This window comes from Ochotona curzoniae, unplaced genomic scaffold (genome assembly GCF_017591425.1).
Source record: "Ochotona curzoniae isolate NIBS_2020 unplaced genomic scaffold, NIBS_Ocur_1.0 contig_883, whole genome shotgun sequence".
In the NCBI taxonomy this organism is placed as follows: domain Eukaryota; kingdom Metazoa; phylum Chordata; class Mammalia; order Lagomorpha; family Ochotonidae; genus Ochotona; species Ochotona curzoniae.
Window position 1 is genome coordinate 53,289,871 of NW_024466599.1, and position 143,086 is coordinate 53,432,956.

The following is a 143,086-nucleotide window of genomic DNA, read 5'->3' on the forward strand; positions in this document are numbered from 1 at the left end:
GTGTGATGTCTTAACTGCCACAGCCAAATACCTGCTCCGTGCTGATTATATTTGACCGACATTAATTGAGCAACGTGATGGTAAATACAGAAGCCACCTAAAAATTCACTTAAAAGAGGCCCATGTAACTGAAGAAAGGTAGTGTGTGGGGGGAAGAAGAGCCTTGTTGGAAATGCGGTCCAGTTCTCAGGATTATTCTCCTCTCTCCCTGGGTTGGCCAGAGTAAAATAAATTCTCAGGACTTCCCAGAGAGCTGAAGACGATTCATGAGGAATCTCCAGGAGATCCCGGCACTAGAATGGACTGGATCTCTGCGGTGCTCATGTGATCAGGACCGGGAAGGAGTACATTCTTGGCAGTTTGGGAGTCCCACCACGACTGCACATACGCATGCCATGTGACTCAGCAGTTTCTCCTGTGAAACTCTCCTAGAGAAAGTCATATGCATATTTACCAAAAGATAAATAAATACAAAATGTTCGTAGCAGAACAGTTCGTAACACCATAATTACCCAGATGTCCACTGTCACACACATAGCTTGCTTTTTTTTTTTTTTTTGTCACAATGGATTGAATGCCACACAGAGAATGAGAATTCATGAACTACAACTGTCTACCCATTTGGACATGGGAGCTTTCTCAAGAAGTGTTTATTGGGACACGTGTTACATGGAACACATGAATTAATGTGAAAGCAATCATCCTTTAAAAATTCCTTCCTTATTATTCCACAGCTCCCAGACCTTTCTGTTTTGTTTTTCTCTCCGGTAGCTGAGGCTGGGAGCAGGAACCGAATCCAGGTCTGCCACGTGGAAGACAGGGATCGTTATTGGAGCCGTCACTGCCGTGCTGTGCAATGTGGGCATCTTTATGGGTATGTTAACTGTTAGGCCGAATGCCTGCTTGTCCTTCCTGTTTTTCATACTTGCAAAACAAAATGTCCATATCTGGCACAAGAGGCGCTTGTAGATCCATCTCCATCTTTCACAGTTGCCCACAATTCTGTCCAAGAATGCGCTTCCCACAGCCAAACTGATCATTCCTAGAGTGGACAACTTCAAAGACTATTTTAAACAATCCTTCATTTCATTTGAAAGGTAGAGATACAGAAAGAGGCCAAGACCTTCCATCTGCTGTTGTACTCCCTACATGAGCACAACAGCCAGAGTGATCCAGGGACAAGCTAGGAGCCACAAACTCTCTCTAGGGGTCCCTCATGGGTGGCAGGGATCCAAGTGTTTGGTCCACCATCTGCAGCCCTTCACGTTGGCAGAAGCTAAATTGGAAGCAGAAGAGCCAGGACTCGAAGCAATACAGATAAAGAGATATAGAGACCCAAAAGTGACATCTCAAGTGCTGTGCCAAATGACTGCCCCAGGACGGACTTCTGTTCACTGAAGGCTTTATGGCTCTGTTATGATACTCTCTGACCTCACTTTTCCAGCTTCTGCCAGATCTCCCATAATAAGCCTGTAAACACAGGCTTTAGATTCTCCCAGCCCCACCCACAAGCAGCCAAGGCCAGGGCCACATCTGTCTTAGGCAGTTCAGGAAAACAGCTCAGAGTCACCACTGGCCTGTCTCTGAAGGAAAGTGGTGCTACGGGGTCAGGTGACTGTCAGCTTACTGAAAACACAACCTCCTGATCCAATCAGGAAGAGCTGACGAGAAGCACCCATTTCCTGCTTAGGGCAACTCAGGCTGCAATAACAGTCACTGTCAGTGAAAGGAGGATTGCTTACAAGGAGCTGCAGACTATGGGGAAAGGAACACAGGATCATGTCCTTCAAAGCGCAACGGCAAGAGAAGAAACTGTATTCCCGTAGACTCAGAGAGCTGATCAGCACCACCAGCTCTGCGGGCCTCTGGATCGAGTCTCTCATTATGGTCAGTAGAGGAAGGCACAGAAACACAGCAAAGTACTCTTCCTACTCCTGGAGACGCTCGACTCAGTGCTAGAAGGGCGTGGGCCCATATTCTAAACTCCAGAACAAGTCCAGGCAAACAATTTTCGAATTAGCCATTCACCTGTCATCCTTTGGATTGGCAAACATTGGCTGAGAACCCACTCTGTTCCACGTGGTACACAGACCCTGAGGGCATAACAGCTAATCAGAGAGCCCAGGGCCACCCATGCCATCTGGTCCCCTAGCCTCCAGGAACAGAACAGAACATGGGTCCAACCCAGCCCTGAGCACTGTGCTGTAGAATCAACAGTCCTATCAGTCGATCACCTTGTGCAGGGATTAGCAATGAAAACAGAGCCATGTGGCTTTTTTTTTTAAGATTTATTTTATTTTTATTGGAAAGGTGGATATACAGAGAGGAGAGACAGAGAGAAAGATCTTCCATCCGATGATTCACTCCCCAAGTGACCGCAACGGTCGATGCTATGCCAATCCGAAGCCAGGAGCCTCTTCCAGGTCTCCCACGCATGGGTACAGGGTCCCAAAGCTTTGGGCCGTCCTTGACTGCCTTCCCGGGCCACAGGCAGGGAGCTGGATGGGAAGCAGGGCTGCTGGGATTAGAACTGGTGCCCATATGGGATCCCAGGCACGTGCAAGGCAAGGACCCTAACCACTGCACTACCACGCTGGGCCCCATGTGGCTTTTGAGTCTGGTAGTCAAGATTATCTCTTGCAATTATGTGTCCATTCTGGTGTCATTCTAGCCAGAAGGCCATGAAGATGAAGCTACTGACTCACAGTCAGTGGTGTAGACTTTAAGAAAGGTTGTTTTAGTTCTGGATCAGCACTGATCCAGGTTCTTTCCACCAGCCTTTTGCATGACCAGCTGCACCTTTTTTTTTGGAACTTGTTACATAGGAATTATTCTATTATCATAGAACAGTAAGAAGGAAAAAGAAGGCAAGAACTTATTTTTCTCATTGTTAATATTTAAAGCTAAGACTTAACATCCCTTTGAGACTATTAAGTGCCTTGGTCTTATCAGAATGAGTGCAGCATTGATAGGAAGAGAAGATGTTGGAAGTGGGGGGAAGGAGGAGAAAGAAATAGAGCTAGAGAAAGAAGTCCAAAGCGCCCCACAGTAACTCAGCATGATGGCGGATAACGCAAACTTGTCATTTGGTAGTGTTGCTCCCTAAACTTCTTCTAACCACGGCACCAGAGGCTTTGCTCTTTCTAAAAACTGACATTTAACAATAACAACCACCTCATCTCTAAATCTTGGCACTCAACCTTCAAAATGTGAAAGCCAGGTACTACCATGTGGCTGTGGTCTAGTCCCCAGGGTGGCGGTGTTGGGGGGATGATATGGAACCCTTCAGCGTTGGGTTCTGTGGGGAGGTCCTTAGGTTATGCGAGTTGCATTAAGAAAGCTCTTGGAGGAGCCCTGGGCTACCACGGGAGTGAGCTGTTCGAAGAGCAACCCCACCCCTGAACTACCCTCCGCTTCCTGCTTGGTGACTTGACCTCTCCCTCTCACATGTGCTCCCACCATGCCCTCCATCACCAGTCCCTCACCAGAGGGCAAACCAACTGGACCTCCTGATCTTGGTCTTCCAGACTGACCAACTGTGAGCTCAATAAGACCCAGGGGCTAAATTCTCAGCTTGAATGCACCAGGATCGCATATGAGTACCATTTAATGTCCTGGCAGTTCCACTTCCCATCCAGCTCCCTGCTTCTGGCCTGGAAAGGCAGTGGAGGATGGCGTAAGTCCTTGGGATCCTGTATCCAAATGGGAGACCTGGAAGAAGCTCCTGGTTTTGGATTGGCTCAGCTCCAGCCATTGCGGCCATTTGAGGAGTGAACCAGAGGATGGATGATCTCTCTGTATCTCCTTCTCTCTGTAAATCCACCGTTCCAATAAAAATAAATAAATTTTAAGCAGAAAGAGAAATGGAACCATCTTTGTCACTAGCAGGTGGCAAAACTCTTGACTGGAGCAACTGTGAGTCACTGCGGATTCTCCCAACCAGAAACCCTCGATGTTGTTTTCTTTATTGGTTTAAAATATGTTTGGGGGAAAGGACACAACACTCTGATATAGTAGGCTTAGCCTCCTCTTGCAGTGCCAGCATCCCATATGGGCATTAGTTTGAGTCCTGGCCACTCCACTTCCAATCCAGCTCCCTGCTAACATGTCTGGGAAAACAGTGAAAGATGGCCCAAGGAGCCTGCAGCCACATGGGAGAGCTAGAAGCAGATGCAGGTTCCTGGCTTCAGTCTGGTGTAGCCTTGGCTATTGTGGCCATGTGGGGAGTGAACCAACAGATAATCTCTCACTTTTCTTAAAAGACTTATTTTAGTTTTATTGGAAAGTCAGATATACAGAGAGGAGGAGAGACAGAGAGGAAGATCTTCTGTCCAATGATTCACTCCCAAGTGACCGCAATGGCCAGTGCTATGCTGATCTGAAGCCAGGATCCAGGAACTTCTTCCAGGTCTCCCACATGGGTAGAGGGTCCCAAAGCTTTGGACTGTCCTTGACTGCTTTCCCAGGCCACAAGCAGGGAGCTGGATGGGAAGCGGGGCTGCTGGGGTTAGGACTGGCGCCCATATGGGATCCCAGCACGTGCAAGATAAGGATTTTAGTCTCTAGGCTACCTCACTGGCCCGATAGAGGATTTCTCTCTCAGTCTCTCTTATTCTCCTTGTAATTCTGCCTTTCAAATAAATAAGTAAATATTTTCAAATTAATGACTCTTTAGAAAATATATACATACACACACACACACACAAATAAGATATTATATATATATATATATATATTTAAAGTTCAGGACGTTTTCTTTTTTTTTAATTTTCTAAAGAACAGGAAAAGGCAGGAATGTCCCCTGTCCTCCCAGGACATACCTACTAAGAGAAAAGCAAGGGTGTGGGTTATCATTCATGGCCCAGCAGTCTTCCTAGGCCTCCTACCGTGCAGCTGGTCAAGCCCAGGCCCACTCCGGAGCTCGTCCTCTCCTCATAGCATTGGTAGCTTTTGTCTGCCCAGCCTTCATGCTCCTGTTTAACTCAGGACAAGGAACTCAGATTTCCCTGGAGCAACTCTCCCCTCCCCAACCCTCTGTGTGCATCTGAGGGGACCATAAGACCCTGTGCACCTTCTGCTGGAAACAGACTCATAGGTCAGGTGGTCCTCTCTGCAGGACTGTGAACTCAGGCTGACTCTAGGAAAGAAAGCAATTGAGATGATTCACTCCCAGTGATATTTCACCAAACAGCCTGTCCACAGGGAACTCACTTCCTGGATTCCCCCAAAGCTGTCCTGGCCCTTGTACTGTGACATACCTGATTATTGAGTTTTTCCCATAATTCTGTGAGCTAACACATATTCCAACAATAACATATCTCTTTAAAATTTCTCTTCAAATGGTTGGAGCTGGTTTCCTTGGCTTGCCATGGAAGAATCTTCCCCCAAACCCTAAGAGTTATCCCAAAATGTACCACCTGGCACAGAACCAGGGCACCCTAAAAACACACAGCTCTGCTATTCCCTGGCCATCCAAGCTGTCTCTTCTGGATTCTCAAAGACCTAGAGATGCTGGCGAGCCAGTACTGCTAACTCATCTTGGGTCTCCTCCAGACCTCTGCTTCTGCCAGCCCTGAACTCCCGCCTCCTGGAGTCTCCCAGGGCAGCAGCAGGGAAGTCCTCCAGCCGTCACCACAGCACCCACTGGCCTGCAGTGGCTCACACAGCAGCTGTTGTAAGGCAATGCTTATCTCAGTGATTTGGGATGAGATTCCTGCAGCTCAGCTGAGAAAGGGCTCCAACTGGAGTGTTTTATATGACAGGAGAGTAAAATTCCAAGGGCAGCAATGGTAATGTAAATCCATCTGGCTTGGAAGCACTTCACATAATGGAACATCTTCAGGTAGTAAAAAAAAAAAAAAGTTGGAGATACTTTCTATGCACTGAAATGAAATTAAGTTCAAAGGTATGTTACTTAAAAAATTTTTTTTATTGTGGAAAATTTTAGATTTAGATGCACCGCAACGTATGTTAACTGTTAGCGAATCCTTCCCATGTATGCCCCTTACTCATTCCCAATCCTCCCATCAAGATTATTTTGAAGCAAATCTCAGATTTCTTATTTCGCCTGTAAATTTTCCTTTTGAAGATTTATTTGCTTGTTTGTTTGAAAGGTGGAGTCACAGAAGGGAAGAGGGAGAGATAGAGAGATCTTCACCTGCTGGTCCACGCCCAGAGTAGGCACCACAGCCAGAGCTGAACGAATCCAAAGCCATGAGATAGGAGCTTCTTCCAGATCTCTCACATGAGTATAGGGCCCAAGCACTTGAACCATCTTTCGCTGTTATCCCAGGAGCATTAGGAGGGAACTGGATCAGAAGTGGAGCAGCCAGGACTCAAATAGGTGTCCATATGGGCTGCCTTGCTCATTGTGCCTCAGCACTGGATCCATCCAAAAATATTTTAACCTGTGTATCTCTTTAACACAACCACAATGCTATTATTACATCTAAAAATTATCAATGACACACTGGCATTACTGCTATTGAATTCAAATTCCCCTGATTTATTTTCTTTGTTAGCATAAAATTCCAAATAAGATGCTGTGTCCAGGGTTTCCAAGATCACTCCCAGATTCAGTGATTCAACAGGAGCCCTCACAGGACCATGGCTAAGGTTATTTCAGCCAAGGCTGCAACACAAGATCAGCAAAAGAAAAATGTCCAAACAGTAAAAGTCCAAATGAAACCAGGCACAAACTTTCAGTCTTCTCTCAGTGGACCCCACAAAACGTGTTCAATCCCCCCAGCATCACACTGCAATGACAAACTTCAAGGGCTGTCTGCCAGGGAAGTTCATTAGAGACTTAGTTTCCAGGGATTTTAGTGAGGCCTGAACACATAGACTATCCTCTACCCAGCACGTACCCCAATTCTTGTTATCCAGAATGAAAGCAGGTGCTCACCATCTTCCAGAGCACAGTGGACAAGAGCATAGGCTCACTGAGCTTCTCTGTCTTTCAGGGAACGCTGGGGACATTCCTGTCACACATCTCCAGAGGCCAGCCAAGGGCCAGCCTCATTAAGCTGGCCTTTCTGAGCACGGTGGTCTCCAGCCTGGTTGACATCTCTTAAATCTCTTTTTGTTTAATCTCTAGGACCCCTTCATTCCCATTTCCCCTCCTAGTAATTATTTAGGGTTCCCAGAGTTTGGTTGTTGCTTACACATCCCTCCAGAACCATTTAAAATATTCCTGAGTTCTCTGCATTTCCTGCAAACTGGCAATTACATCTATAGGCATGATTCAACTTGGCGGTGGAAGCTGCTGCTGCTACTATTTCTTCTCCTTCATAGCAAAGTGACATGATAAGTAGCCTTATGTACTTTGAAAGATTTATTACATCTTGCTCAATCTCTCTTTCTTTCTTTCTCTCTCTGTCTCTCTCTCTCGATGACACTGCCTGAGCTCCAGGCCCTCCTCCTCAGAAGAGGTGGAAAGAACTGTGCTCATCACACTAGAACCCTTTGTAGTTTATACAGAAGTGCTTGATCCATTCATCTCTTTTCCAGTTTTTTAAACTTTGTGCCCAGGATTTTCAGTAATGAGATTTTCTACATTCCTCCAAAGGTGCTGTGCTTTAGAACAACATTATGAAATGCTGGACTCACATGCATTCAATGGTTTTCCCTGTCAATACTCACATTGTCCCCTTATGGCACAGAGTGAGCCTCTAAACATGGAATCTGAATCAATTCACATCTGACTCCACTGCTTTCCGAGCTTTCTCCTTTTTTGGTTCTATATCACCTGTCCCAGTCAGAAAGGCAGAGTGTTGGAAAGGCAGAGTGACAGAGACAGTCTGGTTCACTCCCCAAATGCTCACAATGGCCAGGACAGGGTCAGGATGAATCCAGGAGCCTGGAATTCCATCCTGGTCTCTCACATGAAGGGCAGCAGCCGAACACCTCAGTCATCTTCTGCTGCCCCCAAGATGCATTAGCGGGGAGCCAGACTGGAAGATGAGTAGCTGGAACTAGAAATGACATACCTATGTATGTAAGATGCAGGTGTCCCAAGTGGTAGCTTGACTGGCTGTGTTTCAACACACACCCCAAATACCAGTCTTTAAACCCCAAGACACACTCAGCACAGTACCATGTCGCAACGGGGCAGTGACCAACTGCAGAGACTGTTCATTGTGGCTGCATGTCAGGATTCCCTAGGGAGCTTTCAAGCACTCCTGACACCCAGGCTACATCTCTGATCAATTGATTATGTCTGACTCTGCAGGGGTGGAGTCCGGGCATTTATTTTTGTAAAATGTGCTCCTTTCCCCAGCAACCCAAATGAGGTGAAGACTGATTCTTTTCTTCCTAAAGGCGAAAGAAATTCTACCTCTCCTTCTTTTTCTTCTTCTTCCTCCTCCTCCTCTCTTCTGCTTCTTCTTGAGATTTATTTTTATTGGAAAGATATATCAGATTTATAGAGAGCAAAAGAGATAAAGATCTTCCATCTGCTGGTTCACTGCCCAAGTGGCCTCAACGGCTAGAGCTGAGCTGATCCAAAGCCAGAAGTCAGGAGCTTTTTCCAGGCCTCACACATGGGTGGAGGGTCCTAAGTCTTTGGGACATCCCCTACTGCTTTCCCAGGCCACAAGGGGGATAGCTCTCCCTTCTGAAGCCTACCATGGGGTCACACCATGTAGAGCGTTTGGTAGGATCACCTGCACATAAATAAAAAAACAGAAGCCTTTGCTCTCTAAGTGGCATCTTTCTGGTCTCTCTTCGCTGCCTGTTGCTTTTTCTTTTTTTCCTCTTCCGCACTTTCTCTCTGCCGAGTGCATCTAGTTGGGTTTGTGTATGTGCTCGTGTTCTCTGTCCCTCCTCTGCCATTTGTCTTCCAAAGCAGAGACTTTTTCTTCCACTGCCTTTCTACCTCAAGGTCTGCTTGCAATCCTAATCTCCACCTGTTCACCTTTCAATCCAAAGAAAAATAGTTCTCATTCAAGAATACCTCAGAAGACATGCATTGACCTGGTCCAAGAGGATTCCTGAGATGGGTGTGCCCATCAAGTTCCCCTGGAGCTCTCATTTTCTGCTAGGCATGGCATGGTGTAGGTGACTCAGACTTAACAAGGCTTGTCACATGGTTGAAAAGGAAGAATTTTCTTTGTATTCTCTGAGAATAATTTTTTTGAAGTTAGCTATTGATGGGACTGGGTGTTAAAAGACAGAAACAGGCAGAATAGCAAATATGAAAGCACCTGGCATGGCTACCAGGTGAGGCCCTGGGGTCTCGATTAGGTCACAGCACCTGCCCTAAGGAAAATTCTAGTCCAAGGAGAAGACAGGTGATTAAATAGGTGACTGTAGCACCTTTATGGTAAGTGCTCTACTGCAAATGAGAGTAAAATCATCAAGGGGAGTGAAGGCAGGAGTCAAGGAAGGCTTCCTGTAGGAGGCACCATGAGGACTGTGCTTCATCTGTGGCTCGACAACACACAGGGAAAGGACTGGTGTTGTGGCACAGTGGATGCAACAGATCAAGCCGCTGCTTTTGACACAGAGTGCCAGTTTCAGTCCCAACTGCCCAGCTTCTGATCCGGCTCCCTCCCTACGTGCCTGGGACTTGGACTCCTGACACCTGTGTGGGAGACCTGGATATACTTCCTAGGTCCTGACTTTGACCTAGCCTAGCCCTAGCTGTTGCAGTCATTTGGAGAGTGAGCCAGTGGATGAAGATCTCTTTGTCTTTCCCCTCCCTCTCTCTCTCTGCCTTTCAAATAAATACAATAAATATTATTTAAAAAATACATTTAAAAAATTGGCTTAGTGGGTAAAATTCAGTAACCAAGGAAAGGACACTGAAGAAAAACATAAGCATCTTTTAAAAATGTTCTGACTTGTGCCGAGTTGGAAGAAGTGATGAGACCGAGGTTGTAGTCGAAGCCTTGCACACGATTTTCTCTGGGGATGCAGCAGTGACAACTGCCTGGAAATGCTGACAGAGCCTATACTAAAATCTGAGCTCTGCAAGGAGCCTACAGGGAGGCCAGAGGGGGAAAGACCAGAACCTCAGACCCTATTTGTTAGAGGGGTTGTCCCTCTCCCCAGTTATTGACAACCAAAGCTAGCCAGCCAGTGACAACCTTGAAGGACTCCTCTGTTTGGGAGTACGCCTTGGGCCTGATTTGGTTTTTTATCCTTCCTATTCTATAGACATCAGAAGTGTGTCCCACTACTTGAGGGGCGCAGAATGCAAAAGGAAATACAAGAAGCCATGAATCTCACCTGAAACATGTATAAGGAATACTCTGTGTTCTCAAACAGAAGACACTTTCTAAGAGAACCCAGTGCTAGCACATTTACCCACAGCCCAGACATCTAAAATATCTGTTGTGGGACAACACTGCAGCTTCTATGGTTAATCTTCCGCCCAAGTGCCAGCATCCCATGTGGGTGCCAGTTCAAGTCCCAGCTGCTCCATCCCAGCTGCGATCCAGCTTCTGGCTTGTGGCCTGGGAAAGCAACAGAAGATTGTCCAAGATCTTAGCTCCCTACACCTACATGGAACACCTGTTAGAAGCTCTTGCCTTCCAGCTTCTGACTGATTCAGCCCTGGCCATTGCAGCCATTTGAGGAGTGATCCATTGGATGGAAGATAACCCTGTCTCTTTCTGTCTTTCTATAACTCTTCCAGCTAAAAAATCAATGTGTCTTAATATATCTGTTGAAGAATTACACAAATGTATGAAAAAAAAAAGGAAGACAGTTCATTTATAAGCTACTGCCCAATTATATGATAGACCACAAGGCTGATAGAAACTTTTATTGTTTTCCTTCCTTCCTTGTGGAGTAGTTAATATACCACCTTGGTTCTAACTCAAACAGGCAAAGGGATATATATTTTAAAAAGCTTCCTCCTTGCGCCAATGTTTGGCACAGCAGTTGAGACCCCATTTGGAGTCCCGCTTCCCGCATGAGTGTCTGGTTTGAGTTCTGGCTACTCTGCTTCTGATCCAATTTCCTGCTAAAGTGAACTCTGGGAGGCAGCAGATTATGATTCTAGTGTTCGGGTCCCTGCCACCCACATGAAGTTCCAGATCTTCAGCTTCCACCTGGCCCAGCCCTAGCTCTTGAAGGCAGTTACAGCGTGAATCTGCAGATGTAATAACTCTTCTGCCTTTCAAATAAAAATAGATAAATAATTTTTATAAATCTCCCTCTTGGTTCCACAACTTTCAGTATATTAAAAATTGCACACTTGTAGTTGGCCCATGGAATGGAATAATGAATTACTTTCCAACAAAACTTCTAAAGAAGTTGTATCCCTCCTGCCCTCTGCTCTAGGTCTTGATCACTGACTTGTTTTTTTTTTTTTTATTTTTTTTTTTAAAGATTTATTTTTATTATTTTTTCATTGGAAAGGCGGATATACAGAGAGGAGAGACAGAGAGGAAGATCTTCCATCCAATGCGCCGATGCTATGCCGATCCGAAGCTAGGAGCCTCTTCCGGGTCTCCCACGCGGGTGCAGGGTCCCAAAGCTTTGGGCCGTCCTCCACTGCTTTCCCAGGCCACAGGCAGGGAGCTGGAAGGGAAGCGGGGCTGCCATGATTAGAACCGGCGCCCATATGGGATCCTGGGCGGGCAAGGCGAGGACCTTTAACCACTTGCGCCACCGCGCCGGGCCCACTGACTTGTTTTCTTAAAGGTAGCCCTGTTACTTGTTTTCTTCTGGAGCTGAAAAAGAGAGAGAGCGAGAGAGAAAGAGAGAGAGAAGGCCGTCCCTCCCTCCTTCCCTCACCTTTTTAATGCAAATTTTTAGGACAGAGCCCTAAATGAGTTAAAGCTCATGACCTAGAGAGAGGTTGAGACTGACCAGCCAGACAACAGATCTAATAGTTCCAAAGTGGGTGCAGAGCAGAGGCCCAGGCAAGCAGCATGATTATCAGCTGGGCAGAGTGGAAGGGAGTGTGTTAGAGTTAGGGTGGTACATGTACCAAATCAGAGATTACAAGGAAGTGAGGATCCTTTTCTAAATGGCCTACTGCCCATCATAAAAAATGACCAGTGCGTCAGTTTGCTCAGGGCTCTCCCTGTTTCCAAACAGAAAATAATCCCTCAGTCCCAGATTTATTCAGTCGTCCTGAAGGATTGAGCCATTTATGTTTATGAAATGTCCTTCTTTGTTTCTAATTATCTTTCTTGCCTTAAGTTTGATTTTCTTACAGACTGGAATAAAATGGTTGTACAATATATAGTAGCTGAGGGATTGATATCTAAAATATGAAAAAAATAAATAAATAAACCCACAGGGACTGTGGCTGTGCCGTAACAGTCAAAGGTGTCACCGTCAGTGCTGGCATCTCATATGGGAGCCCTCCAGAAGAAGCTTCTGGCTTCAGCCTGCTCCAGCCCAACCATTGTGATTATTTGGGAAGTGAACCAATGGATGGAAGATCTCTCTCTCTCTCTTTCTCTCTTTCTGCCTTTCAACTAAATAGACTTTTTTTTTTTTTAAATGTTCCAAACACTTAAAACTCAATAATGAGAAAATGAATAACCTAATTAAAAAGTGAGCAAAAGATTCAGGAGATATCTCATCAAAAGAACACATACAGATGGCAGACTGATTATATAGTATTCAACATCATATGTTGTGAGGGAACTGTAAGTTAAAATAACAAAGAGATATCATGGGGGCTCGTGCTCTGCTGTAGTGAGTAAAGCCGCTGCCTGTGGCACTGGCATCCCACAGGGTTGCAAGTTCAAGTCTGGGCTGTTCCTCTTCTGATTGAGCACTCAGCTACAGTGACTGGAAAAGCAGTAGAAGATGGTATAAGTGTGTCCAGCACAGTAGCCTAGTGGCTAAAATCCTCATCTTGCATGCACCAGGATCCCATATGGATGCTGGTTCATATCCCAGTTGCTCTACTTCCATTCCAGCTCCCTGCTTGTGGCCTGGGGAAGCAAAGATGGCCAAGGCCTTGAGGCCCTGCAGCCACACAGGAGATCCTGAAGAAGCTCCTGGCTTCGGATCAGCTCAGCTCCAGCCATGGTGTCCACTTGGGGAGTGAACCAGCATGTGAAAGGTTTTTGCCTTTCCTTCTCTTTCTAAATCTGACTTTCCAATAAAAATAAGTAAAAAAAAAAAAAAAGAGGAAGAAGAAGGAGAATCTTTCAGTCTATGTCATGAAGTTTCTTTCTGGTACAAATGTCTGTAAATTCTCAGTCAGTATCTTTTCAAGTATTACCTATGCTGCTGGAAGCCCTTACAATTTTGTAGTTGTTGAACTTTTGCACTATGTTCTTCTTCCTCTTCTTCTCCTTCCTCCTCCTCCCCCTTTTCTTCTTCTTTCTCTAGTTCTCTTGTATTTTCTCCTTTTTTTAAAAAGATTTATTTTATTTTTATTGGAAAGGCGGATATACAGAGAGGAGAGACAGAGAGGAAGATCTTCCATCCAATGATTCATTCCCCAAGTGAGCGCAACGGCTGATGCTATGCCGATCCGAAGCCAGGAGCCTCTTCCGGGTCTCCCACGCATGGGTGCAGGGTCCCAAAGCTTTGGGCCGTCCTCGACTGCTTTCCCAGGCCCCAAGCAGGGAGCTGGATGGGAAGTGGAGCTGCCGGGATTAGAACCGGCGCCCATATGGGATCCTGGCGTGTTCAAGGTGAGGACTTGAGCCTAGCTAGGCCATGCCGCTGGGCCCTGCTGGTTCGCTCTTGAAATGCTTGGCTAAGGCTGGATCAGTCAGAAGCCTGGAACTCCATCTGGACATCTCCCCCATGGGTAGCACAATCCAAGTACTTGAGCCATCTCCTGCTGCACCCCAGGTGCATTAACAAGAAGTTAGACAAGAAGGCAGTACTTGTCTCAGTTGCTCATAGAAGATGTGCTCATCCCAAGTGGCAACTTAACCTACTGTACAAAACACCTGGCCCGTGATCTCCAAGCTTAGTACAATATAACTGTTTCACTTCTTATTTCACTCTTGTCTGCCCGTTTCTATTCAAGTTTCTGATCTTGTATGGTTCACAAATCGGCAAATACTTTGGCAGAAAAAGTAGGGTAGAATGTCAGCCTCGCCTTTCATCACTAATTCTCTTTTCTCTAGGATATAAACTCTTCAGATCCTGGCTTTGCTGCTTGCCCTGAACTCCAAGTTTTGTTTCTGGAGCCTAATGAAGCAACCTAATAGCTCTCCAAGTACGCCTTTTTGTGTACTTGCAGCAGACCCTTTAGGTCTAGGTCATCATTCAACAAATGCTCCTGGGGGAAAACAATGGGTGGTGTTTTCCTGGTGTAAATGCCTTTTTCTTCTTCTTCTTCTTCTTTTTTTTTTTTTTTCTTTTTTCATTCTTAGCCCCTCAAGTCCTGGATAACTTGGTTGAATTCTGATGATTAAAAAAAAATTTTTTTTTAAATCTATCTTTATAGTCAACCTTAGTGGGATATTTGGCCTAAAACAAGGTACTATGCCAGAGCTGGAAACAGCTGCCCAACATATGACAATTGAATGAAAGTGGGGCACTACTCTGAGATCAGAAACAACACTAACAGCTAAGATACAATTTCTTGTCCACGTGCCCTACTTACAAAGCTACCTGCGGTATAAGAGTTTGATTCTCTCACCATGTTTTCTTACATGAGCCATTGCAAAAGACTGGTTCTTTTTTTTTTTTTTTTAAAGATTTATTTTTATTATTTTCTCATTGGAAAGGCAGATATACAGAGAGGAGAGACAGAGAGGAAGATCTTCCATCCGATGATTCACTCCCCAAGTGAGCGCAACGGGCCGATACTATGCCGATCCGAAGCCAGGAGCCTCTTCCGGGTCTCCCACGCAGGTGCAGGGTCCCAAAGCCTTGGGCCGTCCTCGACTGCTTTCCCGGGCCACAGGCAGGGAGCTGGAAGGGAAGCGGGGCTGCCGGGATTAGAACCGGCGCCCATATGGGATCCCGGGCGTGCTAGGCGAGGACCTTAACCACTTGCGCCACCGCGCCGGGCCAAAAGACTGGTTCTTAAAGGATCCCAGTCCTTAGGTGTTTATTTAGAAGGAATGAAAATTTTTTTACAATGCTAGAAACAAACCCATTCTTGGTGTTTGATATGCCAAAAAGAATGAGACAGATGATGCTATAATTATAGGGAGTTTACAAAATTACTGAAGTATGCTATAATGGGTAAAGCTAAGGTCTGCAGGACCAGTTCAGGTCCCAGCTGCTTTACTTTCAATCCAGCTCTCTTCTAGAGGCCTAGAAAATGCAGCAGATGATGGCCCAACTGCTTGGGGGCTCTGTCATCCACGTGGGAGACCCAGGGGAACCTCCTGGTTTCAGGCTGGCCTAGCCCTGGCATTGTGGCCATGTGGAGAGTGAACCAGCAAATGCAAGATATCTACTTTTGTCTCTTTCTGTGGGAAATATCCTCAGCTGTTCACTAAAGAGGTGGACCCAGTCTCAGGAGTTACATCCAAGAACAGACTATGATGATCTTGCAGGATCAGGTGTTCAATGAGAAACACACCCAAAGCATTCATAGCAAGCAGTTTGTACACTAGCTCTGCAGGCCCCAGGTCTTCATTGGCTGAGTACTATGGGTGTACAATCTTCCTGGACATCACCTAGGTTGCTGCCACCTTCTTCCTTCCTTCTCTGTACTTTCATTCCCTCTTGTGAATTGCTGCTCTGTAACATCCTGTTTGCCTAGTGAATTTGGCTACATCTGCAAGTCATCTAACAGTAATCTTCTGTACTGAAAATATGGTTGACAGGAGCTTGCTTTCTCTTTCTGCAATTCTGACTTTAAATCTTTTTTTTTTTAAATCATCAATCATCTATTCTTTGCATGCTAGTTATACAAGGAAAATCTGATGTTTAAGAAAGGTACAGGCCCCCAATTTTTTACATGTCATATGCCATATCAGATCAAACCACTATAGTTTTGTCTTTTTCAAAATGTCATATGAATGAAACCTTGTATTATGGTTTCCTGTATCTGGTTTCTTTCACTTAATACAATGCTTTTGAAGTGCACCTCTGTTTTTCACCTCTTAGTAGCTTATTTCTGACTTTCAAATGGCACCCTAGATTGTAAATCAAATCTCTAGAAAGATAATGACATCAAGATGAGGTCGCCAGGGTGAAGCCCTAATCCAATATGATTGGATCCTAATAAGAGGAAGTGACACCATACGCAGCAGGTGCACAGAATATCTGTGGGAAGGAGCTCAGAGACAGAGATGCCCCAGGAGAACCCAGTCCTGTTGGCATCTTGATCTTGGCTTTCCAGGCCTCTGAACCGTAAGACAACACATTTCTGTTAAGCCACCCAGTGTGTGGTATTTGTTATGGTCATCCAGCAGAGCTTCTCAGGCAAGAAAAACAGTAACTGAACCCCTCAAATGAATGGGGAGCCTATTTGGGGGCTATGATATGTAAACATGAAAACTAGTGTAAAGTATATCATTCAGAAAATCCTGGGTTCCTAGAGCTACATATAGTTAAGATGAAGACTGAATCATCCATTGATTTCAGCAAGTTAGCAAGGGTGTGCAAGAGGAATTGAAGACAATTTCCAACTCTGTTGAGTTTTGTTGAACACAAGACCAAAGTAATGTAATAGGAGCTCAGGGTAGGATGTGGGAAGTGGGGGGTGAATTTGATTTGTTTTTGGATGGGATAAATTAAGAATGTGTGTATGTACAAACTGACAACATCTTTACAGTATAGAATTAATTTTATATTACCTGAGAGAAATAAATAACAAGCAAGTTCCTATCCACTGGATCACTCTTTAAATGGCTGGGCCAGGTTGAAGCCAGAGTCTGGGGCTCCATCCATCACATGGGTGCCAGGCACCCAATTATCTTGAGTTACGGCTGTCACCCCTCAAGGCCCACATTACAGGAAGCTGGGCCCAGGTACGGAGCTCAGGCACGGCCATTTCCACTACTCTCATTACAGAGTGCGGATGGGCTGGCCGACTTCTAGTCCTCCTGTTTTTGTTACTATTCTGAATCACGCCCCATTCCTGAAAGAGGGAACTTCTTAGGGCTTCACTCATCTCAGAAATCTGCTGGTGTCCTGAACGATGTAAAGGAAGTCCAAGTGCCTCGACTGAACAGGCAGCTGTGTTCCACGTGGAGCTTCTGCAGCCCCATAGAGAAGTGCAGGCAGATGGAGTGAGGTCAGGGTTGTTACCAGCTAGCCTTGTGGCCATAGATGACGTAACATGCCCCGGCCTGGGCTCCTTCCCATTTAGGAGGTAGGAGCGCCCACTGCCATCTCGATTTAACAAGCCGCATCACCTGTCCCACCATCGCGCCTCCCGAGGACCCCCGATTTCCTACAGCGCCCTGCCCCCTTTCATCCACTTCTAGGGACCACACGACTTGCTCGGCCGCTTGCCGTGGCCTTGGAAGAGCCAGCGCAGCAGCTCCTTTAAGGTCGGCCGCCTCCCCGCCACCAGGGACTCGCCTCCCACTCCTCCTTCCTCGAGGGACACGACTCTTCACAGTCAGAATCCGCCACGTATTAAGGGCCGCTTCCAACCAATCAGAAAGCAGCTCGCTCAGCCCACTGAGGAGCATCCACTTTCACCAATGATTTTCAAGTCTTCGTCAGCGCCTCGTTTGGAGGGGTGGGACCAGCCGCCAGGAAGGCCAATCCGCTCCAGGAAAGGTTATTGTGGAACCTGTGAGGCTCACCAATCAGATAAAAAAGATGTGGGGAGGGGCTTTACTCATTGGTAACTGCGTCCGGAAGAGGGTCGGGCCTGGAGGGATAAAACTATGATTTGATTGGTGTGCGTGATGTGGACAACCAGGGAAAGCCGATAGGCCCAGCCGGGGCTCGGGATGGGCAGGGGCTGCAGCCAATCGGAGGACAGAAGCGCGGAAAGTTTGCTCAATGGGTGATGTCGGAGGGAGGCTGTCAGTCAGGTGGCGGCGGCGGAGGCTGGGCTGAGACGTGGCTGAGGGCACTCGAGTGGCTGTCCAGGCCATCCGGGCGGCGGCGGGGTCCCTAGCGCATTTCTGCCCAGGTCGGAGGCTCCGAGGGGCGGCCGGCGGCGGCTGCGTCCCCATGTCCGCGCGCGGGGCGGGCCGCTGATGGAGCGCGCCGTGCGCCCGGGGTCGCTGGTGTGGGCGCTGCTGCTGCCCCTGCTGCTGGCGCTGACCGTGGGCACCGGGGCCGCGGGGCGTGCCCGGGACCTGCCCGCGCCCAGAACGGACGCTGCGTTCGGCCTGGGGGCCGCGGCCGCTCCCACGTCGGCCGCGCGAATGCCGGCGGCCGGAGCCGTGGCCGGGGCCGAGGTGACGGTGGAGGACGCCGAGGCGCTCCCTGCGACTGCGGGCGAGCCGGAGCCGCGGGGACCGGATCCCGACGACGAGGCTGAGCTGCGATCGCCAGGCAGGTGAGTTGGCCCGCGAGGGGCTTGTTTACCAATTGGAGACCCGCTGTTCGGGGCTAGGGGTAGCCTGCGACCAAAGATCCAGAGTGCGGGTCCACCCTCCAGCGGATGTCAGCTGTCGGCCAGGGGCTAGCACGGGGCTTGCCTATCCTGGGGCCGGAGACTCAGGTCCTGGCTTGCAGGAGAGTACGCAGCATCCTCGCAGGTGTAGGAGGGATGCTCGGGGAATGGAGCACGGAGGTTGCAAGTCACTGCTGCACGGTTATTTGGGTTTATTCGTGCTCCGAGGACCCCTGGCCTCTGTAATTTCATTACACTAGTCACCGCCTGTGATTGGCGTAAGGAAATTACGCTGTTTACATAAAGGACTTGGGAAAGAGATCCTTCCGTTTTCTTTCCGACCAGTGATGCCCCAGGATGAGAGTCGACACAGTTTTTCTAATTGAGATCTGTGGAACACCTGCTTCATACCTGGGGATGTGGGTTAAGTATACAGTTAAATGACCAGACCACACCCTGCGTGTTTCTGAATTTGACTTTCTCCAAGTAAAAACCTGGAGATCTGCACGATTAATGAGCCTTCTGGGGCAGATTCTGGAACACACTGAAGTTCAAGAGCTGTGGTGAGATTCTAGGATGTTGGCAGTGATCTGATATTTAAAAAGTTTACTCTGTAAACATTTAGGGTAAAAGTATCATCGTGTCATAACTTTCTTAAAACAGAACCCACTAGGTGCATCATCTTGTCAAGCACTTCTCAAAATATAGACTCGGATGTAGGGCAGATTAATGGTGAAGTATTTGTACACAGCCAGTCATAGAACATTCTAAGAGAGAGTAATGCCTTCATTGAGCCAGTGGGCTTATAAAAGCTACGATAGGCAAATTAGATCAGGGAGGGTTAGAATCTAGTTTAGAAAGTATTGTGAGTCTGTGAGGCACTAATTACTAGATCATAGTAGGTTAGGCTAGCTTTTCAATGAACTATCAGAATCTTGATCTAGCATATGTTGGAACTACCAGGATGCATAGTTCACCAGGGATCATTTGAATGTGTGTTACAATTTAAAAAAAAATGTGTACATGAAAGGATATTAAAGAAAGAGTTGCAGAGAGAGAGGGCAAGACAGAAAAATCTTGCATCCACTAGTTCACTTCCCAGATGGCCCCAACAGCCAGAGCTGAGCTGATTTGAAGCTGGGAGCCAGGAACTTCTTTCTGGCCTCTTGGCCTCCTGAGGACAAAGCTTTCCCAGGCCGTAAGCAGGGAGCTGAATGGGAAATAGAGCAGCTGGGACACAAACCAGTGCATATATGGAATGCTGGCACTTGTAGGCAGAGGATTACTGTGATATGCCACAACACCACCCCAATGTATTATGATCGATTTTTTAAGTGTAAACTTTTAATAAAGTTTTCTGAAGTTGGCTGACAAATGGGTTCTCCTGGAGGAGTGCTTTTGTTGATCTAAACAAAATCTTCAAAGCACCTACTCAAAGTTAAGTTACATGTTGGAAGAGATTTTGCTTTTGTTAGGATACAAATCCGTATCAGCAGGTACTTTTCAGCCCTGGCAGTGGCCCAGGCTTAGAAGTTTGACAGGGAGGCCCTGGTTTTGGACAAGGATGCTAACAGTGAGGATACCTGTAGTCAAATCACAGAACAGAAGCTACATGGAGTACAAGTTTTTGTGGTGTCCCCTGGGTGGGGTAGGTGAGAATGTCAGGGAAGGCTGACCATGGCCCCGGTGCCCATGGTCAGCACCAGGCAGAAGGAGTAGGTGGCATTCTGGTGGACTTGAACTTGAGGAAGCAGCAAGAGGCTCAGAGGCTGGAAGTTATGTCCAGTGAACTTTTTTCAGCCCTCTGTGATCATTTCTCTGTCTGTGACTTTGCCTTGGAACAAGATCGTCATGTGATTCACACACACGTTAAAGTTGGAAAAATGTGGAGTATCTTGAATGCCGGGTCTGGTGAAAATGATGCCCAAGGGCTATTTCCCTAGCACAGGTGTGAACTGAAAACTCGAGGTAAGGAAAGCAGGAGAGTTATTGCAGCAGTTCAGTGGAGGGCTTCGCTGTTGAGGCTGTAGAACCAAGCCAACAGAGTGGCGGGATGCTTGAGGCGAAATCCTGATGCCTGGCCAGTGAATAGACTCCTTCTCCATCTGGCACTTTCAAAAACTGCAACTTTATGGCCATGAAATAGAGAACGCGTAGAAACATCAAGAGGTTTAGAAGAGCTGAGGAGAAAAGATAAAGAATGTGGGTCACATAGAGTGACCCAGAAGTCACCCAGAGGGAGACAGTGTGTAGGCAGGTGGACCAGAGTGACTGGCACTGAATTAGGACCAGGAGGAAAAGCTCAAGTTATGAGAAAGTGGACTTATGAGAAAAGCCCAGGAAATGCCTTCTATTTTAGGGAAAGGTGGCAAAGGAGGGAGAAATACAGTAGAGCAGGTTGGAGCTAGAGGATGAGCCCTGAGAGGAAGGAGAGGTTTGTTTATGAACAATACACTTAAGGAAGTAAAGTAGCAGGGAAAATACATCGCCAGAGGAGAATGAGTCATCCCCTCCTGCCCCTCTGCCTCCTCTCCTCACTGCGGGAAGGCAGTGTTTAGAGGGACTTGTGATCACAATAGACCAGAAGCAGCAGCCTGTACAGACACGTTGAAGATGAAAGGCATCCATGAGGTGCAGGCAGTTGGAGAAGATTACTTAGCAGGCAGGAGGACCACTTTCTTGGAATCAGGAAATAGAGGCGCCTTGTGTTGAAGAGTTAAGTCGTCTTTGAGATAGAACCTGTTATGGTATAGGCTTGAGGTCAGCTTGGTAGTGTGTGAGCTTAAGATATTGGGGAACCTTTGTAAAACCCGTTGGGTGAATAGATTGATAGTTGACAGGAAAGAAATATGCAAATTTTGGGCCCGGCGCGGTGGCGTGGTGGTTAACGTCCTCGCCTTGCACACCCGGGATCCCATATGGGCGCCAGTTCTATCCTGGCAGCCCCGCTTCCCTTCCAGCTCCCTGCCTGTGGCCTGGGAAAGCAGTCGAGGACAGCCCATAGCTTTGGGACCCTGCACTCACGTGGGAGACCCAGAAGAGGCTCCTGGCTTCGGATCAGCATAGCATCGGGCCGTTGTGCTCACTTGGGGAGTGAATCATCAGATGGAAGATCTTCCTCTCTGTCTCTCCTCTCTGTATATCTGCCTTTCCAATAAAAAAATAATAAAAATAAATATTTTTTTAAAAAAGAAATATGCAAATTTTATCAATGTATCTTTTAAGTGCTCTTAAAAAAAAGTAATGAAAACCCAGAAAGTCAGTTCCATAATAATAGACCAGTATGCTGTTGGTGTTAAGAAGGGGCACTAGGGGAAGAGATCTGAATTAACCAAGCGTTTAGTACAAACAGCTGTGAGGAACGAGGCCCCTTACAAAACTAAGAGGTAAAAATTAAACTATTTTTGCGTGTTGTCTTTGGTGTTTAAGAAGCAAGATAAAAACACTGTTTTTGGTGTTTTTTCTGTTTCTTTTTTTTTTCCCCCCTGTGCATTGGAATGTTCAGCTCTCCTTTGGTTTTCATTCTTCATACATCTCAAAGCAGGGGACGGAGTAACTAAACTAACTCCCCCTGCTCCACCAGCCAGAAAAAAAAGTAGCTTAAATCAACTCACAGGTTAACAGTCCTGTTTGTGTTATTTTCTGTTAAACATTACACTTCATTGAAATTTAAATAGGATGTAACTACAGAAAGTTAGGAAGAAAGTCTCAGTCTCATTTTACCCTTGTGTGTCCTGGATGTAGACATATTGTGTAAACTAGTGGTTTTCTGATTTCAGAACAAACAGCAGATCACAAATTGGGGTTCTTATGGGAGAGCGGGCATCTTCCCGTTGAGAATTTGCCAACAGCTTCAGATCTTGTCAACAACTAATTTTGACTGTTACTCTGGTTTGCAAATTTGTTTGTTTTTCCTCTGCACTCCCTCTCTGCCGGAAGTATTACTGAGTACTTCTTCCGTTTGTGCATCTGGAACTGAGTTTTTTTGATTGAGGCAACGTGAAAATACTTTGCAATTTGAGATGTTTTGATTATTTTTCCCTTTCCCTTCTCTGTCCTTTCCCACACTGGTCTGATGTGTTGAATAAAATGGCCTGGTAACCTAGTCCTGCCATCTTTCCTACTCCAGACTTAACTAAAAAAAAAAAAGAAACAAATTTTAAAACATAACTTTCGAAGCGAGTCTTAGACTAAAATAAAAGTCCAAGAATACTTTAAAAAGATTATGGGAAAATTGAATTGAAACATTCATTTATTTTGCTGCCAAACATATTGAAACTACTACGTTTTAAAATAACGTTTTCTTAATTAAATTTTTTAAACTGAGAAACAACTTTTATTTGGTTTACTCCCTCAAATGCCCGCAGTAGCTGAAGCATAGGTTGGGGCCAGGATTGAAGCTGGACTGGACCCAGAGCTACGAATCAGAAATGCAGTCCCAGCCTGCCATGTAGGTGGCAGGCACCCAGTTACTGGAACCTTCTAGCGTCTGGATTGTCAGGAAACTAGAGTCAGGAGTTAGAACAAGCAATTAACCCCATCCAGACACTCCAGTGTAGGATATGAACTTCCTAACTGCTAGGCTGAATGGCCACTTTAAAAAATACATTTTTTTAATATTGTTGACATAGTTGAGAGGGATCCATGCCCATTTGCGCCTCAGATTAGAATGGGCAAGGTCAAGATATGGAGGAACGTTGGTGGGACAAATTTTTCAGTTCTTTTTGTTCTCATGATCTGCTTGGAGGCACGGGAAAGAGGGCACAACAAATATGGAAGGAGCTGCTCCTTGCTGTTAAACTACATCAGCATCCAGGGATGGGGGAACAGTCATTTGATGATATCTTAGAGACCCCAAGGGGGCAAAAAATATCGCAAGGATGCTACTGAATGCCCTAATGGTTCCAAGGTGTTGTTGGCTTCACTGTCTAGGATTGAGAAAAATTTTCCAAGGTTTGCTGGTTAACCAAGTCCACTTTAGTGTATCCACAGACCCAGACACTTGCTGCAAAGCTTGGCCAGGAGAGTTGTCCAACACCAAGGCAGTTAACATCCCCTGCTGGCCTAGATGAGCTGCCTCATGTCCCCCATGAGCATTTAGGGATGCTGTGCATTGCACAGGCATCAGCACTGAAGATGCTCAGTACCTACACATGAACTCCCAGGTCAGACCACATACTTTGTGAATTTTTCTGTGGCTGGGGTTTGAATCCATTGATCTAGTTGGGGAGTCCCTTAAGAAACCTCATCTGGAGCCCAGCACAGTAGCCTACTGGCTAAAATCCTTGCCTTGCATGCATTGGGATCCCATATGGGTGCCAGTTCTAATCCCACTGGCCCTAGCCAGCTCCCTGCTTGTGGCCTGGGAAAGCAATCAAGGATGGCCCAAAGCCTTGGGACCCTGCACCTGCGTGGGAGACCTGGAAGAGGCTCCAGGCTCTTGGCTTTGGATTAGCTCAGCTATGGCAGTTGTGCCACTTGAGGAGTGAACCAGTGTACGAAAGATCTTCCTCTCTGTCTCTCCTCTCTGTATATCTGACTTTCCAATAAAAAATATATGTACATGAAGAATAAAAAAGAAAGAAAGAAAGAAACCTCATCTGGGGGAACCTCAGACTTGACTTTCGTGTGCATCAACTCAGTGCAGGATCAGGTTTGGTCCATCACATGCACCAGCCAATGCACATAATGGTGGTTGGAGCTACCTGGTCAGTTCCTATCCCAATTCCATCTCATATGAAATGATAAATGCTACTGCTTGTCCCAGTCCAGCCCTCCACAGGCTGGTGTTCATGCATACCAGCAGCACTGTAGTCTAGTTGGGGTGACCCCCAACAACCACCACCAGACCTACTTCCAGCCTCAGCCTCTGCACATGCTGGCATGTGCTATGGTCTAGCCTGGGCCAGGCTACATCCCATCCAGCTCTCATGTCCACCCATATGTGCTGTTGTCTTGCTCAGCCAGACCCGCCTTCAGACCTGACCCACATATGTGCTGACAGGTGCTGCCACCTTGACCAACCTGTCTTCAGCCCAGCAGGAGAATGCCCACAGTTTCCCTATCAGGCCACGTCCAGCCCTCGATTTTGCACCTGCCAAGGGATATTGCAGTCCAGCCTGATATGACTCGCACTTGGTCCTGATCACTTGCCTACTGATGCTATGGCATAGCCTGGTCAGCCCACACTCATTCTGGCTCTCATACATGCCAGTGGGTGCTGCAGTCTAGCCCAGCCTGGCCTACTTTCAGCCCCAGCTCTCAAGCTCACCAGTGGAAGCAGCAGCTTAGTAGGGCAGTCCCTGATGTTCCCCTACCAGACCCACTCCCAGATCTGGGTCTTGCACATGTTGGCATGTTCTGTGGCCCAATCTAGCATGACCCACCTTCTCATTGGTGGTTGCAGCAGCTTAGCCCAACCTAACCCACTCCAGTCCCCAGCCCTGAACTGGTGGGATTTACAGCCCAAACCATCCTGGCCTCTGCCCTGTCCTGGCCTTTGCTCATATTAACATATGCTGCAGACTGGCCCAGCCCAGCCCACCCAAAGACCCAGCCCACATATATGCCAGTGGGAACTCTAGCCTGGTCTGGCCTGCCCTGCCCTGGCCTCAGCTCTGGCTCGTGGACTCACCAGTGGGAGCTATGATATAGCAGGAAAGTTCCCCAAGTTCCCCTTCCAGACCTACTCCCAGCCCTGGATCTTACTGTGCCAGTGGGCCCTGCAACCTAGCCCAACTGGGCTGTACCCATTCTAGCTCTCACTGGCACATGCCACATCCTTGCCTAGCCTGACCCACCCCAGACCTGACTCTCATGTGAACTGTTGGGTGCCATGGTCTGGGAATGGCTGACATATTTTCCATGAATTTTTTGAAGCTTCCCGATAGGCATGTTTTAAATTAGTTTGCAATCAAACAAGCTCTCTTTTAACTCTGCATTTCCCCATGATCTTTTTGAAGTTCCCATGTACTTTGGGTGAGTGATGGATTATTGTCCTTGTTGCAATTGTCTATCTTCATTGGTTCCTGGGCTCTGGGTATGATGATGAGGCTGTGGTATCAGTTTGTTGGCACTCAGCTGTTTCTCAGTTGCTGGGAACTGTAACTTCAATGAGGCATCCTAAATATTGGCTGTAAACGCCATTTCCTTTTCTGTTTTATTGGGAGAGAGGAACTGCTTATATATCCTTATTATAGATTATTTTCAAGTATTTTGAGGGGAATTTTAAGGTACAGATTTAAATTTGTGAGGGGATGAAGTTATGTGGTTTTCTTCAAGCCATGTTCTGTTTGTAAGTAGTTTGTTTTTTTTTTTTTTAATGTAAAATGTTGGATAGAATAGAGGAAGTGCTTTCAAAAATGTTTTAAAATCTAACTGCAATGTTGAAACCTGAGATGGTATTTCAGTCAGGTCTAGCTGATATGTCAGAGTGCTGGAATATAGCTAATAAGTTTTGACATTATGTTTGTTTTGGTTTGGGGCATGGCTAGTCTTGTGATATGGTTCAATAAAAGAGACTTATTTGAAGGTTTACTTAGTAGGTGAGGACTAGGAAGCCAAATCCTATTAGTGCTTGTTTGTCTTAAAATGAGAATGTATGCTTCCATTAGTGAGGGCGTATGTTAGGGGAGAAGATTCTTGCTTACACCAACTTGAATCAGCCAAGTCAGATTTTTAGCTTAGTAAAGTTTTTGCTTCCTAAGAAAGGAAATGAGAAACTTAAAAATAAGCAGTTTTTAGAGTAAAATCTGTTCCACCAATGCAATGCTGTCGTTGCCTGCTTCTTTTCTTGCATGTAAGGAACTCCTACAGAAGAGAAGACTCATTTAGAATTACTTTATGAGGGAATTTAGCATGTACTTATCAGAATCTGACGAATAACTAGTTACTAGGCAGGTGTTCTGGGCAATGTAAGGCAGAACAAGCAGAAATTATGTATTCATTGTTGTGTAAGGTCATTTCTGCTAAATTGAGGACATAATTAGAGCAATCACAGGATAAATAACATCTTGAGATTTCTGGAAAAAATTAAAAGCTGTATATTATAGCAATACAGTAGTTGTCACTTATGTGAACTTAGATTTGACAAAATTATAGAATTAAGAAAGTGGAATTCTTTCCCCTCCTGTTCTAAACCCATTTGGTGCAGGATTTCAGACAAGGCTCGTCTTTCCTAGCTTGCTTTTTTGTTAAACATGATTTATACGTCTGCCTTCGCCAGGATTTATTCATTCAACAAACATATATATTATGTGTTTTAAGGGTTTAAGCTCTGCCTGACAGTAGAGAAATGTATTTTCCTTCAAGTTGGACAGGAAGCTAGTTGTGTTCAAGAATTAGACATGTGACATGGATGAAGAGTATAGAAGTGTCCAGCACTTGAGGTCTGGATGTGGAAAGTGTCAGGGCCAGTGTGGGCAGCATAACTGAGTGAGCGAAAGCGCAGGGGCTGTGTGTGAGCAGAGAACAGCAGATCCCAAGCCAGCACTCCCGTGGATGTACAGGGATGAAGCTGCAACCCAGTAGCCTGATGGAAATTAGTAAGGGGGAAGTTAATTAAAACAAATTGCATTTCTTTGAGCTGAAATTCTATCAGACCTAATTTAATAACTGTAATTATTTCTTCCCCAAAACTTGGAGTATTTCTGAGGGGTTGAGTCTTTCCATTAAAGTTGGGAAATTAATGATAAGCCATCTTCATTTGGCAAATTAAATAATTTAGGAGATGGGGTGAAATGAACAAGTGGGGTGTATGTGCATGTGATGCTGTGGGGGGAGAGAGGCCTGGGTTGACAGAGAGGCAGGAAGTGAGATTAGGAAAGTTGACTGAAGCTAGATTGTGAAAGGCTGATGTTTCACAGCAAGCAGAGTGACCCTCAGTGGACACAGCAATGCAGAACTTTACTTCACATTTCACCCTTTTAAAGATTTCCTTATTTATTTGAAAGGCACAGAGAGGAAAGAGACAGCAAGACACAGAGAGTGAGATCTTCCATCTTCCAATTCATTCCCCAGAGGCCCACAACAGCTGGGGCTGGGCCAGGCCAGAAGAGCCAGGAGTGCCATTCCATCTTCCATTTGGGTAACAGGGACCCAAGCACTTTGGCCATCTTCTGCTGCCTCTTAGTCTCATTAACAGGATGCTGGATGACTAAGTAGAAGAGCCAGGCCTTGAACCAGGCACTCAGATACGGAATTCTGGCATCCCAACTAATGGTTTAACCTGCACCACAATGCCTTCCCCCATCAGATCTCTTGAGCAAAACTGTTGGAAGAACAGATGAGAAGGAAATCTGACACAGGAATATACGTTAGAAAGCCTTGTAAGGTGGTGAGAAGGCACAGTCTGTTCTGCAGCCAAGTAACTAAATGGTAATGAAGAAGGAAACTATTCAAGAGAAGCTTCGGCAACTACAGGGTAATGGGCTGTTGTGTGGGTGTAGAGGTTGCGGGAGCAGGCGAACTGATGTCAGATTGAAGGTGATGGGTGGGTGAGAATACAGTTAAGGGTGGAAGAGGTTGTGAGTCAGAAGCAGACAACAAGAAGCAGGTCCTGCTGAAGATGCACAACTAGACAAGGAGGGAGCTTGTGGACCATAAGTACTGTGTAGATGTGGGAACTCTGGTACTCAGAGGTGAAACTGGGGATACAGCCTGTGCAGTACCAGCCCACAATAATGTCTGCTTGGTAGAGGTTAAGACCTTAAGGTGTAGAAGTTGGTGGCTTAGAGGGAAGGACATTATCCAAAACAAGCACCTGACTGCTTGGGCAGCTTCTGTGAGACAAACCTGATGAGGGGATTGGTTCTGACAGTGGTCCTTATGAAGAATTGGATCATAGGTAAGGGAACAGGGCCTGCTGTGAAATCATCCAAAGTGAAACTTTTTTTATAAACTAAAGCAAGATATGAGACAGAGATGTTGAAAAAGTGTCCACTGACAGGGGTGTTTAAATATGCCTTCTTTGTCTGGATCATAGGTTATTTTTTATGTTTGTTTTTCCTAAGGAAATGTCCTATGAAGTAATTCAGTGTCTATATCATCATGAGATCCACCTGGGGTGCTTGTTAAAGAATCATTCTCCCACCTGCACCCCTTGTGATGGGGACCCCTTGTGAGCCTTCAACTGAGTTTGAAAAAGCCACCCAAATTGTTTTTGTGCTCAGCAAATTTGGGTAACACTCAGATAGGCAAGATAGGCATGTTTCGTGTGAAAACACAAATGCAGTGGAGCCATGGGGAGAGCCAGGCTGGAGTGTGCCCAGTTCTGACTTCAAGGCTCTGAATTCCTCTGCCAGAACTGCTGCCTTTGCGGCTCCTTTGATCCTTTTTCATCTTTCTTGTTTCATCGTTTTTCATCTTGTTCATGGAAGCCTCAAAATAGAGCATGTGGCTTATGGGGTGATAATAGCCTTATAATCTCTCTGCTTTTCATCCTTGTTAATGTTTGTTCTACAAGTCAACCCTTCTTGCTATCAGCTGATTACCCCTGCATTCAGCCCTAGGACTTGGTTGTTGACTTCATGGGTTTCCCAACGTATATTACATATATTTTTCTCAACTTGTGTCATGGCAATGAACATCTCTCAGGCCATGATTAAGAGTGGTGATCTGAAGAATCGCTTATCTTTATTGTCCCAAGAGTGCTGATGAGTTAGATACAGCAGAAAAGATACCTGCTTGGGGCAAGAACCCACAGTGAAAGCCCCAGTTAGCTTAAAACACAAGATAGGATGAAGGGTTTGCTTTTCTCTTCTTTTTTTGAAAGGCAGATTTTAGTTAGAGAAAGAGAGACAGAAAAAGAGAGATTCCATCTGTTGGTTCACTCCCCAAATGCCCACAACAGCTAGAACTGAATCAACCTGAAGCTGGGAGCCTGATCTTTTAATTAGATTGCCTTGTTTTTATTTCTAAAATGGCCTGAATTTTATGCCTTTCATTATAAAGTAATTTTATCTACATTTTTTAAAAATTTGTGTATTTAAGAGCCAGAAAGGCAAGAGATTGCTCCCATCTGTTCCATTCCTCCAATGCAAGCAATGGTTGGGGCTAGGCCAGGGACAAAGGCAAGATCCTGTAGCCAGGAACTCAGTCAAGTCTCCCCATGTGGGATAAGAACCCAATGACTTGAGCCATCGCTACTGCCTCCCAGAGTCGGATTTAGCAGGCAGCTGGAGTCAGGAGCCAGAGGTAACTGTGGAACCCTGGTGTATGAGATGTAGGCATGTAATGGCTAGGCCATATGCCCACTCCTAAAACAGTTTTCTTATTCTAGCTCTTAGTAGATTTATTTGCAAATCAGAGGACTACTAGATAGGCATGAGGTTTGGATGGTTCTGTTTCTTTGGATTTCCTATTGAAAATTATTAGGGTTTGTAATGTGTCTGAGTCTTTATTTTCACAAACTAGAATAAGAGTTGCTGTGTGAGAAGTTCAAAGTGAGAACTTATGTATAGTTTGAAAACTAAGTTAATAATTTACACATTAGGTTAACTGCTCTTTGAAAGGTTTCAAATGGGTTGGTTTAAACTGATTTGTCTTGGGGCAGCTACTGGTTTTTCTTTGAATGTGTGTGTATTGTACATCAAAGGAAGCAGACGAGAAAAATTTGTATCTTAGAACCTTTTAGTAGCATAAGTGAAACAAACCTGTGCATTTAAATAGACAAATAGGACTTTAAAATTCCTAGAAAAATTGTATAATTCTCTTCCATTCAACAAGTATTTGTGGAGACCCTGTCATGTATAGGGAGATCGGGGAAGGAGGGACCATGTTTCAGAGAGAACAATAGTGCCTGGCAAAAGTCCTGTTATGTGTGTAGAACTGAGACAGTCATCTAGGGGTATTAATTTTTTGTGAATTTTGAGAAGACTGTTGGAGATCAAAATCCAGACACAGTTATGTATGTTATACATAGAATTCACAAGGAAACTTGGGACCAGAGATATAAATTTGGTAGTTGCTGCCAGCATACAGATGCTTTTAAAGCTGTGAGACTAGATGAGATCACCCAAAAAATTACTTGTAAGTAGAGACTATTTTTAGAGTGAGGAAAGATAAGAAGGAACCAGGAGGTCAGGAGGTGAAACTGAGAAAGAATACCGTAGGACTGAGCTAAAAAAAAAAAAAAAAAAAAAAGAAAGAAAGAAAGAAAAGAAAAATATGGTATCCTGCAGGTTACTTTAAATGTGCTTTGTAGAGGCAGAAGTTGCTGCTGGATGGGTGCTTCTAACCTTAAGTTTTAGTGGTGACTCTTACAACAACTGTTTCAGTGAGGCATATAATTTAGTAGTGGCAAAAACTTTACTAGAAATGGCTCAAGACAGAGGGAAGGAGGGAATTTGGAGGCACAGAGGATGTAGTAACTTTGAAGGAGTTAAGTTTGTGGAGCCAGTGTTGTGACATGACAGTGGTAGTTGGTGGTACCATGGACAGTTCTATCCCAAGGGACAGATGGTGGACTTCGTGGGTCCAGATGCTGATTAGCAGATGGATACATGCCATGGTGGGAGTAAGCACTTTTGATGACCTCTGTTTTCACTAACATGAAATAGGAAGCACAGACCCTGAAGTGTGTGAGCTAGGAAGAGCTTGCATCTGAAGGTCTAAGAGGGAAGAAATGAAAGTTAAACAATCTCATTGGAATAGTAGTTGGACTAGGGGAAATGCTATGATCGTTGAACATAAAAAGAAAAAGTCTTTTTGGTTGATAATCATGAATTACAGTGATATCAGTAAACATGGTTATGTTTCCGCCAGCTTCATTCAACTGTATGGGTGCTGGAATGAGACAAAGGAGAAAGATGGATTTAACCAGGGTTAGGGGAGAATCAAAATGGCAGAATACGGTAAGGACACGTTTAAACGGACGGAAAAACATTTAATCAGGATGAAACAGAGAGGACATATTCCAGGAAATAGGATTTAACCAGGGTTGGAGTTGGGCCATGAGTGTGACGTGTGAGAGAGGGGATAGGAAGCTCAGAGTGGAAGAACAGTAATGCTTAAGATGAAAGACTGGAATTTAACACTTGATAAAAAAGAAAGAAGGACATGATGGTAATGAGAGTCATAGGCTCAATGGTTTCTTGGTTCTGGTGGGTTCAGGGCTTTGTTGAAGTCAGCAAAGTTGAGGAAGCAGCTGGGCTTGGGTGCTTGAAATCTCTTTTGGGTGAGGGGCTGTAATGGAAGGATCTAGGATCTGACAATAGGAATGGCTGAAGCAAGGCAGACATGGAAGGAAAACCAAAGAAATGAGACGAAGTAGGTTAGGTAGTGACAGTAATCTGGTAGTTTAGAGCTTCCAGGAAAGGGGTTAATGACTTAAGGATCAGTAGTCAACCACTAGGAGGGGTAATGGACAGAACCATCCGATCCTACTAAATTTCCAAATGGAGAGAAAATCATGTAGAAATGTCCACAAGGTACAAGTGCACCTGCATCACTGGGTTCTGTCATCAAAGGCTGGGGAGAAAACAGTTCCTCACCTGTGAGAAAGCCCTGTCTTCCTGGAAAGTGCCTGTGAGGTAAGAAGATCAGGGAATGTTAGGGCCGACCATGTTTCCCAGAAGGCTTTCAGGAGGTGGGGGGAGGTAGAGGAGAACCATGCAGGGGATGCTGAGTTCCTTGTGCGGATGACCTGAGAATCTGGTCCTCTTCGTAGGGGACATCAACAGAAAAGGGGCATATGAAACTGTCCTGGTCTAAAAACAGCAGTGGCCAGACTGTACGTGTTGAGGTAGGTGCCCCTGCACTACTGCTAGTCTTTTCCATCAGTAGAGGCCTGGGCAGCGACTAATGTTCTCTGGAGTATGTGGAATAAGTGCCCAATAGCTTAAATGCTTTCACAATTTCATTCTATTCATTTTTAAGGCTTCCTGTCTTTACCTTTAAAAAAAATCATTTTATTTGGGTTTGAAAGGCAGAGAGATGATGATTTTTTCCATCCAGTATGTTCTTCCCCAGATGCTCACAACAGCCAGGGCTGGCTAGCCCGGGACAAAGCCAGGAACCGGGAACTCAGTCCAGGTCACCTGAAAGGGCAGCACTTAGACCATCATTGCTGTTGCCTCCCAAGGAGCATATTAGCAGGAAGCTGAATCAGAAGTAGAAGAACCGGAACTCAACCAAGATGGGTTGCAGGTGTCACAAGTTATCAACTTATGCCCACCCTTAATCTTGTGCTATTTGTTTTTCAATTTACAGATCATTAGTGATTATCAGCACTTTAGATGGCAGGATTGCTGCCTTGGATCCTGAGAATCATGGCAAAAAGCAGTGGGATTTGGATGTTGGATCTGGTGCCTTGGTTTCATCCAGCCTTAGCAAACCAGAGGTAAGAAATTCCTTTAAATGTTGATGGGGAACTATAAGTATACTTATAATGTGGAATTGCTGATGTTAATAATATGGTATTTGCTTTAAAATCTAAGGGCTCAGGACCCAGTTTTCTAGGTTTCAGTTCTGCCTGCCCGTTATAAGCTGTGTCCCCTTGGGGCAAAATAATAACTTTTCTATTCTACAATTCCCCTCCTGTGAAATAAGGTGGATAATGGCACCTGTTTCTTAGGATTGTTTTGGGCATTTAGTGAGTAAATTATATAAATGAGTAACTGAAAGATAATATCTTTTATATCAATATTGCAGAGTACCTAAGCCGTAACATAATTGTTTCTTATTCTTATTATCACAAGGCCCTTAGGAGTAAGAAGATGAATAGAAATGAAAAAATTAATTGAATTTCACTATCTTTGACATAAAATCACATGAATTAATATTCCCTGTATTTCCCCCTCAAGTATGCATTCTAGTTATAAGCATAATTCATCTGAACTTTCCTGGAAAGTAATTCTAGATAAATCTGATTATTTGTTTTAAAAAAGCATACTTTGTAATTCTGTGTTCTGGAACAGTAGAAGGTAAAGAGCCTAACTTCCTTGTTTCCAAACTACATGGCACATGATTTCAAGTGAGCAAGTGACTGAACTCAGAGTGTCAATATCAGGTTCAAAAAGGTGAGGACTCTGCCTACCTTGATGAGGTGGGGCTAGGGGTGGAAGGATTAAATTCTCACTTTTAGCTGCATGTTTTGTTTTGTTTTTTAAATTTTATTTGAAAGGCCGAGATCTTCCATTTGTTGATTCATTTCCCAAATGTCCATGACTGCCAGGGCAGACTGAAGCCAGGAGCCCAGAGCTCTGGATGTTCCATGGGTGGGTGGCTAGGTCCCAAGTGTTTGAGCCATCATCTGTTACCTTCTGGGGACTGCATTGGCTGGACGCTGGATTAGAAGCAGAGTAGCTGTGACTCCAACAGGGCCTCCTAAATGAACTTCTCTGGTAGCTACTTAACCACCCTGCCACCACTTTGATGGACTAAGTCTCTTTCCTTTTTGGTGCTTTATTGTTAAAATCATTTCAAAGTCAGTCCGTCTTTTGAGTTGTGACAGCTAGCATGCAAGCAATCACCTCTTTTCCAGAATGCTTTCAGCCACCTGCCCTACCAAGTTGGTCCTATAGGATGTTACCTGAGGTAGGCATTTTCCTTTCATTAATCTTTCCCTTTCAGAAGCTTCCTGGCTAGTATTGAACTTGAAAAAAAAAAAATCTAGCATAAGGGACTTGAGAATGACCTAGAAGTCTTACTTATTTTTATTGAAAGGCGGATATACAGTGAGGAGGAGAGACAGAGAGGAAGATCTTCCGTCTGATGGTTCATTCCCCAAGTGACCACAACGGCTGGAGCTGAGCCAATCTGAAGCTGGGAGCCAGTAGCTCTTCCGGGTCTCCCACGCGTGTGCAGGGTCCCAAGGCTTTGGGCTGTCCTCAATTGTTTTCCCAGGCCACTAGCAGGGAGCTGGATGGGAAGCAGGGCCGTGGGGATTAGAACTGGCAACCACATGGGAACCCTGGGCGTGCAAGGCGAGGACTTTAACCACCTTGCTATCGTGCTGGGCCTGATGATGGGATTTCTGATAGGACTGTTCTCCAGTAAGCCCAGCCAAAGTCTCCTGGTGTACCGGTGCAGGTACTTAGGAAAACGGTATTGCCAAATTCTCACCTTCCCTGTATACTAAGCCCTGATTAGACTTTCAAAGTTAACTACTCAAAATACCTATTATCTGTCAGAGAGCATGCTGAAAACATCTTTTGAGGACAGCAGTATTCTGTTCTGCTGTAGTGTATTAATTCAAATAGCAACTTGATTGTAGATGATTTAAGGTTTTGACTTGGATATGGAGAATTACTACTCCAGCTCAACTTGTTTGTGTTCTGGGATTATGCTTGGATCTGCATGTTTTTGCTTTATTTTTAAACTAGATGTAAAAGATGATCAGCAAAATGAGAAGATTGTAAGCTGCTTAGATCTGAGGTAATATTACAGTGTGTCATAGTGGTGCAAAGCATGTGTGTGTTTGCAAACTGAACATAAACATAAACCAAAAGGTAATTTCATGGTGTCATAAAGTAGAATGCAAACAGCAAGTATTAATGCATGTGTTTAAAAATACTCAAAAGTTTTCTTAAAAAAACAACAGTTGTCTTAGCTATGTCATTTTTAGTCCACAGTTAAGCTCTGTTAGTATCCATCATTGTTACTGTTTTCTGTGCTTTACTAGGAATCTGCTATTTTAAGCATCTTGTCTTCCACTCACTCCCAAACCTAGATCCTTGGGCTAGATTGCTTTTGAAATGTTGAATTGCAAGCATAATCCAGAGGTTCCTTGTGCATCTTCATAGCAACAAAATAAATGCTCACAGGCCATCTTCCATGCAGGAGAAGAGACCTGAGACATCTTTGCATTATCTAGATTTTAATTTTCTGCTCTACAGAACAAAAGAAATAAGAAGACTGTAGACTTCCTAGGTTTAATCTCTGTCCCAGGTACTTGGGACCATTTGTTGAAGGCATGTGTTAGTTTGTAGGTAAGCAAGCATAGCATTGGTGTCGTAATGTGAATGTATACTTAATAATGTATACTTATTAAGCTATTCACAGTATAATACAGTACTTCTCATAGTTGTCCTGAAGCAGGTATCTTGGTCCTATTTTGTAGAAGAGGCAATTTAATCTTGGGAATTACTTGCTTGAAGTTACAGGTGCAGTGTACGATAAAGCTGGGATTGAACCCCGGCTTGCTCATGAGCCACCTTCCGCCTGCTCTGAACTTCCTTCCCTAACTTGTGTGTACCTCCGTGTACAATCAGGCTGAGTTGTTTATGTAGCACAGCAGGCTTCAAGCTCTTAGATCTCAGGGTTCTTGTACACTCTGGAAAAATTCAGGACTCCAAAGACCTTTTTCCCACCGGGTAATACTTATCTTAAATTAAAATTAGAACAAGTTTTCTTTTTTTTTAATTTAATTTTTTTTTTTAATTTTCACAATCTTTACATAGTTAATTAGGGTAAAAAGGTTCAAGGGCTACAGGAAAGTGGATAAAACTAGTATTTTTTCCATATTGTTTCCTTCATGTTTAAAGGGGGTATTAAGGGAGAAGGCCCACCCGGTTTCCCAGCCTCGCCAGGTCCCGGATGTAGGGCATGCTCTGAGTAGAACAAGTTTTCAAAAGATTTCTTTATTAATTCATTATAGAGATGAGAAACCCTTGGCAAAGGAACATGAATGATGCATTTTTATGGACTATAACTACATTTTCCAATACAAGGAAATGTACTGAAACAAATGGTAATAGTTTTACATTTTTGTAAATCTCTTTAATTGGCTTTTTAAATCTGACTTTTGGTTTAATTTGTTGCATTGTTAGTTTGATTTAATAGTATGAAGAAGGAAATCTAGCTACATATATTTGTAGTTGGAAAAGGGAGGGGCAGGAACAAATTAGCAGCCTTTTCAAATAATTGTGGTCATTATTTTTTGATTCTATACAAAAAAAAGTGGGAGTTTCTTTAGCCGCTAGGCCTCGCCGCTGGGCAGTGGGAGTTTCTTAAAGGTTAACCACACCATGAAATCAGTTTATGTTTTGTACTTAGTTGCATTAACACCCATTGTTCTGTTTTGCCTTTTGTGCATGTGTGATTTCTGACATTATTTAGAAAGTACTGATTTTCTTGGTCCCATAGATATTCCAAATGTTGATGTATTTTTTTAAGATACATTTTATTTTTAACAGGAAGGCAGATCTACAATAGGAGAGGCAGAACCCCTCCACCTGCTGGTTCACTCCCCAGTGGCTGCAATGGCAGGACCTGAGCTGATCTGGAATGAGGAACAAGGAGCTTCTTCTGGGTGTCCCACTTGGATTCAGGGACCCAAGAATTTGGGTCTTCTTTCAGCAGGGAGCTGGATCGGAAGTTGAGCAGCCAGACACGAATCAATGTCTGTATAAGAAGCTGACACTGCTAAACTACCACGTGGCCCATGTTGATATAGTTCTTTATTGAAGTCAAATTTGTGGTTATCACCACTGAACTCATCAGAAAAATCTTAAGTACCGGGATGCTGTCAAGCTTGCACTGGTCGATAACAGTTTTCCAATATTCTAATTTTCACCTGGAAACTTGAATCTTGGCACAAATGCTGTCAGTTTAGAAGTCCATTCTGTCTGTCTGCTGATACCCCAGTCTCCCAGCCTTGGTTTGGGAGTTCGTGGAATAGAGTTCAGTTACACAAAGTGTTTTTCCTTATGACATTCTCCAGGATGTGAAGAGCTGGACACACACTTCCTCATTAGTCAGGCAGAATGACAGATGATGGAGACTCAAGGTCAAAATTTAATCAAGTTAAATCTTTTTATTACTCATCATCAAGGCCATTTCTATTGCTGTTTGTGACAGTAAATAATACCATGACTGTTCTTTGGGTGCCTCATTATTGCTAAGGCACCAGCGGTTTTAGCTAGTCTTGCTTTCACACGGTCAGTGCAAACAGCAGCAGAAAAAAGCAAGCTGTTTGACTGTCTACACTGCCAGGAGAGTATACAGACCACTCTTTGAGAATTGCGGGTCTCATATAAGATAAAAATTTTATGGGCACATTTGTGAGACTGTAAACATCTTAGCAAGGAAAGAGGAAAGTCTTGTGAGCTTGAATCATTTGTTATTCAGCAGGGTGTGTGCTGCATAGCCTCCAAACGTTATGTTCAAAAGTTGGACAAGATACCACAAAAAGTTCAAAAACTGCTATTTGAAGTGCCCTGAGTTGGATGTCTAGAGTGGTATTACCTTCCTAAAAGCATCTGGCCCAATATTCCGTCAAGGTTCCTCCCCTTCTTAAGAGTTGATTTTGTGAGTTTTCTCTAAAGCCCTGTATTTGGTTGAAAGGACAGTACAGGGAGGAGGGCTAATTCCATTCGACAGAAAGAACTGGCAGGGAGATATGTAAAACAGGTGTATCCCACATGACCATAGATTGACTCACGACTCCTTCTGGAAACTCCTGTAATGACAATGTCAGTATCTCCAAACTTTCATCAAGAGGATTTTGGGAATGGAACAGATTAAACTCAGGAAACCTAAGAAGTTGTATTCCCTGTGCAGCATTTATTAAACTTGCATATGGATCAATCAAAGAGACACTGAAAGATAAAAGATTTGATAGACTGTGTAGTTACAGTTTATAGATCTCATGGATGGTTGCTGTAGAATTAATAAAAGTGCCACAGAACTCTTTGCCATACGTGGTATTGTAGAGGGAAATCCAGGAGGTACTTGCAAGTTAAGATTCTTCTATTAACTTGCCTAGTTATTTGGTTCAGAGTGCCTTACTTTCCTCCTGTGAAAATACGAGATTTAACTGAAGGCACAGGACCTGACATGATAGCCTAGTGAATCAAGTCTTCGCCTTGTAACCACCGGAATCCCATATTGGTGCGGGTTCGTATCCTGGCTGCTCCACTTCCCATCCAGCTCCCTGCTTGTGACCTGGGAAAGCAATCAAGAACGGCCTAAAGCCTTGGGTTCCTGCATCCACATGGGAGACCTGGAAGAACCTCCAGGCTTCTGGCTTTGGATCAGCTTAGTTCTGGCTGTTGTGGCCTCTTGGGGAGTGAATCATCGAGCAGAAGATCTTTCTGTCTCTCCTCCTCTCTGTATATTTGCCTTTCCAATAAGAATAAATAAATATTTTGAAAAAAGAAAAATTAAAAAAAGAAGCTTGTGACTTTGGATCAGCTTACCTCTGGTCATTGGCAGCCATTTGGGAAATGAACTAATGGATGGAAAACTTTTTCTCTGTCTTTTCATCTCTGTAAATCTGCCTTTTGAATAAAAATAGATAAAGCACAAGTTCAGGTGTATATGTCGTTGCCTCCTGACTTGCTCAGATGTTTTTAGCATATTGTTCAAAAGGTATATACAATGGTGTACTACACCACTGTAGTGGTGATTTGATTATGGGAATGAAAACACAAGTTCATGACAGACAGTCTCATTAAGAACACGAGTTTCACATGATAATATTCAGAATGCATTGTGTGTCGCAGGAAGGTTGGGTGCCTTGCCACAGGGCTCTCATTTGCCGCTCCCTCGAACTGACAAGGTAGTTACAGACTGCCTCAAAGGAAGGCTGGTACAGCCCGGTGCATGCATGTGTGAGTACGTGTGTGTTTGTGTTGCATGTGTGTGAGAGAACAATGATGCAGCTGAGGCTCGCTGGGCTAGCTCTAACACATTACCCCGTTACACCGGGTTCCAGGCTCAATATTGTTGACAGCTAATAATAGCTAAGAAGTTTGGTCATTTTCACAGACCCCCTGAGGTGAAATTGATTTGTTTTCCTCTGGTAATTTGGATGCAGATTCAACCTTGATATGCCATTAAGGAGAGTTGGCTCCAGTTCCTCCCTGACTTGTCAAAGTTTTGTTTTGCAACATATTAACTTAGTTTTTCCTGTGGGGTCTCCAAGTGGCATTTGGATCACACTTCACTAGTCTAAGCAGACAGGGTCTTTGGGAACTGTTTCTCTGTATTTAGAGCACATTCATAAATACAAAGCCTGCTGTAGCTCTTCTTAGACTTCATATTATAATTTTTTATATATCTATGAAATATATAATCTGCTCTTAGAAAATCTCTCTTTTTTATAGAGTTACCATGTGTGTTTTTGTGTTTTTGTTTTTCTGTTAAGATACCCTTTTCTTTTTCTCTGAAAAGAAGAAACAGCTCTGTGATCTGTCTATACTTAGAATCTAGGGGGTTATTTTATTTTAGGCCTGTCTCTCCCCACAGGAAGCTGCCTTTCTGTTTCAGGCAGGTGCACACAGGGGAGTGTGATGGTGGTGCTCTCCAGCCTGTGCCCCACCCACTTCAGGATGGCAGCACTTCAAGAAGGGTGCACCCTTCACCCTTAGTGATTTGCCCACTGAGAGGTCATCGGCAGACCCCTCTAAATCTGACTCTGTTTATTTTATTTGAGAAAAAAAAAAGACCGAGATCTCCCATCTGCCGATTCCCTCCACATATGGCTGCAACAGCTGGGCCCTGCAGGAGCTACGAACTCAATCTGTTTCTCCCATGTGGGTATCAGGGACCCAACTATTTGGACCATCACTGGTTGCCTCTTAGGGTGCCCTTAACAGGAAACTGGAATTAGGAGTGGAGCTGGAACTCAAACTTGGGCATTCTGATGTGGAATGTGGGTGTCTCCGATGACTTCTTAACTACTGATTCAAATGTCTGCCCCTGAGCAGTGCTTTGTTAAAAAAAGGATTGGCAGGGACCGGGGTGGTGGTGCAGCTAGTTAAGCAGCTGCCTGCTTTGCTGACATCCCAAATTGGAGCATCATTTCTGGTCCCCATTATTATGCTTCCAACTCAGTCCCTTACAAATATGCCTGGGAAGGCAGCAGAAGATGGCCCAAGTACTTGGACGCCTGCTACTCATGTAGGGGACCTGAATGGAGTTTCTGGCTCCTGGTTTCAGCCTGGCCTGGCACTGATGTCATGGACATTTGTGGAGCTAACCAGCCAATGGAAGATTTTTCTTTTCTTTTTTTAATTATTATTATTTTATTTTGATAATCTTTACATAGTTGATTAGGGCACGAAGGGTCAAGGGCTTCAGGAAAGTTGGTAAGACCATTGTTTCCACATTCTCTCTCTCTTTTTTTTTCTGCATCTGGGGGAAGGGGGCAGATAAAGGGAAAAGCTCCATCCAACCTCCCACCCATCCCAGGTCCCTGATGTGGGGTATTCTCTGAGGGTCTTGCTCAAGTGATTTTGATAATTCAGCAGTTTTGAATTACTGCCATTCTTGCCATTCCAAATCCACTGGCTGACATAGTCCACCTTAAAGTCTCCATTTGCCCAGATTTCACTGCCTACATGTGGTTGGAGTAGTTGATCGATTTGTTCTGTCCTCCATCCTCTGTTGTGGTACCAGGTGTCCTCTGCAGGCTCCAATGGACTGTCGTATCCTCCATGTGCATCTGCCTATGCTATCCACTGTTTCATCTAAGCCACTGAGGAGGCCCAGTTCTGACACAAGCACTCCACGGTTGGATCATGGAGCTTGCAATTTTCTCCATGGTTGGGATTCTGAGATCAGCAGTTCAGTTGGGGGATACCCAAAGAAATTTTGACTGAGGTGATCCCAGACCTGATTCTTGTGTGTGCTTGACAGTACAGGGTCTGGTACAGTCCATTGCCAATCAGCTTATGCATATGCTGATGGTTGCAGTTGCTGGGTCAGTTCTGTTTCCAGCCCTGTCTTCTGCATGAGCCAATGGGTATTGTAGTCCAGCCTGATCCTGCCCACCACACACTCTGCTCTCATGTAAACCAGTGGGAGCTGATACCTAGTTGGAGTGACCCACAATAACACCCTACCAATCCTGCCCCCATCCTGGTTCGCATGTTTGCCAATATATACAGCACACTGGTCCAGTCTGTCCTGCATCCCATTCAGCTTTCATACATGTCAATAGGCATTAAAACCTGGTTAACTCAACCAGCCCAACACATGCTGGTGGGTGTCATTCTGTCTAGCCATGCCTGCCCCAGCCCTGGTTCTCATGCTTTCCAGTGGGAGTGGTAACCCAAGAGGGAGGTGCCCACTATTTCCTTCCTGGACCCACTCCCACTCCCAGATCATGCAGTCTCCAGATGGCTCTGCAATTTAACTTGACAGAATTAGCCACCCAGTGCTAGTATCTGCCAGCTGATGCTGCAGCAAAGCCCAGCCAACCCTCATCCACTCTGATTTATGCTTGCACCTGTAGGAACAGTCAGCCCAGCCTGGCTCTTCCCTGGTCTAGCTCATGTGAAACCCACAGGTGTATAGCCCTGGCTGCTCTGGTGTGCTCCCATCCCACCCCACACTCTCCAGTGGGAGTGGTGGTCCAGCAGGGGAGCCCTCCACATTCCCCCTACCAGCTTTGTCCTTTCCACCCCAGTTCTCACATGTGCTGGTTGGGTGCTGTGGCCCAGGCTGGCATGGCTAGCTTCACCTTGGCATTTGCCAGTGGGTGTTGTAGCCTGGCCCACCCCCAATTCCAGCTCACGCTGGTGGGGGTTATAGCCTAGCCAGCACCCAGTCCCAGTCCTTATGTGTACTGATATGTGTTGTGACCGAACCTGGTCTGACCCACATTCCATTCTGGTGCTCTGATTCACCAGTGGGTGATGTGAACTGGTCCAGCCTGGTCTGCCCGTGACCTGCACCAAACATATGCCACTGGGTACTGTTCCCTGGCCTGGTCCTGGCTGATCCCCATGATGGTTTTTATGCTCACTGCAGGGACTGTATCCTGACAGAGGAGTTTCCCAAGCTCCTCCATCAGAACCTATCCCAATGTCAGATCTCAGTCACACCGGTGGGTCCATGGTCCAGCCCTACTTAGTCCACCTCCTGGCCTAGCGGGATCAGTGGCCTTTCCTGACTGGCCTTCAGCCCATTCTGGTTCTTACTGTTGGATTTTTCAGCTCACTCAAGCCCAGTCCGGTGTGCCCAGCCCCAGCCACACTTGTGCCAAGGGACACTGCAGTTCCCTCTCCAGCCCCTGTACTCACCAGTGGGAACTCCAGCCTAGCCAGGGTGTCCCCTTATCTCCCCAGCCAGGCCTGTTCCCAGCCAAGATCCTGCACGTGCCAGTGATTGCTCTTACCCAGTTTGGCATAGTCCCTCGCTTGTCTTGGACTTTGCCTTTGGATGCTGTAGCCTGGCCTGCTCCCAGTCCCGACTCTCGCTGATGGGTGCTGCATCCTGCCCTGCTCAGTCTGCTTCCATCCCTGGCTCATGCAAACTAGTAGGTGTAACAGCCTAGCTCTGCATAATCTGTACTCCAGCCTGGTTTCTGTTCTTGCTGATAAGCTAAAGTTTTCTCAACCCTGCCTAGTCCACTCCCTTTCAAAACCAACTAACACATTAGCTAACAGTTGGAGCTACTTTGCCCAGCTTGCCCAACCCACAGACCTGGAACATGTGCTCACCAGTGGGAGTTATGACCCACTAGGGAAGTTTCCCACGTTCCCGCACTTGGCCCACTCCCATACCCAGATTTCATATATGCCAGTAGATGTTAGGCCCTTGCCCAGCATAGCCTGCCCTTCCATCTTGGCCTTGTATGAGCTGGTGAATGTTGCGGCCCGGCCCGCCCCACACCCTGTTTAAGGATGCACATGCAGGTGCTGTAGTCTGGATTTGCCCGGACTGTTATCGGTCCCTGTACCTGTGAGTGATGGCAGGTTCACTGGAACATTTTTCTCTCTGATTCTTCCTCTCTGTCTCTGCAACTCTGCCTTTCAAATAAAAGAACATAAATCTTTTTTTGTAATCTTAATCGCTTTTAAAAGTTCTCTAATGTACAGTGAAAACTGTGTAAGCCACTTTGCAGTTTGTTTATAGATGTACTAATGCATTTTGAGTTTGACTTTTTCTATGATGATGATTTACTTTGAAGAGTGACTGTCAGTCATGTAAAAAGCCAGTGTTTAAATAATTGCTTAGCTTAATTGCTTTTTTTTTAGTGATAGGAATTAAACAGTTCTTTGATTGGATTTTGTTTTATTAGTCTCTTAGCATGGCTGAGAGCAATGCTGTGAACTAAACCAAATTATTCCAGCATGAGTGTTGCCAAATGAGAAATTGATTTGACCCCATCTTCTAGAAAATTGACTCATGGTGCACATTTTTCATCTACTTCATGAATGTATATTAATCTAAGCAAAGGCAGAGATGGTTATTAAAATCAGTGCTTTCTCATCATGGCTGTGAGAAATATCCTTAAAGAATAATGAATTTATTTCTACTGCATTGTAGAGAATTTTATTTACTTTAGTTTTATTTTATTTTACTTTCATTATATTTTGAGATTTTGTGTTAATGAACCACAATTGTTTTTTTCTTGAAGTGTCCGCATAGAAGATTAAAATAAGGACCATGATGTTACTAGAGGTGGTCAGATGTTTCTGTGTTAAGAGTATATATCTATTTAAAATTTTTCTTTAATAAATATACATATATGCATGCATACACATGCATACACTTGTGCACAGATTACATTAGAAGCTCAGAATAAGCAACCCCACTATGTCAGCCTTTTTACTCAGTGGGTTAAGTTGCTGACTGCAGTGTGATCAGAGCCCTGGTTCCAATCCCAGCTGCTTGGCTTCCAGTCCATCTTCCTGTTAATATGCCTGGGAAAGCAGTGGAAAAGGGCCCAAGAGCTTGGCTTGAGCTACCCACAAGGAGGCCTGGATGTAGTTCCAAACCCCTGGCTTCAGTGTAACCCAGATCCAGCCACTGCAGCCATTTGGGGAGTGAATCAATAAATGGAGGATCTCTCTCTTTCTGTCTCTCCCTGCCTGTAACTATGCCTTTCAAATGAATAAATATACCTTTAAACAGTAAGTAAGATAAGCAATACTAGGTCATTATATCTACATAAACTACTTAGTACTTGATAGTTTACAAAATGATCTTAAATCTCTTCTTACTTAATAGTTAACAAAGCTTTGTTAAGAAGTCTTATCAACTCCCTATTTTTCAAGTCAGAAAATTGAAGTTCATAAAGGACCAACGACTTGTCTGAGACTCAGCCCAGGATCTTCAAGTTACTCCTTCCCTTTCCAACATCTCCTGCTTGACCAGTGCTTACCAGTATCTTTGCATTTTCTTTAGTTATACTTTTTCATGTGCTTTACTAAAATGTATTCCTCCAGGACATCACATGTACAGCAGTTTGGTATGCTGTTGAGTACATTGTGAGTACTCTGCTACCTTTTATTCAAATCCAGTGAGATAGTTATAGGCACCCCAAGTTAGTAAATGTAATTACTCATTGCAGATGGAGGTTCACATAGGGTTACGCTAAGTATAGCAGTACCCAGGACAGATGTAATCCCTGCCCTCATGGTACTTAGGGCCAGATACAAGACATGCAAGAAATAGTTCTGATAATGTAATCAAGTATGGGAACTGCCTCAATCAGCAAGGATAACTGCTTACCTCATCTGCTGTTTGAGGAACTGCTGTTGTGGCATATAGGAGTAAGCTGCTGCCAGCAGTGCTGGCACCCCATATAGGTGCCAATTGGAATCCCAGCTTCTCCACTCTGATTTAGCATCCTGCTAATGTTCCTAGGAAATTAGCAGAGGATTGCTCAAGTCCTTGGGCCCCTGCACCCACAAGGGAGACCTAGATGAAAATCCTGGCTCCTAGGTTCAGCCTGGCTCAATTCTGGCCATTGCAACCATTTGGGGAGTGAAGCAGCAGATGAAGATGCCTGTCTCTCCCTTTCTCTAGGCTGGTAGTGGAAGGGGCAGGGTGGGATTTGTGATGAGAAGGAGCCACCCAAGGCAAGAGGTGGATTGAGAGGTGGGGAAGGACTGCAAAGAGCCTGTGTCAAGGCCTTGTGGTAAGAATTGTCATGGCGTTGTTCAGGGAGGTGAAAGAAGATAAGGATGGGAATAAGAGTGAGGCGTTAGGGAGAGCAGCCCATTGGGGAGACCCTGAATGGGTTATGCAAAGTTTAATTAGCCATGTAAACCATGGGAAGTCCGGGGGATTTAAGTGGGCACAATCACTCTCCCTTTTACAGAATGGATAGCACCAGCAAAAATGGAGAGACAATTTCCAGTGTCTTAGGCCAGTTAAGAGTGCATGGTAGGGCCCGGCAACTTGGTCTAACGGCTAAAGTCCTCGCCTTGAATGTGCCGGGATCGTATATGGGCGCTGGTTCTAATCCTGGCAGCTCCACTTCCCATCCAGCTCCCTTCTTGTGGCCTGGGAAAGCAGTTGAGGACAGCCCAATGCTTTGGGATCCTGCACCCATGTGGGAGACCTGGAGGAGGTTCCTGGCTCCTGGCTCCAGAGCGGCACAGCACTGGCTGTTGTGCTCACTTGGGGAGTGAATCATCGAACGGAAGATCTTCCTCTCTATTTCTCCTCTTCTCTGTATATCTGACTTTGTAATAAAAATAAATAAATCTTTAAAAAAAAAAAAAAAGAGTGCATGGTAATAGTCCACACGCCGATAACCAACTGGATTGGCTGGTGATGGTGGAAAAGGTGTGATGGAAAGCGATGAATTCAAGGGAAGTTTAGGGAGAATAGTCCTTATGAAAGTAGAAGACCAAACAAGGATTTGTAGTAAGTTAAGATCAGATGTAGAGAAGAAGAACATGAGTTTGTTTGGACACGAACTGTTCCAAGCGGACATGAGAACTCCAAGCAGTGATGTAAAGGAGGCGTTTGACTACGTAGGCCGATGCTCGCAGAGGAAAGGGCCCAAGGCAGAGCGTGGACTCATGGGAACTGAAAGGATCTATCTCCTTGCGGGTAGGGAAGGGGAAGACGCATGGCTAAACTTAGAATCTCACGTTTTTTTAAACTGAGAGAGTGATGAGTCAGAGAAAGTGGATGAAAATGTTAGTAGGATTTTTAGGGATTTTCCTGCTTTCCTTCAACTTTTTGTAGTTGTTACTTGATAGGAATACTTGAGAGATATTTATAAACACCCCATAATTGGAGTCAACCGCTTGATTTACTGGAATCTCTTGAAACGTGTCATAGGCAGAAAGAATGTCAGAAACCCCTTTGCATTTTGATGGTGAGGACTGCGTGGCAGCTTAGGGAGGCATGGGGAAAGGGGGGAAGCCTATGAATCGTCATTTGGTGGCCCAAACAACACACTCTTAAATGGCTCTGGAGACTAATGATAAGGAACGGGTGATGTCAGTGAATGTCATAAGCCTAGTGAAATAGTGAAGTGTTAGTTTTGATCCAAGGTCATACCCTGAGGGAGTGGGAGAGTCAGAGGCGGAGGAAATGGGATTGGGGGAGTGAGGAACAGTTAGCTCCCTGTAAGTCGCTTCCATGTTTTGGACCCCAGTAATTGGCCCACCACTTCAGGTTTCAAAATAACTCGTGTGGCTAGGAAAGTATTTATTCTGGGCAGAAGAAATTGCTGACAACAAATGTAGACATTACAACAGAATACTTATATTTCTTTATTTTTAAGATTTGCTTATTTATTTGAAAGACAGAGTTACAGAGAGTCCATGTACTGTTTTACTCCTCCAGTGGTTGCAATGGCTGGAGCTGTGCCATCCCAAGCCAGCAACCAGGAGCTTCCTCTCGCTCTTCAGCTGGGGCATAAGCAGGCAGAGCCAGGAGACAGAACCTTGATCCAGATTTCCCACGTCGGTGGCAGGGACTCAGTCACTCAAGTCAACACCTGTTGCCTCCCTGGAGGACACACATTAGCAGGAAGCTGAACCAGGACTCAAGCCTGGCATTTTGAGTCCCAGGTGGCGTCTTGACCATGGTTCCAAACCCCACCCTACCCCAGCTTCCCCACCCAGAGTTCCTAAGGGAGAACTGTTTGAATTCTTCTTATCATTACACTCAATGGCTCTGCATCTTGCCACACTGTCTGCTCCTTTCTAACTCTCGCTGCTTCTTCATTTGTCCATGGAACTCTGCTTTTGTTCCTGTCAGGGCCCATCTCTCCTGCCTGCTAGGAAACACTTTGGTCTACCAAGTCTGCTGAGCCATTTCCAGTTTTAAGTCCTCCTGTTACTTTTGGATACAACTTTCAGGATTTGAAGTTATTTCATGTCTGAATCACTAAAAAAAAAAAATGCTAGTTTTTGCAGCCTTGCCTTCCTTCCAAAGATAGTCAGGGACAATTCTTAAAGAAAAATCCCAGCTGACAAGTTCAGAAAGTGTAGTAGCTTTGGAAATGACTTTCTTCTTGTCTTTAATAACATAGTAAATCATCAACCTACAAAATGGTGACAAATTGAGACTCTCAATCAAGTAATCTCAATCAAGTAACTGTTCCAAACTCACTGATTGATAGTAGCACTAAAAAGGTAAGGCAGCCAGGCCCAGCACAATGGCTTAATGGTTTCCCACATCCTGGTTTCAGGTGACAGTCCCTCATGACATGTGCTGATGGTAGTCCTTTATGCCACTTGGATTCTGTTCAGAGACAGAAATGGGATCGCATTACTAACATGCCTTGTGATTGCTCGGAGAGACGCTGCATCTTTGGTACTGAGTGGGCTAGCTTAGGTTCCAAGCCTTTCATTTTAAAAGCATGAACCGTTGAAAACAAACACAAGAAGTAAATTCAAAGTACCGAGAGCTCAGCCTTTCTGAAAGTGACTCCGGGGAGAGGCAGATCATACCATTCGTTTGAGATGCAGAGCAGCAGATTAGAACAAATCGCCTCTTCCATGGGCGAATAGAATCAGTGGCATGTGAAAATACATCACTGTAACCTACATTTTTTTTTTGCTACCAAGAGATTTGCAGCTGGGTATCCGGGTGACTCATTCCTTTGCTTAGGGGATGAGGTAATGCTGTGGAGGGGGCTGATGTCATCTCTCTACCTGAACTGCATGCTTCTATCTCTTCCTGGTGGCTCTCAAGGAAAAGCACCATCTGCTTTCACATTTGCAGCCTGAAAGGGTTTACGGAGGTTTGCACAGAGGTCAGCAGGTCTGTGGATGACTCATAGGCAGCCAATTAGTGATGAGCAGCTATTGAAAAGTGAACTCTATAAACCATGCTGCTGAAACAGGACAGGGTGATTCAGCGTGGGCCCATCATGCTTTCTGGTTATTGAGAGGAGGCACTCACTGAGTAAATGCTGCTAAAGATTGAAGTTTGAAAACAAGACCGTTTTCGCTCATGACAGTCAGTTGTATCAGATCTCGGTTGTTTTGACCATAATTTGAATGGAAGATGGCAAATTTTCTTTTAAAGGGACACAGATCATGTGCTTAAAAAACCGATCTTGTCGCATGGTCACTCTGTCCCCTTAGGACCTGCTACACTTGAGGGGAAAAGTTGTTGTTTATGAAAGAGGGAACAAGTCAAGATAAATGCCATCTGTTTACCACAGACCCGCATACCCCACTTCCTCTTTCTCTTAGCGATGTACACCTGCTTTCCTGTTTATGCTTTAATTTTAATACTGCTGTTGCCGTGTCAATTAAAATGTCGTTTTGAACTTCATTGTAACCTAATCTATCGTCCCCATAAATAGAATACCTACCCTAATATGGAAAGTAGAGAATGCTAAATACTTAATTTTCTCACTGTTAGGTTGCTCAGAGGAGGTTAGACTAACTAGATACTAAACACTGTTACTGTGGAGTAGGCATGCTCTGACCTAAATTGAATCCAAAGAAAACTGTAAGCTGTACATCCTACAAAGATAAATGATATCTTTAAGAAGAGGAAAATCTGTTAACTAGAATAAAAAAGTATAAGAAAGCAAAAAAAAAAAAAAGTATATTAGTACAAAAAGCCAAAGATGGTTTAGTTGGGAAGCATCAATGTCATTTAAGAATTTATAAAAAATCACATTTTTTTTTCAGTCATGACTAGTAAATGGAAATTGTTAAGTATCTAAAATATGATGAACTTTTTATTGTTTTCAAAAAAGATTATTTTTATTTGAATGGTAGAGTTACAGAAAGGAGAGATAGATCTTTCATCTGATAATTCACTCCTCATACAGCCACAATGGCCGGAGCTGAGCTCATGGAGAACCAGGAGCCAGGAGCTTCCTCTAGGTCTCCCACGTGGGTGCAGAGGCCTGAGGACTTGAGCTCCCCTCTGCTGTTCTCCCAGACAGTAAGCAGAGAGCCGGATCAGAACTGGAGCAGCCAGGACGTGAACCGGCACCCATATAGGGATAATGGCTCTGCAGCAGGAGGCTTACACTACTATGCCATGGCACCAGCCCCGGAATCTTTCATTTAGTGGCACAGTCTTCTATATTTAATTATGGAGCTCCTGCAAGCCTCTTGAATATCTTCCTTTTCTTTTAAACTCTGATTTGGAATGGTGAAGTTGAGCAAATAAAGGTGGCTCCAAAAACACAAAACTCTTACCTCCACAGATTTACCCCCTGCAACCTGATGTTTCCCTCATCATTTAAATGATGTCACCTTTTGCTTATTCTCTCCCTACAAATAAGCACACTTGGTTTTTAAGGTTTCTTTCTTTTTTTTTTTTTAACATTTGAGGATAAGTTAAATATATACCCTATATTAATCTGTGTCCATATTTGAATTTTTAAAAACATTTATTTTTACTGGAAAGTCAGAGAGGAGGAGAGACAGAGAGGAAGATCTTTCATCCACTTGTTCACTCCCCATGTGGCTGCAATGGCCAGAGCTGAGCTGATCTGAAGCCAGGAGCCCAGAGCCTCTTCCAGGTGTTCCACGCGGGTAAATGGTTCCAATGCTTTGGGCCGTCCTCAACGGCTTTCCCAGGCCACCAGCAAGGAGCTGGATAGGAAGCAGGGCTGCTGGGATTAGAACCGGTGTGTTCAAAGTGAGGACTTTAGCCACTAGAGGCTATAGCACCAGGCCCAAAATAAATAAGTCTCAAAAAAGAAAAGACAAGGAAGAAGGGAAAAGGTTGATCCTGCACCTGCTGGTTCACTCCCTAGGCAGCTACAACACCTGCGGCTAGGCCAGGCTGAAACCAGGAGATCCAGGAGCTTCTTCCAGGTCTCCCACATGGGTGCAGGGACCTAAGGTCTTGAGCTATCCTTTGCTGCTTTCCCAGGCACATTTGCAGGGAGCTGGATCGGAAGTGAAGCTGCCAAGACATAAACCAACACCCATATGGCTTATTAGCCCTTGCAGTGTGTGGCTTAACCCACTGTGCCATGATGCCGATTGACATTGGTGAGAAATATAGTCTCTTTTGCTGTTTTATTTAAACACACACACTAGAAATTTCCTTGTTCTTGTCTGATGTCTCTGTGATTAGAGCAGGTTGTAGGTTTTGGGATGCTATGATCTCCCTCAGGCTGTTGCACCTGTCATTCCCTGATGATGTAAATTCTGGCCATCCAGTCAGGGTATCACCCCCAAATCTCCACTGTATAATTACTGTTTTGTTTTTTAATTTCTCGTACATAATAAGCCGTCTGAAGTCACTGTAAGACTATACAGGTGTCTTGCTCTTCATCAAAGCTTGCATCTAGAGGTAGAATGATTGCCAATTCTTGTTTAATCCAGTCTTCAGCATTAATGGTTTCCAAATGCAAAATTTTCTAACTTCCTCTTCCTTTATTTGCTATTGATATGAATTTATAAATTCATCCTCTTTTAAATTCGGTACTTAATAAGAAGCTGATGTCAGAAGAGGAGGTGGGACTTGAATTCAGGCATTTCACAATAGGATGCCTGGATCCCAAGCAGTGTCTTAACCACTGTGCCAAGTGCCTGTCCCTGGACTCCTTGTTGTGGTTCATGCTGTGCCAGGACTCCATCAGGACACGCCGTTGGCTTTACTTTCCATTTGTACCCCAGAGCTGTCCACCTTCAGCACCTTCTCTGCCTGTAACTTGCTCTCCCTGCTTCTCAGCCTCAAAGTGAAGGGTACGCTTCTACCCCAGGGCCTTTGCAAAGCCTGTTTCCCACAGAGCAGCTGCACAGTTCCCTCTCCTTGATGAGGTCTTGGCCGAAGTGTTACTGTCTCACTGGGGTGTACTCTGAGCTCTTTGTAGACAGTCCTCTCCCCAGCCATACCCACTCTCCAGTCCCCCTCTATCTTGTTCTTCCCTGTGGCAAGTTGTCACCTACCGTACTAGATAATGTTTGCATAATATGATTTGTTCCCCAACACTAGGCTTTAAACTCCACAAGAGTGGTCATTTTTGTTGTCTGTTTTCCTTAAGTGTCTGTCCTTACCAAGATTGTGCCTGGCACATAAGCAGGCTGTAAACATGCGTGGTTGGAAGAAGGAAGGTTAGCTAAGAACATAAAGCTCAAAGCATATTTGAAAAGGGAAATTGAAAAGGATCTGGGAGACTGAGTCAACTGACATCGCTGAGCCCATGTGCCCTGTACCCAAGTCAGTGACAGGAACTGGCCTGGATAAACTGGACCTGGAAAAACACTGCATACACGAGTATTCTCAACAATCCTGTTATGTTTCCACATGTTAATAGCTGTAAGAACCCTTGTGGTAAGCTCTCCGTAGCTCACTTGACACCCAGAGCTCTGTCTGGCTCACTCACTGTCGACACTTGTAGCCCAGGGCAAACAGAATTCGAGGAAGCCCCACGTATAGTCTCTGAGAGCAAGGGGCAGTTCGTTCTTTCGAGTTAGTGGAGGTTAGGAGACTGGGCTGCTTCAGGTCAGGTCAGAGCCGTGACCTGTTTGTGATGTTAACTTCTGTTGTAGGTGTTTGGGAATAAAGTAATCATTCCTTCCCTGGACGGAGACCTCTTCCAGTGGGACCGAGACCGGGAGAGCATGGAAACCGTTCCTTTCACAGTTGAATCCCTTCTCGAATCTTCTTACAAATTTGGAGATGATGTGGTTTTGGTGGGAGGAAAGTCTCTCACTACATATGGACTCGGTGCCTACAGTGGAAAGGTAAGTAAAAGCATCTTAAACTGTGATGCTGCTAGTCGTGGTCTGTTATTATTTTCTCCTGAGGATATTGCTTAAAATAAGAAATGTGAAATAAGAGGGAGAACTGACTTTGTCTTAGGTAATGGAATAAACAGCGAAGCCGGGAAGAAGAGAATTCTTAAACACAGTGTACTTCGTGTTGGATGCCTTGCCATACCTTATTTTGAAATCTTTACACTATCCCTCAGTTACCTATGTTACCTGACATTTTGGCACACGAGGAACCCTCTAAAGAATAATAATAATCTTGATGATCAGAGCCATTGCTACTAGTCATTCTTCTAGTTGGATCCTATAATAAGATGAATCAAGAAGAATTTCTATTCATTTTGCGGATGAGGAAGCTGAGGCTGTGAAAGATTCAGACATTTCCAAAGTCAGAGTTGAGCTACATCTGTCTGGCGAGAAAATTATAATGCTAATGATCTTGACTTTCTTCAGTATTAACTCTGAGGATCTAAACATAACATAATATGCTCTTTACGAGTAACAAACAGCATCCTGGTTAAATTGGTTTTTTAACCCGTTAGCATTTTTTTTTTTCTTTTTGGAGGCAGAGGGAGGGGCAGGTTTTCCACTTGTTATGCTGGTTTACTCTTCCAAAGGGGCACAATGGCTGGGGCTTCCAAGCTGACCCGAGGAACCCTGGGCTCCATCTGAGTCTCCTATGTGCAGGGCAGGGGCCCAAGCACTTGGGCCATTTCTGATGCTTTCCAGGCTCACCCACAGAGGGCTAGATCAAAAGTAGAGCAGCTGGCAGCTAAGACATGAACAAGCGTTCCGATATGACACGCCAGCATGGCAGGTGACTGTGTAACCCCCCTCAGTGCAGCCCCCAAACTCTGAACTTCTTGATACATGAACATCTTATCTGTGGGTTTAGGCTAAAAATAGGACGTCCAGGACTCTTGCATTGCTCAGACTGGGTTCTCCATTCTCGTCTTGGGCCCATCGTACCTTCTTACTCTTACAGATGGCTTTCTGCCTTCCCCTCCCGCTTGCATCTGCATTGCGTCAGAAGGCCATGCCTTCCTGTCTGACCATTTTTGAACATGCACTTCAGTCCCGGCTTAGGGATTAACGGGGAACTGGATCAGAAGCAGAGCAGCTGGGATTCACACCAGGACTCTGATAGGGAATGTCCGTGTTGCAGGCAGTGGCTTACTCTGCTGTGCCACAACGCCAGCCCTAGTTTCTTCTTGTGTATTCTGTGGAAAGCCCCAAAATAAGACTGACATTCCTTAAATCCTCAAACTCATTTCCTGCAGTGAGTATTGCTTAGTACTTGCATGGTCCTAAATAGTTCATTTTTTTTTTTAAGATTTATTTTTATTATTTTTTATTTGGAAAGGCAGATATACAGAGAGGAGAGACAGAGAGGAAGATCTTCCGTCCGATGATTCACTCCCCAAGTGAGCCGCAACGGCCGATACTATGCTGATCCGAAGCCAGGAGCCTCTTCCGGGTCTCCCGCGCGGGTGCAGGGTCCCAAAGCTTTGGGCCGTCCTCAACTGCTTTCCCGGGCCACAGGCAGGGAGCTGGAAGGGAAGCGGGGCTGCCGGGATTAGAACCGGCGCCCATATGGGATCCCGGGCGTGCAAGGCGAGGACTTAACCACTTGCGCCACCGCGCCGGGCCCCTAAATAGTTCATTTTTAGGAAGTATTCCTGATACTTCTCACCATTTGGGTACTTCTTACACATTCCTCTAATTTCTTTCTCCTTAAAAAAAAAAAAAAAAAAAAAACAAGCACAGGGATTCTTTGAACGCGTCTGACCTCCTGTGACTCGCGGCCTTTCCTGATCAGACCTCTGTGTTTTCAGGTGAGGTACATCTGCTCAGCTCTGGGTTGTCGCCGATGGGACGGCGAGGACCTGGAGGAGGAGGAGGACATCCTGCTGCTGCAGCGGACCCAGAAGACCGTGCGCGCCGTCGGGCCTCGCAGCGGCAACGAGAAGTGAGTATTCAGAGCGGGCGCGCTTGGTGCTGTTCTCACCTTGTTCTTTCTGGATTTATGAGCCGTTAAGCTGTCCCCAAAGCACACTGTCCTGCTAGGAGAAATACAGGCCCTAACTTAAAAATGGCTTCATGGTTATTAACAAAAGACAGTACTGATGTAGTGGGGTTTGTGTGTATGTGTGCTTTAGCTTGAGGTTATTTGGAATCTGTAGGTTTGTTTGTTTGTTTTCCATTAAAGATGTATTTATTTCTATCAAAAGATTTACAGAGAGAAGGAGAGACACAGAGAGAAAGATCTTTCATCTGCTCGTTATACTTCCGAGTAGTCGCAATGGCCTGAGCTGAGCCAATCTGAAGCCAGGAGCCAGGAGATTCCTCCGGATCTCCCATGCAGGGGCAGGGTCCCAGAGCTTTGGGCCGTCCTCTACTGCTTGCTCAGGCCACAAGCAGGGAGCTGGATGGGAAGTAGAGCAGACGGGACACGAACTGATGCCTATAGGGGATCCCAGCGCATGCAAGACAAGAATTTAGCCACCAGGCCATCGCACAAGGCTTTTGTAGGTAGTTTCATCATAATTTAAAGCTTTGTTTTATCTATTTGAAAGGCAAAGTTACAGAGACGGGAGACAGATGTTGCATCCATTGGTTCACTCCCCGATGGCTGCAGTGGTCCAGGCAGGGACAGACTGAAGGCAGGAGTCAGGAGCTTCTTCCTGCTCGCCCATCTTGTGCTGGACAGCTGCACTCGCAGGGAGCTAGACTGAAAGTAGAGCAGCTGGGACTCAAACCGGCACCCCAATGGGATGCTGTCGTCACAGGTGCCAGCCTAACTCCACAAGGCCATCTCCCTCGTCATTTCTTCACTCCCATATCAGAATGATAATTCCATTCTACTTTCTCAAACTATTAGCATATCATTTATTTGATCTAATAATCCTTCTGTTTTCTTCCTTAAGTAGTGAACCATTATGTCATGTTTATACTGAGATAATCGATTTAAAAATAAGCTGATCCTGACTCACATGCTTGATATTTTTTTGCAACCCAATATTTAAATTTTAGATTGTCTGTGCAGTAGGAGTGAGTGGCTCCCTCCCTAGCTTACGAACGTAACCCCGACGCGCAGCCTTTGTCCCGCCTGCTGTGGCACGATGCACTGTCTTTTCCTGAAAGCTGCGCCCTGCAGCTCCCTTAGGAAGGCATTTACCCTTCCAGCTTTCCGCGAGCTGTGAGGAGACCTTTGCCCCCTGCTCACAACCTGGCCTTCTTTATCCTGAAGGGATTTTGTTATCCGGAGGCTTTCAATGCCCGATGGCACTCAGCCACCTCAGTTGTAGAACAGCCTAGAGAGTTCTTAGTAACTGGAGTGGAAAAGGCATAAGGTCTGAAGATACATATATATATATATATATATATGTATATATATGTATATATTTTTTTAATTGGAAAGGCAGATATACAGAGGAGAGAAGAGACAGAGAGAAAGATCTTTCATCCTCTAGTTCACTCCCCATTGGCCACAATGTCCAAAGCCAAGCTGGTCTGAATCCGGGAACCAGGAGCCTCTTCCAGGTCTCCCACATGAGTGCAGGGTCCCAAGGTTTTGGGCCATCCTCTGCTGCTTTCCCAGGCCACAAGCAGGAGCTGGATGGGAAGTTGGGCCGCTGGGACACGAACCAGCATCTGTATGGGATCCCAGCATATGTAAGGCGAGGACTGTAACCGCTAGGCTGCTGTGCTGGGCCCTTGAGTGTATTTTTAAAATAAATGTTGAAATTCTTTTTTTTTAATTTATTTATTTCTATCAAAAGACATTTAAAGAGAGAAGGACAGGCAGAGAAAAAGCTCTTCTGTCCCCTGGCTCACCCCTCAAGTGGCCACAACAGCCACACCAGCACCCACATTGGATCCTAACACATGCAAGGCGAAGACTTGGGAGAGATAGAGAGAGAAGTCTTTCCTGTGCTGGTTCACTTCCCAGCAACAGTCAGAGATGAACCAATCCGAAGCCAGGAGCCAGGAGCTTCTTCTGGGTCTCCCATGTGGGTGTAGGATCCCAAGGCTTTGGGCCTCTTCTGCTGTTTTCCCAGGCCATAAGCAGGGAATTGGATCAGGAAGCGAAGCACTGGAACTTGAATTGGTGCCTTTATGAGGAAGCCAGCACTGGCAGGTGGAGGATTAGCCTATACCACTGTGCTGACTCTCGATCATGCTGCTTATTAATTTTTGGAGAAAACTTCACTACTGTCATTTTATGGCTAAAGACATTGAAATTTAGGAAAGGATGAATGACTTGTCACATCTTGGCCATTTAAGAGGAAAGACAAACTACGTGCTACCATATTTTAAGATGACTTTGATATGTTTTGAGATTCACTCACTTTGGAAATGCAGTAAATGTTGGAGAGAAAATCCATCCCAAACCTGTTGTCGGTTCCTCTGCCTGAGAACTGTTGCTAGGGTCAGGACCTGCTGTGGGGCGGGGGCGCCCTCTTGTGGCGTAATTCAGCAGAGCATGCCTTTCCGAGAGGTTATTCTGTTGAATTGTTCTTGTTATCTTGAGATTTTAATTTACTGCTTCTGTGTAGAAGAGTTCTGTAGCACTTGGTCCTTTTGTCCAGACGTAAATTTCTAAAACACACCTTTGTGAATTTAAGGTGGAATTTCAGTGTTGGCCACTTTGAACTTCGGTATATTCCAGACATGGAAACTAGAGCCGGATTTATTGAAAGCACCTTTAAGCCCAGTGAGAACAAAGAAGAGTCTAACATTATTTCAGATGTGGAAGAACAGGAAGCTGGCACGATGGACACGGTGATAAAGGTCTCGGTTGCTGACTGGAAGGTCATGGCGTTCAGCAAGAAGGGAGGACATCTGGAGTGGGAGTACCAGGTAGTGGAGGCCACTGCGGGCTGTTACACCTCCATGTCTGCCTTTTCCGGCTTGACCACGCTGACCGGGTGGGGAGAAATAACTGCTGTTGCTTTAAGAGATGGTACTTTAGATTTTAGTGGTACTTTATGAATTGGCAGTATATAAATATTGCTCAGATTATTTAAAATCTGCCTCTCGTTCTTGTTTAGTTTTGTACTCCGATTGCATCCGCCTGGCTGGTGAAGGATGGGAAAGTCATTCCCATCAGCCTTTTCGACGATACCAGTTACACACCTAACCAGGAAGTCTTGGAAGAGGAGGAAGACATTGTGGAAGCGGCCCGAGGAGCCACGGAGAGCAGTGTTTATTTGGGTGAGAGACATCTCTTATCTGATGACGTCATCCAGATCATGTCCTTTCACTCTTTAAATATTTATTTAACTGGCAGTAAGACAGGGACAAATATCTTCCATCTGCTGGTTTACTCTCTCTGCTGATGGCAAGAAGCAGGGTTGGACCAGGCTAAAGTCTGAAGCGTGGACCTCCATCCAGCTTTCCCATGTGGGTGACAGGGGCCCGGGCGCTCAGGCCATCTTCCGCTGCTTTCCCAGTCACACGAGGGGGAGTCGTATCAGAAGTGGAGCTGAGGCAGTGCTATGGCGTAGCACGTCATGGCATGGCATCCCATATGGGCATTGATTAAAATCCCAGCTGCTCCCCTGTGATACAACTCCCTGCTAACACACCTGGGACGCTGTGGAAGATGTCTCAGGTCCTTGGGTCCCACATCCATGTGGGAGACCTGAAAGAAGCTCATGGCTCCTGGCTTCAGACTGGCCCAGTTCTGGCTGTTGTGGTCATTTAGGGAATGCATCAATAGATAGAAGAGCCTTAGTTCTGTCTTCTGCACTCTGAAAGTCTGCCTTTCAAGTTAGAAAACAAAAAGTGGAGCAGAGAGGTCTAGAACTGGTGTTTGTATGGGTCATGATGCCAGCCTCTGTATTCTTACCTTGTTCCCAATTTGTAGTTTTAATGCCAAATACGTTCCATGGTTTAGATTTCCCTGCAGGTTCTTACCTTGGTTTCCATTCTTACTATTTTTCCATTTGTCCAATTCTGAACATTTTAATTACTGTAGTATATTCTTTTGATTAGAGCCCCATATTAGTAAGGATTAGAAGTTGTTTTCATTCTATACTGCGTTGTAAAATTACAAGACTACTTCAAAAATTTGATGGAAATGAAAGTGAAAGGTAAATTTGTCTTGGTGCACAAAATTTTGAAATCTGTGAATACAGAATATCTCCAGAAAATTCAAGGAAAAAAAATGTATATTATGCAGAAACTGCATGTATTTTTCCATGAACTTTTTGAAGTACTTTCCTATATAACCTTAAGGTCTTTAACTCTATGTGTGTTCATATTCACATCAAGCTGAGGCTTTGAGGGTCAGGGCTGTGGTGCAGTGATTTAGGCTGGTGCTTGCCAGTATCCCATAGGAGAGGGCTTGTTTGAGTCCCAGCCGCTCTGCTGCCCAACCAGTTTCCTGCTAATGTCCCTAGGGAGGCAACAGGGGTTAGTCTAAGTCCTTCAGGTCCTGCAGTTCATGTAGGAAACCAGGGTGGAGCTCCTGGCTCGTGTCTTCATCCTGGCCCAGACCTGGCCACGTGGGGAACGAACCAGCAGTCAGAAAACCTTTTTGTCTGTCACTCTACTTTTCAAGTACATAAATAAATCTTACAAGGAAAAAAAAGAGATGTAAAGTTTTGGTGGGGAGTGGAGGCATTCCTGCATGTCCACCCTACTAACCCGAAGAAGGAAGTCAAAATTCTGATGCGCCTCCTGGTCACTGAGAGCATTTACTCCAGTACGTCTTGACCACGCTGGAGTCTGACTTGAATCACAGCCTCATAAACTTCTCTCAGTCTCAATGACGTGCAAGAATTTGATGGGGTAACATAGCACGTACATATTATGATAATATGTAAGTTGTTAATAGTATAATGCTGGAATCATAAGTGGTAAGGTAAACTTTTTGTTGAATAGTCATTGAGTACCATGTGGCAATTCTTTGAAGAGAATTATTAGAATTAATCTAATTTTATTAAATCAAAATGAAATTTTTAAAAAAATCATTGCCTAATCCCAGTGTCCTGTCTGATTCAGGGATGTATAGAGGCCAGCTGTATATGCAGTCATCTGTCAGAATTTCAGAAAAGTTTCCTACAAGTCCCAAAGCCTTGGAATCCGTCAATAACGACAATGCAATTATTCCTCTGCCAACAATCAAATGGAAGCCCTTAATTCGTAAGTGAACTATAAACCTTCATAAATAGCTTCGGATATTACGGAGATTAGAACTAACTTATATTTTACATCTTACTGGTAAGCCGTGACAACGCTTCAGGTGTTAATCATGACAGTTTAGAGCAGTTTTCCTAGAAGCAGCAGTTGCTTCTATAGAAAGAAATGTTAGTCCATTATTTCTCTCTATAATTTAGAAAATGTCTTAACCATGTCAGAGTAACATTTATCTCTTAATACTTGTATTTAGAATATTTAGGTAACATTTTCTGACTGTCAGTTCATATTCTTTGAGACACTCCGAGACCATGTGCTGTGCAAGGGGAAGAAAGGCTCCATTTAAAGCACGTGTTTAGACTGAATGGTGGTTGAGTTTATGCGGTGTCTGAGCACAGCCGTTTTCACTGTCGCTTTCCTTATAGATTCCCCTTCCAGGACTCCCGTCTTGGTGGGATCTGATGAATTTGACAAATGCCTCAGTAACGATAAGTTTTCTCACGAGGAATACAGCAATGGGGCACTTTCGATTCTACAGTATCCATATGGTAAGTGCGCCTTCTCTTGAATGGAAACGATCGTTTGACTTGGCAATTTAGAATTCCTGCAATAGGGATGTAGCAAGCACCTGCAGGCAGTGCTGTGTGAATGGAGGCTGAGCGTACAAGGTGCGAAGACAGCTGGTGGGGTTCAGGTCCCCCTGTTGCCACAAAGTGGGTGCTTGAGCACGCCTGACTCCCCTGTAGCCCAGTGCCTTTACCTGTAAGACAGAGATGATAATCCACATATCTATTCATTGGGTTCTTATGAGTTCTCAGTCAGATCATTCATATAAAGCTTCAGCACTATGCCTGGCACATAGTGTCAGAAGACATTGCTTGGTTGTATTAGCTGTCATTTGTCAGCCTACATGATAGAGACCATAAAAATGGCCCACATAATGAAAAAAACAAACGTTTCCCATAGAGCTACATGAAAGTCATATAAACATAGTTGTTTTAAGTTTGTTCTCAGACCAGAGAGTTCAGTGCATGTGTCACTGATAGATGACATATTGGCATAAGTCAAATTCTCATGGGCAGTATAGTGTTTGGCCTGTTTATTAAAATGCTAGTTGGGACACCTGCATCCCAGGATGCCCAGGTTCAATATCCACTTCAAGATGCTGGCTCCAGCTTCCTGTTAATGCATTCCTGGGAGCAGTAGCAGTGGCTCAGATCATTGAGTTCCTGGCAGTTCTGAGGGACACCTGGAACTTGGGTTCCCACCTTGCAACTTCAGCCTGCCCAGCTGCTGACCATCGCAGGCACTCAGAGAGTGGCCAAGGAAAGGGAGTCTGTGTGCACGCCTCACTCTCTTTGTTTATCTACCTCTCATTTTTTAAAAAAATATTTGTTATTTATTTATTTATTTAAAAGGCAAAGTTACAGAGAGAGAAGAAGAGACAGAGAATCTTCCATCTACTGGTTTGCTCCCCAAGTAGCCACAGCAGCCAGGGCTGGGACAGGCAGAAGCCAGGACTCCGGAGTGTCTTCTGGGTCTCCCATGTAGGTGCAGGGACCTCAGTATTTAGGCCGCTCTGCTGCTGTCCCAGGCATATTAGCAAACAGCTAGACTGAAAGTGGAGCAGCTAAGACTTGAACCTACACCCATGTGGGATGCCAGCTTCACAGATGGAGGTTCAGCATGCTATACTACAATACTAGCCCCTCAAATTTTTAACATTAAAAAAAATCTATATATATTTCTGTTATAGTAAGCAGTCTTTTTTAGAAAGACTTCTTTATTTATTTGAAATGTAGAGTTAAAGAGAGACAGAAAGATCTTCCAACCTCTGGTTCACTCCTCAAGTGGCCACAGGACAGGGGCCTGGCCAGCACAAAGCCAGGAGCCAGGAGGCTAATCTGGTTACCCATATGGGTGTCAGGGATACCAGGGCTTGGGACATCTTCAGCTCACATAGCAGTTTTTAAGAATTAGGATATATTTGTGTGTAAAAGTCTTCTGACTCGTATTTTAAAAGCCCTCAAATCTATATCAAACAAAAATAAAGATTCCTTGTTCGTTATCTATGAAACTAGAACTAAAAATGTGTTGTATAACTTAATTCCTTTTTTTTTTTTTTTAAAGAAAGAGTGCCAGGAGAAAGCTTAAGCTAGAAACAGTAGTCTTTCTTTGATATTGATCAAAAGACAAGAGAGAGATGTTCAGCTTAGCAGTTGAGATGCTTGCCTCCCATGTCATTTCAAAGACAGGACAACTGAGTAGTCTTCCCAGGTAGCACAAAAGCTAAAGCAAACTGATTCTGACAGCCAGAAATGAGCCAGAGAGCAAGATGGAGATGCTTTCCTTTCAGTCTGTGAAGAACGATTGATTGGTGGTTAAAAAAAAAAAAAAAAAGATATTTTACTGATCTCAAGCAAAAGGAAAACAATATATTTTGAAAGATTGAGTACTTGAAGCATTATGGTAATAATGAGCTAAAGAATGGGGAGACCTTTAAGGTTTCTTTTCTAATCTTATTTACTATACCTATTTTTTTTAATTTATTTTTATTGGAAAAGCAGATTAGATTTATGGAGAGAAGGAGAGACAGAGAAAGCTCTTTCATCTGCTGGTTCACTCCACAAGTGGCCGCAATAGCCAGAGCTGAGCTGATCCAAAGCTAGGAGCCAGGAGCCAGGTCTTCCACATGGGTGCAGGGACTCAAGGCTTTGGTTCATCCTCTGCTGCTTCCCAAGCCATAAGCAGGAGCTGGATGGAAAGTGGAGCAGCCAGGACATGAACTGGTGCCCATATGGGATCATGGCATGTGCAAGGTGAGGATTTACCCATTGAGCCATTACACAGGCCCTTATTATCTAGTATACAGAAAACTTAAGATGCTTGAGAAATAAAGGGAAAATGTGTATGTGTGTGTGTGGTGTGTAAAGATTCATTTATGTTTTATTGGAAACACAGAGTTACAGACAGAAAGACAGAGAGAAGGAGGTGGGCCAGTCCAAAGCCAGGAGCCAGGAGCTTCATCTGGGTTTTCCATGTAATTGCAGGGGCCCAAGAACTGCACTATTCCTCTAGGCATATTAGCAGGGAGCTGGATCAGAAATAGAGCAGCTAGGCCTCAAACTGTTTAATGCTGGCACCACAGGCAGAGGCTTACACCATGCCGCCTGCCCCCAAGATCTCTACTTAATGAAAAAGAAAAGCAAGGGTGCAGCATCATGGCATTGCAAAAGAAGCTGCCACCTGCAATGCCAGCACCCCCCTAGGAACACTGGATTCCAATCCCAGCTGCTCCGCTTCCAAACCAGCTCTGGACTAATGCGAATGACCCAGTGCTTGGGTCCCTGCCGCCTGCCTTGGGAGATCCAGATGGAGTTGGGCTGCCGCCATTCAGGGAGTGGATGAGAGATCTCTGTCACTCTGCCTTTCAAATAAGTAAGGTTTTTAAAAAGAAAAAAAAAATAATAAGAGAGATTAAAAGAAAAAAGAAGGCAAAGGAAGATTCCGAAGTGAGCTAGAAATGAAAACTTTTTAAAGAAGGAGTTAGTGTTGTGAATCAAAGAAAAATAATTTTAACAGCTAAAGATGCCCTGTTTCAACCTATCTTTTGAAGAAAATCCCTTCTAATGCTTGTGTTTTGAAGATAACGGATACTATCTGCCATACTACAAGAGGGACAGGAACAAGCGGAGCACCCAGATTACTGTGAGATTCCTGGACAACCCCAGCTACAGCAAGAACATCCGCCGGAAGGACCCCGTGCTCCTGCTGCACTGGTGGAAGGAGATCCTGGGGACCATCCTGTTCTGTATCATAGCAACAACCTTCATCGTGCGCCGGCTCTTCCATCCTCATCCCCACAGAGTAAGGCAGCTCTGAGACCCTCAGAGATTTCAGGGTGTCCGAAGTACAGAACACCATGTGGGCAGTGACGGCGGGTGCCCTGTAGTGCTGCTATAAAATCGCGGTTGCCTTTGCCGTCAGGTGTCACTTCCTGATGGGGCTGCTCTCTGAGAAACACATCACTCGGTAACTTTAGTCATTATGTAAACATCCCAGAGAATAGTTACTCAGACCTATATGCCGTGGCACACCCAGGCTATGTGCTATGGCCAACTACTCCAAGGCTACAAGCTGAAAAGCCTGTCACAATACTGAACAGCCATGACGCAGTGGTAAACATCTGAGTGTGTCCGCATAGCAGATGCACAGTCAAAATACTGGGTGACGGGAATTTTTCAACTCCAGTAAAATGGTGTGCACCCCGGTAGTGTATGTGGTCTCTGGCCAACTGCATTTGGCATGCAGGACCCTGTTCTCATTGCTGCTGCTTTGCTCCGCATTCACTCCTCAGCCCACTGCCATCTGGCTTCCACGCCTCCCATCTCCCACTGAAGCTGATCTTGCCAAAGTGTTCGGTTTTTGTTATGAGTAATGCACACCTTGCAGTCCTCATCTAGCGGAGTCTCCCCACCCTTGACCCCACTGAACACCCCCCCTTTCACCTGTGGTCCCTGGCTGCCTTGACACCATGCTGTCTGGATGTGGTGTGAATGCCTCCAACCTCACCTTCCTCACCCTCTCCTAGTAACAGAAATCTGTCAGGGCTGTCTTTCCTCTGTTTGTTCCACAAACTCTCCCTGCCTAGTCTCCCCCACTTGCCCAGCTCCACTGGTTTCCGCATCTGCTTCTCTGGAGCCGTTCTTTGGTTGGTGCTATGCGGGTACCTTGACTGAGCCAATGCCAGGCAGTAGTCAGTTCCATCCCTCTCCTGTGCCCAACCTGTTCTGCTGTTTCACTCCCTTGATGAATTGCACCGCCATATGCAGTCACCAGGTACTGTCAACTTCTTCCCTCTAAATGCCTTTCATTTTCACACCTTCCCCACCTCCCAATTTCCATTTCCTTAGCATTGATGCCGTTAACCTCTCTCTGGAATTACTAGAATGCCCTGTAACTGGTCCTAATAATCTATGTGTCCATTTCTATCTCCACACCCTAACTCTCTAGCCACAATTCCTGGCAGCTGACTCCTTATTGTTACTATCATGAAGTTGGGTCTTCCTAGAGCATCCAGGTTCTGAATGCTGTGCACCTGCCGTCCCATCGCTCTATCCCCCCATCGCTTCCTCCTTGCTCCACCAGGCTCAGTTGCCATGCTGAGCTGCTTTCAGTCCCTCCCAGGTAGCATGTTCTTCCCCAGCCTAACGTGCTCCTCCCTTAGACCTGGCCTCTGAGGTAGTTAGTTCCCTGCCTCCTCTCCATCCCCTCTCTCATGCTTAACTCCTGGATACCTTTTTCATTTGGAATTAGTCATCATGTCCTCTGGGAAGTCTTCTTTCACTCCTGATTCTGAGTTAAATCCCCTGCCTGTGTCTTAGAACAGCCTATACCCCTTATGTTGGCCCATTTAACAGGCAGTCCCAAATTTCTCTCCCTGCGACTGAACTGTGCATTTTTATTAAAGACAAGAACCCAGGATGCATCATTTACCACCACCTCCCATTATACAGTGCCTGGCGCATAATCAGAGCTCAGAAAAGATTTGAGACAATCGGGGACTAAGCAGACGCTCTATAACACCCTGGTGGCCATAATAACCGTTAACATTCTCTGGAAAAGATTTTAGTTGCTGGCAATGAGGCATTGCCAAATTCAGTTCCCTATTGTTGGAAAGTTGACTGGGAAAGAGCTGCCTCTAGTCCTGCCAGGAAGCTTGCACACACGCTGCACGTGTGTAACTGTCTGTCTCTTTGTGTCTTGGAGTGTTTTATGCTTACACTCTGCGTGTAAAGGAACCTGCAGTGTAAAGGAACAAGACTTTTGAAACACCAGAGGGATTAACAGTGGGAAGATAAACTTTTTTTCCTTAAGAAAGAGAAATGCTTTATCTCGTGCTCGTTTACTGCTTCTATTTTACTCAATATTATTTATTTTCCAATATCATTATAGTTTAGCTCTATACTGGTGATGATTTCATTTTCTGCCCTAACAGCAAAGGAAGGAGTCTGAAACTCAATGTCAGACCGAAAATAAATACGACGCTGTAAGTGGGGAAGCCAGTGACAGTAGCTGGAATGATCTGAAAACCTCTGGCTACATATCCCGGTAAGAGTCTCATGTGCTCAGGTGTGTTGTCACTTCAGCCGTTTGATTCAGAGAAGTGACTTCTATGATCTTGCTTAAGTATCTTTTTTATGTGAATATCTGGATAAAATATAACTTAACCCTCAAGTAACTCACATTTATTAAAAGTGATATATACTCTAAGAGAGACAAGAATAGATTGTTATGAAAATTAACATTTTCAACCACGAAATTGTTTTTATTTGAGTGACTTCATTATTGAAAGTCTGTTGTTAATAATACCAAATAATATTTATTATATTTATTATGTATTTAGTATTACATAAGTCTCCATGTTTTTTTATAATCCTTAATTACTTGTTTTATCTTTGATTTTGTCTAGAATAGGAACTAGAGAAGTTGGGGGGGATATCAATAAAGACAAATGATTTGGGGTCTGGCATTGTGGCATAGTGGATTAAGCTGCCTAATATAACATGGCATCCCGAATGGGCACTGATTCAAGTCCCTGTTGCCCCTCTTTCAATCTAGCTCCCTGTTAATGTACCTGGGGAAGAGAAAAAAAAAATTTTTTTTAATTTTTTTGTTTGAAAGGCAGAGTTAGAGAGAGAGAGAGATCTCCCATTTGCTGGTTCACTTCCCCCAAGTAGCCGCAATGGCCAGAGCTGAGCCAGTCAGAAGCCAGGAGCCAGGAGCTTCTTCTGGGTGTCTCCCACATGGGAGAAAGCAGCATCTTTCGCTGCTATCCCAGGCACATGAGCAGGGAGCTGGATCAGAAGTGGAGCAGCCAGGAACATGCTGGTGCCCCCACGCGATGCTGGCTCTGCTGGCCCAGCGACTTCTCCGGCCACACACAGCACAGCCCCTCCCAAACCTGAAGAAACACATAAAGGAGATAGAAGAGGGAAATGGGTTAGCTAAAAGTAAGCAGTTCAGATAATTTGAAGGTAAAATGAAGGCAGTGAAGCAATTTGTCATTTGTAAAATACTCCCTTTGTGAATTTGTGGTACAAGAAATGGTGTCAGGATTCATTTTTCAATCACAGGGATTATCCTGCTTTTTTCCCAGCTGGTTTACCATATCAACATAGCTCTGTCCCTTTAGTGATAGGGAACAAAGAAGGGACATTGCTGATTAACACGTGGACTACTTGATTTATGACAGAAAGGATGGAAAATAATGGATACGTTTTGTGCTAGGACCTCCTGAGAAGCAGACCTGACAGGAGAAACACACAGGAAGATTGTAGAAGATGGAATTAAGGAAAATGCCTAGAGTAGTCTGCAAAAAGCTTAGGAAACAAAGCTATACATGGATTTCAAGTTTGTTTGTTTGTTTGTTTTTTGTTTTTTTGCACCAGAAAGCACCCCCAGTCTTGCCTCCCCTTTTCTGTTTTATTGAAGAGACAGACAGATTCATCTTCCAGCTTTGCTGGGTTACTGCCAAATGCCTACAGTAGCCAGAGCTGGACCGGGCCCGAGCCAGGAGCCCAGAACTCAATCTGAGTCTCTCATGTGGGCAGCAGAACACCAAGTACTTGCCCGCACCTGCTACCTGCCAGGCACGTTGCAGAAAGCTGGGTGCGAAGCAGCGGAGCTAGGACTCAGACCGATTCTCTGCTGTGCGACGGGTGTGTCCCGAGTGCTGGCTTACTGCGGTACAGCTGTCCCACCACACCACAACACCTACCTCTGGGGTCCATTTTTAATTGTCAAAAATTACTTATTTCATTTGACTTACTATACTGATTCATTCTCTTGTTGTTTAAAGGTTTATCTCTGTTCTTTAACACACACCCATAAACATATTCATAACAAGTTAAGAAATCTTTGTGACAATTGCAGGCTTCCTTCCCAGAAGCAGTCATGTGCTTGTGTCTGATATTCATAACTACCTTCTTCCGCCACCCATCCCACATTCCTTTTATCTTTAACTAACACCTGGTGGGGTGACCCCAGTCTTTAAAACCTTCAGTGTCTGGGCTGTGAGTCCTGCCTGGGTTAAATAGTGGGGTTTTCCACTGACCTTAATCCCAGGCATGGTAATTCCAAGAGGCCCATTGGGGCATTCCTGTATCCCAGACGCATTCATCCTGAGCTGCATCACAGAGGCGCAGCCCCGTTTCCCCTCGGTAGTCAGGCTCTGGCATTCCAGCCTGCACTCTTGGCTAGTGGATTCAAAGGTGTGGGGAGGAGCTCAGCATCGCCAACTGTCAGTGCTAACTTCCAGCTCAATGGAAACCATCCCAGCTCCTGGCGAAAATACTGGGCCAACAGTGCCTAACATGGTAGGACTAAAAAACAGGCCTTTTGCTCGTGGGTCACCAGGGGTAATGGTGAGTGCCACTCCCTTTTCCATCCCTGTTTTCCTGCACCTGTAAATTCTGACCGTGGGAAAAGCAACATCATATACTGGTTACCGACTGGAGCACACACAGCTTCCTGAGGATCTTGTCCGAGCCCTGCAAGCATTGCCTCCCTAGCTAGGGCTTACATGAGTCCTCCACAGGCCAGTCCCCCTCTCTGTCAATCCAGTTGCCTCAGGATAGTGAGAAAATGGGTAAAACAGATGCATTCCACAAAAAGCAGCAGTTACTAGGTAACTAACAGACAACGAGGGCTACTTTAGGACCCTTGCTAATGAGGATGCTGGCTGATAGCTCAGTGGGCCTTCCGCACCAGCAGGCAGTGCGGGGGAACAGGGCACCCAACAGTGCCCTCACAGGAAACCCCTGCGGAAACCCATTCACCCCTGGCCCCAGGAAGTGGTGCGCGGGGCAGTGTTTCAGGCTCTGGGAGAAGGAAAGCTGGGCCTGTCTTGGAGTAAGCTTCAAGTCTGTGGGAAAGAACGTGCTTGGAGAAACACAAGCATGTGGGGAAGAAGCCGTGACCTGACACGCTGAATCTGGCCGTGCTGATTCGGTGGACGTCATGATTGAGGTCCCATCTGAGCGTGATCATGGTTGCAAAGAGTTAAGTCAGGATGGAGTCAGAAGAGAGGGCTTTCTTAAGTAACGGTGCATCTTGCCAAGAGAATTAGAATTCTGTGCTCAAAAATTGAATTCAGACTAAATCAAGTTTTCTGGAACTTTATTTACTAGGAGTATAGCTATTGTTTTTAATTTGAGATTCCTATACTACAATACTGCTACCTAAAGCGCTTGAGTACCTCTTATGTCCTAAGTGCTATTAACTCTGGGTTTGGTCCTGAGTTCAAATCCCTAGTCTCTCTCTCTTTTTTTTTTTTTAAAGATTTATTTTATTTTTATTGGAAAGGTGGATATACAGAGAGGAGGAGAGACAGAGAGGAAGATCCTACGTCCGATGTTTCACTCCCCAAGTGAACACAACGGCCCCAATGCTATGCCGATCCAAAGCCAGGAGACTCCTCTGGGTCTCCCACGCGGGTGCAGGGTCCCAAAGCTTTGGGCCGTCCTCGACTGCTTTTCCAGGCCACAGGCAGGGAGCTGGAAGGGAAGTGGGGCCGCTGGGATTAGAACCGGTGCCCATATGGGATCCCGGCACGTTCAAGGTGAGGACTTTAGCAGCTGGGCCATGCTGCCGGGCCTACAGAGGTGTTTTTCTTAATAAAGGAAGATAATTCGGTTCACTCTCCAGGAATGGATGTTAACTCTGTGGGCTAATGCCTCTGGGAGCTGCATCTGTACACGTGGTACGTTGACTGGCTATTTTTAGCAATGCAGATTATTGCTTTCCCTCTCTGTGAAGGTAATTGGCCTGTGGAGGATTGCCAGCTATCGCTTCTCCTAGCTCTGTGCTTCGGCCAGCTGAGACAACTGCTAAATGTCTAGGAGTGTGCAAGCCAGCCTTGTACGAGACACCATATAGTCCGTCTCCTTCAGGTCTCCCCATGTGATGGGAGTTATCTCCCAGCATGCATGCTTTCATTTATTTATGCAATTTATGAGGTTTTTTTTTCAGCATACAACTGTTAGGCCTTCATCTTATCAGGAAGTACCTATCAATACAAAGGGTCTGGAAACACAAAGAGAGACCAAAAAAAAAAAAAAATGCTTTCCTTCTCCATGGAGGCAGCACATGTGGTGGTGGGGGTGGGTGCAAGCAAGCTGCATACAAATAACTGCTAAATAGAGTAAGTTTAAATAGTCCCAGTGGGGGCCGGTGCAGTAGCCTAGCAACTAAAATCCTTGCCTTGAATGCATTGGGATCCCATAGGGGTGCTGGTTCTAATCCCGGCAGTCCCACTTCCCATCCAGCTCCCTGCTTGTGACCTGGAAAAGCAGTCAAGGATGGTCCAAAGCCTGCACCCGCGTGCAAAACTCAAAGGAAGCGCCTGGCTTTGGATCGACACAGCTCTGGCTGTTGCAGCTACTTGGGGAGTGAATTTGGGGATGGAAAATCTTCCTCTCTGTATTTTCTCCTCTCTATATATCTGACTTTCCAATAAAAATTTTAAAAAACGAAATAAATAAATCTTAAAAACAAAATAGTCCCAAGTGTTTTGACAAGAATGCTGGGAGAACATTAAGACATAATTCTGACAAAGGTGCTTAGCAGAGCAGAAAGGAGACAATAAGATTTCCTTAAGCCCAAAGGAGAAGGCCCTCTCCACAGAGCCAAAGCAGAAGCCAAAATACTGGAGTTGCAAGAGAGCATGGCGCAGGTACCCTGGGAGATGCAGTGCAGGTGAGGCGCACGTTAAGGGAGAAGCCGGCTGGGATGCCGAGGACCAAGTGTGACAGGGGACGTGTCTCATCCCCATGGGCGCTGAGCAGATCAGCACATGAATTAGCCCTGCGTCTCTCAGCCTAATTAATAAATCTTAAATATAATGGGATTGATTTTTGTTTGTTTCCATAAAACTTACACAGCAATGACATACTACTGAAATGCATTTTCTGTTGAGTACAAAACGCCAAAGGAAGTACAAGGTTAGAGACTTCAATATTTTAGTAGGTTATGAACATTTTGGATAGGACAAAGCAGTAGTACTGTTGCTGTAAAAACAAGCCATGTCCAGTTAAACAGAATTGTTTTGCTTTCAATTTTTTTACAGGAGTGTGTTTGCTTCATTTATCCAAGCAAAAGAATGCTATCACCATAGTAAAACTCAAGCTGTACTCTTTATTAACAGAAGTTCTGCGTTTACTGAGTTTATGCACTTGAATGTTTCAGAAACTCGAATCAATTTTTACCTGGTTCCCAAACAGTTGCAAACTTTTAAAAATTTTTTTTCCCTTTAAGATACCTAACAGACTTTGAACCAATCCAGTGCCTGGGCCGTGGGGGCTTCGGGGTTGTCTTTGAAGCCAGAAACAAAGTAGATGACTGCAATTACGCCATCAAGAGGATCCGGCTCCCCAACAGGTAACGGGGGACGCTGTGAGTGGACTTGGCATTCACCCTGCACCATCCAACCTCACCGTCAAATGCCCTCACTACACCTGCCCTTCACCCGTAGAGAACAATGTTTGACCTTCTGAACCTGAGGTTCTCAGCTGTGCAGACTTCGAACTATATCTAAAAGACTGCATTGCATCCACTTAAAAAAAAAAGTCCTTATGTTTGATCCTAGATAATTCAGGATTTTTCTATATAGGATGCCAGTATTACAGGCTGGTGGCTTAACCCACCTGGTCACGACACACTTGGAGTGGGGGACATTGATGACAAGGCACAGATGGGGAAGTATCCTCCTGGGAAGAGAAGACGAGACCATTTGTACTTACTTCCGTTGTTGGCGGAGACGGTGGCACCTTTAGAAATGGGGGTTGGATCTGTCAGAGAAGCTATCAGAGCCCAAGTTGAAGTCCAGCTGCTTTTCCAGTGAAATGACACCAAGTAGTGAGGCTTCTGGGAACAAACCGTGTGCCAGGACAAACTTCTTGAGCTGTGACATGTCCCCTGTCGGGGCAGGCTTCGTCTGTCTTCCAGCTCTGGGTTGCTTAGCTCTCTTTTTATAAATCATAAATCAGCTAATAAATATTAGGCAATAGTCTTATTTTATCATGAGCTCTTGATTCATTTTCAGTAACATAGGAGAGCTTTGTTTGCATAAAGTGATAGATACAGGCTCGTGGCACCGGTTTCCAGAAGGAAAAAAAATGATTAAAAGAGTGTCTACTACAAGAGTCCTGTGTGGCTTTTTGGAATTGCACCCTAAGGTAGCTCAGGCCTTGCTACTTTAGATTCAAGGGAATTCATTCTCTGTTGTTCTTTTATTTTCACTGTGGGATCTGAATGTTTCTTCAGATATGAACAACTTCACCATCTTATTTTCTCCATTCCAGGGAACTGGCTCGGGAAAAGGTAATGCGAGAAGTGAAGGCCCTTGCCAAGCTTGAACACCCGGGCATAGTCAGGTATTTCAATGCCTGGCTTGAAGCCCCTCCAGAGAAATGGCAAGAAAAAATGGATGAGATCTGGCTGAAAGATGAAAGGTGACTTTACTTGTTAGACATAGATTTAAAAAGTAGTAGCTTTTCATTTCAGGTTAGCACGTTTGCTGTGTAACACAGTGTCATTTCTGTAACTTTGCAAGTAGCAAAATAGATATTAAAAAAAAAAAAATGGAGATGAGGAAGAAAAACCAGGGGCTGGTGTTGTGGTATATGGGTAAAGTTTCCACCTGTGATTTGGCAGCCCATGTGGGCACTGTTCAAGTCCTAGCTGCTCCACTTCCCATCCAGCTCCCTGCTTGTGGCCTGGGAAAGCAGCAGAGGACAGCCCAGGTGGTTGGGCCCCTGTACGCACATGGGAGATCCGTGTCTCTGCTACTCCGTTTTCCAACCAGCTCCTGGCTAATAGCCTAGGAAAGCAGGAGAAGGCAGCCTGAGTGTGAGGCCCCTGCAGCCATGTGGGAGACCTAGATGAAGCTCCTGGCTCTTAGCTTCAGCCTGGTCCAGCCCCAACCATTGCAGCCGTTTGGACAGTGAACTCTGTCTCTCCTCCTGTCTCTGTAATTCTGTCAAAAAAAAAATCTTTGTAAAAATAGTAAATCTCTAAAAACTAAAACATAAACTTTGGTAGCCTGCAGATACTGTCCGTGCTGACTGCTGTGTGCTGTAGGAAGGCCCTTGACAGTTCCCCAACGGAGCATGCGTAGACTGCTGAGCAACTGGGGCAAACCCTGCCTGCAGGTGCCTAGCACAGCGCGAGACCCACGTGAGGTGCCTGTCACAGTAAGCCATGTCGGGACCGAGGAATGTGGCCCCTTGCCGTGGGCCTCTGCTCTCATTTGAACAGAGTCCGTCAAGGAACCCTTGTTGTTCTCTCAGTACTCTGTATTTTTTGCCGAAAAGACCTTGGCTTGTCTGGCACGAAAGTCCCATATAACTGTTTACCATAGGAAATTAAGCTTTCATGTTTAACCAAAAATTGAAAAGCAAAACAACAAAATATTTATATATATATATATATATAGAGAGAGAGAGAGAGAGAGAGAGAAAGAAACCTCCACCTACTAATTTACTGCCTAAATGACTGCAACAGCCAGGTCTGGACCAGATTGAAGCTAGGAGCCAGGAACTCCATCGGGGTCCTCAATCTGGGCAGGAGGACCAAATGCCTGGGCCAGCCTCTGCTGCTTCCCCATTAGCAAGGAGCTGGATCAGAGCAGAGAAGCCAGGACTAGGACCGGCATGGTATCACATGTAGTTTTATAAGATTTCTTTCTTTTTTATTGGAGGCAGATGTACAGAGAGAAGGAGAGGTAGATAGAGAAGGTCTTACATCCGCTAGTTCACTCTCCAAATAGCCTTACTAGCTAGAGCTGAGTTAATCTGAAGCTGGGAGCCAGGAGCTCCTCTGGGTTTCCCATGTGGATACAGAGTGCCAAGGACCTAAGCCATCCTCTGCTGGTTTCCCTAGCTGTGAGATGTTTTTAGAAGGAAAGAATAGAATGTGATGTTCTTTGATTTGTTTTTATTCAGTTTGTTTCTTGTGTGTCATTTGGTAATTTGCCTTACTTTACTTGAAATTTTGTTTAAAATAAAGAGGGGGGGGGGGTACAATTCAGATTATGTAAGCGGGGGCCAGCCCTGTGGTATAGTACCTTAAGCCACAGTGTGCAGTGCCAAAATCCCATACAGATGCCAGTTTGAATCTCAGCTACCCTGCTTCGCATCCAGCTCCTTGCTAATGGTCTAGGAAAGCAGCAGAAGAGGACCCAAGTGCTTGGGCCCCTACACCCATGTGGGAGATCCAGGAGTATGTCCTAGCTCCTGGCTTCAGCCTAGCACAGCTCCAGCCACCGTAGCCACTGGGGGGAGTGAACCAGTAGAAGGAAGATCTCTCTATTTCTCCCTCTCTCTGATTTTCAAGTAAATAAGTAAGTCTTTAAAAAAAAAATGTGGGGGAATCATACATATTTATTCTTAGTCCTTTGTTTTCTCCCAATTTTAGCACAGACTGGCCACTCAGCTCCCCCAGCCCGATGGACGCCCCCTCAGTTAAAATTCGCAGAGTGGATCCTTTCTCTACAAAAGAACACATTGAAATCATAGCTCCTTCCCCGCAAAGAAGCAGGTCCTTCTCCGTCGGGATCTCCTGCGGCCAGACGAGTTCGTCGGAGAGCCAGTTTTCCCCACTGGAGTTCTCCGGAACAGAGCAGGGAGATGTCAGTGTGTCTGTGGGTGCGGCCTCCAACCTCCCGGACAGTTGCCTTACAGACTGCGATGTGGAAGATGGGACTATGGATGGCAACGACGAGGGCCACCCCTTTGAACTCTGTCCCTCGGAAGCCTCTCCCTACAGCAGGTCCAGGGAGAGGACCTCCTCGTCTATAGTGTTTGAGGATTCTGGCTGCGACAACGCATCCAGCAAAGAGGAGCCCAGAGCCCGGCGGCTGCGGCTCGGCAGCCACTGTGCTAACAAACTGAGCATCCTCCAGCACTCCAGCAGCAGCAGCTCTGCTTCGGAACCTACCCTGTCCGTTTCCCCTCCCAGGCCCACCACATTAAGTCTAGATCTCACAAAGAACACTACTGAGAAACTGCAGCCCAGTTCCCCCAAGGTGTACCTGTACATCCAGATGCAGCTGTGCCGGAAGGAAAACCTCAAAGACTGGATGAACAGGCGCTGCACCCTGGAGGAGAGGGAGCGGAGCACGTGTCTGCACATCTTCCTGCAGATCACTGAGGCCGTGGACTTCCTGCACAGTAAAGGACTCATGCACAGGGACCTCAAGGTCTGTACTGCGGAAGGTCATGCGCAGGGTTCAGTCCTGCGCCTGCGCGGCCGTCTAACTTAACAGAGCTGTAGAGCCAAGGGGAGTGACAGCTTGGGAACACAGGGATCTGAGAAGGTAGCCTCAAGGGACCCCCTGTGAACATAAGTCGTTACACTTGAGAATGTCGGGTGCGTGTGTTTTACAGTGCAGGAGATCCCCGGTGGTCCTGATGTAGGAAAAGGGGTCTTTCTGTAAAGCCCACCCTGACTCGTCCATGGCTTCCAGTCACCCAGACACAAGGAGGCCCGAGGCCCTGAAGGGACCCAGTGGAAAGGAGACCCAAGTGGAAGCAAAGGAGAGCTCTTCCCTTAGGCAGCTCTGAACTGGGACAGATCTCCAGTCTCCCTGCCCCTGTTTCTGAAGGATTTGGCTTTGGGGGAGGGAAGAGAAGCTGGGTAGGGAAAAGTAGCAAGCGGTTCACCAGCTGTGTGTGATTCTCAACCAGAGGTTCTGACTTTGATACATACACTATGCATATTGCAGCAGTACAACATGCAAAACTGTACAATGCTTACTAATACATGCAGTGTCTCCTTAGGATGCATTTCTGAAAATAAGCTTATGGAGCTTTTATCTAACTAATTTCTGCACATTTTCTATGCTGACACAGGCACCAGCAGATACATACTGAATATGTGAATATTTTTCTGATGAAAATAGCTTGAATTCTTGATCAATTCAGATCCATTTTAAATATCTTCAGTGTCATTTTACATAATCACAAAGTTTTGTTTTGGGCACCAAAGTAGCTGTTTGGACAAAAGTTATTTGCTTCTAATATCAGCAGTAGGTTTTTGCAGTTTCGCTCCTACTGCCAGACAAGAGGACGGAGAATTATAAGCAGTTGTTATCTAATCAAACATAACCACTCTGTCCTGATGATTGTAACAAAGCCCAAACTGACTGGTGAGAATTGCTATTGTGGCTTGCCCGGAAGAGAGCCTAGAATTAACCGGGTACACCTACCTTGAGGGAAGACTCTGTTCGGGCTGGAATATGGTAAATGCTTATCATCTGTTGGCAAACAGCTGATGTACATACACAGTCTTGAACTTGACTCTTACTGCCCCCTGAAATGTTAACTTAAAACAATGTAGTTACATTTTCCCTAATCGTGAATAGGCTCCTGCCGATTTTATCATGTAAGATATTGGTCATTATTCACTGAATGTTACAGTATTGTCTACAGAAAATTTTTTTGCATGTTTGTGCACCAGGAAAAATTGATTTCCTGTTTTTCTTTTCTTTTTTTAAGAGTTATTTACTTTTATTAGGCATATTTGCAGAGAGGAGGAGAGACAGAAAGACTTTCCATACACTGTTTCACTCTCCAAATGGCGTCAGTTGCCATAGCTGAGCTGTTCTGAAGCCAGGAGCTTCTTCCTGGTCTCACACACAGGTGCAGGGTCGCAAGGATTTGGGCATTTATAGCTATTATGACTTAAGACTTAAATAAATAGGGAAGCTTGGTCAGGGAGAATAAACAAAAAAAGAAGATTGAGAATTGAATGCCCTGGATCCTAGGAAAGGTGTGTCTCTGTAGGTTTAAATAAATGTTCAGTAAAATGCTCGCTCTCTTTGCTACCCTTGCCTGTTACAGCATTTGGCCTACAAAAATTGTTTTTGTTTTTAGGTTAACCCACGTTGAAGAGAAATAGGCTTAAGAATATCTAATTTTTTACCGTTCTTTTCTGCAGTCATTTAAGTGACTCTGTTCTCTTTGTCTCTTCCATGCATACTCACTGTACTTCTGCCTTATTTTTTCCAGCCTTCCAACATATTCTTTGCAATGGACGACGTGGTCAAGGTTGGAGACTTTGGATTAGTGACTGCAATGGACCAGGACGAGGAAGAGCAGGCGGTTTTGACTCCGATGCCAGCGTACGCCACACACACAGGACAAGTAGGGACCAAACTCTATATGAGCCCAGAGCAGGTGAGTTTTCTGTACTTTGAGATAACTTGACAACATGCTAGAGAAAAAAAAGTCTGAAACTATGGAACCTGGCAGTGGCGTTAACACAGGCAACATCACTGAAACTGAACTGGGGATCAATTAAGAAATTTGTTCACAACACATGAAACTCACTTCTGAACCAGATAGCAACCAGAAACTTAAAAGGAGCCCTGGAGTGCCATCCTCCCAAATATATGTCCACTTTGCCTTGTATGTGCTGCAGTAGGCACTGCTGTGTCACAGCCAGCTGCGGCCAGAGGGATTGTACTGAGTGTGCCCTGTGATCATTTATAAACAAGAAATAGAAGTACATACGCCGGAATATGTTGTTGGTGGGATGCCTGATCTTGAAAGAAAGTGCTACCCAAAAAAGGGACAGGCGGAGTGGTGGGTGCCAGGAGCTTTAGGGGAGCGGTCCTGCATGTCACCAGGCCAGTGATGTCACTAGCTCAGTGATGCCTAGATAGGTGGATTTCAAACCTTTTGGTCCTAGCATTTGTTTATACTGATAAAAATGATTGTGAAACCAAAAGATTTATTCATAGGATTTTTATCTGTCATTATTTTCCATATTAGAAATTCAAACTGGGAGCTTTAAAAATTTTAATTGAATTTTATTAATTTAATTAAAATGATATGAAGCCTGTCATATAGGGAGATATTTTTATGAAAAAAAATATTTCCAAAGCAAAGCAATATTGTTTACATTCTTACAAATCTTAGTAATATAGGACTTACCAAAAAGCCACCCTCTCGTATCTTTTGTTTTTAAGCTTTATTTATTTGTTTGAAAAGCAGAGTGTTGGGGAGAGAGTTGGCCCGGTGCTGGAATGCGGGCCCTGTAAGTCCCAGTCCTCCCTCTCTGCTGTTGCAGTCACTCCATCTTGGTATATTACTTGCTTAAACAAAATCTGGCCCTAGCACAGATTCCTAGTTTAAAGAGAGAGAAGTATTTCCGTTCAGAGAATTGTTGAAATTCTTCCTGAATAGTTCGTCAACGCTGAATAACCCTTAGTTCCCTACACGCGGAATCTAAGACCATGTTGGTTAATATTGTGTACTCTTACGTTACCATCATTTGGATTATTTTACACTCTGAATGGATCTTTTACCTGTGCATGATTTTGTACCACTGTGTACAGGTCAATTAGAAACTTTTTAAAAAGACTTATTTATTTATTTATTTATTTATTTAAGAGTCAGATATACAGAGAGGAGGAGAGACAGTGAGCAAGATTTTCTGTCCACTGATTCACTACCCAAGTGGCCACAATGGCCAGAGCTGAGCCAATCTGAAGCCAGGAGCCAGGAGCTTCCTCTGGGTCTCCCACATGAGTACAGGGTCCCAACGCTTTGGGCTGTCCTCCACTGTTTTCCCAGGCCACAAGCAGGGAGCTGGATGGGAAGTGGAGCTGCTGGGATTAGAACTGGCGCCTAGGGCCCGGCGCGATGGCGCAGTGGTTAAGGTCCTTGCCTTGACGCCCGGGATCCCATATGGGCGCCGGTTCTAATCCTGGCAGCCCTGCTTCCCATCCAGCTCCCTGCCTGTGGCCCAGGAAAGCAGTCCCGCTTCCGACGGCCCAAGGCTTTGGGACCCTGCACCCATGTGGGAGACCTGGAAGAGGCTCCTGGCTTCGGATCGGCATAGCATCGGCCATTGCGCTCACTTGGGGAGTGAATCATCAGACGGAAGATCTTCCTCTCTGTCTCTCCTCTCTGTATATCCACCTTTCCAATAAAAATAAAATTAAAAAAAAAAAAAACGGCATCTATATGGGGTCCCAGCATGTTCAAGGCTTTTGGCTGCTAGGCCACCACACTGGGCCCCTGAGGCCTTCTTTCTACAACTGCACAGATGAGTAGCTTGTGCTCAGGAGGCAGGGAGGGGAAACACAAAAGAGAAGCCGGCTCCCTGAGACAGGGGGCAGGGTCCATCTGAACGAGGGAGGCTGGTGCCTGCCAGCAGATCTGTGTGCGAGGGAGAAAACCACAAGCAAGCTCAGAAATCAGACAGAACACAGAGGTGATTTACATGTCGGCTGCTTGCAACCAGAAGCATCCAGACTTCCACAGAGGCAGAGCTCTCCCGGCCCCGGTAACTGAATCTCACCGATCCAGTGATGTGGTCAGGACCTGGTGTGAAAGGCAAAACTAAAACTATATGAAATCTCAAAAATACTTGCAAATGTACCTTTCTCCGGGGGAGGATGGAGAAAGACCACAGAGCCATACAGCATCCACATCACTGCTTCTGAACAGTGGAACTGGGAATGAGTTTCAGTGTATCATTTTGCAGTTTCCCAACTTTAACAAGTTGTTTCTATAAACACACTGGCTATAATTTTTTGAAAGTGGTGACAGGCACATAGGGACACATTTTCCAAACTGTCTAATTTGTATGGGGCATTTCTTGTTCCTTTGGTCCCCACAGCTTTGTTGAGTCTGGTTTCAGTGCACACACCTGGAGCCTCCACCTCTTTCCTGGCAAATTTCTTGAAGCCAGTTTCTTGGAGCCACTCGTGAATGCTGAGTTTGGTGAAGTCTCAGGTGGCCACTTGGTGGGTGGCAGCTCGGGCACTTGTCGCCACCAAGAGAGAAGGGAGGAGCACACAGGATTGCAGGAGAGGAGACTATTCTGGACTTTATTACATTTTCTGTTTTTTCCACACCGACGCTTATCAGAAGTGATACGAAAAACTTTTTAGTATTTTGGTAGGCTCATTATAATTTTAAGAGGCTAGCAATAATACTTCTATATTTTACGTGTTTTGAAAATAAGGGATTCCGTTAAGTGTCCCCTATGGCTGTTTTCAAATAGATAGCCTCTATCCTAGTACAGCTGGGTTCCTTTTTGAACATGCCTAATGCTCACATTTTTCTTTATTCCTCCAAGATATCAACTATGGAAAACAGGTGATCTGTTTTTCCTTTCTTTTTTTTTTTTTTTTTTTTTTTACTCTTATCTCTAAAATGTGGCAGGTGTTCCTAGAGGTTCTGTTCCTGGGGTTTGGTAATGGGATCCCACGGCTGTGCTGACTGGCTGTGACTACTGGGAGTCTGTGTGTCTTTGCTGGAGGCATTGAGAGATGACAACTGATTGTCTCTTTGATGTTGCTGAAGGTGCTGAAGTCAGGACAGCTGTGGGTATGTTAGCACAGTGATACACAGAGGTTAAAATATGGTAGCTAAAAATGACATGTGAGTTAATAACTTCTAATTAAAGAGTCACTTTGCTGAATGTCCCTTTAAAAAGTCTCCCAAACTCGTTCTGCTGTATGGATTGTCTTAGCCAGGCTTCAGAAGCTGTACCAAGATATCACTTTAAAGTATTTATTATCAAAGCTCCTTCATTTTTATCCTCAGAGTAAAGCAGCAGGGCCCAGTTACTGTGTTCTTGGTTGTAATTACTAAGAAGTACAGTCCAGGTTGTGGCTTGGCATGTCGCTGGATGGTCACTGTAAACGCGGAGGGATAGTCTGCCTCCCCGGATTGTTTTTATTTAACTTATTTTCAGATGCTTTATTAAGAGAACTTACGTGTTCATGAGGTAACATGTCTTTTTTAAAAAAATGCATTAATAATATTAAAAATATGTGTTTAATAATGTTTTCTTTTTATTGTATAGTTAGCTGTCCTCTATGCAGGAAATGTGGAAATTATAGGAACCCAGAAAAAGCAAAAATCGCTTATTAAGAATCTCTAAAACATTAATAGTGATTAGCTATTTTCTTTTACATCTGCATGTACCACATAATCTAATGCATCTATACCTTTTTTTTTTTGGAAAAGAAAATTGGGATTCTACTGCATAAAATTTGGGATGTGATATTAGAATATAAACATTTCCCATAGCTTAAACATTCTTAGGAAATATTTAGACTGTGATAATTTGCAAAGTTCAACTATTTGTTCAGCATTTTTAGGGGGGCATTTTATATTCTTAGGGAAAAATTTGCTTTAAGGAGCGTCGGGTATATAACAACCCTCCTCCCCCGGTCTGTCCACATTAACATCCAGGGTTAGACGGAATCCTGGAATGAGAGGGAATGTCCGTGAGGGCCGCGTCACTTTCAGGAATTTGTGTCTGTCTGTGTTCTGTAAACAACGTGTGAGGGTATCCTCACTCCTAACTCTGCAGGCATGGCTTCTGAACTCGTTTTCTTTGAATACTTCCCAAACCCCAAAGATGAGAGGTGAGAGAGGGTTAAGCCACAACAGTCACTTAGAGGGGAGGAGGGTCGCACAGGTGCCACTTTCCACCCGTCTTTCTGGGGAAGCACCGTGGCGTGGTGATCCCAAGTACTGCTTAAAGGAGTGGAGGTGAGGGGGCCTCACTTCCCACCCCACCCCCAAGTCCTCCTCCCTCCCCTCCCTCCCACTCCCCCTCCAAAGTGACAGTCGCCTTCTGTGGCCCTTTGCCAAATGCCAAGTTACAGTCCTAAGGAAATTTTCCCAAATCAAAGGGCTCCTCTAAGTAACCGGGAGGGTGCTTGTCATTTGAATAAGGCTTTGTTTAATGGGGTAGTTCTGTTGTAATTCATTTGTTCATTTTCACAAATAAGTATTTATTGAGTGCCTTCTCTGAGCTTAGCCCAGGGTGGGGAGGGGGGATGCTGGGAATACAAAAGAAGCAGTTCCTTTCCCTCTGGGCCTTTATAATCTAGTCCTCGGGTGAGGAATAAGAATGTACACATGAAAATACAACCCAGAATGCAAAATAGTCCATAATTAAGGGCCATAATGAAGGCTAACCACAGTTGATTAATGGTTTGGAATAATGGAGATTTTCTCATAAAAATGGGTGAGGACAAAGATGATTAGAAATGAGAGATTCGCTCAGATAGGGATCCCTTTGAAAGCCCCCCACCCCCCGGGGGGCAGCGGATGCCCCTCTGGCTCCCAGGCTCCAGGCTTCTTGGGCCTGTTTGACTGATGCATATCTAGAAACTGGACCGGGCTTTCTCTGTGATGCTGAGTAGCTTAATTACTCCAGGGGAGCAGGTAGCAGAGCAGGTAGGGGCGGCCCTGAGAGGTTGAGGCCCCAGAGGTTAACTCTTTGCTGACACTTTCACCCACCCCTTGAAACAAAGAAATGACCCCAGAAACTTTTGAGTTTCTGTGATTATCCTATCAAGTCCTATGATCACTGTGTTAACTTTTTAAAGACTGTGTTTTCTTCTTTGGGGATTTCAGGTTCATGGCAACAACTACTCTCATAAAGTGGACATCTTTTCCTTGGGCCTGATTCTGTTTGAGCTGCTGTACCCCTTCAGCACTCAGATGGAGAGAGACAGGGTAAGTACCCCCCACCACCACCAGATTAAGGGCCCACTGCAGTAGCCTAGCAGCTAAAGTCCTCACCTTGAATGCACCAGGATCTCATATGGGTGCCGGTTCTAATCCCGGCAGCCCTGCTTCCCACCCTGTTCGTGGCCTGGGAAAGCCGTGGAGGACGGCCCAAAGCCTTGGGACCCTGCACCCACATGGGAAACCTGGAAGAGGCTCCTTCCTGGCTCCTGGCTTTGGATCAGCTCAGCTCCAGCCATTGCAGCCTCTAGGGGAATGAATCAACAGATGGAAGATTTTCCTGTCTCTTCTCTCTGTATGTCTGACTTTCCAATAAAAATAATACAATAAATCTAAAAAAAAAAAAAAAAAGCCAGACTGGACAATAAAACCAAATGTGCAAAAGAAAGCGCAGCAGTGAAGGGCCCAGGGGTCGCGTTTCTGGCCTCAGTCTGAATTAGCCCTCAGCCACTAGGGCCATTTGGGCAGTGGATCAATCACCTTCCCCCATCCCCCAATGCAGGTAGATCTTCTAAAAATGAATAAATAAACCTCAATCATTAAAGCATTGTTCAGTCGGATTATTTGTATATTGCTTTGGCCTGAACTCTTCATAATTCAACAATATCTTACGCAAACCTGCAGTAAGTGCCAGGAGGGGAGGGATGGGGCGTGGTGGTGGCCCGGCCCTGTCAGTCTTCACCCTTGCCAAGGGGAGGCCGTGGAAGGTGGCCTGTGTACTTTGGCAGTTACTGACATCTGAGGAGTGAACTAACAATAGAGGCACCTCTGTCATTCCCACTCTGTCTCTGTCAATCTGCCTTTCAAATAAATAAAGCTTTTTTAAAATCATAAATAGATCCATATGCCAAAAACAAGCTTAAAATAAGTAATACTCTTTTTTTCTTTTTAGACCTTATCTGATGTGAGAAATCTCAAATTTCCATCACTGTTTACTCAGAAGTATCCTCAAGAGGTAGGTATCATTCTTGGGGTCATATGCAAGAAGAAAGGGACCTGCCAGACCAGCCGGCCCAGCACACAGTTCGTTAAACCAAAGACTGGCCTAGGGCCTGGCTCCCTGGGCGTGGTGACCTGTGCGCCCTGCTGTGTGTGTCCTGGTAACCTCCACCTTGAATAGGTGTGACTCCCAGAGCACCAAGCCATGCCATTAATCTCTGCCGAAAAAGGGGGGGAGAGGCTTATTCCACTTTTTAAAGATTCTAATTTCCACTGATTATCTGTATTGGGGTTTTATCACAGGGTAAATGATTCTAGAGGAGTGGCAAGGAAAGTAAGCCATCCCCACAAGGGAACATTGCGGAAGGAACAGCTGGGGCTGTCTTTCCTTTTATCATTTGTGTTTACTATGTGTGGTCAATCAACACAGCAATCTGCAACCCATACCTTGGTAAATGCTGACTTTTCTTAAATCACAAAGCTGAAGCAAACTGAGCAGTGTGTGTTCATTGCCAAATGGGAAAAGGCAAGTTTTTCCATCAGTGTATTAATTATAACCAAGGATTGCTAACCTGGATTGAAATGTTTTCATAAAAAGTGTCGTCTATATGTGGCCCAGAGGAGAAGGTGATACCTTCAAAGGGATTTAAAAAAAAAAAGTCAAGAGGAAGTGTTGGATGCGGATTTGTAACTTTTTGTTAATTGAAATTTTTATTGAGATCATTGCAGATTCATATTCACTTACAAGGTGTGTTTGTTTTCAAAATCAGATGATGTCTGCATTTCAAAGATGTCCTCTGAAACCATTTTTTTATATTGAAAAGACCCCAGTTGCCTGAAAATGGCACATGTTTATCCAGAGCATAGGTTGACAAGCTGGAGCCCTGCTGCCTGTTTTTGCAGTCGGGACCTGGGGGGGCAGCGCTGGCCCTCAGCACACATCTGGGCCGCCCCGTTTCTGCGCGGTAACAGTGGAGTTGATTGCGTTCTTCAGTTACTGCACACTTGCAAACTTTAAATCTTTACAGAAAGAGTTTGCTAACACCGACCCCCTGGCCCTTTGATCACCAAACCTTGTCTTTATGTCGCAGCACGTGATGGTCCAAGGCATGCTGTCCCCGTGCCCCACGGACCGGCCCGAAGCCGCAAACATCATCGAAAACGCCGTGTTTGAGGAGCTGGAGTTGCCAGGGAAAACCATGCTCCGGCAGAGGTCACGCTCCGCGAGCTCATCGGGAACAAAACACTCAAGGCAGCCCAGCAGCTCGCAGGGCCCTCTGCCAGGCACCTAGCCCGCACTTGGTGATGGGGCATGGCAAGGCTGCAATAAGACTGGACTGTTTCCTGAAAGTCAGAGTTCAGCTGGACCTGGGAGCATGACGCAGTCTGAGCCAGCTCTTGATTTTGGCTGGACTGAGGAGGAGGGCTGTCTAAATGACCAGGGGTCCCCGTGTCCCTGCGATTGGCCAAGCTTTCGAGCGCTCCCCTTCCGCCTGGGGAGGGAGATGCTGTCCCTGTGTCCTGCACAGCTTTTCAATGGAGATATTTTTATAATGCAGAGGAATGGAAGTCTCCCCCCCCCCCCACCACGGGGTAACCGAATGGTTCTAGAAGCAAGGCTTTCTAGAGAAACGCCGATTTTGAAGCTGAGTTCCCAGGAAGCCGACCCTGGTGGGGTACAGTGGGAATCAGTGCTATTTTGGTAGGCAAGCAGCACAAATTGCAGACCGGTTTATGTCTGTAGTTTTATAGTGATATTTGTAGCGCTAAATGGCTTTGTTCCTTAGATGGTTCTAGGGAAAGTTTAAGAGCTTTTTGTACTTTTTACTTCTAGTGAAGGGGAAAGGAAGCTTTTTTAATGTAAAAAGGTTACAAGTTCTGGTTTGGGGAGAAAAAAAAAAGCTGTAGTAAGAAATGGCTCCTAGATTACAACTAGTATCTTTAGTTATGGCCTCTTCAACCTGACGATGTCGTAAATGTCTTTAATGTAATCCTGTAGGTTGGTGCCTCCCCCAGACTGATTCATAAGTAACAGTTTAATCATCTTACTTGCTAAAATTTTCCCCACTGTAAATATGTTTATTTTTTATTTATAAAAAATTTTGAAATCAATCCATTTGGGTTGGTGGTGTACAGAACACACTTTCGTGTGTTAACTATTGTGACTTCTTTCAAGTCTAAATGATTTAATAAAACTTTTTAAAATTATTTGGGATCAACTCTTACTTGGTAAGTGAGACTTGAAATGGAATGAGATTACAAAATGGGGGGTCATAGGACCCAGCAGCGTTGCCTAGTGGCTCAAGTCCTCTCCTTGAACGCGCCGGGATCCCATATGGGCGCCGGTTCTAATCCCAGCAGTCCCACTTCCCATCCAGCTCCCTGCTTGTGGCCTGGGAAAGCAGTGGAGGACGGTCCAAAGCCTTGGGACCCTGCACCGGTGTGGGAGACCTGGAAGAAGTTTCTGGATCCTGGCTTCGGATCAACATAGCATCGGCCAGTACGGTCACTTGTGGAGTGAATCATCAGACGGAAGATCTTCCTCTCTGTCTCTCCTCCTCTCTGTATATCTGACTTTGTAATAAAAATAAATAAAACTTGTTTAAAAAATGGGGTCATAGGCTGAGAAAGGTCATGACCCTATACTCACGAACATGTGTTCCTCAGTAATTCCACATGAGTATCTTTTTCACCATTTCCCAAAGATGTGGTAGATCCCTTTCAGAATTCACAGGATTCAAAGTTGAGAGACGCTCAGTGCCTGCCATGTGTGGGGCACTGGGCCAGGGACTGACTGTTCAGAGGACCCTGTCCCATCAGGGCGACTGCAGAGAAAGGGACTGTGGCTGTGTTGCTGTCACAGCATGTCTGACGCGTGCCCTGTGAGTAAGGAGTAGGCACAGACTGGCCAGATACAACCAGGAAGGGGCAACACGCGTGAGTGTGTCCATCTTCTAGACAAATTGTGTCTGTCACATGAAGTTACGCACAAACTTGGGAAACACTTCCCAGTTATTTGGGGAGTCCCGGCCAGCGTTACCCCATCTTCATCTCTTGGCTGACCTGCTCTTCCCATCCCCTTCCTCTTCGCCCCAGCAGGGGTCCTGCTGATGTCTTCCCAGCACCCTCACTCAGGCTGTCTGCAGAGCCTGTCTCCCACGGTGCCCCGGGGAACCAGCCAAGGCATGGTTAATGACCATTCTCCATATGTTCAAACTCAAGGCCAGAGAGTTTGGCCTTGGGTCACCAAGCCAAAAAGAGCAGAACCAGGGCTAACATGCTGGTGACAAGTCCCACTCAGCGTTTTTTTCCTGCTGTTGCCTTGCTAAGGGTCTGTGTACTCTTGCATGATTCAACCTTTCATTTTAATCTCCGGTATGGCTGCCAGCATGAAGGCAGGCATGGGCGTGGGGAGATTGGCGGGGGCCAGGCTGGCAAAACTGAAGTCCACAGCGAGCCAGAAGTGGGGCTCCTGTGTTCTTCCCCAGAGCTCTTCTGCTGACTCGGAACCCCACTACTTGCCTTTGTTTCCTGGCGTCATTGCGAGCCCTCCCCCCCCTTCTCCACTGCAATGCTTTGGACATCATAACACCGATGTGGGCCTGCAGGAAAGCCAGGAACGCTTAAGCAGGTCAGCCCTCCTTCGTCATTTCTCAAGTTCCTGAGGGTGAGGGGCACCTCTTCTTCTTCTGAATTTGAGGAACATAAGTGTGACCCCAGAGCGTCAGTGACAGCCCTTAGGAAACATGTAGCCAAATGAAGAGAAAAATAAATGTGCCAGTGACTGCCATGAGTACAGGGCAAAAGGGAAGAGGAGGCGGTTTAAGAACCCTGATGCCAGAAACATAAGTTTTCTGCAGGGAAGGGAATTTGGTGCTTCAGCCTGCATGAAAGGAGACCTGGGCCACGACCCTGGCTGCCACCTGCATTAGCGCCTGTCTGGTACCATGTGCACCGGGCATTAACCTCCTCTCCTGTGGGAAGGAGTTGGACAGCATGCCCTGAGAGACCACATGTGTCCACCTTCTGATTTGTTCTTCAGAAAGACAGAAGCACTGAGCTGAGTGCTTAGCAGCCTCAGGAAGCCCTGAGAACATCTAGAATTAGTGCTTTGCCTCCTTAGGACACACACTGAGGGCGCTGTGGATGTTAGGATAGGTTTATGTCCATAGTTTTTCCTCACTGATAACCTTTTCAGGGTGCGTTTACAATGAAAGCTGTTACACCTCTGTGCCCATTTCCCCATCCCAACCACCATCCACGGGGTCACTCTGTCTTACTCTTGGAGAGGTTAACCGCTAAGCAGGCACTTCCCCTGGAGACTCCCCTCACTTTCCTTGCCTGCAACTACAGCCACTGCCACCAGGTGGCACACTTTCACCTTTTCCCCTCCAAGAAGTACTATGAAGGTTGGAGGACTAAAATACTGTTCCATGTGTTAAACTACTTATCTTAACATCCCACATGTGTGAACATGCATGCCAACAGGTAGTGAGCCTCAGCATTCCAGAATTACAAAACTTAACCATACAAAATCTTGTAATATTTTGGCCATGAACTACTTTCAAATTTCCCACACAAGCGCTGAGGTGCAGCAGTTAAGACTGGGCTTGGGATTCCCATGTCCTCTCCTTTCAGTCCAGCTTCCTACTAATGCCACACCCTTGGAGGTGTTGCTGATGCCTCAGCTACCTAGGTTGTGCCAAGCCAAAGCCCGGAGCCTGGAATCCTAACTGGGTCTCCCAAAAGGATGTCATTCTCATTGCTTTCCCAGGTGCATTAGCAGGGAGCTAGATTGGAAGCAGAACAGCTGTATTCCTAGCAGCAGCTTAACCTGCTGTGCCACGTGGCAGCCTGTAGGTGAGGATGCACAGTTGAGGGTGGAGTATGCCCATCTGCTGGTTCACTTTTTAAATGCCTGTGTTACCAGGGGCCACAGTGGTGAGGCTAAGGCAGGGAAGCCAGGCCCCACCCAGAGGGGAGACAGGGACCCAACTACTCCAGTCATCACTACTGCCCTGCAGCATCCGCCTGTGTGAGAGGCCACAGCCAGGGATTCCCTTGGGGAAGTGGGAAGGACGTATAACAGGTGTCTTAACCTCTAGGCCAGACACCCCCATTGATGGTAGCCATTCAAGAATACCCTGCGAACTTAATCAGGCCCAGTTCCCCCTACCACCACCACCACTACACTGGCAGCAATAATGGAGATAGGAATTACAGAAGGGAACGGGCAGGGCTCCTCGGCCCAGAGCTCTGGAGCCTGCAAGGAGATGCTTGGGAGAATGTCCACTACTTGGAAAGATCACAACCTGCCCGGAGCAGGGGTTGGCGAGCCTGCTACTGGGAAGCCCTCTCTCCACAGTCAGCCGGCAGGGAGGGAGGAGTGATAGCAGGGCTCCTGGTGCAGGTCAGGGACAGAAGCAAGGTGCAGCCAAACGCAGCCACACAGAGCAGCTTCCTCTGGCCAAGAGGGACTTTCCCCTGGGAATGGAGGAGCTTGGGAAGGACCCACAGCAAACTCCCCTGAGGGTAGGGAGAGGTGGGGAAGATGGCAGATCATTAACTCTGATCTTTCCCACGAGGTAATGCTTCTGCAATTCGTATTATTCAATTAACAAAATCAGAAAGAAAAAAAAAAGCCAGTAGCCCAGCACTTACAATATGTTGGATCCATCTAGGCACATTCTGCTTGAGGATTTAGAGGAATTTAGGGACTTCCTCTCTGTGAGGAACCCTTGAAATAACTACAGTAACCTCAGAAGGTTACAGGATCCACTTATCTTTTCTACAGCCTTTATCTGCATGACAACCCAGAGGGCATTTTGGAGGAGTGGCAGCTGACCCCACAGAGCCAGGTCTGGAATCACAGCCCCCGGGCACAAGAGCTTTCACGGGTTCCATTTTCCTCCAGCACTTCCTCAACTACTGCACGAAAGTGAAGCCAGGGCCAGCGTGGTAGCCTCGCCTTGAACACTTCCCACCCAGCTCCCGGCTTGTGGACTGGGAAAGCAGTTGAGGACTGCCCAAAGTCTTGGGTCCCTGCACATGTGAGGGAGACCCGGAGGAAGTTCCTGGCTCCTGACTTCGGATGGGCGCAGCACTGGCCGTTGCGCTCACTTGGGGAGTGAATCGAAAATCTTCCTGTCTCTCCTCCTCTATATCTGACAATGAAAATAAATAAATCTTAAAAAAAAAAAGTGAAGCAAAAAGACACACAGGGCTCAGGGGCTGAATCCCATACATAGCCAAAAACGCAGCCAAGACTTGGCATGAAAATCGCGGTTGCGATTGTCTCCCCGCTGGCGTGAGCATAACCCGGTGACGGGGTTGTTGTGAGGGCTGAAGGACCCGACCGTGGGTGGGGGCGCTTATAGATGCATGCAAACTCGCACATCTGCAATAACAGGTTCAGAGGCAAAACGTAGAGAAAGAAAAAAAACACCAGTGATGACTGAGATGAAAGAGAACTGCACGGGACAGTACGCAGCACTCCCCACCATGGACCGTTCGCCCGGGACAGAGACCCGCAAGCTCTCTCCCGAGTTTGCGGTTGCGGTGCAAAGCAATGCAAACTTGAAAGTGGCACAATCTTACAGTTCTTTGTTATGCAGGACGCTGGGGCCGACCAGGGAAGCCAGGGAATGCTCCCCCGCCCCTACCCAACCTTTTTTGTCAGGGCTCTGGCCGCGGCTGCCGGCCTGGAGTCTGGCCCTCGCTGGACCCGGCGGGACGCCCAGGGGTTGCTATGAAAAGATCTCGGTCTGCGGGAGGCGTTGTCGCGGCCGAGAACGGAATCCGGTGGCGACGGCGCAGCCGGGAGCGGCGCCAGGAAGCTGTTTGGGGAGCAAGAGGGGGGACGCGCCCAAGGCAGGCACCACCAACCCCAGGCTGGAGGGCCCGGAGCCCTGGAGAGTGCCGCGGGCTCTGGAGGCGCGGCGGGGGGTGCCCAAGAGGAGAGGGCCCATCCGAGCCATCAGTCCGTGCCCAGAGCCAAGACCGAGGGTGGGCGCCCAGGGCAGATGCTGCTATCACAAAACCCGCCTTGCCGGCACCGGGATCCCATATGGGCGTCAGTTCTAATCCTGGTGGTCCCACTTCCCATCCAGCTCCCTGCTTGATGCCTGGGAAGGTCTTGGACCCTGCACCCGCGTGGGAGACCCGGAAAAGGCTCTTGGCTCCTGATTTCGGATCAGCTCAGCTCTGGCCATTGTCGCCATTTGGGGAGCGAACCAGTGGACAGAAGATCTTCCTCTCTGTCTCTTCTCTGTATATCTGACTTTCCAATAAAAATAAATAAATGATTAAAAAAAAAAAAGGAAACCTCAACAATTTCAGCGGCACAAGGGCCCCCATTTTACAAAGAGGAAGCTGAGATTTCTGAAACCCACCCCAGCAGGGATGATCGGGCAAAGCTTGGGTGAACAGTAAAATGATTTACCTAGAAAAACGTAACTGGCAACTTCTCAGAGAAACCATGAGAGCAACAATGGACTCATTTTTTCCATTCTTCAATGACAAAATAATAATAATAATACATTTGAAAAGTTAACGATCTACCTGTGTCCACGGAATTGCAGTGAAAGAATGCTGTTGGAAATGCTAACTGGAACACACTTTACTGCTTGTATCCATGTTGGTCTACTCCGCAGCACGGACTCAGTGTTAGCAATCTGCTACTTAGGAAGAATCACACAGGTGTATGCATGTGGGTTTACTGGGAAAGGAAGGAAGGGAACTGGTAGTTTCTTGTTGTTGTTTAAAGATTTATTTAATTTTATTTGAATGAGTCACAAAGAGGAAGAGAGACAGAGATATTCCATGTGCGGTTTCACTCCCCAAATGCCTGCCAAGGCCAGGGATGGGCCATTCTGAAGCCAGGAGCCACCAGCTTCTTTCGGGTCTCCCACACTGGTGCAGGAGCCTGTGCTCTGCTGGGCCATCCTCTGCTGCATTCTGAGGAACATTAGCAAGGAGCTGGATGGGAAGTGTAGACTTGAACCAGCACTATATGGGATGCTGACACTACAGGCCATGGTTTAACACGCTCCGCCACAGCACCAGCCCCCAGAAATTGGAGTCTTAAGTGTGGTTTGCCCATGTTACCAGGTTGCTGAGAAACAAGAGCCTGGAGGTCCAGTGGGCTCCCAAGGATGATGGCATCAGGAACAACTTCATTACTGCCCACAGGCACCTTCCCACTTGGGACCCTTTCCCAGCTGAGAGCTGTTCCCTTATGGCAGAATCTACACAAGGCCTTCTGACAGTGCTGCTTGTTTCAAAGCCTCTTCCGAAATTTAAAGAATTGAAAGTATTAAGGGGGGTAAGGGGGGCAGTGCAATGGCTCTATTGACTAATCTTCCACCTGCAAGCCCTGTGATCCCATATGGGCCCCGATTCATGTCCCAGCTATTCCACTTCCCATCCAGCTCCCTGCTTATGACCTAGGAAAGCAAAGGAGGATGGCCCAAGGCCTTTGGGACCCTGCATCCAAATGGGAGATCTGGAAGAAGCTCCTGGCTTTGGATCGGCTCGGCTCCTTGATTTGGTCCGGCCCATCCCTGGCCTTTGCAATGGGGAGTGAACCAGTGAATGAAAGATCTTTCTCTGTCTCTTTCTTTTTTCTTTTCTTCTTCGAGCCCTACCCATTATGGCCATTTTGGGGAATGCACCAGCAGCTGGAAGATTTCTCTGTGTTTCTCTTCCTCTCTCAGTATCACCCTTTCAAATAAAATTACCTCTTTTCCAAAAAGAATACAGAGGATCTATCCAAAAATTGGCTGAGTCCAGACCACCTTCTAGACCTGTAGATAATAACTTTGTGTATGAAGCCCACACTCATGAGGTATTTTTAAATTTATTTTTACTTATGTGAAAAGTAGCTCTCCCATCAGCAGGTTCACTCCCACAGAGGTCTAGAACAGCCAGGTCAGAGGGAGCAGGGACCCAAGTGCTAGAGCCTGCACCTGCTGCCTCCCAGAAATTTGCAATCAAGGCAGTTGGAATCAATGGAATGGAGCTGTGACTCAGCATGGGTGGTTGGAGTAGCATTCCCAACGGAGTCCCAAAGTTCCCAAAGCAAAGCTCCAGTCTGGGAAATCAAGAGGTGATGACCCAAGTCTGTAGGCCCCTGTGCATATGTTGGAAACCTGGAAGAAGCTCCTGGCTCCTGGTTTTCAGATCAGCTCAGCTCCAGTTACAGTTATTGGGGAGTGAACCAGAGAATGGAAGATCTTTGTCTCTTCTCTCTGTAAACCTGATCTGCCTTTCAAATAAAAGTCAAATAAATATTTTTTTAAAAAGCCAAAACTTAACTCAGATTGAACACACTAGGATACACATTTTTTATTTGTTCACTTCTTATCTATTAAAATTGGAGAAATAGAAAGAGAAGGCAGAGAGAGAGAATGAGAGAATATCTTCCATCTGCTGGTTTACCAAGAGATACCCCACAAGAGCCATGCTGAAACAGAGACCAGGAACCGGGTCAGGCTGAATCAGAAGCCAAGAACTCAGGGAATGCACATGTACTGCCTTGTATGTTTGCTGGAAAATGTCAACAACTGAACCAACCACTATTAGCATGACCTGCCATAACAAATACTACTCACTGGGTGACTACAATAACAGAAAACTCACTTTCTCACAATTTGGAGGCTGGAAAGTTCTGGATCAAGGTCCAGCTTGACATCTGGTGAAGGCAGTATTCTTGACTTGGAGATGTCTGTCTTCTCACTGTTTCCTCTTGTGGATAATTTATAGATAGATGATAGAAGTCCATTTGGCTCAGAGTTTGGAGGCCAGAAAGACCACAGCCCTACATCTATTGGCCTGTGTGGGAGACCCGGAAGATGCTCCTGGCTTTGAATTGACTAGCTCCAGCCATTGTGGCCATTTGAGGAGTGAATCAGCAAATGGAAGATCTTTCTCTCTGTAAATTTTTCCAGTAAAAATAAATACATTTGAAAAAAAAAAATCATCACTGCTGTCATCATGGCACAAGCTGTGCCCACGGGTGAGAGGTACTCCCAAGGGATATGCTGCTGAGCCTCCCAGCCAGACGCTCCCGGGGGAAAGCAGCGAGTCTGAGCTCTGCTTCTTCCTCTTCTTCCTCACCTTCCTCATCTGCTGCACCCACAGGTGGTGCTTGTGAATACAAACTAGGAACCACTTCTGATCTTCTCAGTGTCACAGGAGCGGTTACTATTTCATTAGTTCCCCCGAACTGGACGTTGAAATGCCTCCCCTTACTTACTCATCTCCTCTTTCCATCTCTGATTTCGTTCCAGCCCTCATTCATCTCTCACACTCAGAAGGACCACCAAGTGCAGTTAAATATCTTCCCTATTTTATTATCAACCTTCCTCTCTGTCCCAGGAGCAGGACAGGGAGATATGACCGTGCCCTGTGCCTTTGGAACTGCTCTTGGAAGGTCTTCGCTCCCTCCCTACTGGTAAAATGGCAGCAAAGGTCCCCACCGGTACAAAACAGGGACCTTGACTGTCGGGTGGCGAGTGCAGGGGCACCCCGGCAGGAGAAGGTAGCCGGTGCCCTCCTCTGCAGCAGGCTGCTGCTCGGGCTCCAGCAGGCACGGGAAGTCTGCGCCCTGGTGAAGCCTGTTGGGGTCACCAGGGGCCAGGTACAGAGTGTGGGGGGCGGGGTAGGTGTGAGGGTGGGTGCTGGTGAACCTGTTCTCATCCTCCCCCGTGGTCCCAGGGTCCTGGGCTGGGAAGAATCCTGGGAGTCCCAGGTCTTTGGCCGTCATGTGGGATCTTTTGAAGGCAGAGTATCCATCGGACAGCTTGGGGTTGGGGCTGGGAGTGGGCCTGGAAAATTCCTGGTCCCGGAGTTGGGCTTCAAGCTTCACCTGCTGTGGAGACAGAGCACATGTGAGCAGGGGCCGGGAGAGCAGGCGGATGATGCAGCTTCCCGGGGGCGTAGCCCAGGCGGAGTACACCTTCCCTCCCATGGAAGATCTCAGTTAGCTTCCAAGTGGTAACTGACATGATAAATCCTAAAATAATGCAAAAAAAAAACAAAAAAAAAACTATCGAGGAAAAGTCCATGTCTTTCCCACTCTCCTCTCTCAGATATCAACTCCAGAAGCAACTACTCTTGTTTTCACATCTTTTCAGAAATATTTTCAGACAAATTTCTAAGTGTCTATCTCCTTGCCTCAGCTTATGTGTTAAATCATATTATCTCAGGAAAGTGTTACCTTTTTGCATTTTTAAGATCTTTTTTTTTTTTTTTTTTAATTTGAAAGGCACATTTACAGAGGGAGGAGAGACAGAGAGAAAAGTCTTCCATGAGCTGGTTCACTCCCCCAGTGGCCACAAAGGCCAGAGTTGAATTGATTTGAAGCCAGGAGCCAGGAATTCCCCTGAGTTCTCCCATGTAGAGTGTGTGATCCACCCTCCACTGTCTACCCAGGCCATAAGCAGAGAGCTGGATAGAAAGTGGAACTGCTGGGATTAGAACTGGCACCCACAGGGTATGCCAGCGCTGAAGGACAGAGGATTAATCTGTTGAGCCACCTCAACAGTCCCAAAGTGTTCCATTTTGCAGAAAATCAAAGTGTTCTATTTTGTTTTTAGTGATAGAAAGGGATAGCTTAGATTTACAAAGAGGCAGTCATAATGGAAAGGCTACATAAAAAATGTGGCATATTAAAATGATAAATTAGAGGCTAGGGTCATGGTGTAACAAGTTGGGCCACTTCTTGGGCTGAGTACTGGGTCAGGTCCAAGCTGCCCTGCTGATGCACTAAGGAAGTAGCAAACGTCCCAAGGTTATGGGTCCCTGCCACCCAAGTGGGGACTTAGAGTCCTTGGCCTCGTGGCTTCAGTCATTTGGGGAACAAGCCAAGAGGTGACATCTCTTCCCTGGCCTAATTCTGCTTTTTCAAGTAATTAAATATGCCTTCAAAATATTAAGAGGGGTCCCAAGTCCTTGGCACCCTGCACCCACATGGGAGATCCAAAAGAAATTCCTTGCTCCTGGCTTCAGATTGGCTCAGCTCTGGTCATAGCAGCCATAACAGTTCACTGGAGAAATGAACCAGTGGATGGAAGATATATCTCTCTCTCCTTCCTGTAACTCTGTCTTTCAAATAGAATACAATAAAGTAAATCTATTTTTAAGATTATTATTGGAAAGGCAGATCAGATTTACAGAGAGAAGGAAAACAGAGAGAAAGATCTATCTGCTGGTTCACTCCCTAAGTGGCGGCAATGGCCAGAGCTGAGTCGGTCTGAAGCCAGGAGCCAGTAGTTTTTTCTAGGTCTCCCACGTGGGTGCAGGGTCCCAAGGTTTTGGGTTGTCCTCTGTTGCTTTCCTAGTCCATAAGCAGGGAGCTGGATGGGAGTGGAGCAGCCAGGACACAAACCAGTACTCACATGGGATGCTGGCACTTGCAAAGTGAGGATTTAGCCATTGAGCCATTACACTGGACCCAAAATTAATTTTTAAGAAACTATAAAAAAAAATGCATTCATGGGCATGCTGAGGATAAGGCCTCGCCACAAAGTTTTGTCACATCTATGACGGACTTCAGTGTGGTAAAATGGAATTAAAAGTTTATTTTGATTTTTCTCTCTTGCATTTCTTTGCTAGTCCAGCTAAAAGTTTGTTTCGCTCATCTTCTTAAAAAATGGCTCTTTCTTGTTGTAATTTATAGTTTTTTAGTTTCAATTCCATTTATTTTTGCTGTGATTTTTATCATTTCTTACTTCCAGTTCATTTTTCTTGTTTAGTAAGTCCCTGAGATGCATAATTAAATCATTTGTTTGAGATTTCTATTTTTTGTAAGCACCTAATGTCATAAATGTCCCTCTCAATACTGTTTTTGCTATATTTCATGGGTTTTGACATTTTTGTTTTTATTTTCATTTCTTCAGAAAAGTTTTTTTCTTATTAAATTCTTCAGTGACACACAGGTAATACAGTAGCATCGTTTTCAAGATGGTTTTTAATTTTCTTTTTCATTTCTTCAGCAACACATTGGTCATTCAGTAGCATGTTATTTAACTTCATGTTGTTGTAAATTTTCTATTTTTCATGCAATTGTTGATTTTGTTTTATTGCTTTTCATTTAAGGAGATGTATAGTAACTGTGTAATGGAGACTGTCATATCCAGATGTGAAGATACAACACAGTATGCATCTCTACTTCCAAATCAAAGACGGACTCCCAATGAAACTGTTAAATACATCTTGACAATAGGATGCTGGACTCTCTGCCATTGTCCACACTTAAATCTCAGGATACACTTAAATAGCAGAAAAATTGGCTTGTAACTGTTTATAAAGAGCTATACTATTGTAATAATATAGGGGAATCAGTGGAGGATGGGATTTGGAGAGGAGGAAGGGGAAATCCCAAAGACTATGGAATTGTATAATAAAATAATAATAAAGAAGTTAAATAATAAAAACATTTCTTAAAAGTTTATTTTGGGGACCAGCATAGTGATTCGGTGGCAAAATATAAAAAAGGCTTCATGATTATACATATTTTCCATGAACTTTTGAAGATTCCCTCACACAACTGACAAACCAAAGATGTCCAGAAAATTTAAAGAAGTCCTACAAACTAATAAGGTAAAAAAGTAGCACAAGAGAAAAAAATGTGCAAAGACATGAACAGATATTTCGTAGAAGAACAAATCTCTGTAAACAAGAGGAAAATGTCTCCATGATGCTGCTTCCAATCTAGCTTCCTGCTGACCTTCCCAAGAAGGTAGTGGATGACGGTGTCTGGGCCCTTGCCACCTAGGTGAGAGACCTAACAGAGCTCCTAGCTCCTAGATCTGATAGGCCCACCCTGGTTGTTGCAGCATTTGGGGGAGTGAATTAGCAAATAGCAGAGACCTCTCTGTCTCTACCTCTCTCTGTGTGTCACTCTTGCTTTCAATTAAATTAACAATAATAATAATAAGTCCTTTAACATCCTGGCGATGCATGTTGTCATAAGCAAGTGCCACAATGTCCATACTCACAACGAAACTGAAGTGAAGAGGAGTTCAGTGGGTAACTGAACAGAGGATGGAATGCATTCCTACCTCCTGCGGTGTGACCATGGAGTATTTGTGCTTCCCGTAGGGCTTATAGTCAATCATGTAAGAGCTTTGGTACATGTCTAACTCCACAGGGACCTGGAGGACAAGAGAGAATGCAAAACAAGAGACCTTGTCTTGCCATTCTTCTGCTTAAAGACACCAACCGACCCTATGGTGTCTCCTTGTCTGCAGGACAGGGCTAACTTGAGGGCCTGACATGAGCTGACTTCTACCCACCTGTAGCATCTCACCCCTGCCTCTGATCCAGGCCCTCTGCATTTCAGCCTCACTTCTTCATATTCGCCACAAGGCCCCATACTTGTCCCTACTCCTGGTGGAAACGCTGGCTGCATTTCTCACAGAACAACCATCTCCTATGCGTCCTCCAAGACCCAAATGAAATGTCATATTGTCATTTCCCCAAAACATCCTAAAAATTACACCCTCTGTCTTCTACTTTCACAGCACAATGGACAGCCCTCTGTGGCAGAGGATGCATTGTGATGGACTTGAAGCAAGCACACTCAGAACTTCCAAAATCCCAAAGCCCGAGTTGATGCTGGGTATACAGTGGGTGCCTAATCAATACATGCTGCATGAATACGTACCAGGAAAACTGTAGATATTTAGTTGTCCTTATAAAAAAAAAAGTCAGAGGCAGCCCCAAAGAGCCTAGACCTCCCTTGTGTCCACTGAGTTGGTGACAAAGGACAGAAACCAGTATCACTCACCTGTCCAGGGTACAACACACGCGGCGAGGCACAGGACCTAGACAGACAGGGTGATTAGCCCTGCACTGCTCCAGGCAGGAGAAGCAATCACTAACCCCACACCTGCACCAACCAAGAACAGCTATCCCAGGCTCCCAGAGTCTAGTCTTCCCATCAGGCACATTACTCCATCGTTCAGCACTTGGTGGTGGCTCCAGGACAGATGTGCTGGTGGACAGGGGTTGTCCTGGTGAAAGATCCAGGCAGGCTTATAGCAGTTACCAACGTGTAAATACTTCCACAATGGCCCATTTCCAAAAGCTATTGATAAGTCAGGGACACAGAGTTGTGTTCAGAAATCCGCATGGACAGGGCTCTCGTGTGCCAGCATGAGCTGGCTCCCACACACAGGTTCCAATGACCTGACCCCAGCTCTGCTTCAAAGCAAGGCCGAGACTTAGGACTCAGCAGGAAGAGAGTGGTGGAAGTGAAGAAAGTTATGAGGCCCTGTAGTCCTAGTAATTAGATAATACTATCATCTAGATCCAACACCACCCATCACCTTCAAGCCAGAAGCTCCGGGAGAAGCCTTACTCTGTTCTGCACGGAACCTCAAGTTCGTGATGAGGATTCCCTTTCATTCCCCAGGGGACCCTTCCCTGAAGCCTGCTCTGTTCAGCCAACTATGGCTCAACAAGGTGGTGGTCAGACCTCAACCAGCTCCTGTGTCCCATCTCCACACACATACTGCTTCTCTCCTGGGCTGGGGAACAGTCCCGACACACAGAGCCTACCTTATATTCTGCCAAGGCATGATGATGCTCCAGGTGTCCCTGCTGCGTGGAGTGAGCACCCTCCCACCCACACCTGACTGAGATGCGCCCTGGTCTATGTGGTAGGAGACACAGTGTGGGTCACAGGCTCTGGCACATTGTGATGTGAGTGGCTGGTCAACCCACCTGCTGGTCAATTCCCATGTCCCTGGTCTACCCCCAGGAACCTTGGTAACACTGAATAGCATCAGGGGCAGGTGCTTTCCAATACTGCATAGAATCTATTTCCAGGAGAGGGAGGAAAACAGAAGTGGGCTGTGACTAAATCCACCTTCTACCACAGCTCCTCAAGGCTTCAGCTGCTACAAACCCGGCTCCTCCAATGTGTCAAAATCCTACCCTTTTTCATGTGTGTCAGGGTAGCTACTATTAAAAACTGGAAAGTAACAAGTGATGCTGAGGACATGGAGAAATAAAAACCCATAGGGCCCTGAACAAAGGCTCAATGGCTAAGTCCTCTCCCTGCAAGTGCCAGAATCCCATATGGTCACCAGTTCGTGTTCCAGTTGCTCCACTTCCCATCCAGCTCCCTGTTTGCGGCCTGGGAAAGCAGTGGAAGATGGCCCAACGCCTTGGGACCCTGCACCTGCCTGGAGACCTGGAAGAAGCTCCTGGCTTCGGATTGGCTCAGTTCTGGCCATTGTGACCCCTTGAGGAGTGAATGATTGGATGGAAGATCTTCCTCTCTGTCTCTCCTCCTCTCTGTATATCTGACTTTCCAATAAAAACAAATCTTGAAAAAAAATTACAGAGAGAAAAAGACAAAAAGATCTTCAATGCACTGATTCACTCCCTAAATGGCTACATAACTGCCAGGGCCAGGCCAGGCCAAAGCCAGGAGCCAGGAGCTTCACCTGGGTCTCCCTTGTGTGTTCAGAGTCCCAGCACTTACAACACCTTCCTCTGCTTGTCCAAGGCCACCAGGCAGTGGAAGACTGCCCAAATACTGGAGCCCCCTGCCACCCATGTGGGAGACCCTGATAAGAGTTCTGGACTGCTGGCTTGGCATGCACTGGCCTGAACCATTGTGGCCACTTGGGGACTAACTAGTCAACAGAAAAATCTCTAACTCTGCCTTTCAAATAAATACAATAAATTACATTTAAAAATGTGAAACACAGACCTGGCACGACAGCGTAGTGGTTAATGTCCTCACCTTGCACGTGCCAGAATCCCATATGGGTGCCAGTTCTAATCCCGGCAACTCCACTTCCCATCTAGCTCCCTGCTTTTGGCCTGGGAAAGCAGTTGAAGATAGCCCAAAGCTTTGGGACCCTGCACCCACATGGAAGACCTGAAGGAAGAACTGGCTCCTGACTTCAGATTGACACAGCACTGGCCTCTGTGGCAGCTTGGGGAGTGAATCATTGGACAGAAGATCTTCCTGTCTCTCCTCTTTGTGTATCTGGCTTTGTAATAAAAAAATAAATAATTCTTTTTTAAAAATGTGAAACACTGGGTGTTTCCTTCCTCTACCCCAAACTAAGCTTCACAATGAAATCTTGCAAAATGAAACCATGGACCAACTGCTAAGCATCTGCAGGATGATGCATGCCATGTTTCCGAAATACAGCACTCCTGTAGCTTTTCCAAGACTCCTGTCTGCTTCAGCCATATGCAGGGCAAAATCTTTTCTACATTTGTAAGAGATGAAAAATAAACCAGTTAGCAAATCCCGTATTGGCCCTTGGTTTCAATCACACACAAGTTTTGGGTTTAAATGATGGGTAAGATAAACACAACTGCATTACTGAGAGGAGTCTGTCTTTGGAGGCAAGGTTACCATACAATCAACGCCCTGGAAGAGGAACCAAGAAAAGACGAATGGACAGGATCCAGGGAACCAAGAGTGACTGCTAAACAAGAGACAACCCAAGGCCTTTCATTCCTTCTTTCTTAGTGAGCATCTCTGCCTTTCAGCCAGCATTTTCGTATAGATGAAACAGCCCCATTGACAGGCACAGGGCTGGATGCAGAGACCAAAGGAGCAAAAGTGAAGCAGGGATCACCCAGCACCTTACGCTGTCTGGGAATGTTCCCCAAGACCCTCCCTGAGAGTGCCACCAGAGCTGGGGGAGATGCTGGGTCCCTGGGCTTCTCTTTATGCAAATTCAGCATGTTAATATTGTTAAATCACAGGAGGAAATTCTTCTCCCAAACCAGAAGCCCCCAAGTTCCTCCAGGCTTATATTAAAGGGATTACAATCCATTTCCTTCCTAATACAGCTAATGCGTGCTATGGGAAGCCCTCAGGCCAGGGATTAAGGCATTTACGCCTTTAATTAGGAGCAAGCTTTCCCTTCTAGAGGCCCGAAACACAAACAGCCAGCACACACTACAAAGCCTACTCCTGGGCTGTGCGCTGGGAGCAGCGCTGTCTTGCTGGGAGCCTGTGGGCTCAGCAAAACTCGGCCTTCCCCTTCCCAAATGCCCAAGCCTCCGCCCCAGGGAGAGCCGGGTCAGCAAGAGAAGCCTATCTAGGTGAAGGACAAACAAACAAACAGAATCAGATCTGTCAGTTAATTCAGGATGCAGCAGGCAGGGCAGGAGAGAATGAGTACGGAACTGACCCCAGCAGCCAGTACCTTGGGTCCACAGCTCACGTGGACAGCTCTGAAACCGAGGATGCTTCTGTGTTTCCCAGAAATCCGTTCCCACCTGGATAACACACCTGCCCCTCACACAGGCTTGGTGGTCCATTTCCACAGGAAGCAGCTGGATCTTCCAGGGCAGCCCAGAGTCCCTACATTTCACCTTTGCCTGGGATTCACATCCAAACCCGGGGATCTACTACCGCCCTGGGATGTAGAGGCAGGTCTGGAACCTACCCAGCAGTAAGCTTCTCTGCCAAGTCCAGAAAGTGTGTTTCTTTAAGATTTTATTCATTTGGAAGCTGGTGGGATGGCTCAGTTGGCCAATCCTCTCCCTCTAAGCGCCAGGATCCCTTAAGGGTACCACCAGTGTCCCACTTCCCATCCAGTTCCCTTCTTGTGGCCTAGGAAAGCAGTAGAGGACGGCCCAAAGCCTTGGGACCCTGCACCCATGTGGGAGATCCTGAAGAAGCTCCTGACTCCTGGTTTTGAGTCGGCTCAGCTATGGCTGTTGTGGCCATTTGGGAAATGAACCAGTGGATAGAAGATCTTTCTCTCTGTATCTCCTTGTCTCTATAAATCTGCCTTTTAATAACAAATACACATTTAAAAAAAATAATAAAAAGAAGAAAGGTCTGTGCCCAGATTGGACTTAATGCTCCGTCATTGTGCCCCTTTTCCTTTCACCCCATTTAAAAGATTGATGTAGGTCTTTTCAAAACTCCTTGGCTAGGTGAAGCTGTTGTGTGTGGCTGCGCTCTCCTGTACCTGGCTTCTGTCACTGATAGTGTGGTTTATTCACTATGACAAAGACATCATAGTAACATGAGGTGACAGTCAAAGGAGAAGCTGAGTGTGGTTTATTGGGCGTGACAAATAATCTTACTAATATATTCATAGCAGGGGAATAGGAATGTGGGTTATATGAAGACTGTAGAAATTCGCAGTCTTTGTTTTTGAAATTTACAACTCTTCTGAAACCAAAAAGCAATTGGTTGACTTGATTATAGAGAAAGTGCATCATTTACCATCTGCAAGCTGCAGCACCAGGAATGCTGGGGGTACAATTTACCCTTAATCTAAAGCCATGAGACCCATGAACACCGACGTCCAAGTGCAGCCAATGAAGCATGTCTCAGCTCAACGGAGAACAAAGCCACCCTCCTGTGCTGTTTGGTTCCATTTGGGCTCTCAGATTGGATGACCCACAACATTGGGAAAACAGATCTTGTTTATTAGCCCACCAATCCAAGAGCTAATCACTTCTGGAAACACGCTCACAGACACATGGGGAGCAGTTTTACCCTCTTCCTGAGCATCCCTTAACCCAGTAAAGTCACACATAAAATGAACCATCCAGCCTCAGCTGCCGTGGCTCAGAGACCATGTTCATTTTTATTTTTTACTATTTATTTCATTTTTATGGAAAGGCAGAGTTAGAGAGAGAGGGAGAGCTAGAGAGAGGTCTTCCATCTGCTGATTCATTGCACAAATGGCTGAAATGGCCAGAGCTGAGCCAATCCGAAGCCAGGAGCCAGAAGCTTCCTCCTGGTCTCCCATGTGGGTGCAGAGGCCCAAGAACTTGAGCCATCCTCCACTGCCCTCCCAGGCAATAAACAGGGAGCTGGACTGGGAGTAGAGCAGCTGAGGGCCAACTGAGGGCACCTTGCAAGTGCCAGGATCCCATATGAGTGCCAGTCACTTTCCATGCAGCTCCCTGCTTATGGCCTGGGAAAACTAGGGGATACCCCAAAGGCTGACTGACTCAGATTGACTCAGCTCTGGCTGTTACGGCCATTTAGGAAGTGAACCAGCACATGGAAGTTTCTGTGTCTCCTCTCTGTAAATTTGATCTGTCTTTCCAATAAAAATAAGTAAATCTTGTGAAAAAGAAAGGAAGGAAGGGGCCTGGCATGATAGTGTAGTGGTTAAAGTCCTTGCCTTGCATGCCCTGGATCCCATATGAACACTGGTTCTAGTCCTGGTGGCCCTGCTTCCCATCCAGCTCTTTGCTTGTGGCCTGGGAAAGCAGTTGAAGACGGCTCAAAGCCTTGAGACCCTGCACCTGCGTGGGAGACCTGGAAGAGCTCCTGGCTCCTGGCTTCGGACTGGCTCAGCTCCACCCACTGCGGTCACTTGGGGAGTGAACCATTGCACAGAAGATCTTCCTCTCTGTCTCTCCTATTCTCTGTATATCTGCCTTTCAATAAAAATAAATAAGTCTTTTTTTAAAAAAAGGAAGGAAGGAAGGAAGGGAAGAAGAAAGGAAGAAAGGAATAGCTGGGACTCAAACCATCACCCAAACTGCATGGAAAACATTGGCATCTTGTGGAAAATCCGAATGCTTCAGTATCATAATTGCTTTCCAAATTGTCTAGTCAAAGTCACAACTAACCCCTTTGTCAGGCTGTCATGGTTGGTGCCTGCGAAACCATGGTTGGTGCCGTAACTGTCCTATTTTATTTTGTCAGATTTCTTCAAAAGAAAGGGAACAAATTCTCCATAAAAGGAGATGAGAACCAAATCAGAACAACAACAACAAAAAAAATCCAAAAAAGATTCTGCTGTGGAAGATGTTACCACTGCAGCTGGAGGACAGAACTCAAACTGCGACCTATGGCTCGTTTCATTTTGTCTAGAAAAACCTCAGTTCTTTCAGCAAGGTTCAAAAGCATTTTCTTCATTTTTTTGTTGTTCTTTAAGTTTACTTTTTAATTTTAAAACTGAGCATGTTTTAACATGTTGTCACATTCACTTCCTCTGGTAGACACCGTATGTTACGTATATCTGTATTCTATTTTTTTTTGTTGTTGTTGAAAACAGGGATAATAATATCACTGAGTGAGCGATTCACATACTTTTTGAAAGCAACTGGGGATATCTGCTGTACTCTCGGACTGAGCAATTGCTCTTCCGGGGGTGTGTGGTCAATATTACATCAGAGCTCATTCACCTGTGCGGTTAGGCACGGATTGGCTTGCTATGGCTTCGCCTGAAGTAACGGGCATCCGCAGCCACCTAAACCTACATGATCAGCAACTGACTCAGCAGTTAGGGTTATTACATGTGCCAGGAGAGACCAGCTCATCTTTGAAGAAAATAAGATGGATCCTTGGACAAACTGAGGATGTCCCTGTCAGGAGTAAAGAAATGAAAAGAAAATGTTGACACCTTGGGGATGGCTGGATTAAAAAAAATCCTCGAAAGTCTGGAAACAGAATGGAAACTAATAGCCCTTAGAGTCTCTTTTCCATTAAACAAAATCTATCATGAGTCCTGGGAGTGTTCATTCACCACTGAGTGCTGTCAACAGCACTGTTGACGATGAGGGTGGCTGTGATGACTGTGAAGAGTCTACACCCAAAAGAATTTGAAGAAAGCTATTGCCCCTAAAAGCTCCTCACAGTTACTGCAACATTAGCGGAGCTTAATTTGCCCCCTTGTTCCTCTGTCAATTTTCCTAAAATCTTTCAGATGCTTTTTGGGACAGGGTCAGGGATGGGTCAGTCCATTGAGATATTGAAAGGGCAAGGTGATCAGTAAGTCACAGCCCCACCTCCCTGCTGGCCTGACCTGGCACTGCAGGTGTAATCTACGCCAGAATCTCCCTTCATGCCATCACATTGGAATGAAGTGCAGAGAGCAGCATCTTCCCCCAGGAATCGCGTTGACAGATCAGCCAGTCACTCTGGGGTCAGCCCCTCCACACCTCCTAAGACACCCCTGGCAGGGGCGGTGGAGAAAAAGGCAAATGTTTTGTTCACAAAGTATTTGGGGATGAGAGGGTGGACGTGTAAGTGTGGTCCATGAATCTTACATATATTCTCATAGATGAACTGTATAGTGGAGATTAGCATACTGGGAAGTGAACATATACTGCAGGGCCTGGCGTGGTAACCTAGTGACTAAGTCCTCATCTTGCACCCGTCAGGATGCCACATGGGTGCCGGTTCTACTTTCAGTGGCCCCACTTCCCACCCAGCTCCCTGCTTGTGGCCTGGGAAAGCAGTGAAGGATGGCCCAAAGCCTTGAGACCCTGTACCCATACTGGAGACCCAAGAGAGGCTCCGGGCTTCTGGCTTTGGATCAAGACAGCTCTGGCTATTGTGGCCACTTGGGGAGTGAATCAATGGGCAGAAGATTTTCCTCTGTCTCTCCAGAGGGGTGACTGAGTCTTGGGTAAGCACCCTTGACCTGTTCACACACACACCTGGGTGTATACTCAGCACTCCACCTTTGTTAAGGTGATTCCCAGGCAAGGTGTTTAGCTGCATGTCTTCTTACTGAAAAAAAACAGAGAAAAATACCTACCTTACAAGGTAGTAGAACAGACTAGAGGCAATACAGAAAAAGCACTTAAGTCATTGTAAAAAAAACGCCATTCTTCCTGTCTTCTCTCCCAAAAATGAAAAAAGCCAACTGTATGCATTTTTTGAAAAATGCATTACACAGTACATTGTAATTCTTATTAAACTGCCAGGTGACAAAGTAAGCTCCACTTCCCACAGTTTGTTCTACCTCTTCATTATGAAGGAAAACACATATCTGCCCAAGACCTTGGGCTTCGGGAACCATCCAAGTAATCATTATGGTCTCACATGCACTTTCCTCCTCTTCAGCCTATCCCTAGGGTTCTTCTGGGGCTCTGCCCTCCATCCTGTGCCCCCTCAACTCCTCTCACTCCTAACAGGCCTTCTGATATGCCACTAAAGTCCTCACCTTGCATACCCGGGACCTCATATGGTCACCAGTTCTAATCCTGGCAGCCCTGCTTCCCATCCAGTTAATTGCTTGTGGCCTGGGAAAGCAGTCAAGAATGGCTCAAGGCCTTGGGACCCTGCACCTGTGTGGGAGACCCAGAAGAGGTTCCAGGCTCCTGGCTTCGGATTGGTACAGTTCTGGCCATTGCGGCCACTTGGGGAATGAATAATCAGATGGAAGATCCTCTCTGTATATCTGCCTTTCTTATAAAACAAATAAATGTCTTAAAAAAAAAAAAAAAAGAGGAAAGAAAAAGGGCCCAGCACAGTGGCCTAGTGGCTAAAGTCTTCACCTTGAACACCCCAAGATCCCATATGGATATCGGTTCTAATCCCGGCAGCCCTGCTTCCCATCCAGCTCCCTGCTTGTGGCCTGGGAAGGCAGTCAAGGACACCTCAAAGCCTTAGGACCCTGCACCCTGGAAGAAGTTCCTGGCTCCTGGCTTCGGATCGGCACAGCACTGACTGTTGCAGTCACATCGAGAGTAAATCATCAGACAGAAAATCTCTGTCTTTCCTCCTCTCTGTATATCCGCCTTTCCAATAAAAAATAAAATAAATCGATGATTCACTCCCCAAGTGACCGCAACGGCCATTGCTATGCCGATCAGAAGCCAGGAGCCTCTTCTGGTCTCCCACGTGGGTGCAGGGTCCCAAAGCTTTGGGCCGTCCTCGACTGCTTTCCCGGGCCACAGGCAGGGAGCTGGAAGGGAAGCAGGGCTGCCGGGATTAGAACCGGCGCCCATATGGGATCCCGGGTGTGCAAGGCGAGGACCTTAACCACTGCGCCACGCCGCCGGGCCCCTAAAATAAATCTTAAAAAAAAAAAATCCAATGTGTTCTGTAACTGAGAAAGCCCTTCAGGGGACGCATTTCCAAGGCTACTGCTACTAAGGCCCCTACTTAGGGAGGCTTATTTGTTCTGCCTGAAATAACTGATACTCCCTGGCTTCAGCGCGCCCTGAAGCTCACAGGAGAGCACGAGGCAGATGCTGAGTTGTTTGTTCTGCAGATGTCCTGCAGTCAGTCAGTCCTCCCCAACTCCTGCTTCATAGAAACCACAGCAGACATCTAAGAGCATTGATCCTGGGCCAGAAAGGGTCGGAAGAATCCACCCACAGCAAAGTCCACTTCACCATACTAACCACAACAGTAACAGAGGCAGAATTCAGACACGGGCTCTCTGGGGGTCCAGTGTCACGTTCTTGGTCGCCGCGCTGCATAGCTGGCTGAACAAAATGTGTGGGTTCTGCATGTATAATCTCACACACCATGCGGTTTCTCTTTTCACTTCAGCAACGTATCCAGCTTGGACGTTGAAATGCTATCTAACGGCACAATTCTCGCCATCCTCAACTTCACAAAAGTATGAGGACGGAGTTGTGGTGCAGCAAACTAAGCTGCTGTTTAGGAGACCTACATTGTATATCCAAGAGCCAGTTCAAGTTCTAGGTACACTACTTCAGAGTCAGCATCCTGCTAACACATCTGGGAAGGCAACGACTGATGGGCCAAGTATCTGGGTCCCTGCCTCCCACCTGGGAGATGCAGATGAAGGTCCAGGCTCCGGGCTTCTGTCTGACCAGTCGTGGCTATCACGGACATTTGGGGAATGAACTAACGGATAAATGATCTCTCTCCGTGAGTCACTCTAGTCACAAAGACTAGCATACTCAGTCTTCCCAGTCAATAGATGAAGTAGAATATGAAGGTTATTTCACTTAATGTCAGCCCAATTGAAATGTTTTTGAAAAGGTCAATGCTTGGGTCTGGTGGAAAAATCTTCTGTCCACTGTTTTACTCCCACAAGTGGCCACAATGGCCGAGGCTGGGTCAGACCAAAGGCAGTAGCCCAGTGCTTCATCCAGAGCTCCCATGTGGGTACAGAGACCCAAACACTTGGGCCAACTTTGATTGCTTTTTGCAGGCCATAAGCTGGATCTGGATTGTAAGTGGAACAGCTAAGTCTCGAACCAGAACTCATTTGCAATACCAGCATTAAGATGGCAGTTTTACTCTCTTTGCTACAATGCCAGACACGATAAGTAAGTCTTAAAAACAAAACAAAAGGAAAACAAAACAAGAAAAATCCCACGCTTTCGTGACTTTGGCCTGCTGTTCATGGAGATGTAAACTTGGCCTTCGAACAGGATTGTGTTTACCAAAATGCCTCATGTACTTAAAACGTGGAGCCAGCCCAGAGAATGCTCAGGAACACTACCAGAGAACTTTCTAGGTTCATTCCTTTAACATTGCAAAGTAGAACTTTTTTTTTCTTCTTTCGCCTAACTATCAAATTTTAGGTGGAAAAAATTAGGCTTACATTTCACCCGCCTAAAAATTTTGGTCCATAAGGATCATGCCAATATGGACAATTCCAGAGTTTTCTGCCATTGGCCCGCTTAGTCTATCGGGAAGCATAAATCTATCCCGGAAGCTAAAAGCCACGGTCCTAAACAACCACCTGCCCGTACTGACAGACAAGCCAAGTAAGATGTGGCCTTTCACATGCAGAGATAATTAGACAACTGGACTGGTCAGTTTCTGTCAAAAGTCACCTTTTCCCTTTGATCTGTACTTTGGGTGAGGTGCATCACATGGCCCTGTGGGTCATGGGAGAAGGCCGGCAGGGCAAGAGAGAAATTTCAGTCCACCTTGAAGTGTGAAGTGTTTGTTTTTCCCCCCTGGACATCTTAACTCACTTCCTGGGCAGTGAAAATCTACCCTCCACAGCCCTTACTCAAACTACCGCAGCAGTCATCAGCTGCCCTTGCCTAAACTCCGAGGAACTCCAGGGATTGCTTCCAGAGAGACTTCCAATAATAAAGACCAAGGAATCCGGGTGCTGAGACAGGCTAGCGGAGGCACCCAAGGTCAGTGTTTTAGTATCAGTCAAGTGTAAGACCTTTGGTGCCAGAATTGAAGCGCAACATTTTTCCACTACTGGAAATCCTGGACAAGGTCATATTCATTACAGTCACAGTATTTCACTTCACTCTCCACCCACATCCTCCCTCTACATGCTTTCTCCGTCACACAAGGCAGACCCTGCAGATGACACACATGAGCAGCTCGGCCGGCTGAGGGCAAAGGCTGCTGGAGATGAGCCCTGCCACTTCATCTTTTCTTTTGTTTCCTTCCCAAGACTTCATGACAAACGAGACGGTAAAACCTGAGATGTTCTCATGGTGCACCTTTGTGCCACCCCCTCCTGCCTGGCCTAGGGGTCCCGTTAATGCCAGATTCATCATCACGGGGCCACAAAGCCACTACCCCAGGAATCCTTGCTCCACCCTGCCAAGGTTCAAGCCAAAAGCACTTTCATGCTAACTGTACAAATCACTAACCCAAGAAAGAAGCCAAGCTGTCACCTGGAAGGTGACACTGATTCAAGCTACTCCTGTGGATCTGGCTGGCTACAGGCTGGGAATGCGGCTGTACAGCTCTTTGATTTGCAGACTGGGGGAAACCTGACGCTTTTCCATGCTTGACAAGAGCACAGTGGTTAAACGTAGACTAAAGACCTTCTTTCTTTAAAAAAGAAAAAAATATATTTACTTATTTGAAAGACAGAGTTGCAGACAGGAAGAGAGAGAGGTTGTGTATTCACTAGTTCACTTCCCAAATAACCTCCACAGCCAGGGTTGGGCTAGGCTGAAGCCAGGAGCCAGCAGCTTCACCCTGGTCTCCACATGGGTGTCAGGAACTGGCACTCGGGTCATCTTCCAGTGCCTTCCCAGGGCACACTAGCGGGGAGCTGGGTCGGAAGCAGAGCAGCTGGTGCTCGTGTGGGATGCCAGCATTGCAGGCGATGGATTATTAGATTGCTAAGAGCAGAGAGGATGTGTGTGACTCCTGGCTGCAACATCTGCTCTTCTGCTTGCATTCACAGAGGTTCTCGGACTCTTCAGACCTCGGGTGCTATCAGGAGATAAAGGTGCTGTTATCCAGCGCAGGACAGCAGCGGCAAGAGGTATGGGGACAACAGAATCAGTTCCCTGTACAGGAGGGGCAGTCGGCTCCTCTGAAGGACATTTGTCATCTAAATAGGCTTTCCTCTGCTACTCACCTTGCTGGGAAGCTGAGGAAGCCCGCCTGTGGGGCTAGGACTCTCAGCAAAGGTAGTTCTCTTGCATCTTGGGGTATTAACCACACATTGTTGTTTTAGAAATTGAGAGAAACGGGACTGGCATCAGGCATAGCAAGTTAAACCTCACCTGTAGCACTAACACCCAATATGGTCACTGGTTCGAATCCCAGCTGCTCCGCTTACAATCTAGCTTCCTGCTAATGAGCCTGGAAAGCAGTGGAGGATGGCCCAAGCCCTTGCCCCTGCACCCACATAGGAGACCTGGAGGAAGCTCCTGGCTTTGGCCTGGCCCAGACCTGGCTGTTGTAGCCATTTATGGAGTGAACCAACTATCTCTCTCTCTAGCTCTGCCTTTCAAATAAATAAATCTTTAAAAGAAAAAAAAATGAGAAAAATACTTAGCATTTTCTCTCAAGGGTTTCCATGGATCCTATAGATTTGCTCCTGGTCCTGTCCTTGCTGAAATTCTCTGTCAGTTGGTGGCCTTGATGGACACCCTGCCTGGACTCCCCGTGCTGATGTAGTGTCTTCTCACAGTCATGTGACTTCTGAGTTATCTGGTGCTTAGCATGGCATGGACCCCCGAGCAGGGCCAGCACATGCTGGCCGAGCAAGGAAAAGCCAAAATGCCTATTCTCTCTCTTCTCTCTCTCTTTAAATCTTTACTTATTTTTATTGGAAAGGCAGATATCGATAGAGAGGAGGAGAGACACAGAGGAAGATTTTCTGTCCGATGATTCACTCCCCAAGCTGCCACCATGGCTGAAGCTGAGCCAATCCGAAGCCAGAAGCCAGGAGAGAGAGAGAGAGACCACAAGCAGGGAGCTGGATGGGAAGCGGGGCCACTAGGATTAGAACTGGTGCCCATATGGGATCCTGGTGCATTCAAGCTGAGGACTTTAGCTGCCAGGATATCACGCCAGGCCCGCAAAGCCTATTTTCAGTGGAAAGCATTTGGTGCAGCCACATTCCTAAATGGTATATCCTGAAGCTGGGTGACATGGAGCCAAAGGGTTTTTTTACATTTGGAGAGTAATTCTCAGAGATATCATCTGCCCCTGACACTCGTGAAGGAAGCTGATTTTCTTCCTATGAAAGAAGATTACATGAGTGGGGATTTGATAGAGCAGGTTTCTATTGATTTACTTACTTATTTGACAGGCAGAGTGATGGAGAGAGTGATTTTCCATCTGCTGGTTCATTCTCCAGCTGGCTGCAGTGGCCACACCTGAAGCCGGGAAGCTGGAATTCCATTTAAGTTTCCCAGGGGAGCAGCAAGAGTCCAAGCCTTTGAGCCATCATCCATTACGTTCCCTTGTGTATTAGTAAGGAGCTGGGATCAGAAGTGGAGGAGCCAGCCCAGAAGTGGGATGTCAACCCTGCAAGTGGCGGTGTAACTGTCTACACCACCACATTAGCCCTCAGCTGTGGTGCAGCAGTTCGACAGCACTCAGAACACCCACATTCCACATCGGGATGCCTGGGTTTGAGTCTCAGCTCCAATCCCAATCCCAACTGCCTGCTAATGTGTAACCCAGGAGGCAGCAGGTAATAATTCAAGTACTTGGATCCCTGCCACACGTATGGGAGATCTCGACTGGAGTTTGCAGTTCCTAGTTTCATACTGGCCCAACACCATGTCTTGCAAAAATTTGGGAGCTGAGCCACTGGATTGGACATCCGGGCTCTACATTAACAAGAAACTAAAATCAAGGTGGGGAACAGGAGTGAAAGCCAGGCATTCCAATAAGAGGCTCAGGTATACAAAGCAGCCTCAGAGCCTCTGCCAATCACCAGCCCCTTCCTTCTCATCTTACACTTTTTTTTTTTTAGTAGCATCCTCCTATCAGAAGTCTATTTTTCTAAGAACCTTGAGTGAACACACTATTTGTGAGATACATTTTTTGAGAAGAAAGGACTTGGCGGAGTTTTGAATGACAGGGAGATGCTAATAACATTTTAAGGCTTCAGCTCACAAACTCCAACACCCCTACTCCTCTTCCAGTGTTGGATCCTGGATTTGAAGCCACTTGGATGAGTCTTGGTAGCTACAGTCACCTGTCCCAGCGACACCTTGAGAAGATCTAGGCATGAGTGTCATTCACACAGACAACAGAGCAGTCATGGGGTTGCAGAAGTGCCACAAAGAAGGCAGAGAAGTAAGAGAAGTGCTGCCGGGGTGGCTGCGGCCTCCTGCACCTGACATCCTACCTGTGTCTCGTCTTCCATCACTACAGCTTGTCAGGGTGCTTGTGGGTAAACAGAGCCCTTCTTGTGGTGATCCATCTTCTCACCTTGCACGGGTCACTGCCCACCTGCGCCGAAATGGCCTAGAAAGCTCAACAGCCTTTAAAAAAGAAGGAGGAGAAGAAGAAATTAAATGTTGATTTAATTGCTGGATCCCTTGCCTTGAATCCCTATGACTTCTTATTTTTTTTTTAAGATTTATTTTATTTTTATTGGAAAGGCAGATCAGATTTACAGAGGAGAGAAGGAGAGAAAGATCTTCCATCCTCTGGTTCACTCCCCAAGTGGCCACAATGGCTGAAGCTGAGATGATCTGAAGCCAGGAGCCAGGAGCTTCTTCTGGGTCTCCCACACAGGTGCAGGTCCCAAGGCTTTGGGACATCCTCTACTGCTTTCCCAGGCCACAAGCAGGGAGCTGGATGGAAAGCGAAGCAGCCAGGACACCCCCAGTGCCCATATGGAATTCTGGCACATGCAAGGTGAGGATTTAGCTACAAAGCCATCACACTGGGTCCTCTCTATGACTTCTAAATTATCCCAACCTCCCGGAATAATTTTGCAGCCTTACCTGCCACTTTGATCACTCCCTATAAACGTTTCTTTTTCCCTCCCAGCTGTCATCTTCTGTTCCCCAGCTGTGGTTCGTTCTGTCTGAAACACCTACCCTTCCTTCTTTCAAGGCCGCTCACTTCAAATGCCATGTCCCCCAGAAGGCTTCTTCTAAAGGTACCAGATCTGGGGTGCATTGCCTGTGCACGTGCCTGATTCCTGTCTCCAGCAGGCTGAGCCTGTATCAGAGACCTCTTGCTGTGGACATGCCAAATGAGTCCCTGAGGCTGGGATGTTGAAAAGAAACTTCTTGAAATGATTTGCATGTATGCTTAAGAGCAAAAGGAAAACAAATCAAAAACCTTTTTAATCTTCAGGACTTCAGTGTCCAGGGTTCCTCTTTCCGCATGTCTGTGACTCCTTCTCAGGGTCTGTTCCCAAAGGTGGGACTTCCCACCCGCCCCTGCAGCCAGGACAATAACACTTGAGATTTGTTTCTTCCCTGGATGAGCCCAAGACATGATTTCTCCTCTTTATTTGACTTATAAGATTTACTTCTTGTAACCTCAGGTGCCCGGTAGACCAAGTAGCTGAAAATCACGCCATCAAATGATGAGTTTACTGAATCAACTCCAGTTCTGAAAAAGGCAGACCTGTGAAAAGGGGGATGGGATGATTTGCCCTGAACAAATGGAAAAGGATTTGAATAATTCACTATGAAAGAGGCAGGAAGGGCCATGCTAGGAGGTCTTCCGATGCTGGTTCATGCCCCCAATGTCCACAAGGCCAGAGCTGGGCCAGGCCAAAGGCAGGAGCCCAGAACACCCTCCAGGCTTCACACGTGGAGCAGGAACCCAAGTACATGGGTCATCAGCTGCTGCCTACCACACACACTAGCAGGAAGTTGGATCGGAGACACTTGGGCAGTAAAGCAGCAGATGGAAATCTGTCCGTCTTCTCTCTGTCTCTCAGCCTCTCAAAGTGAGGGAATTCACACTGCTTGATCTTGAGACTCATTTTAAAGCCACAGTAATCAAGACACATTGATGGAGCAAAACTGCAAATACGGAAGATGCCTTCTTACGGAGTCTACAGAACTACAAAGGTAATCGGTGGAAGACGAGAACATGGAGGGGGACAGATTCAATGGGTTGAACCATCATGGGGAGGTATGCATCCCATGAGGAGTGTCAGCTCTAGTGTTGGTTCAAGTTCTGGCTGCTCCATTTCTGCTCCTGCTTCCTGTTAATGTACCTGGGAGGAGGTGGTTAATGGTGCAAGTGCTTGGATTCTTGCCACCTACGTGTGACCCAGATGGAGTTCCTGACTCCTGGCCCACTCATGCTCATGGTAGGCATTTGGAGAACGAATCAGTGGGTGGAATATCTCTCACTACTCGTGTGTGTGTGTGTGTGTGTCCATGATTCTACTTTTCAAATATAAGGAAAGGAGGAGGGAAGGAAAGGAGAAAGGGGGAGACAGAAAAAAGAAAGGAAAATAGTGGGGTCCAGCGCAGTAGCCTAGTGGCTAAAGTCCTCACCTCGCATGTGCTGGGTTCCCTTATGGATGCACATTCTAATCCCAGTAGCCCCTCTTCCCATCCAGCTCCCTGCCTATAGCTTGGGAAAGCCTTGGGACCCTGCACCTGCGTGGGAGACCCAGAGGAAGCTCCTGGTTCCTGGCTTCAAATTGGCTCAGTTCCGGCCATTGTGGCCACTTGTGGAGTGAATCAGTGGATAGAAGATCTTTCTCCCTATCTTTCCTCCCCTCTGTATATCTGACTTTGGAATAAAAATAAAATGAATCTTTTTAAAAAAAGATCTCTGAAAATTAAAATTTTGAAAAATTTTTTAAGAAGACAGAAAAACAGGAAGGGAGAAAGACTTTAAACAACAGTGTTGAAACAATTGCATATGCTAGCACAAAGAAAAAACAAACCTTGAGGGGCTGGCCTGGTAACATAATGACTTGAGGAGCTACTGCCAACAGCACCAGCATCCCATGTGGGTATCAATTCACACCTTCATTGTTCTACTTTTGATCCAGCTCCCTGCTAATGGCCTGGAAAAAGCAGCAGACGTTGGTACAAGTGCTTGGGTCCCTGCCAGCACAAACGAGATCTTAAGGTCCTGGCTCCTGCTTTGGTGTAGCCCACCTCAGGCCCTGCAGCCATTTGGGGAGCAAACCAGTAGATGGAAGATCTCAGTCTATCTCTCTCTGTAACTCTGCTGTTCAAATAAGTAAATAATGTAAAACAAAACAAAACCCAAAAACTTTCAATCTCTTCTTCATGACAGGCACATAGGCAACTCGGAATGGGCCATAAAATCAAACACTATAAACTCACAAAAATTTCCAGAAGCCGGCACTGTAGCTCTACAGGCTAGTCCTCCATCTGTAATCCTCCCCTTGCAATTATCGGAATCCCTTATGAGCACCAGTGCATGTTCCACTATCCCACTTCCTATCCAGCTCCCTGTTTATGGGTTGGAAAATCAGTAGAGCATGGCTCAAGTCCCTGGCACTGTGTCCTCACATGAGACGCCTGAAATAAGCTCCTGGCTCCTGGCTTCAGATTGGCTCAGCTTCGGCCATTGCAGCTGTTGCAGCCATTTGGAAAATGAACCAGCAATTGGAAGACCCATGTGTCTGTGGGGGTGTGTATGTCTGTGTGTATGTTTTTGTCTTTCCTCTCTGTAAAATCTGCCTTTCAAATAAAAATAAATATATCTTTAAAAGAGAGAGATAAGTTTGTATTGTTGCAAAAATACTTTGAAATCCATGCATAGTTTTGCCTTAATATGCACTTTTCATGTACTATTTGAAAATCCCCTTATGTGGCAAAGGAAGAACATCGATTTAAGATTTATTTATTTGAAGGAAGATTATAGCTAGGCTAGGCTAGGCTAAACGCAGGAGTCAGGAGCTTCAACTGGGTCTCCCATATGGGTGGCAGAAGTCCAAGCACTTGGACCATCTTCTATTGCTTTCTCAAATGCACATTAGTAGAGAACTGCTTTAGAAGAGGAGCAGGTGGACTTAACCTGGAGCATTATGGGATGGCAGCACTGCAGGTAGCTTAGCAAGCTGCACCACAACAATGGTCCCTGAATATAGACATTTTAGAATTAGGTATGTTCCTAAAAGTTAAGACCAAAGATTCCTTTCATAATTTTCCTACAAAATGTACAAACCCACCCATACATACCCCTCTGTGAATCACTCATTTACCTTATTGTAAAATGATAGCATAGGGCCCGGTGCCGTAGCATAGCAGCTAGAGTCTGCACCTTGAACACGCCAGGATCCCATTTGGGCTCCAGCACTAATCCCAGCAGCCCCACTTCCCATCTAGCTCCCTGCTTGCGGCCTGGGAAAGCAGTCGAGGACGGCCCAATGCCTTGGGACCCTGCACCTGCATGGGAGACCTAGAGAAAGAACCCCTGGCTCCTGGCTTCGAAGGGGCGCAACACCGGCCATTGCAGCTACTTTGGGAGTGAATCATTGAGCGGAAGCTCTTCCTCTCTGTCTCTCCTCCTCTCTGTATATCTGGCTTTGCAATAAAAATAAAATAAAATCTTTTTTTAAAAATGATAGCATCATTTCCTGGGATTAGGTGATATTGTTCAACACAAAGAAATCATTGCACCATTCAGATTAAAATCCTAAACACACTGGAAACAAATTAGAGGTCTGGAACATTTCAGTCTAGAATTGAGCTGAAGTGAACAAATTGCTGGAGGTAACTGTGATGAACTCCTGTCTACTTGACGGGGCTAAAAACTGAATTGAGGGAAAGACTTGATGTCAAATTCATGGGGAGGTTTAGATGCTACGTCCCAGATTTTCTGCTCCAACTTCAAATTTGCCACAATTATCTTGACAGCCCGACTTCTCAGGTGCAGCATTCTGATTCAGAAAATACACTCCCAGGTCTCTGAAAGTAAGTGCTGAGAAATCTTAGCAAGAAAGGGCATGCTGAGGCTGAAACATGTCTTTCATTTTGGGAATTTGAATGAGATCTCTCCCCTGGCTGTGGAAGAGATCCGTGGTCCGAAACCAGGGTTTGGTGGCCATCCCAGTACCTGTTAACAGACAGTGACATCATCTGGAGGCAGGAAGTGGCTCTCGTGTTACCATATAAATTGACTTAAGCCTCAGAGAGGATTAGGGGGCCGACCTCTGCTAAGTGAGGAGATGCCATTACAGCTAAATCAAAGGTAACTGTGAGGTCTGGCAGGCACCTGTCAGCAGGTAAGGGAGGGAGAAGCCCACGAAAGAGACCTGAGCCAGGATTACATTCTGCTGGCTTTATTTTTATTTCGGGTTAAAGGGTCAGACGGAGTAGCCATCCGCAGTGGGCTTTATTTATGGTTCTCAGAAACCTGGCTGGTGAAGCGTCATGAGGAAGAGGGATGGCTCAGGTGTGGTGCCCGGCTCCCGCCCCGCTGATGACAGACTGAGTGCCTAGAGCTTGGGGAAAGCCCAGCTCTTCATGGACCTGCATGAATGTTGGCAGGCACAACATGAGAGTCTGGCCTCTCCGCTCCCTCTCCTGCCTGGTAGGAGAGCCTGGTGATTTCCTTCTGCCTCGGCGCCTCTGCCACCCAGAGAGACTTGCTTCCTAGGCCTTTGCTGGCATTTGAGAGCCAGAGGGCTGTACTAGGCCCCTGACTGGCAGGTTCACATAACAGCCAGCTAGAGTCCCATGAGGGATACATGGTAACTGACATGTTAGTATACAGTATGTCCACCCATTCCACAGGTGGGTGTTGCGGCACATCTGGTTCAGCTGCCACCAGGGATGTCCATTATCACATATTAGAGGATCAGTTTAAGTCCCAGCTACCCTGCTTCCAATCCAGCTTCCTGCTACGGTACTTGGGAGGCAATAGTGTCTCCAATGGCTTGGGTCTCAGCCACCAATGTCAGAGACTCAGATGAATTCTGGTTTCGGGCCCAGTGCGGTGGCCTAACAACTAAAATCCTCGCCTTGAATGCGCCGGATTCCCACATGGGTGCCGGTTCTAATCCTGGCAGCCCCACTTCCTATCCAGCTCCCTGCTTGTGACCTGGGAAGGCAGTCGAGGATGGCCCAAAGCCTTGGGCCCCTGCACCCATGTGGGAGACCCAGAAGAGGCTCCTGGCTTCGGATTGGCATAGCATCGGCCGTTGCGCTCACTTGGGGAGTGAATCATCGGACGGAAGATCTTCCTCTCTGTCTCTCCTCTCTGTATATCCGCCTTTCCAATAAAAAAAAATAATTATAAAAATAAATCTTAATAATAATAATAATAATAATAAAATGTAAAAAAAAGAAAAAAGTAAGAAAATACTTCAAAGTTAATTTTCACTCTTAAAGAGTATCATTTCGAGATTTATTTATTTTGTTTGAAAGATAGAGTTATAGAGAGAAGGAAAGACAGAGCAAAATCTTTCATCTGCTGATTCACTCTCCAGTGGCCACAATGGCCAGAGCTGGGTCAGTCAAAAGCTGAGTTGGTTCAAAGCCAGGATCCTGGACCTTCTTTTGGGTCTTTCATATGCAAGGACTTGGGGCCATCTTCCACTGCTTTCCCAGGCACATTTAGCAGGGAGTTGGATCAAAAGTGAAACAGCTGGGACTCAACTTGTACCTACAGTGAATACCAGCACCACAGATGGAAGCTCAGCATGCTATGCCATGGGGCCAATGCCTAAATGATGTCTAATTGAAGGTTAAACTGCAGGCCCTTCTTCTGTTTAGTAGCTCATAACCCGTTTTATGTGCAGTCTGGTTCCTGGCAGCTTGCTCTTTTAAACTTGGGCAAGTTGGTTCCTTTGGCACAGGGTAGAAAGACATGGAAAAAGCAGCTGTCACTTTTGTCTTGGCTTATCCAACAGCTGTGGAAGCTGACAGTGAGACCCTCAAGTAGAACATCCTCTAGGAACAACATGTGGCTTGTTAGTCTCCCTGCCACTGACCACTCAAGAGACGGGAAGGTAAGGCAGGTCAGCACAGAAGCCACAGACACTGCTGTCCTTACAAGCAGGAGCCTTTGTCCTTCATGCCAGCTGCCCCTGTCTCTGCTTCTGTAAGATGTGATTGACAGCAGATGCCACCCCTGCTGTGGCCATGGGTTCTTCACAGTGATGTGTGGGGAGCAGGTAGAAGCAGGCCCAGCCCAGCACTTGGTAAGCCCTATGGATTCCCTGTCCCCTTGCCTTGGTGTTCTCCTGCTGCTGTGACAAGGTCCTGCCAAGCACCGGGTCGAAGCAATGCACACTTCGCCTCCTACACCTCAGAGACCCAAAGCCCTAAAGCCCAGGCAGCCCAGCACCTTCTGTTCCCTTGCCTTTTCCAGCTTCTCCAGGTCGCCTGCCTTCTTTGGACCCTCAGCACATCTGTCAAGTACATCACTCCACCTCTGCCTCCATCGCTAATTTCCTTTTTCTGATTCTGACATCCTGGCTTCCTTTCCCAAGGGCACTTGTGATTACCTTGGGCTCACCCAGTTAATCCAGGATAATCTCCCATGGCAAGATCCTTAACTTAATCGCATCTGCAAAATCCTGAGTAAACATGCACAGGTTCCAGGGATGGGGATGTGGCCGTGTTCAGGCAGCCTTGGCTGGCCGCCTTGGCTCTCTCGTTAAGTTGGCGGGAACACTGTCCCTCTGTGTTACACAGCACACGGTGCTTCTCCAGGCTTGTTACTTACAGTGCATACACTGATAGGATGAAGATTGATATAGATGTCCTTGTGGTATAAAACATACAGAATAGCATTTCATTTAGTTGGGGTCAGCATCATGACATAGCAAGTTTGATTACTGTCTGCAATGCTAGCATACCATGCGGACATCAGTTCTAGTCCTGGCTGTTTCACTTCCAACCCGGTTCCCTGCTAATGTGCCTGGGACAGCAGCAGAAGATGGCACAAATGCTTGGCCCTGTACCCTGTGGGAGACCCACTTTGAATTCTGTCTCATGGCTTTGGCTTGGACCAGCCCTGACTATTATAGCTATTTGGAGAGCAAACCAGTAAATGAAATATCTCTCTCCCTCTCTGGCTCTCTCTCTATATATATAACTCTGCCTTTCAAATAAAAGAAATAAATGTTTTTTAAACAAGTGCCCGGGAAACAGAAGCTCATGGTTTAGGCGCTTGGGGCTCTGCCATCCAACTGGAAGACCCAGATGAAGCTCCTGGCTTCAGCCTGCCCAGTCTCAGCTATTTCAGGATTTGGAGGGTAAACCAGCAGATGCAAGCTCTCTCTCCATGTCACTGTTTTGCTGTGTCTCTCTCTGGGTGTATCACTTGCCTTTTAAATAAACTTAAATAGATAAACTTAATATCTTAATAAACTTAATAAACTTAAATAAATAGACTTTTAAAAAAAAAGATTTGATTATCTTTATTGGAAAGACAGATTTATATAGAGAAAGAGATACAGAAAGATCTTCCTTCTGCTGGTTCACTCCCTAAATGGCCACAACGACCAGAGCTGAGCCAATACAAAACCAGGAGCCTCCTCCAGGTCTCCCATGCAGGTGCAGGGTCCCAGGGCTTTGGTCGAAGCTCTGCTGCTTTCCCAGGCCACAAGCAGGGAGCTGGATGAGAAGTAGTGCAGCTGGGGCATAAATCAGTGCCCATATGGGATGCCATTCACTTGCGGAGAATAGCCAATTTAGCCATCATGCTAGCCCTAAATGGATTTATTTGAAATGCAGCTACACACAGAGAGAAAAATTCATCTTTTGCTTTATTCCACAAATGGCCATAACAGCCCTTGCTGCCCAGGCTAAACCCAAGAGCCTGGATCTCCACTCTGTCTCCCATGTGGGTCCAGGGGTCCAGGTCCTTGAGCTATCTTCTACTGCCTTCTCGTGCACATTAACCAAGAGCTAGATAGAAGTGGAACAGCCAAGACTTGAACTGATGCTGATATGTGACACTGGTGTCTCGGGTGGTAGCTTAACCCACTATGCCACAACACTGGCCCGAATCCAGATTATTGATTAAGTAAGGAGGTTTATTTACCCACCATCCCAGACCTGGTGGCACCACGGATTTGGCCTTTGGTGGGGACCTCCTCAGATACATTACAGCACAGTGCAGAAAACAGAAATGGAAACAGCTGCAGACAGAAGAGGGTGACTTCACTTCATCACAACCCACTCTTTTGAAAGTGAACTGAGGTCCCCAAAGAACTCCCTTAGCCCTTTCGTAGGCACTGCCCCCAGTGACCTAAACCACTTTGCTCTAGATGTTCCCTCTAAACGGCTCTCTTCCCAGCTCACCAGACTGGGGAGCAAACTTCCAACATGTGGTCCCTTGAGGGACACACTGAAATCATATCCAAAACTTGGCAGGTTTCACTCAAAGAAAACAAATGACTCCCACTTTACCAGGACCAGTCCCTGCATATCTGCAATCAGCAACAAGCCATGTTTTAGCTTGTGATGCACGGAAGTGAGTGTGGCCACTGGTGTGCACATGGTATCATTATTTCCAAAGGGGAGCTGAGGCACTTTTTGCCACAAACCATCATGAGGGGCTGGCAAAGAAAATACATCTTAGTATTCAGCATTCTCCACTCCTCAACTATGTTCCCTGCAGATGGCCCAGCTGTATCTTCCCATGTTTTGATTTTCATCCTTACAGCTGCTAGCTTGATTTACATGTTGTAATGATTTTTTTTTCATAATAAAAGAAGCACCCTGCCTGAAGCCTGAGTTTCTCTCCACTGACTGCACAGCCCACAAAAACACTCAAGTCAAACATGTAGCTGTGTGACTCTCAAGACGTGGGGCATCAATGGTCCCCTGCGTCCCTTGGAACATATTAAAGAGGGGGATGAAGTGGTAGAAATCACAGCTACTTCTGGATTCTCTTCTTTCATTTTCGTCTATGATTTTCCAGGTTCCATGTCAATTTTAAGTGCTTATTTGTTTTCATTTCTTTGGAAAATTAAGTGACCAGAGAGAGAGAGAGGAAGAGAGAGGTCTTCTCTCTGCAGGTTCGCTACAACAGCTCAGGTTGAACCAGACCAAAGCCAGGAGCCAGGAATGTCAACCAGGGACACAAGTGCTGAGCCTTCATCTGCTGCCCCCTATGCTGCACATTAGCTGGAAGCTGGATCCTAAGTAGAGGCCAGGTTCTTGCCCAGACATCCTGGGATGAGATGTGGGCATCCTACACGGTAGCTTAAGCCACTGTGCCACAAAGCAAGCCGCTCTGCACTGCTTCAGAGTTTTCTTAGATATGTGCCTGCTGCAGAGGCTTGTTAGAGATCATTATGTCTTAGCCAGCAAGACACTGCTAATAAGAGAGAGAGAAAGAGAGAGAGAGAGAGAGAGAATGATCTTCCATCCATTGGTTTGCTGTCCAAATAGCCACGATAGCCAGAGCTGGGAAGCTCGCCCAGGTGGGTGGCAGAGGTCCAAGTACTTGGACCATCTTCTGCTGCTTTCCCAAGTGCATTAGCAAGGAGGTGGTTAGTGGTGTGTGTGTGTAGATATTGAGGGTGTACATATTCAGGCTAATCCTTTGTTTGTGGTGCCAGTATCCCATAAAGGTATCAATTCAAGTCCTGACCAATCCACTTCCAATCCAGCAGCAGAGTGGCCCAAGTTCCTGGGACCCTGTATTCATACATAAGGCCCACAAGAGGCTCCTGGATTCAGTCTGTCCCAGCCTTGGCTACCTCAGTCACTTAGCAGAGAAAACTAGTAAATGTAATATCTCGCTCTATTTTTCAGCTCCTCCTTCTGTTCACTGCACGTCCATCCATCCCATAATTCTGCCTTCCAAGTAAATAAAATAAATCCTTAAAAAAAAAGGGAAGTTTTGCAGCTGTGATAGAAACTGATGCCCTATGAGATAGTGCTTAATCACACAGCCTCTTTTTTTTCTTTCATTTATTTGAAAGGCAGAATTACAGAGATGTAGAGATACAGAAAAAGAAAGAAAGAGAGAGAGAGAAATTTCTCTTTTAAGAATTTGGGGCTTGATCCAGCAGATGGAAGATCTTTTCTTTCTCTGTTACTATTTCAAATAAATAAAGGGATCTTTTAGAAAAGAGAAATATTCTTTCCATCTAAAATGATCTGTTGGGCCCGGCGCGGTGGTGCAGTGGTTAAGGTCCTCGCCTTGCACGCCCGGGATCCCATACGGGCGCCGGTTCTAATCCCAGCAGCTCCACTTCCCATCCAGCTCCCTGCTTGTGGCCTGGGAAAGCAGTCGAGGACGGGCCAAAGCTTTGGGACCCTGCACCCGCGTGGGAGACCCGGAAGAAATTCCTGGATCCTGGCTCCGGATCGGCACAGCATAGCATCGGCCGTTGCGCTTACTTGAAGAGTGAATCATCAGACGGAAGATCTTCCCCTCTGTCTCTCCTCCTTTCTGTATATCTGACTTTCCAATAAATAAATAAATCTTAAAAAAAAAAAGTAGGAACAAAGCAAAGGACTGTGGGATGGAAAGCATTAGAAAAATGCATCTGGGTTCAGTTGGAAGTTGGTAAGGAAGACATGTTACATGTCTGTGAAATGTACCTGATGTTTATACAAAGATGCTACACATTAGCAAACTGATGAAGCCATTGGTAATATAAAACCAGGTCATCTCAGTGTGTGTCAGTCACAGCCTGAATTGAGACCATTATATCTTGTCAACTAGTATTGCACGTGTTGGCCCATTCATCATAAAGCAAAGCAAGATTTGAGAGCAGTGTATGGGTGAAAGCAGAGAGGATTCTAAGGCTATGGTTGGTTTCATAGAATAGGTGCCCTTCATTCAGGCTGCTGCATAGGAGCCAAGACAATCTAGTTCTGGGTATACGGAGGAAGTCTTATTCCAGAGGCTGTTAGTATTGTCCTATACATTAAGCATGCATTAACACTGAATTCTCAACCCTCCCTTCAACTCTGTGAAGCCTTGAGCTATAAGTGCTTACCTCATACTGAAGCTCTATTGCAGCTTTCTTAAGATAACAGAAGAATTACAGAAAAAGTCTATCTTCATAGAGATCACATGCATGATTGGGAGAGAATTTGCAAATCAGCATATCTTTAGATAAGTTTCACTCCTTTGAAAGCCTCATTGACTCTTAAAAGAGAAATTTCAGTTTCCTTAGGCAGGATAAAGTGACCTTGGGGACTGGGGTAAAATTGGTAGGTTGGGGAATGTGGCCCCTAACAGTGTCAGAGGACATACTGACTTAATGAGACTGGGAACCCCCCAAGGCAAGATCCTGGATGAAGAGATTCAAACCCTGGACCCATTCCCAACACTTAGTTCCCTTGCTGTCACCTGCAAACTGCTATCGAGATCAAGGAAATACTTCTGGAAGGGCCATGGATCAGAATCAAAGGCTGGCCCAACAAGCACTAGCTAGAAATGTATTGGTTTAAGAAAATTAAACAGAATATTTTAAAAAGGAAAGTACCCTGAAATCCATCAGAAGTAGGTTAACTTCAAAATAGAACCCAATGTGGAGGGACACCAACAAATTTGGATGGACACTGACTATAAGTCAACTGCACATGGTAATCCTGGCAGGTCCCCACTGAATAATTCTAGAAGGAAAACATCAAGTAGACCAAATGAGGGAGGTAATTTTGAGATGTTTTCAAAACCCTTCATTCATGAAAAGTGTGATATGTAGAGTCCTACAGGAAACATGGGTCCCATTTTTGTATGTTTTTGTTTTAAAGATTTTATGTATTTATTTAACTGGAAAGACAGATTTACAGAGAGAAGGAGAAATAGAGAAATATCTTGCATCCACTGGTTCACTTCCCAAGTGGCCGCAATGGCAGGAGCTGAGCCAGTCCCAAGCCAGGAGCCCACACGGGTTGTAGGGTCTCAAGGTCTAGACTCATGTTCTACTGCTTTCCCAGGCCAAAAGCAGGGAAGCTAGATGGGAAGTGGAGCAGCATACGAACTGGTATGGGATCCCAGCAGATGCAAGGTGAGGATTTAGCCACTAAGCTATCATGCCAGGGCCTTTTGTATTTTTAAATGTGTGTAACTGTCCAGTTACACGCTTATATAAAAATTCTGGTGAAGAATATGAGAAAATGATGGCGGTGCAGTACATTGATGGAAAATGATCACCTTTGGGGAGAGGCATGGCTGTACAGAAGGATAAGAGGTTGTGGGAGAGGGGCCCGGTGCGGTGGCCTAGCAGTAAAAGTCCTCCCCTTGAACGCTCTGGGATCCCATATGGGCGCTAGTTCTTATCCCAGCTCCCTGCTTGTGGCCTGGGAAAGCAGGATCCTGCACCCCCTGGGGGACTTGGAGTAGGTTCCTGGCTCCTAGCTTCAGATCAGCTCAGCTCCAGCCATTGCATCCACTTCGGGAGTGAATCATTGGATGGAAGATCTTCCTTTTTGTCTCTCCTCTATATATATCTGACTTTGCAATAAAAATAAATAAATCTTTTTTAAAAAGTTGTACGAGTGATTTTTTCATCATCATTCATACCATTTAACACTTTTATAAAAAAAAAAATATTCACACAACAAATAGCAACAGAGCATGCGATGGTGTCGGTCACCGGATGAGGTAGTGGGAAATAATGAAGAACTCAGACAGAACCAAGTCCTAGCACTGCGGGCTCCACAGTCAGACCGTCTAGATTTGAACCACAGCTACACGCTTACCAGTTGGGAGGCTTCGGTGAAGGTCCCTAGGTCCTCTGTGCCGGACGATTCCTCTGGGAGAGGTGGCATAACGGTTCTTATCTCATAAGTTGGTGTGAGAATTAAATGAAATGCTTTGCACAGTACTAAGTATTCAGCAAGTATTCCATAACTCTTAGCTCTTTTAAAAAGTGAGCAACTGGACCCTAGTGGTTAAATCCTCACCTTGCACCCGTCAGGATCCCATAAGGGTGCTGGTTCATGTCCTGCTTGCTCCACTTCCCATCCAGCTCCCTGCTTGTGGCCTGGGAAGGCAGTGGAGGACAGACCAAAGCCTTGGGACCCTGCACCTGTGTGAGAGACCTGGAGGAAAGTTCCTGGCTCCTGGCTTCAGATTGGCGCAGCACTGGCCATTGCTGTCACTTAGGAAGTGAAACATCAGATGGAAGATATTTCTCTCTGTCTCTCCTCCTTTCTGTATATCTGATTTTGCAATAAAAATAAATAAATCTTTTTTAAAAAGTGAGCAACAAGGACTCCATCCCCATTCTCATGTACCATGGAGATCAGTGGGTTGCTGAGCCGTAGAGGAGGAGCTGGTTATGGAAATGAGGGTCAGAGCATTGCATGGTTCAACTGCATGTTGGCACCATCTAACAGAGCTTAAAGGAGACCAGAAGATGATGAACCTGAGAGTGAAGTTAAACAAAGAAGGAGGGAGAAAAGGAGGAAGAGCTGAGAGACTTGGAATGTATTTTTTTCATTTTTTTATTATAGTTTTGATAATCATTCCATAGTTAAAAAGGTTCAAGGGCTACAGGAAAGTGGGTAAGACTATTATTTCTACATTGTTTCCTTCATGTATCTGGGGTAAAGGGGAATATTAAGGGAGAAGCCCGACCCAGTCTCCCACCCACCCCAGGTCCCTGATGTGGGACATGCATGGATTAATAATGAGGTGATACAGTAGGGCAATGGTGAGAAAGGACTATACTAATCAACTTGGATCCCTTAGCTGGGAGGAGTGGGTGGATGTCAGCCTGCAGCTGAGATCTCAGTGGGAGGATACGGGGACAGACAGGATCTAGGGAGACCCTGCAAGACACATAGATTCCCAGGGAGGCTGCACTGGGAGTAAGAGGAGAAGTGTGAGAAGTTAGCCGAGGAAGCTCTGGAATGGGGCTGATTAGCTCTACAGCCAGAGGCCTAGAGGCATTCCAGAGCCCCAGGAGGGGGAGAGGGACTCCGCAGCAGGGGCTTCAGGTCCCCCAGTGGCCACACTTGGGCAACCTTGCTCCAAGGAAGTGCAGGAGCATCTCCAGTGTGGCTACTGGATGGGTTTTTTTTTTTTTCCCCCTTCTTTTCTAGATTAACTTTTTTAACTTCAGTGGAATTTCACAGATGTTTTAGGCTTTTTAGCATCCTCGCACTTTACTTTTTTTTGCCAGATGCCTAATGTGTCCAGAAGGAACAGGGTTTGTGGAATCAGCTGTCTGTGTGGTTCCTTGCTTCACAATTTTTAATTCTGCCCCACTTTTACATTCAAGTTGCTCTCCCTTGACTCCCAAAGTGGTTGAGTGAGCTGCCTGGAGGGGCAATCTGGCCAATGTCAAAATAAATGGCCCAAGAGGGAAAGGATTTCTTGGACAAGAGAACAAATACAACAAGCTTGCCATAACTGTCACAGCCTGTGTGTGTGTGTGGGGGGGGGGGGGATTGCCTCGGTTTCCCCTAAACATTTACACTAAGCTTAAAGTATTTGTTAAAGTTGCAGATGAGTGGTCCTACTGAGTACTATTTCAGTCTGCAAGGCACTGGCTTTGAGGCATCCCTGGACTGGAACAGGCTAGCAACTATGTGGTTTGTTCCTTTTTAATGTCTCTAAAATAACATGGGAGTTGGCTGGAGCGGGACAAAACAGGAACTAAGGAATGAACAAGTGTTCCTCTCAACATCTTTTCTTACATAAGCCATCTTTTTCTCACCAAAACAATAACTGCACTTGTTAGTAACTGTCACATACTACATCCTATGTGGTGATGGCACTCTGATGATAATTTGAATTTTCTCCCCTTCTTTCCTCACTTCCTTTTTCATTTTTACCTTTCCTGGAGCTTACTTCCATTATTTTAAGCTTGTCCTGAATTTTTACTTCATAAGGCCAAACTTTTCCCACATCTTCTTGATATTTTCTGAAATTGTAGAATTTAGCCTTTTCATCCTATCAAAACTGTGGAGAATGGCCCAAAGCCTTAGAAGCCTGCAACCATGTGGGAGATCCAGAAGAAGTTCGTGGCTTCAGATGGGCTCAACTCTAACCATTCGGGCCATTGGGGGAGTGGACCAGTGGATGGAAGAACTTTCTGTCTCTTTCTCTCCATAAATCTGATCTGTCTTTCCAACAAAAATATAGAAATCATTAAAACAGAGAGAGAGAGAGAGAGAGAGAGAAGGGAGAAAGAAGGGAGAGTAATGCCGTATCCCGTAGCCCACTTATTCGTTTTCCCAAACAAGCTCCCTGCTACCACACCTGAGCAGCAGTGGATGATGGCTCAAATGCTTAGTCTCCTGCCACCCACGTGGGAGTCCCGGACAGAGCTGCTGGTTCCTGGCTTCAGCCGGGCCCAGTCCCAGCCATTGTGACCATTTGGGGTGTGAACCAGCTAAGAGATATCTATCCGTCTCTTCCTCTCTATCACTTCGCCTCTCAAGAAATAAATAAATCTTTTCAAATGATTTTTTTTTTTGCAAAAAATGTATACTAAATTTAGTATACCATTACAATATGCTGAAAATGACTGTAGTCCATTATAATTCACTGAGGTTGCTTAGCAATTTCAAAGAAACAACAAAAATGTTACCAAATGGCAGTGGAAAATAAATGCAGTCTTTTCTTTGTTTTGACTAGTTTCCTAACATGTTCTATTTTTTTTTTTTTTTTGTGATAAAACCATGGCATCACTACCTCACACTGGCACAGGTGAATCCATCCATCGCTCTGATGACATCAACACAAGAACTTGCATTTTAAAAGTACAAATTTTAGCATGCTTATTTGTAAGCTTTTTAGCTTTAAAATAAAACAGGGATAAAATATTATTTTGCTAGCAGGTAGCTCAGAGTGTAACAATCCTTTTTGATTTATCTGATTGAAATCGGATAGAAATAGATAAGGTTAATGTCTGTCGCTTCGAAATCCCCAGAGGGTGAGTCCACCCTTCAGATCTCTCTGGGAGTGAATGTTGTAGCAGAGGCAAAGAGTCGCTAGGTGGCTCTGCATTTTAAAAGAAAATGTAGGAAGCCCGCGAAGATCGTGGGTACCAGGATCTTGCCCCACCAGGTAGCAACTTTAATCAAAGCCTGGCAATAATAATCCACAATCATGGTTTCTCATTGAGAATAATTGGGAGTAAATGGGTTGAGAATTAAGACTCTCAAGCGAAAACTGCAAAACTGCAAAGCATGTGTGGGTAAGGAATTTGCTAAAAGATAAGAATGGTATTACATTTTTAAAGACCTCAATGACTAGGTTTCAAATGCTTTCATAATTTGTGACCACGAAGGTCACCAACTGGAACTTTGTCTTTTGAGTTTAGACCCTCAGATTTAAAAACAAATACTAAAGAGGGGCATTATTAAAAATTGTTTTCCAATTTCCCGGGTCTTCATCCTTATTACCATTCCATGAGAAACCTCAAAACAAAACCCAAAATTTAGTTTCAGAGTCTTTGAGAAGAAAATAATAAAAATAATAACAGGCATGGTGTTTCTCTAAATGAAGAAGCCATTTAGATCCCTAAATATAAATACAAGTAAGACAAACGCAGTTCTTTTCTATGGTATTTGCTGAGAGACTACAAGAAATATGGTTTAGAACTGACTGTATTAACAAAAAATAAATAAAATAAAAACAACACACACACACACAAAGAACGGACCGCATTAACGTTCCAGAAAAAAAAACAACTAGCTACCTTTGAAGTGTGATTTACATTTTCGGTAGCCAAATTTGCTAGTGAAATCTCACTGGCTTTTGGCGCTTTTATTTTGTTTGTTCTTTGTTCTAAGATATGAAATCACTCGAAGAATGTCCTTCAAAATACATAACTAACTACATGAAAATAAATGCAGAGCTGTGGGGCACGGCGAGTTTCCGAATTATTAAATATTCTGAACTGCCACTTTGCGCTCGGTAGAGTCACAGCCCGCCACAGCCCTTAAACGCTCAGATATGTGCTAGTTATAAAGAACACATTTAGGGATGCTTTCATTGTAAAAGAAATTATTTTCTTAGTATATTTAGTTAACAAACAGTGGTCGCGTGGCAGGTGGAGTTGCCCTTGCATTTTACTAGCTGGTTGTTTTGCCCAGGTAAAAAGCCGTATTTGAAAACTTAGGACAAGTCATATTCCATAATTACACAAAATCTACTTGGTTTTGTATGTTGAGTTTTATTTATTTATTTAGATAAATGTGTGCCTCTTGCACAGTCTAACCTATTTTAAAGTTTTCTGATTTAAAACGTTAGGTCCAAAGTTTCCTCCTTAGATGTTTTTGGAATCGTTCGTCCTTCTGTTTTTAATGACAACACATCACATCAAGACTGAACACACGGGACGCGAAATGAACGAAACTTCCTGATTTGGAACCCAAAGAGTTAGGTTTAGGAAAACGAAACACCCATTGCTGCCTCTCGGTTCAGGTGAGACACCCCGAGGAGGCCGATCCTACTCTCTACGAACACCCACGAGGTTGTACACCGTCTACGAATCAGATGCGACTGCCAGCCCACCGGTGGAAACCGAGCGCGAACCTCCCAACTGGATCCCCAAAGCTTCCGTGGCACTAGGTAGAAAAATGCACAGAGGGGCTGAGCAGGTGGCTTGGGAGGACACCCAAGTTAACTTTCGGGCTTTTATGAAGACGTCTGCGCTGCTGGTGTGAGCTCGCTCTTTCTCTCTCAAATTAAGTCGTTTTATTAGTGTGCTAAGAGAGCACGTGTGCTAGGAACAGCGTGGTATAGCTTTTCTCTTCAACTTTAAGATGCCGGCCTCCACCTGAGTAGCCCCAGGACCCCAGGACTGGAGCCGGGGGCTCGCCAGGGCTGCGGGCGCCAGGCGGGGAACGCGCACGGATTTGGGCGCGCTCGGTCCGGTGCGCTGGCAGGAGGGCGTGGCGGAGGCGTGGAGAGCCCGGGAGCGCGGTTCGCCGCTCAGCCACAGCCCGCCCTGGGGAGCGTCCCGCATACGGTTATAAAAAGCCCAGAGTGCAGGCACTCGCGAGCACCTTTCTGAATCCGGTCTCCCAAGCACTGCCTAGCGAGCGTCGAGGCGGGGCCGCAGGGTTGGCTCCCAAAAGGGATGCTCTCGCCCGAGCGGCTACTCCAGCCCCGTTCGCCCCTGGCCGCTGCCGCGCCGCAGCCGCCCGCCGACATGGCCCTCTACTGCGGGGACAACTTAGGCGTCTACTCGCAGCCCAGCCTTCCATCTGCAGCAGCCACAGCCGTCCCCGGCGCACCCCCGGCCGGCCGGGCTCCCTACGGGCTGGCCGACTACACAGCACCGCCGGCCGCCGCCGCCAACCCCTACCTGTGGCTCAACGGACCCGGCGTGGGTAGCCCGGCCTCCGCCGCGGCTGCGGCGTACCTGGGCGCCCAGCCACCCCCGCCGCCGCCCCCCGGCGCCGCGGCCGGGCCCTTCCTGCAGTCGGCGGCCGCCAGCAGCTCCTTCGGCTGCGCTCAGCGGGCTTTCGCGCAACCCGCGCCCGCCGCTCCCGCCTCGCCCGCGGGGCCCACCGCACAGGGCGAACTGAGCTGGCTGTCCATGGCAAGCCGCGAGGACCTGATGAAGATGGTGCGACCACCTTACTCCTACTCAGCGCTCATCGCCATGGCCATCCAGAACGCGCCGGAGCGCAAGCTCACGCTCAGCCACATCTACCAGTTCGTAGCCGACAGCTTCCCCTTCTATCAGCGCAGCAAGGCCGGCTGGCAGAACTCCATTCGCCACAACCTGTCTCTCAACGACTGCTTCAAGAAGGTGCCCCGTGACGAGGACGACCCAGGTGAGCGCGGCCAGGCAGGTGTTTCCCTGCGCGGGAGAGGGCGGACGGGCAGAAATGATTGAGAGCCCCCCAGGTACGGGAGCTTAGAAAGAGGTACGTTAGTATAGTAACAGCACTGCTCCCTCGGGTAAGGCTTGCTTATAGAGAGATTCAGGCGAGCTGGGGAGCTCCTCTGAGTGCGATACTCAGAAGCGGCGGGGAAAAGCGCAAAAACAGCCGACAGGGTCAGGCTGTCCCGAGGCACGCTGCTTCTTCCACCGGGTCCACACTGTGCCTGCCTTGCCAGCTGACTTGACGATGGTGGCACGGGCATCGAGAGATGGGACGGAGGCACAGACCCTGAGCAGGTCCTGCCAGCTGTGATGTTTGGTGATGAGTACTCCCAGTTTGGCTTCCTTTCTGACTGTAGTCCCTGAAGGGAAGAATTCTGTCTGCATTGTGGTGTGCGCTGCTCTTACCTGGTTCTGGAAGGTAAGGCAAGAAACGCTGAGAAAGCAGACAGGCCTGTTCGGTTTTCTGAAAGACCCTCCCGCACAAGGCCAGAGGAGGAGGTGGAGATGGGGCAAGAAGAGATAGAACTCTTCTCTGGACGCGGCAGAGCCGGGGTTTTGTGTTGCTTTGAGTAAGCTAATTCCTGCTCATCCTGAAGAACTTTCCAATACCCAATTAAGGACAAACCTCAGGTAAATTACGAAGAAAAATGGGGAAACATTGCTAACACTGAAGTAACTTAAAACATTGTTTTGACGTAGAGCACCTAAGAATTATTAGTGGGATTTTTTTGTTGTTCTTGCCACTGAATCTTAAATCCTGTATTTTATACCACTCCTCAGTTTTGCTCTAGCCACATTTCAAGTGTCCAAAGCCCACGTGTAGCTAGTAATACTATACTGGACGGGACTTGTCCTTCTAGATAGAAGATTCACTTTTCCTGATTTGGCCTCTGAATTACTACAGGTAATCATATAAATGACTGTCTTTTGTCAAAACTGTTGGTGTAATCTAAATACGTAAGTACATGCAGGTGTTACTATTTAAGTAATAGATAAAGTTTCTGCAGTTGTTTTGCTGAAAGTATATCAGGGGAGCTGATGGGTTCAGGGCTGTGTGGGAAAGCTGCTTAACACAGTGACTGGTTAACAATGCTTGAGTCTCAACCCAGCCTGTTGAAACCCTGGCTCTACCTGGTTTCCTGGGAATATGGCAGGTCATTCAACAATCAGCACCACCCCAAAAATGAGGGCAGGAATATGATTGATTGCCTGTCTCCATGGGAACAACAGGTTCACCATGCAAAGCACTGAGCTGCCCAACAATTGTTTAACAATATTTTTAGACAGCAAAAGACTTTGGGGCGTGGTGGACAGAGTTACTAGGCCTATGGGCAGATACACTCCTGCAAGATCATCTGCCTCCAGGGTGGCGGACCTTGTGGGGACACTGCTGTGACATGCGTTAAGAGGCTGCACTGGTCTCTGATATTCACCCAGTGGATGCAAAGACTGGAAGATGTGCGACAGCTTGTTCTGCCTGGGGTGAGGAGAGGATGTACTCCGATATATGACATCTCATGCATTCTTGAAATAATTGATTGCTTAGTAATAATTATCATTGCAGGTTACTTTTTTGTTTCAAGTGGGCTCTTTTCTTCCCCCAAGAATACAGAGTTGTGCACTTCCGGGAAAATAATAATTATAATAAATACTATTTTTTCCACTGTTTATTTCATGCCAGATATTATGCTGAAATAGCATTTAATCCTGTCAGTCAACCTACCAGATGGGTGCACTTTTCCCTAGGTCATAAATAAAGAACTGAAGTCTTAAGTGTGTGTAACACCAGAATTCCATGATTCAGAGATAGAGTTAAGATACAGAATAAGAAAAGGCATCTGATACTGTAATTATTGGTGCCTGAGGGGACAAAATTGGATCTTTTTAAATCACAGGCACTGCAGGGAGGAGGTGGAACATCTTTGTTCTACATTTCTTATTGACGAATTAATTCTCTCCAAGAGAACCACAACAGTTGAGTGCAGTGACCACCTGTGTCAGCAGCATTTAGAATGCATCCGCTGTGCTGGAATCAAAGCTCTCCTCATCTAAGGTTTAGTTACCCACTGTCAGCCATGGATGGAAAAATCTACAGACTACATTCACAGAACTTATAGAACACTGCTACTTTTGTCATGCTTGGTTGTGAATTTTGTAGTTTGACTAATGTGTAATTGAACTTTGTCATACATATGCACATTTAGGAAAAGCGTCTCTTACTCGTTCAGGCGTCCAGAGGGGGTCTTGTAAGGCACCTTCTCTCATGGATAAAAGGGGTGCGGGCTGCCTGTAGCAAGTCCTTCTCTAACCTTCTCTTCTCCTCAGGGAAAGGTAACTACTGGACGCTGGACCCAAACTGTGAGAAAATGTTCGACAATGGCAACTTCCGCCGGAAGCGAAAGCGCCGCTCGGAGGTCAGCAACAGCTCCACGGTGGCTGCCGGGGCGACCAAACCGGAAGACGGGCTCTCCTCAGCCTCAAGGGCTGGCGTGGCCGTGAAGCCCGAGGGGGACAGCCCCTCCATGTTGAGGCCTTCGCAGTCCCCAGAGTCCCCTGAGAACACCAAGAGGACCACCTCGTCCCCCGGAGGGGCCGCACTCACCTCCACCCCTTGCCTCAGCACCTTCTTCAGCAGCCTCAGCACCCCAAGCATCAGCGGCGGGAGCAGCGGGAACGCGTCGCGGGCCCTGTCGGCCGGTCACCCCCTGGGCCTCCCGGGCGCCCAGCTGCCCTCCAGCATCCCCTTCCCTCCGAACCCCATCTCGGAGGCCTCGCCAGACGCCCTGCAGCTGAGCACCCTCACCACCACCGGCGGCAGCAGTAGCAGCAATGGCGCCAGCGGCCAGCGGCCTTCCTATTACAGCCCGTTCCCAGCCAGCACCAGCGGAAGCCAAAGCAGCCCCTTCAGCAACCCGTTCTACAACTTCAGCATGGTCAATAGCCTCATCTATCCACGCGAGGGCTCTGAGGTGTAGCGCTAGCACCTGGCTTTGCAGACATCTTGCTTTGATACTCCTGGCCAGTCTGCAGGTCTTGGGTGTTAAAACCCAAGTGGGTCCTACGGTTTCTTCTAGGCTACTGTTGGTTCTTTGTGCACTCAGCCAACCATACTTGGATCGCAGGTGCATAGGGTGAGAGCCTTTTGCATAAGCCAGCAAGCTGCTCCGGTCGGTCTTCTCTGGGTCCTAGCCTCAGAACAGAAAGCTGGCTTACGGGGAGGGCTCCGAACCCGTCTTCTCATTCATCATCACTGTATGACAGGGGCCAAGCTCGCATGTGCACAGGTGACTTCCAGACCTAAGCCAAGAAGCTGTTGTGTAAGAAAACTCAGAGCAGTGGGCAGCTGAGGCGGTCGGTATGTCAGGAGTGCCAGCATTTTTTTCTAGGAAAGTCAAGAAACCAGAAATGTTCAAGGAAGCTCCACCCTCTGTGTCCTTCCACCACATCAGTTTTCCTGGTCCTCTGCCAGGATTGGCTCATTCTTAAGTGCCTGGTACAAGGTCAGTACTAACCATGATAAGGCCGTAAAGTGTCCTGTCCTGTATGCTGCAGACCTTTAGCTCACTGACCACAGCAACCTTGGGAGAGACAGGTGTTACAAACCCTCCCCCAACCCCCATTGTATCCTGTGTGTGCTAGTTCCAGCAAGACAAGTCGTTTTCCCCTTGGCAGACCTAAGTGTTGAAGGAGTAAGAATTGAGCTAGCTAGTTCTTAGAGCAAAAATTCATTTAAAGCAGTTTGAGTTCTAGTTCATATGATATTACGATATTTTTACGCGCAGCTAATTTCCCGCAACATGGTTCTTTACCGTGAGCTGAAAACACCAGACCCAACGAGGTATTTTTGGAGGTTTATTCCAGCGGGGCTGGTAGAGAGGCAAGGAGGAAAGGGGGAAGGGGAGGGCGGAAGGGAGGCCGGAAGGAGAAGAGAGAGCAAGCAATGATTTTTTTTTCTTTGAAAGGCAGTTGCAGAAAGATTGAGATTCAGGGAGAGGTCTCCATTTGCTGGTTGACTCTCCCAAGTGGCCACAATGACCAGAACTGAGCTAATCTGAAGCCAGGGGGTTCTTCTGGGTCTCCCACATTGGGTGCAGGAGCCCAAGGACTCGAGATCATCTTTGGCTCCTAATGGGATGCTTAGCCTACAATACTGCAGCATTGACCCCTTAACAGTTTGTTTTTTTTTTTAAGATTTATTTTTATTTTTTTATTGGAAAGGCAAATATACAGAGAGGAGAGACAGAGAGGAAGATCTTCCGCCCGATGATTCACTCCCCAAGTGAGCGCAACGGCCGATGCCATGCCGATCCGAAGCCAGGAGCCTCTTCCAGGTCTCCCACGCGGGTGCAGGTTCCCAAAGCCTTGGGCTGTCCTCGACTGCTTTCCCGGGCCACAGGCAGGGAGCTGGAAGGGAAGCGGGGCTGCCAGGATAGAACCGCCATATGGGATCCTGGGCGTGCAAGGCAAGGACCTTAACCACTGCGCCACCGCGCCGGGCCCAACAAGCAGTTTTTAAGTGAGATGTTTATAGTATTGTGATACAGAAAACCACCTGTTTAAAAAAAAGTTAAGAATATATATGATGTTATTTATTTTAGCACCTCTTGTCTCTTCACTCATTTTTGGAGTTCCCTTCCAATGCTCAGCAAAAACGGGCTCAGCCACTGCTGAATGGGAGTGGTGTTGCATGACAAGGACTTGCTATGAAATGCTTCTATACCTTGCGTGTGAGTCTTTGTGTTGCGAGGTCATCAGTTCTTTTTAGAAATGGGAACATAAGCACATTGTAAAAGATAATTTTGACTCTTCCCAATGTATGCTTTTTTTGAGAGTCACAGGATTGCTTTTGTGTGTGTGATTTATTTTCTTTTTATTGCAAAGCCAGATATACAGAGAGGAGGATCTTCCCTCTGGTGATTCACTCCCCAAGTGATTACAATGACTAGAGCTGAGCCAATCCGAAGCCATGAGCCTGGGACCTCTTCCATGTTTCCCACACAGGTGCAGGGTCCCAAGGCTTTGGGCCATCCTCCTTTCCCAGGTCACAAGCAGCAAGCTGGATAGGAAGCAGGGCATGGATTAGAACTGGTGCCCATATGGGATCCTGGCATATGCAAAGCGAGGACTTTAGCCGCTAGGCTACAGTGCCGGGTCCCAAAATTGTTTTTTTTTTAAAGACTTGATTTTGAAATTCACATAGAGAATTACTTTTTTGAACAGCTTTTTGGGGGTACAAATGAGGCCACCTGCCACTTTTTTTTTTTAACTAGTATGCAGAAGAACAACCAAAGAAATGACCCACCTCCAGGCTATGTATATAAAAAGTTGGTTTCTATGGATATTTTGGTATGTGAAAAAAAATCATGCAGACTTTTATACATATTGTTTCTAACACAATCTATATTTGTAAATTAATTTATAATGTGAATGGGGGCAGCAAAGAAGGTGTGTTTTTCTTAAAGTGTATTGCATGCTGAGAAGAATTATGTGAAATAAACTTTAAATGGTGTCACTCTTGGCTATTTTGGGGCATTCATACGTGGCCATCCTCAGCTTCCTTGTCCTGAAAATAGGGATTTGAGTCGTTATGTGATGCTCAGGTCTTTCTGATTTTTCATTGCATTTGTTATACCAGCCTGCATCCTAAAGGGCTACGGTGAGATAGCCCTTTTGCTATCTGTAGGCAAATCTAATCATACATTTTGCTTTTTTTTCTAAGGGACTAATGGTTATGTTACTTCTACTTTTCAGTGCACCCAACATTTTCTGTTTCAGAAAGAAACATACCTCATGTGTCAGGTGGAGTTGTGAGGTGGGGGGTGGAGGGCTAGTACAAAGGCAGCCCATTGTTTCCCCAGAACAAATAGAAATTTTAAAATAGTTCCCTGAGAACTAACTCCCTAATAACTGCCATAGGCCAGCCAGCTCTCCATCTGGGTCTCCCACGTGGATAGCAGAAGCCCTGGACACCTGTGTCTGTCCTTTGCACTCTCATTTGTTCTCAACAAAGTTGTGACCTGGGACAGCAACATAGAAGTGTTGCTCAGAATGGAGGTCTCCTGATTTGGCCTGTCCCTTGGGTGGTAGAGGGTATCAGTATTGACAAAGAATTGTTTTACTATCCAGCTTTGGGGTTTTTTAATTTCTATTTTCACTCTATTTGAAAGGCAGAGGAAGATCTTCCCTCTACTACTTTTTCCCACATGCCTCCCAATATCCAGGTGGAAGCCAGGAGCCTAGAATTCCTTTCAGGTCTCCCATGTAGGTGGCAGGGGCCCAAGTACAGCCACCTCTGGGGCTGCATCTTAGCAGGATCAAAAGCAGAACAGCTGGGACTTCAAATCTGGAAACTCATGGGATCTGCATGTCCCATCTGCATGGCCACTTGTGCTGTGTCACATGCTTGCCCCTAATTCTTTCTTTGTTGCAAACAAAAGTTTATTTGAGAAGGGACCAGGTGAGCAAGGAAGTGAGAGGGAAGGAGAAGCACCTCCAGAGAGAAAACCGGGAGGTGGGGTGCTTCTCGAAAGAGGAGGGAGAGAGACACCAAACCCCCTAATTGTTTCTATTAACAGAAGTAGGGCTGGAAATGAGTTTGACCAATCTTTGGGGAGAGGGCAGGGTACAGGCATGAGGATTTGGGTGGGGGAAGAATTGAACAACATGATTAAAATGTGGAAGCTTAAACTGAGTCTACTAAATGTGGAAACAAATGTGCAAGTATTTAGATTTGGCAGGTAATGTGAAATGGCAGAAAGATTAAGATCAGGAAGAAAGACTGCATCCTGTCTTCTGAAGGAGCACATGAATGCCAGCAGGCTGGCTGGGTTGGGCAAGGCACCAAGGCCACTCTCCATCAGCGCCTTCAATCCTGCTGGGCATTGGCATCTAGGAAAAGGGCCAGCAGTGGTGCCCGCACCTGTGAGGTTTCCAGGTCAATGTCTGCACCAGCATGCAGTTGGCACAGGCTTCCAGCATCGTGACATTTTCTGCCAGGCAGCAGGGTCAGGAAAGCTGGAGCTGAGTGAGGTTTCACTTCCTGTTGCTCAGGACAGCTGAAGGAAAAGACAAGGACCCTGTGGCAAGTAGTTGGAGGCCCTTCTCTCTCAAGTTTTTCTGGGGTGAATGTCAGGTGGCAGCCAAGGCCAGGGCCTGCTGGGTGCATTTAGAACCTTCTATAACCTGGTGTCCCCATCAGAGAAAGGGCCCAAGGAGGCTTTGTAATTAGTAGGTCTCAGAGGTGTTTTTTGATTTTTTGTGTTTGACGCTTCTTCAGATCCTTCAGCTCATGCTCGACAGGAGGCTGACCAGCCAGTCATGTGGAAAACCATGAACCTGTGTCTGCTCCCCTTCCCTCCCAGGGCAGACACCCCACCAGGTTCTGGCCACAAAGGAGCATCCCTGAACTTGAGAGGCGACTCCCAAGCTACTCTTGTTCAGCCCTGAGACTTCCCAGAATTGGGAAAGATCCTGGCCTAAGAGGTTTTTGTTTTCTCTAGCAGCTGGGGTAGCTAAAACCTTGAAGTTGTTAATGAATGAGAAGCCCCCTCTGGTGCTTTCCTGGGGCAGGAGATTTAGTGGCTTCTAGAGACCCTACTGTCACCCCACCTTTGTCATGGAAAACTGTCAGCTGGACTGTGTGGCGAAGTAGCTGGAGTCTCTGAAAAAAAAAATTTCCTGTCAGATTCAAAAACAAAACAAAGAGGCCTGAGATCTTCTGAATTCCTCCCTACTTTTTTATTCAATTGTCAGCAGATCACCCAAACCCTAGGAGTCAGGGGAGCTCAGTCCTTTATCATTTTAAAAAGATAAACATTATAATAAGAATAGCTCAGTTGTCAGGCGCTTAAATATCAAATAGCTATTGGACCCCCTCAACTACTCCAGCAAGTCCCAGACTGCTGTAGTCTTCTCTCTGGGTCTACACGAACGCCTAGGGGCTTGGTAAACTGGGCCACAGTCCCACATATTAACTGTAGCTGGCACTCAGTATTGGGCCATCTGATGTCACAGCCCACCTACCTTTCACTACTACACTGAGAGGGAAAGTGGCTTGCCCAAGGTTACTCAGCTTGTCGGCTGCAGACTGGGGCCTGGAACCCAGGCTCTGGCCACCTCTAAGCCCAGTCTAGCAATTTCCATGCCAGGTGTTTCCTTTGTGTGCACCCTGAAACTGGATTTTGTGTCTGAGCTCCCTTTGGTGAACACGGGAAGAGAAATGGTGGAGAAGGGGAAGCTGCTTTTCATTGGCATGTCCTTCTCTGGAACAGAGTGGGCAGATAGGTCAGAGGCCTGGGGTCTTGGGGACAATGGCTGGGAAACTGGGACCCCTATAAAATGTGTGCTGGGACTCAGCAAATCTCCCTAGAGGGCACCATTCCCCGTGCTGGGCTTTGAGGAGATTGAGATGGCTCAACATTCATTCCCAGACTTTCTACTTGCTCAGGCCCCAAGAAGGGACACATTCAGACCTTTAGCCTGCCACATGGGGGAATCCACAGGTTGGACAGTGCTTTTCCCAGCAAGCTGTGAGCCTCCGAGGAAATGGGAGCCTGGTTCCATCACCTGGAAGAGTAGGGTACAACTGCCCAGATCTGGGCGAGAGAGGCTGCAGCTTGTGCTTTGCTCCTGTGGGAAGGCACGAAGTGCACAGACCCACGATGATCCTGGATCTGTAAAAGTAATCAGGAGCTCCCAAGGCCGCTGTCTGCTGCCTCTTGCTAGCAGAGCTGAGCCGATGCAGCTGCCAGCTTTCAGCTCCAGTCCTGGGAGGAGACGAGGTCTCGAAGTTCAAGCTTCCAAGGGTATAGAGGTTTTCTCCCTGCCCCAGCCCTCTTGCACTGCACTAAATAAACCCTGATGCAGTCATCCCTCTGTCCTATATGAGGATAAGAGAGGGGGCATTCACTAGCCTGATGACCCTTTCCTTTAAATTTCCAAGAGTGAGGCCAATTGACCCTGTTCACTCCTGCTCACCTTCAAGTCTTCCCACCTGAGCCAATCCAAAGACAGTGGGTGTGGCTCATTACACAGACTCTCTAGGCCTCAGTCTCCTTGGGGAAATGGATGGTGGCAGTATCTATGTCATGGGGCTGTCTAGAGACAACAAGTGTATCTGCTTTGTAGTTGATCTGTGTCTTCACCCACCAGTCACATCAAGATGGGCCCATGTGTCCACTCTTCAGAGCATTGCCTGCCTTTCAGAAAGTGTGATATGAGGGCTGGTGTGGGTTAAATCCCTGTTTGAACATCTACATCTCCCTTTGGAGTGTCTGATTGTCCCCTAGCTCAGCTTCGTGCAGTAGGAATGTGCACCCTGTGTGGCAACAGATGATGGTTCAAATACTTGAACCTTACCACTTGCATCGGGGAGGGGGAAGTGGATCTAGGTTAAATTTCTGGATCCTGGCTCTAACCTGACCGAATCCAGGCTATTCTGGGCTCTGAGGAGTGAACTAGTAGATAGAAAATCTCAATATTTCTCTATGATTTTCAAATACGTAGGAAGAAAATTCTGAATGATTCAAGCACTTTGCCCAATATTCATGTGACATCAGTATTAGCCTCAGAATACAGAGAAGTAATCACAGAGGAGAAACGTGGTGGCGAATCGGCAGCCAGGAGGCTGTGGCAATCTTAAATGAATTGTTAAATGAATCAATTCATCACTGGAGAATGACTGAGTAAATGAGCCAAACACCTCCTAACTCCTTCTGTTTGCTTCCTACTCCACATGCTAGCCTGCCACAAGGACCGTTGGCTCTCATTTGCATAGTTGTCTCTGGCCCTTAAAATCTCACCAATTTGCCCACCCTTGCTGCCTGTCCTACCCCGCCTCGCACCTGAGCTCCTGGTCTTTTTGCTCCTTCCAGATTCACATTCTATTCAACTCTGCTCCTCCAACGCCACCCACTTTTTGGAAGTCAGCATGATATTGAAATATACAAATGCAAAAATAAATAAATAAAGGAAATAAAAATCAAAATTACAAAAATAAAATATATAAATACAGTTACATCACACTGCCATCAAGAATCTTCCAAAAAGTTCTATTATTAACAATGTACCCAGCTCTTCTGTGGCCTCTGCACAAACCAGCTCATGAGCTGATCTCTCATGCCTTGAACATCCCAGCTACACACCACACGGTGGACCCTCCAACACCCCAAACTCTTGCCTTGCAGTCTTGCCGTCTCCCTGCATCACTACACACTCCTACTCTCAGGTCCCCACTCCTAGCAGCTGCTCTGAGCTTTCTGATACTGCTCTGCCTCCACTGACTCCACTTAGAAAGAAGCTTTAAGTAAGTGTTTGATTTAAGATAAAATGGAGATGTATTAATACTGGGGAAGCATTCAGGGAGAACCCTGTGTGAATCACTCAGCTATATCCAAAAGTGACTCCCTTCACGTCTGTTTTGTCCTAAGAAGACAGCCAGTATCCACACGGAATAACTGTCTTGTTCATCCTTCTCTTCCCTGGGAGGCATGGGGAATCCAGAGCCTCAATATTTGTATTTCTGATATGCCTCACTTTCAGACTATGGCATTCCTGGAAACAGAAAATAGAAAAAGTTATCTTTCTCCTTTGGTTTTAAATGGGCAAAATCCCAAGAATTTTTGCTATGTTTAGCCTGGATTTAGAACTCAGCCATCCCCACTTCCCCACACGCCGCTTCCCCCTTCCTACCTTCATACCTCTCCTGTGTCCTCCTGGAGACAAGAGTCTCTGCCAGACACCTGGAGTCTTTGATCATCAGCCCTTCATGTGCCCCCAGCACTCATGCTAACTACAAGACTTTCAAGTTCTCCCCCTCCACCAGGCTTTCAGGAAAGCAAGGAAACACCCACGGCAGCTGTGCTGGTGCCCCCTTCCTTGCAGGCCGCTATGCAGAGCCCCAGGGACTTGCTCCATTAGCAAAGACTTCATAAACCTTTCCTTCCATGGGATTAATGGCTATGCAGTTCATCGAGGAGGCCAGCCACACACACAGCACAGCAGGGTACTAGTATGCTTACCGCATTGGCAGTTTCACTTCATGGTGGCTCTAGTGACCTGCAGTCAGAGGCCTAGCAGCAAGATGAAATGGAAAATTCCAGAAATACAGAATTTATAAACTTCGAATTGCATGACACTCTGAGGAGCAAGATGAAGAAAGTTCTGCTCTGGTCCCCCTGTTCATCAGTAGTGTATACGCTATACTCACACCATTCAAACAGACTGCTACTTTCCTAAAAAGCTTGCATTCCAATTCTCATTTCATAAAATCCTCCAAAGTACTATGCTATTATATTATTAGATATATTTTTAATTTTTTTAACATAGACTTACTCTTTAACAAAAAAAAAATTATTTATTTCATTCAAAAGGACAAGAAGAGAATTACTTTAGCCATTGGCTCACTCCCCAAATGGCCACAATGGTCACAAGTGGGCCAGTCTGAAGCCAAGTGCCTGGAATATCTTCCAGGTCTCCCACGTGGGTGTAGGGCCCATGGACTTGAGCCATCCTCTGCTGCTTTCCCAGACCCTAAGCAGAGAGCTGGATAGGAGGTAGAGCAGCTGGAACTCCAACCGGTACCCATAGGGAATG

General features: G+C 46.1%; 3 protein-coding genes across 3 annotated transcripts; 2 read left to right on the top strand and 1 right to left on the bottom strand.

Annotated features, from left to right (window-relative positions):
• Positions 1 to 17,903: 17,903 nt before the first annotated feature.
• EIF2AK3 (eukaryotic translation initiation factor 2 alpha kinase 3) lies at positions 17,904 to 85,236 on the top strand. Its single transcript, XM_040993561.1, has 17 exons — positions 17,904 to 18,358; positions 32,624 to 32,753; positions 52,036 to 52,230; positions 54,093 to 54,226; positions 56,886 to 57,120; positions 57,312 to 57,474; positions 59,269 to 59,409; positions 59,829 to 59,951; positions 63,050 to 63,270; positions 65,402 to 65,514; positions 70,720 to 70,842; positions 71,766 to 71,915; positions 73,879 to 74,662; positions 76,473 to 76,640; positions 81,855 to 81,956; positions 82,861 to 82,923; positions 83,999 to 85,236. Exons 1-17 carry the CDS (start codon positions 18,054 to 18,056, stop codon positions 84,197 to 84,199), a joined length of 3,351 nt encoding a protein of 1,116 aa, XP_040849495.1. The 5' UTR covers positions 17,904 to 18,053; the 3' UTR covers positions 84,200 to 85,236.
• Positions 85,237 to 93,354: 8,118 nt separating this feature from the next.
• On the bottom strand, positions 93,355 to 97,284 carry TEX37 (testis expressed 37). Its single transcript, XM_040993363.1, has 3 exons — positions 97,258 to 97,284; positions 96,971 to 97,063; positions 93,355 to 93,777 (listed from the first exon to the last, which is right to left on the bottom strand). The coding sequence occupies exons 1-3, from the start codon at positions 97,282 to 97,284 to the stop codon at positions 93,355 to 93,357; spliced, it is 543 nt and encodes a 180-aa protein (XP_040849297.1).
• A 33,526-nt stretch (positions 97,285 to 130,810) lies between these two features.
• FOXI3 (forkhead box I3) lies at positions 130,811 to 134,469 on the top strand. The gene is made up of 2 exons (XM_040994091.1): positions 130,811 to 131,441; positions 133,820 to 134,469. Exons 1-2 carry the CDS (start codon positions 130,811 to 130,813, stop codon positions 134,467 to 134,469), a joined length of 1,281 nt encoding a protein of 426 aa, XP_040850025.1.
• The last annotated feature ends 8,617 nt before the right edge of the window (positions 134,470 to 143,086 follow it).

What these genes read in the sequence shown, in the direction of transcription:
- TEX37 (XM_040993363.1), bottom strand. Translation starts at nt 97,284, where the DNA reads ATGGGGCCTTGTGGCGAATATGAAGAA. An exon ending in CTTGTGGCGAATATGAAGAA is followed by an intron (nt 97,064 to 97,257) that starts GTGAGGCTGAAA and finishes CTTGTCCTCCAG; the next exon opens with GTCCCTGTGGAGTTAGACAT. An exon ending in CCATGGTCACACCGCAGGAG is followed by an intron (nt 93,778 to 96,970) that starts GTAGGAATGCAT and finishes CTGTCTCCACAG; the next exon opens with CAGGTGAAGCTTGAAGCCCA.
- EIF2AK3 (XM_040993561.1), top strand. Translation starts at nt 18,054, where the DNA reads ATGGAGCGCGCCGTGCGCCCGGGGTCGCTGGTGTGGGCGCTGCTGCTG. An exon ending in CCAGCCTTAGCAAACCAGAG is followed by an intron (nt 32,754 to 52,035) that starts GTAAGAAATTCC and finishes CTTCTGTTGTAG; the next exon opens with GTGTTTGGGAATAAAGTAAT. An exon ending in ATCTGGCTGAAAGATGAAAG is followed by an intron (nt 71,916 to 73,878) that starts GTGACTTTACTT and finishes TCCCAATTTTAG; the next exon opens with CACAGACTGGCCACTCAGCT.
- FOXI3 (XM_040994091.1), top strand. Translation starts at nt 130,811, where the DNA reads ATGGCCCTCTACTGCGGGGACAACTTAGGCGTCTACTCGCAGCCCAGC. An exon ending in CCGTGACGAGGACGACCCAG is followed by an intron (nt 131,442 to 133,819) that starts GTGAGCGCGGCC and finishes TCTTCTCCTCAG; the next exon opens with GGAAAGGTAACTACTGGACG.